The 123,169-nt window shown below is 37.6% G+C and overlaps 1 protein-coding gene across 1 annotated transcript; it reads left to right on the top strand.

Annotated features, from left to right (window-relative positions):
* Positions 1 to 11,666: 11,666 nt before the first annotated feature.
* On the top strand, positions 11,667 to 112,101 carry LOC139742889 (uncharacterized). The gene is made up of 7 exons (XM_071653399.1): positions 11,667 to 11,738; positions 28,230 to 28,461; positions 35,986 to 36,125; positions 84,874 to 86,072; positions 89,848 to 89,959; positions 93,865 to 93,927; positions 111,964 to 112,101. Exons 1-7 carry the CDS (start codon positions 11,667 to 11,669, stop codon positions 112,099 to 112,101), a joined length of 1,956 nt encoding a protein of 651 aa, XP_071509500.1.
* Positions 112,102 to 123,169: the final 11,068 nt, after the last annotated feature.

Genomic DNA, 123,169 nt, shown 5'->3' on the forward strand with positions numbered 1-123,169 from the left:
GACGGTTATTGCGTCATAAAGCATCGTATTAAAGATCCTATATGAAGGGAATAAATGTTCGTAAAATTCGTTTGTAGATGAAATATATGTTGGTAATTGACCAATTATGCAAAAAGTTTGGCTCAAATCCCCGCAAGCATCTAGATATCCGCTATTTGCAAGTCCCAAACATCCCCCTCCCTCCCCCTCGAAAACCAGCCACAGTACGGGACTCCAAAAGTTGTGACGTCACGCCAGGGTAGTTAGAGCCACGGGCCCCGGATGCTCTGTAGAAAAGCATTTGGCATCGGGAAAGAATTTCTGTCAATTTTTTTTCAAAGTCTGAAATCTCTGCTATTTATACTTTTGACACCAACTCTTTACTGTTTGTCTACACTTAATAGTATTATCATGAACTGCTTCTTCTCAAACAATTATTTTGTATTACTATGATCTGCAACAAGCCCAAATTTCACACAATTATCACAATTTTCTCCTCATAGTTTTGGTGCGAAAGTAGATCCGGTCGGCCGTCGGTCGGTATGACGTATCACCTCGCAGCTCGTATCGTATGCATTGTACGTACGTACGTGCGGTTCACATTTGTATCATCGTAACTTTTTCATAGCGGTTCGTTTCGAAATTTCGCGTCGATCAATTTTGAGCTTTCACTCCTTCCGAAAATGGCCGAGAACAGTGAGTTATCAGAGTGATCTTTTTATGGACTTTGAGGAGTACGTTAGTGAAGAGGAATGAAGCGACAAAAGCAGAGAAGGGGACGAGAATATAGACGAGGACGATGGAAGTTGGGAAGATGTAAGCTGGGGAGAGGACGATGGAGAAGTGGGAGAGCAAGGTGCTGTCGACGTCAATCCAGCCGGGGAAGCAGCGGCAGGGCCACGGGTGCCGCAACCCTATGAGCCGCTGCCTTTCGATGGAGATGGAATGGCAAACGACGGGGATGCTCCTCGTCTCGATTTTAGACATATTCATTAAGACATATTTCAAATTTCATGGCGAAATGATGTTTCTATCTTGAGAAATTTAACTTTGAAATCACAGCAATATCACCCCATTTTTTTACGAGCACGCATGAAAATGTGACCCAAATCATGTTTGCAAACAACGCCGAAAAGCTGCATTCGCGTGTGGATCTCCAGCGATCAGATAATGAGCGTACAGCGGTTAGAAAATACGCGTAACAAGCGCAGAAGCCACTCCCCCTATGTGTTGTCATACCCTGTGTGCGCTGCGTGCGTACGTACGTGCTCGGTATTCAGTTTACATTCGATTCACATGTACCGTATTGAGCGCCCTACAACACGTACGAACCCCGCGTATGTATGCAGGCGCAGCTAGCTAGCAGCAGCTAGGCAGCCCCGCCGGTAAAATTCGGGGAGCCGAGCGGACGAGAGAGCATCGCGATTGCAAGCCAGGGCAGCCGGCATGGCGAGCATGGTTACGTTCGCACTTTGGCTAAGCGGACATGATTGTATTCACAACCGACTTCTCGGCTTTATAGTGCCAGTGACTCGAGCATCGCGAGTGCACTTTCGAAATATAAATGCCATATAAATGAACAACGATAAGATCATAACCAATCCACAAGTAAACTAATAATAGTAGACAGAAATTTAGTCTGGTTGTTTTGCAAGACGTACGTGATTTGTGAGCGTGACTGTATCCGATATGTACAGTACAGGGTGCGTGCTATGCTGTGATGCGTGTTGTAGGCCTATAGGAGCTATCGCAAGCGACACCAGCCCAGTTTCCTGCCTCGATATGCACATCATACACAACACATACACACACACACGTAGTGACACACACACACAGAGGTAGCTCTTTGCTGGCAGCATCTGGCGTCCGCACCGTACCGCGCGCTGGCACGTACAGAGTCGCATCACTCGCGGATTAATCTTTTACGCGGGACGTTATTTTTCCAACCAAAATAAAACTAAAAAAGTCCTCTCAAAATTCTAAATTTTCTGAATATTATGTGATGTATCAAAAAATCGTTCACTAGAACATTTTTTTCTAATAATTCTTAAACAAATTAGAACATAAAATCCATCATAAGAGAGCGATATGACGCAATTTTAAAGCTTTGACAGCACTGCATTTGCGTGGACATAAGAGGGAATACCCTTACGTGACATCATAATCTAGGGGTCTTGACTCAACGGGGAATAAGGCTTCGATATTTTGACGAAATTTGAACGCATATTCCTCAAAAACCAACCTTTTTAGGGGTTTGAAAGATGTGAGATAGGAAAGTATGGTTAATAAGCCTTTCAAAAACACAAACAGTCCAGTTTTTGGCGATCGGCTTCTTATGTGAACTTTAACCAAAACATGGTTTTCATTGTAACAATTGTTGCTGTTTGAAGGCCAGTGACCACGATGTTAGGTAATGGTGGCATCATCTGATTTTGTATGAGTTAAAAATACAAAGATCCATTCTTGTATAATATATATAATATATGCTGCAATCAAGGAATCTCAAGTACCTTGAACTACATTGTTGCTTTATACAAGTAGGCCTACATGTATTTCAGATTGTATAGGAAGTGTATCAGTTGATTGTAACACGATACAAGTGACTATCATTTGGAAGTTCAATTAATGTATGTCTATGTTGATCTTCTTTTTTTTCATGTAGATTCTGAACCAAGAGGTAGCGGAACGTCCACCGCCTCCAACAATTAGGCTCTAAAGCCGCCAGGAGTCACTGTTGGCAGTAGAGCAGAGACCATTATAACGGACGACCAACAGGTGCCAAAAGTATCGCGGGATTGTTTAGAAGTCGGAAACTGATCACATCCATCGTCAGCGTTCTGATATAAGCTTGAATGTTGTGACAATCCAGGAAAGATACATTTATTTATACATCGCTTGGTAATTTCAAAAACATCATAGCGAGAGAAAGAGAGAGAGAGAGAGTAGGAGAGAGAACTCATCGTCTTAAAAAAGGGAACTCCGTAAGACGACGGGACAGCACAGAACAAATTCCCGCCATTGGCTTGAAGTCATCGCTATATCACCTGCGAGTTGGCACGGTTAGGGCGGACTCACACTGTGCGATTTTTACTGCGATTTACCCTTTGCGATGTCGCACGACGAGAAATCGCACAGTGTGAGGATGTCTGCGATACGACAACCGGCGATTTGGGGCTATCGCAGGGATCGCAGCCCAATCGCAGAACTTTGAACATGTTCAAAATTCTGCGACAATCGCTTGCGACGATGATCGAATACTTTCAGTGAAGCAAGGTGGTAGAAGACGTACTAATCAAGATTTGGCTGGATATGCTTCCTTCATTCCACATTTGTTCACCGATCTGCCTCAACATGATGACGAAGATAAAATTAGGAGGGAGTTCTACAACGACTTAGAATGTAATCGTGAGTAATTCTACCATGAATATGGGCTTGTCGCGTCCATCGCAGTTGTTTGGTCCATACGTAGTCCCATGTATAGAGTTTGATCGAGGGCAGATTAAACAGTCTGTGGGTTGGTTAAAATTTTGTGTGCGTACCGCCGGACCGCGGTACTGTATGCATAGCCTTGGACCTTGGACTAACTTGTTAAGTCAAAAGTGTTTGATCTAACGTTAATGTTTAACTTATACTAGACATAGGCCCTACTGAGTATACTATAAACTAGACCCATATCTAGCCATGCCTAAATACGTGTGTGGGCCTAGAAGTGGTTCTACTTTCTTCTAGGCCTATTGACGCTAGATCCCTACAATTGTACATGATACGTGTTCCAGTCGAATTTTAATAAATCGACATAAATTTACAGGATATAAATTTACTACTACTACTACTACTACTAACGTTTGTACTAACTAGGCCCCTGGTCTGGACAGGCCCTAAATCTAAGTCTAGACCATATTGGCTTAGTATTGCACTGCCACTGGATCGACTGACGTGGACGTGAACACTAACACGTAAACAGCTAAGTAACGTTAGGGCCTAACGTTAGTAATTATACGTGATTTCTGTCTAACTTTGAAAAAGAGTAACCTAACCAACAGTTAGAGAGATCCAGATATTTTTTTACACGTTGATAGGAAAGTATATTGATATTGAAAGTCTAGCCCATTAACATTAAGATGTAACTGATAAGATCTCTAGAAATCTACATTCTTAAGTCTTAGGCCCGATAGATTAACTAGTCTGTCTAGACCTAACTACACCCAGCCGCTGTCGCGAACGCTGTGCGCCACAGCGGTCTGGTCAGGCTAGTCTAGACCTAACTGTGACCAGCCCCAACACACAGTAAACTGTGTACACGGAGCGTCCTGGGGTTAGTCTAGACCCTAAGCACTAGATCTAATAAAGCACTAGGCAGTAGCAGTCATAGCATGCACTAACGTTGGCACTACTCGCAGTCAGCAGGCTTCTTCTTCTTAGTTTTAGACCCGTTCTACAACATTAAATGATAGTAATGTTTCTACTCCCTTTTAGCTTACGGTGATTTACCGTAAGGGTACTAACGTTTGGTGGGTCTACTTTTTTTTTCCCAAAAATGTGCTCGTGGATTTCAAGATCATACGGTAGGCCTACTCTGGTTAAGCTAGTGATGACTACAGAAATACAGTGTAGATTATTGCTTAGGCCGAGGCACCTACTGGATCTAGATTGTCAGTAGCTGTGCTAGCCTTTCCTGCCCTGGGCTTCGACCTTGGGGAGACCCGTAGGCTTACATTTGTATTAAACGATTAGAGGAATTAGAACTCTAGGCGTTAGACCTACACTGTATATTTGAGATCCATTGCTATATAGTTACAAGCAGTATGAATCCAGATCCTAGACAAAAAATAAACAATATGTACGCAGGAGTTTAATGACATTTAAAAAAAAAAAAATCTTTGACGGCTCTCGGATCCTCCAAAACATTTTTTTGGAGAGTAGACATAGGGTCTAGTCTCATGGAAATTGCCTAACTAGGGCAGGAGTGGAAATAGCACTCTAGATTTTTAAGAATAAGGCCTAAATGGAGCTGAGGTAACTTTGATTGATCAATTGTTCTTGGAGATTTGTACGGAAATTGTAGTCTAGAATTGTAGAAACACACACCCACACAATTGCAATGCAGTGAAGTGACCCTCTCTACATGTAGGTAACTAGGTGATTAACATTTTATCCATGTTTGTCACTGCGAGTTTTTATGTGATGATCAATCATGCACTCCAAACTGAAAGTTGTTACTGTATGAGGCTGTAGCATGTTCATGCCCAGGTCTGCAGACTAGTGCTACAAAGCATTTGATTATCTGGTAGCGCGTCATTTGTTAATCTGTGTCGATAATAAACACAGCCTTGCAGGGCTGCCAACTCTCACTCATTGAGAGTGAGACTCACTCATTTTGGTCCTTTCTCACTCTAAAACTTTATTTAATTTGCATTGGCCTATGGGAGTCTCACTCTCAACTAGTTTCAAATGTTGGCAGCCCTGGCCTTGTCGTTGCTGCCTCAGCAAGTCACAAACGTGCTGTGCACAGCACTTGGTAAGGCTATAGTATACAGTATACACGGTATACGTGTCATACTCTCTGTTAACTTTAATTGCCCTTTGATTTCATTACAAAGTATATCAAAATGAACTCTTAGTCTGAAATCATCAAAGACCCTGCCCCAATCTGTAGGTGTACAAATTGTACTTGCAGTTTGATTGCAGAATATAAAACATCATTCAAGGGCAATCATGAATTATCCAAAATTGCAGACTGTAGGAAACAAATGCTGTATGCGTCATATGTGTTACTCATGTATATTGACATACTTGTACTAAATACACTATATGTAATGCATAGTGTAATTTGGTTTAGCTTTCAGGCCCTAAGACCTTAGAGCATCTAGTTAATGACTGAAATAATTATGATTATGATATATGAATTCATGAAGCACTTATGTACAGGCCTCTGTGATGTTATTCTGAGTTACATGCAAGTGCTTCTGCTATTTCCAATGATCAACAATGGTGAATAGTTGAATAAATTTGTGTATCACTATATGTTTTTGTTAACTCTATTCATTCCCCAATGTTGTCCTTTTTACCCAAATGGTAAATTTAGAGTCTACTGTAATATTTATCATAAATGCCTAAAAATATTTGTCCCCCCTTTGTGTCACCCTAAACAGGTCTGAATAAAAATGAAATCTCTAAGGAATTCATACACAAGCTGGTCACAATGTTGAAAAGGAAGAGCAGAAAAGGAGCAGCTGGCAACCGGTTGTCCTGCGGAAGTAAATGAATCCCTCTCTTACCTGCAATTTCTGAGGACAAACATGCCAAGAGGATCACTTACCAATTTTGGAGACTGAGGTACAGTAGGCCCTATATGTGTTAGAAGATAAAATAAACACTTTTTCATACTTTCCAAAATTTTTATGTGACTGCATGTGTGAATACATCAGTTTCTTTTTCTTTTTATGGTGGCTTGACAATTAAAAAAAAACACTAAGTTGGGAGAAAGAAAGAAATTATTTCAAAAAGTGTAATTTAATTGTCTTTTACAGTATTTTGAAGAAAATAAAAATTTCATTCATGCTAGCCTAAAAGTAATGAATAGTTTATTCATAGAACTTCTAATACAGTTCATTGTTAGCAATTTCTAGAAATTAATGAAAACATCATCTCTCTGAAAGAATGAATAAATTGTAAGACATATGAGAAATGCATCTCTCTTCATCATTCTAATTCAATACAATAATAATATTATATGTATTCATGTTTGTGTGTTTTTTTCTTTTTCTTTTTCTTTTTCTCCTATTTACTAGGAATTACAAGATGATAAAGACTCTACCAGCAAGGCGTCAAAGGCTGAAATGCTACACATAAGATGATTGATAAGGAGCAGGAGAAGGAGATGCAGGACCTGTCAAAGCAAAACCTAGAAGATAAGGAGGAGTCAAGAAGCAAAGGGAACCAAAATTTTATCAGCAGTAGGTACCCTGCTGATGCACTAATGGAAAATGTTTGCTTTACCCCTCAAATAGAGAGAGAAAGAAAAACAAAAACATGTTTGTTGTTTTTGTTTTTCTCTCTACAGACAAGTGCAACATATTTATGTATTTGGGGTGTACCTGAAAATCCCACTTTTGATTTACATACTTCAAAGAACATTGTTGAGTTGGCTTTATTCACAGAATTATCATCCAGGGATACTTCTTTTTGTCAGGGGGTTCAGATCTAAGATCACTGTCGAAATTTGCTGATTTCAAGTTATCACATCAACAAGGATTATTCAGGTGTAAGTTCTCTAAGTATAAAATAAGAACATGCCACATTGTTCTTTTACTTTCTCAAGAAAAATAAAATTCCACAGTCAATTCCATGGTCGAGGAACTTCATAAAAACTCAACTCGATAACTCAACTGTGGTTGTCAGTTGCTAATGTATGTAGTTCAAGTGCTGTAAACACTGTGAGCAAATGGGCGGAAAGTTGGAGGCATCCTAAACTACAAACATTTGCTTCACAGGGAACCTTATGCATTTTTTTAACAATTAATATTTCCCCTGTTTTCTCCCTTTTGCTCTCTTTTTTTGTGTTTGTTTAGCCCTTGTCGTGCAGTTCACCTCAACACTTACACCTGTAACTGCAAGATCGATGTGGGATGACATTGCTGTCTCTCTGGGACTTACTGGAAACAAAATGTGACTTTTCAAAGCAGGAAAATGGCAGCTACTACAGCAGGCAGTCCTGAAGGTGGAACTTGAAGAAACTGACATATTGACTTACTATATTCTTTCATTTATGTTGGACCATCAGTGCAAGTTTCCATGAATTTTACATGCATTTGACGTTAACTTACAATGGTTTTATTTCAACTACAAACACACCTACTCTCGAAAAAGTCAAATTTACATGCAATCACTGTGAGTCATTTTTTTTTCTGAAATACCAACAAACAGCTGAAGAATTACAATGTGCAAGGTTTTGTCATGATTTTAAGGCGATTATGCACTATTACTCCTGCAATGCACTTTCAGTTTCTCTTTAAACTTTATCCTGCAACTTTAAATCAAGTACAACAAATGTACCATGTTTTGTTTGTATCACTGAAAAACTGGAGATGGAAAAAACTCCTCAAGATTTTGTTTGATTTGTGAGGGCCATTACAATGTTCAGAGACAATAGCAACACTCTTTCCACTACTGTTTAGAATTGTATGTTTTGTGCAACTTTACATTAAACTCAACATGTGTGACAAACATTGTTTTAATGGCTTGAAAACTGGGGAAGAAAGCTGTTCTCAAAGCCGTTACGTAATTCTGAGGGCAATTAGTGCTGTTACCACGGCAACACACTTTGCAGTGAGCTGAACATGTAAGCAAAACTTCTTTTGAATCGATGGAAAACTTCAGAAGTTCAAGAGATGTTTTACCTTGAAGTTGTTGTACATGACCTGTACTGTTGCAAAAGTGGTAGTGACATGACATCATATTTCTTCGTCACTCACAAGACTGCGCAGAGTAAAAACACCTTAGGCCTATGTGGAAGTGAGAGCTTATTGTAAGTTTTCTAATATTAGTTTAACTTGACCATTGAACAACTTAGTTTTGTAAACTTATTAATCACCCTAATAACGCCAGTCTACATCAACAAGGCTTTAATCATTGCACAATGATGGAATTGCACAGTGTGTTTTCATTGCCCTTGTCTAAGCGTATTAAAATGTGAGTCTGACAATGATACATGTATTGCCGGAAATGTGTGAGCTAGAAAAATGGAGAATGGCCCATGTATCATTGCAATAAATTGTACTGTAGCTGCAAACAAGAAATCATGTTACTGTGCAATTCTGAATTCAGAGCAATGTGATTGCAGCAGTCAGCACTCTGAGATAGCTATTTTTCCTTATGCAGTCATATTCTGCTACCGTTTAAGTTCTTGGTATTTTATTCATAAATATCAAAAAAGTCTTCTGATTTTAACTGCTGATCTCCCTCCTCTGCACAAAATTATGTTTGTTTGTTTACTTGTTTTTTATTATACATATTTTGTATATCTTTATGTATCAATATCTGTATAAATGTATAACATTTATTAATGGACTCAACATTGGAGGGTTTGAGTCAGCAAATTGTTATAGTTTTTTTTTTTTTTTGCTACATTGTGGGCTACAATATTAGCACTTACCCTTACCATTCAAAGCAACTCAATGTCCATTCATTGGTATCTGCCTGATTTATTGATAACACGATGTATATTTTTTGCTTAAGTCGTTTCTGGAAAGTAAAATGTGTGACCAAAATACATGTACACTAGCCTTCAACCTTTTTTTTTCCTTTCACACATTTTATCAGCACATCTTCTTGTAAAGAACACCTACGGTAGGCACCAACATAATCTGGGATGAACAGAAAATGGACAATGTTGAAGATGAGACCTCCTGTAATGATATTATTTGTATTGAGGTATACAATTGACAACGTTCACAGAGAGTTGGAATTTCAATTCAAATGGCTGTTTGGCCACAGTATTTTGCAGTGTATGCAGTTTCTGATTAACCTGGATTAAGACCAGTAGCACATTTAGTGCATCTCCAAGCACCCCTTAGGATGCTGGTATGATCATTTCATTTTGGCATATTTCAAAATACACTGTATGTTGACAGTTAGTGTTTATGTACCTTTGTACATATAAGCACTAACTGTAAACATTGCTTGTAGAGTATGTTAGATTGCAGCAATTTGCTATGTGCTGTTTGTTTGTTTGTTTGTTTTTTGCAACATGATTTGGGAAATTGTGGTGGCATAGGTAGTTGTCTCGTGCAAATTGTAATGGTCACTCATAGCTGAACTTCTTGTAGATGTTCAAGTGGACTGAATTTATTTATTTTTATGTGGAAGAGAAATGGAAGATGATGACTTTTGTCACTTTGTGTGCTATTTTTATGAATTATGATATCCATACTTTAGTGTATGTGAATTGTACACCACAATTATGATATTGCTTTGTTGAAGTACCAGTTTTGCATTTTTTTTTTGTGCTTTGTTTTGGCAGTACAATTGTATTTAACTAATTTAAGCATAGACATGTATTTGAAAGAAAAATCGACAGCTTGTACCGCTTTGTATCATCTTCTCTTTTTCTTTTTTTTCTACTGTTTTTGATGATGGAAATAAATAAACTATTGAATTGAATTTAACTGAATTGAATTGGTGTACAGCAAGAGTGATCAATGAATCTACGTTGTATATTAAATTTAATGACTTGAATATATCATTCTCTTTATTCTTGTCACGTTCTTTATTTGTGAATCAATTTTGTAAATAAGTGTGATTCTCTTACATCCGGATGGTAAATAAATACACAAAACAAGAGTGAATTTTTCAAGGGTGAACCTGTAAAATAGGTCAGCACAATATTTTATGTGCTTGAGAAACCACAATGTCAGAATTCCACTATCAAAGCCATTGAAAAGCACTCAGAGAATACAGACCTCCGTCAAGCAGTACATTTTCACCCTTACTGTGATTTCTACCAATTGTTATACATGTAGTTACATATATGCATGATTATGCTGGAAATGACTTTATTTCCCAATGATCAAGAATCCTTTAACCACCCCAAAAAAAAAAGGGGGGGGGGCTTTGATCCAGGCAGTGATCCAAATCAATACCAAAATATTGCATATTTCTTTTTTTATTTTATTATTACCTTTATTTCTTAGAATATACAGTTTTATTCGATTCATATCTAGTAATTTCTGAATAGTTACTTTACAATCAAACAAACAAAAAACAAAACAAGCAAGCCTGTCACGAGTAACTTCATTCATGGTTACCGTTCTTGCCATAACGTACGTTGTACGCATGCGCACGATGTAAATCGTAGGCCACAAATCGCATAGTGTGTGGGTATGCATCGCAGCACCTGCGACAGAGTGCAACAGGCTGCGATATCGCACATTGTCGCAGCGCAGCGTATCGCAGCAAAAATCGCACAGTGTGAGTCCGCCCTTACATGACAACGCGCAGCTTGTGTCAGCTCTTGATCTTCTGGCCGGTTGGAGTGTGTGTATCACCCCTCTCCTATTTCTGACTCCCCGTGAGTAAAGCTCTGCATGTGCACCATCATCCCTCGACAAATTTCTATGCTCACCTTCAACAGCGCCTCTCCAGTCGACGGCAGAGCCAAGGCATGGAAAGTTCTCATGACAATACCAAAGCAAATAGATCCCGATGATTCAGAAGGGAGAACACCGACGAGTCTTTGACAACATACAACAGCACCACCTTCGTTTCTTTGACTTAACCTCAAAAAACGTAGTGAGGTCGATTCTAGGGCTCCTTCGCAATCCTTGATTAATTCTTCTTCTTGGAGGCATACTGTGCGTGTGCAATAATCACGGTTAGTGGAACCTATTAATCCAACCTTTTTATCTGCATATTATCACACTTCTGCACGTGGTTACCTCATATTTGAAGGCCCTTCTGGCGCCATCTCCACAAGCGAAAAAGACACTGCGGTTAAACGTTCACAACATAATCTTACAACAAGCTTTGTCGATGTTGTTGTCGTTATTGCTGCTGCGGCTGTTTCAACTGGAAGGTCAATACAAGAGGCTGGACATAACACTGTAAGTGATCTTTACAACGTGTCGCCTTGAGCTTTGCGTTTGGAGGCTGAGGAGATCTGTTAATCCCAGGGATTATTACAAGCAGCGATGACGCACCGTGTAGCCATGCAGAAGGTGACGAAGAAACTCCGCCGAATGACGGCCCCAGCCTCCATTCAGGTAAGGGTCGAGGCGTTTCAGACCAGTTTGTTTTATTTATCCACTTGTACAAATTACAAGAAAACAAAGTAATGGATAATTGATAATCTAACTATATATATATGATGAAATCTGTGATTACAAAAACTGTTCATAACATAGACAAACAGGTACAAGAAAGTAATAACATATCATACGTGTAAACAGTTACATACACAATCAGGTACAAGCAAGAAGTTTATAATATACAAGAGACCGTCATGTGCTTTACTGGAATTGCAGCCTCGGAGCGACATGGTATATAAGAAAATTGCAAAACTTTAGTTTGAACTGAATGAGCAATGACAGAAACAAAAATCTTAAACCTATGCAGACTCATCGTGGCGCATCAAGTTTAAAGGCATCATTTACCATTTGCAGATGTAACAAAAACCAAGCTTAAGTGCTTCACGTTCTAACATGTGAGTTTAGGGATAGAAACAACCAGTGTAAAAAAGCTCATCAGTATAATCAATGTTAAGTGTCGTTAGATATACAAAATGTGAATAATAATTATGATAAATTTGTGTATAGACTAAACAGTCTACAGTTATGTTTCGTGAGAAAAATAATTGTATCTCCTTATATTTTAGACTTTATTGCAGCAGTTTTATATGGTATATAGGATGTTTTGTGATACAACTGACCTACACATATGCATCAAATGTGATAACTCGAACATTTTTAAATCACTGCTCTCAATGGTAAACAATACCTTTAACATAGGTCTATACGGAGACACATGCGAGGGGCAAAGAACGGTTACAGCTCGTTATTCCGAAGGTTCATTATTCCGAAGGCTCTTTAGTCCGAAGATTCGTTATTCCGAAGATTCGTTATTCCGAATTTCATTTTCGGATTAACGAATCTCCGGAATAACGAACCTTCGGAATAACGTCACAAATGTTCGGATGAACGAACCCTTTTCATTTTCGGATTAACGAACCTCTAGGTATAGGGAATTTGTGTGTTTCGGATTAACGAACCTTCGGAATAACGAACCTTCGGAATAGTGAACCTTCGGAATAACGAACAGCACCCAAAAGGGTTTACCTGAAAAAAGAGAGGAGGAAGAGGAGAGATATCAGCAGTGATTATAATGACCCAGTTTGGAGCTGTTAGTCTAATTGCATACAACATAAATGTTACCTAGGAATTCTTCTTTTTTTTTTAGCCTACATTATATCAATGTGACTAATAAAGTGGGCAACAACAGTAAAAAAATGTTACTGAGATATAGCCACACTGCAAACTTTCTGCTCATCCAGATATCCACATCCAAACCATCATTTCGGATTTATGTCTTATCATTTTCACTTGTAATATCACTGATACAATTATCACGATCCGTACTGACCGAGCGAAAGTCTCTGCACATATTGGATTGGTTTCAACATTTATCTCGAGAGATCAGTGTAAACGTACAGGAATATTTCAGGTTATTATTAATAGTTTCATTCATTTGGAAATGGACATTAACCGCACAAAGTTAATCATTCTACCTGACAAACATCTGCACGTCAGATATCCACAGCTCTGTGTCTCATCTATACTTATACATCAATGACTGTGTGTATCTCTTGACGTATGCATGATATTATCATGATTATACTTTTTATATATGTATAATATGTTTGAATGTAGGATATTCACAAGTAAAATTATGTGTAATAATGCGCATATCTATATCACTATCTATCAAAAGTCGGTCATCTACTTGGTATCTATCTACCTCTGTATCTATCACATACGATTATGATATTTCCGAGCGATGATAAAAATACACAGACGTGCAAGGATTTGAAGTGTTTCTCAGGTATAGCTCATAATGCGAAACAACAACAACAACAACGACAAAAAACTTGCAACGATGACGTAAGATAGGTCGTATTAACAGGAAGTATTATACACGGTTACATCACTCTGTCTTACCTTGTGGTTAGATCCATGAGGGCGTGTTATAGTCACCGCAAGGTGAACTAAATTAGGTTTGCCCTAACAGTTCTGTCACAACTGTCGGACATAGTCATAAAATAGGCATTTCACGGAAAGTGTCTGGAGCAAATGATATACCATGGAGCCGGTTACTAAGTCCATGAAGATACGAAGAGTCGTGTACCTAGGGCCATACGACTGGAGCTATCTCCATCATACAGGGATTGTCAAGGATATAACTCAGAGAAAAGTCAAAAAATCGTTACAAATTAATAACAGATAGAAGAAAATCTTCTAGATTTCTTTCATTCACATGAAAAATTGTGCATCGTTTTCATCATTTCACACATAGGTAATTCAGTTGGGAAAAGGAAGATGTGAAATAATCATTATCTTCAGAGACATATCTCCAAATTTGCATAATAAAATATATACGATATAAACCATTGTAACTACATGCAATCTATACTGCACCTGACTAAACAGCGCAAATACGTCACAGTACACACAAGCAGTCCTTACAGTTGAATATACAGATTTCTCTAAATCTTTGCAGCCAACATCATTTCATATTTTCAAAAGAGAAGTGGAAAAACATCTTTGCATCCCACGGTTTGTTTGTGTGGGTTTTTTTGACATATGGATAAACCCATACACAATAGAATTCCATTTACTCTAGATATAAGTTTATCTATGTAGGACCATCTTACGCTTCCCTCATCACATTACAATATTAGTTACATAATACGTACTTTTGCTGATCAACATCGTAACAGCACACTGCAAAAAGTAATATGTATATATATATATATATATATATATATATATATATATATATCTTTATATATATATATATCTTTATATATATATATATATATATACATCTTTATATATATATATATATATATATATATATTCAATGATACTGCACTCGTCACATGACAAGAAATATTTTCAAGATGTCATTTAGATTTTCTTATTTTCTTTGTTTTTTAGCAGATTAAACCCTAAATATCTCATACAGATATCTCAAATTTAATAAAGATGGATACAGTTGTTTTGCATACATGTAATATATACATATATACTTTTTTATATTCGATATATTTAAACCACCTCAATACAAGTAATTTCTGCAGAGAAAATTATAAACACTGCTCGATTAAGCAAATCCTCAGATAATGATCTTACATGGACTACATTCCAGAGAACAAACCACTTGATACTGTTAGTCTTCCCAGCATCCTTGAATATCTCAGGAAGATCTTCGTTGAAGTGCGGGAAAAATTTCTTCGTCAGCTCGTCGGTGAACAAATCATCTTGCGTGCCAAACTCACATTTGAATTGCGGATGACGGAGAGCCATTAAACTGTTCCAGAACGAACGACAATGAAATGAATGAAAAGTTGGCAACTCTTGATGCTATTGATCAACCCGACAAAAAGAGCGGAAACGGGTAGAAATGTATGCCGTAACAAAACAAATACTAATAGGCGTGAGCAGTTTTCCTCCATTCGTTCTCCGCAGATGTATCATTTGACTACAGAATGAACGGAGTGAGGTGAAGGATATTAGTTAACACTTTGGAAACCAGTGCTCGCTTTAATAGATTACAAGGATATTCGATACCTTTATTACCTTAGTGATTATTCCACATTGAACTTTCGCAGTGGGTATATTAATGGATTAAACCTGCCACTGGAAAATATGGAGTTTGTTGCAAATTCGTCTCTGAAGCGCGCGATTTTGAGAAGACAGTGGAACTTCTTCGACAAGGTATAAAGTATTTTGTACTTTATTCATCGATTTCTATCAGATGTATCCATGTCTTGTCAAACAAAATCGTGCAAACCACTTTTACATTCGTAAATTGTAACATTTGCCTGCTTACCTACAGACGATTAATTCGTGGTCACTGGATCGTTTGCTTCTGTTGTGTCTTAGAAAGAAAGATTTTTGTTAGCATTTCTAGATAGATGCATGTGTCACATGCTAGGATTGTATCATTCGTGAATTATCAAACTCGTATGTTACAGGTTTGCAGGACGTTGACGAAACAGATAGTCGTTTATTTCAACATGATGATGACTTTAGCATGAGTTGACAAGAGCTAGTTATTAAAACATATTAATTATACAAATTATTTTCATTATCAGTTTGTTCACGCTGTCGTATTATCATTAGAAGTACAACCGTCATTTTGTATTATGATACCTTCATAAGAATATTGGAAAAGACTTGTCGTGTTTCCATTTTTCTAGCAAATCGAAAATTTGATATGGATTTTACAAAGAAGACAACATTACCTTGCTTGACGAAGAACGAGATTCATCTACTCTGATCATGATAACAACAATGATGATGATATGGTATGATGGAGATGAGATGATGATGATGATGATTTTCATTTTACTTCCTCTGCTAGATTTTCTTTTGAGGTCATCATCATCATCATCATCGTCATCAGCATTATCTTTCATGTCTATTGAAACCATTATCATTGTTATTATTACGTGGCTTCAGATAGATTCTATGTGTTACCGCTGACAACATTTTGTCATTTAGTTTTAGGCCGGAAAACAAAGGTGATGATTTAGCCACATAAGATGATCTTTCTTAAAAATGCTTTAAGTAAAATTTTTAGTAAGATATGATCGTAGTGATAACTTTGTCTACAAATAGTTTACCTCACTTTTTACAAGAACTGAAGTTGTCTCTTTTCTATTAATCAATTCTACATTGGATGCCACAGCGTGAAATATTCCTTGTTTGATAAGGAAAGGCGTATGCTATCAGTCAAGTATACGAAGTTTTTTTTTCTTCCAAATACGATGTATTATGAGGAATCAGAACCAGGCTTAAGAACAGAACAACATTTGTTGATATCATCTTAATGACTACGGTTTGTGTCTTAAAGGTCCAGTTTACCTTTGGGAGCAGTGATTTAAAAATGTTCAAGATATCACATTTGATGCATATGTATAGGTCTGTTGTATCACAAAACATCCTACCATATAAAATCTTAGCAATACAGTGGTTGTTTCTATCCGTAACTCACAATTTAGAACTATTTTAAAGCACTAATGCTGGGTTTTTGTTTTATCTGCAAATGGTAAATTGTGCCTTTAAATATGAATATAACTATGAAAAGTTAGGTGAATTGCGTGTATCGAGGCTTTCTGAGAGGAAACATATTACTAATGGGCATGTTTAGTAGGACGTTATAAGAAAATACATCTACAAAATGCTAAAACAAAGCGCAGGGTGGGATGCCCAGGGTATTAACATGGATAATTATACCTTGTGAAGTCATCTATACCTTCGTGTAATTGTTTCGTGTATTTTTGTCTGATTGGCCAGGAGCCACTTTGTTATTAGATTGAGAGAGGTTCCACGCGGTTGCCTAAAATTGATCCATACCATTTATAGAACGTCGTTGGTACCTATTGTGTGTGTGCCAGTGTGAAACAATTGTGTTGCAAATTACACGTATAATAAGCTGATAACTAGCACCTTGTCAATAAGCCGTTCATATTATGGGCAAAAATGGGTACAAATCTTGCGTCGCGAACTCCTCCCACAGTTTTTGATCAATTTTTATGAAATTAGGTACAGATGTTCATCTGAATATGTTAATGTGCAAGACACATATTTCCGCAGTGGCAAAAAGTGCGTTGCCTATGGTAACGGCATGTTATTGGTAAAATATAGGGCAAAATGCTTCATGGCCAAACTGCTTCATCAGTGTTCTTCCAATTCTCATGGAATTCATATTGAATGTTTGTCTTAGGATATAGGTCAACATGACACATTTCTTGACAGTGACAAAAAGTATGTTGCCATGGTAACAGCTCACATATTATGAGCCAAAATGATGGAAAATTTTGTGTTGCAAACTACTTCCTCAGTTTTTGCCCAATTTCCATGAAACTTGGTACAGATGTGTGCCTTTGGTTGTAGATGTGCAAGACGCATTTTTTGACAGTACCCGAAAGTACGTTGCCATGGTAACGGCATATTAATGGCAGAAGATCAAGGAAAGATCTTGCGGATTTAACTACTTCCTCAGTTTTTTGACCAAAGCTTATGAAATGTGGCACACACCTTGATCTTGGTGGGAAGATGTGGAAGACATATTTTTCGGACGTGTCGGAAGCTGCGTTGCCATGGTAACGGCATATAAATGGCAGAAGATCAAGGAAAGATCTTGCGGATTGAACTACTTCCTCTGTATTCGACTGAAGCTCATGAAATGTGGCACACACATTGGTCTTGGTGGGAAGATGTGCAAGACATATTTTTTGGACGTGTCGGAAGCTGCGTTGCCATGGTAACGGCATATTAATGGCGGAAGATCAAGGAAAGATCTTGTGGATTGAACTACTTCCTCAGTTTTTGACAAAAGCTTATGAAATGTGGCACACACAATAGTCTTGGTGGGAAGATGTGCAAGACATATTTTTCGGACGTGTCGGAAGCTGCGTTGCCATGGTAACGGCATTTAAATGGCAGAAGATCAAGGAAAGATCATTCCTTGGGTAAGACTGTCGTCACGGGGCGGGGGTATTAATCACCTTAAGTGATATTTCTAGTTTACGCACACACACACACACACACACACATATATATATATATATATATATATATATATATATTTCATTTCCTGTCCCATCTTTCTTCCCACCTCCGACCATCTTTCGGTGAGGTCAATTTACTGTAACAGTTTTAGGTCATCTTCCTTCTGTATAGCCTCATTAATTACCTTTAGTGGCCAAATTCATCATTTTTTTCTCAGTCTCTATCAGACTTATGGGGTCTTTGTTGGTATCAACAGAGATTATAGTCATGTTTGGCAAATCAAACTTAAGTATCTGACCGATCATTTCCAGTGACGATCCTCATTTATAGATACTTATATTATTGCCATGGATTGTATTTGAAGACTTTTATCGCAAAATGTGTTAACTCTATTCATGTAAGTTTGAGATTAAAGCTGCTAAAAACATAGAAGATATAATATTATATGGTTTATATGTTTAATCATAATTTCAAAAATATTCCTTGTTATGTAGCAAGTGAGGTATCACTGGAAAAGCTGGAAAAAAGCATAAATATGATGATGGACTTATAATGGTTACAAATGGTGCTCAATCCGTTCTGCTATCAAACTCTTCATTTACATTATACACATAAACACAGTGTTGCGTTGTGTTATTATCAACTGTCGATATTCGCCCTCATCTGTGGGTTACCTATGCCAGACGAGGGATACTAACTGCTTGTAGTAGTAGTAGTCGTTAGTATAGTGTCGATAGCCACCTTATATAACAACGCATAGGTGCATATAGAAATTGTTTCGGCCTTTGAAATTCAAGTGCGGAATCATTAATGGCAATTGGGCGGTCATCAAAATGGTCGTGTGAGAGCACAGATACACTCGACCGAGTGCTTCAAAACAAGGTGGACTCGTTTTCTTTTCTTCTCTTTTTCTTTCACTCTCGTTTCCCCCTTGATTGGAACATCCTTTTGACCCACGATGACACCGTCCCTCCATCCAAATCCGTATTCATGCTCTCCGTTTTAAGGCCGTCGGTAATAGAGGTGTAATGTTTGCAATGCACGATGGCGGGGTGATCGTTTTTTGAGGAATACCGATCTCATGCGCCTTGGCATAAATGTTTGACCCTGCCTTGGCTGCGGTGGCTTTGCGTTTACACCTGGCGTAGCCTTGTCTTTGCAGTCAGCAGTGATATAAATACTAGTATTAATATGTATACTAGTAACTCGCGACGACCCTCCGTCAGCAATTGTGTATATATGTGCATGGTTATGTCCTGATTAATAGAAATAGAGATATCTACAGTAAATCACTTGTAATAATGGGGTAATTAGTGAGGGATCGACTACAGAAAGGTGAGGGAAAGGGGAGGGGTGGACAGTCCATGAATATAGTTCGCCTACTGGGGAGAATAATATTAATGTATTTTCGCGCAAGCAAGTGGAAGATTACCACTCAGTATAGAATTTCCGTGACAAATATTTTCTTTTTCTGAATAGGCCTATTATTCAAATGATTCTAAATGATACAACACACACAAGCCTTTCATGTAAGCCTTGTACCCTATTCTCTTCCCATCCACAAGATAGTAATCAATTTCTCTCATTTTAAAAAGAAATCTTAAGATATCGATGAGCTATACACAAAGGGCTGGAGACATCCTCACTCTAGCCTTATTATTTCAACTTTGTTCCAACCTAAATGCAAAACACAACACGCACCCTCTGATATACACATACGTGCACAAAAACCGACACGCCCTCTTAACAGACTATCACATGGGCGTTCTCTTGTCGCTCATTTAAAAAAAAAAAAACGATTTTCTTGGCATATTTTCATTGATTTCGAGGCCACACCACCCAATAGTCAAGTTTTGCATATGATGACGGTCTCCTGCAAGTTTATTTTCTTTTGTTCTTTGTTGGCATGGTGCGATGAATTTGTCATGATATTGTATAAAAAATGATATCATAGAATTATGGACCGATGATGTTACACATCGTTAGCATATAGATACTTAATGCTTTATAATTATTTTCATTTACAGAAACCTCTTTGTCATGTCATTGCCATATTTGTGTTAATTTTTTTTTTTCGAAAAAAACTGCAGAGATAAAATAAACAAGCAAACATGCAAACAAAATGCCCTTTGCTGTCCCGAAGACACAGAATGTTTTTACCTCAGGCCCAAACTTCATATCGGGACCCCAGACTTAACACCTGTATCTTCCCTCTACAAAGATTTACATACCATCCGGCTGGAACATTCCGTGTTACATTTTCATTCCCTGCTAGATATTTATAACATCACATAACATTACAGTGTACTAATGTCATGTGAAAGTTTGGGTGCTCTTTAAGAAACTGAAGATTTGGAACATCTCCAGGGATGCTTTTTGTGAAATATAATTCTGATTTCCTTCTTTCCTGTTCAAGGACACAACGATAAAGCCTGTGTGCAGAAAGGTCTAGACAAGAAATTGTTCAGAGGCAAGAACTTTCACAGTCGAATTTTACTAGTCCCACATGCGCATATGTTATGTGTGTTTAAGATACTCAGCAAGACATTGTTTTCCGTGCTGTGCATGTAATGCTATGTTTGTTTAAGATACTTACAGCAAGACATGGTTTTCCTTGCTGTGTAATGCTACTTGAACTGTGGCAGTCAAGGAAAACTCCAGGAATAGAAATATAGAGCCAAATTAATAAATTCAAAACGTTAAGAAAGTCCTAGAATGATTTGTTTGTTTGTTTGTTGCTGTTGTTGCTGTTGTTGTTGTTGTTGTTGTTTTTTTGGGGGGGGTACTAAATTGTGTTTAAATTTGAATTTGTATCTCTTTCATGTGTCTGTACAGTATTTAAGTGTGTTTGCTGTTTTTAAGGCTTGGAGGGGTAACGTGCCAGAGAGATGGGGTTTTGACTTAGAAATCGATTCGCTATTACGCAATCAAGCCGCTTTTCAAACATTTACGTGTGTGTATTATCTTTAAGTCGTATAGTTCGCTTTTGTTTGTTTTTGTTTTTTATTTCATTTTGGAGATAGTTTGATAAGGGTCACCTTCCTCATATAGTTATGACTATGTCCGGGTGATTTCGCCAGGCGTGTAGCATGTGTTGTATCCGACTTGGTCATACATACACTCACACTACAGTTCCATTGCTGTGTGATGAGCATCAGACTACTCAGCAGCAATATGTAATAAACACTCCAAGCTTGACACGAATTCATGACTCAAACCACACGTGATGACGATACCGAACGTTTTCCAAACAGTTTCGCTGATCCACCCTGAGTGCATAAGGCTCAGACAGAGAAGTTATAGGTTTCCAATCAGGGCTTAATTTACCGACTGGCCTGGGTTTTTGTTTCATGTTGTAGTCTCATGTGACTGTGATAAAAGTGTTTATCAATTTCGTTAAAAATGATACGTCTATATTTCGTCCAATGTGACTGTAAAGTTTGATACTAGTTTGCATTGATACATTATATAATATGAGATCGCAGTGGAATTAGGTTACGAGCTCACCTTCAGCCAAAGAGTCCACCTCACTTTCGTCAGTGATATGCCATGATTTCGCTGCTTCCACTTCACAGCCAAGGACCCGCGTCACCGTTGACAATGACAATAGCATCCTTTAGTATTGAACGCATGGCCCATTCAGATCGAAAATTGACTTTGTCCTATAGGCCTATATTATAATAACAATGTTGGCTGGAGACACTTCTCCTGGTTGCCAAGCTATGACTGTCCCATCCATTGTACTGCTCTACTTTGGCGAAGAGAAGCAAGTGTATGACAATATCATCCAAATCTGAGTTATCAATGTTTTTCGATCGGACTCAACACGTTTTATACGTTGGATGCCAGATTTTGAAGAGTCTCATCCGACTGGAAGGTATCTGAGGCACGAAGGGAGAGCTTATTATGAGAGATACATGAACGACAAAACAATGCACCGGTGGTCACTGGAAATGCGATTCCATGCCGTTTTCAAAGTGACTTTATGAAACAGAGTAAATTTAAACAAATTGTTAATGTTGCAGGTTTCACTAGAAAGGAAATTAAAGACGTTCTTGAATTCTAGAGTTCACTGGTTTTTGCGAAGCAATGATATTAGTAGTGACTACATAAACATATAATGGAGAAGATATTCGATGTCATCACCTCATGACTATCCAACACATCTGGAGGGATGGTTTAAAAGATTGCCCATATTCAAATCAACTGAGTAACAACAAAGTAATTTTGTAATATAACTGAATGAATGATCAGAATTTATATTTTGTTGTGTTAGGTTAAAATAGTTTTATCTTAATGTTTGTCAAGAAACAGCTTTAATGTATAACTATGTTTGTTTGTAAATGTATAATATTTATATATTTTTTTGCCATTGTCAATTGTGCCATAATGGTGCATTATATTGTTTTCTCTTGTACTTACCTGCCTGTGGGCAGGTAGTAAACCTAGAGATGGTTTATGCATAATTTGATTTGTAATAAAGTATGTTTTATATATATATATATATATATATATATATATATATATATATGAATAAATAAATAAATAAATATATAAATAAATAAATAAATAAATATATATATATATATATATATATATATATATATATATAGTATTCAGTTACTTCATTTTGGTAAAATAGGAACTAATTCTTCGTCAGTCACAGGATACGATATAGCACTTCTGAAGACAGCAACATGATGTATTTAACAGTCACATTGTTTTGCATCCCATATAAAAATATCATTATAGATTCAAATATAAAAAGACCAAGTATAATGAAATAATTCCCTCAAACAACAGGAATGATGGCAATAATATCAACACATCAGTGACAACGACGACGTAGAATAATAAGAAAATAATTTTGATGATAGTTATGATAAAAATGAGAAGAAGAAGAAGAAGATAAACAGAAGAAACAGAAGAAGGAAAAGTAAGGTTGGAGGAGGAAGAGGGGAAATATCATATTTCTGATCGATGTGGTTGTCATGACTACCTTGTGCTCAGACAAATCAAAACCACTGAATCCATGAAATCGTAAAATATGATTATGGTCAATCAGTTACATATTTTCAGAAAAAAAGTAAACCCCGCAAACTATGCCTAAAAAGCCCTTTGAGAAATATATGATATTTGACTGTGCTGTATGATATGGAAAGTAATGTTGCAAGACAGGAAAAGATAAAGAGAGACAGAGAGAAGGGGGGGGGGTGGGGAGAGAGGGATATTAAACATGCAACTGGGCGTATGCATTGCCCATCAGAAATCAGTTTGAAATCATTTTGCACACCCTGTTTACACATTAAAGAAGGAGGATATGGTTGAAGCTACCTGGGATGGTTCCTGTAGCCACAATCATTATTTACCGGTAGGGGGAGTCACCAAACCACACCGACCCGCTGAAATCTGAATCAGAAACCGCAGCCACTTGTGTCTGACATGTATCGATTATATCCGAGCCCTCTCTTTTTTTTTCTGATATGAAGTGACTGCTCATGGAACAGGTTGCTGCTCTGCACTAATCTTTGCTCCTTTCTACTGAAGTCAGCTCTGTAGGCACTTGTGTGTTTTCTATCCCTACAAAATGTATATATGTGGCCCTTTTGCAGTGATGTATAAAAGAACTATTTTCCTAGGCCTCTCTTCTCTCTCTCTCTCTCTCTCTCCCTCTATAATATCTTCGATTCCTCTTTCATCTCTCCCTCTCTTTCCGTCCCTTTAAAAAAAAATTCCTATGTCGCTAGTATTGATTTTTATCTATATGTTTTGATTTCATTTTTCATCGTGTTTTGTGTATCTCTATTTCTACATTATTTTATACCAATGTCTCTATCTGAGTCTATATACATAATATACATTTGTGCGTACCCCTGAAGAAGACGCGTGACGCGCTGATAAATTGGGTGCAGCCATTCAAAGTTGTTGGATGATAATGCATTATAATATATGTATATATTATATATATATATATATATATATATATATATATATATATATATATATTGAATCAAGAGAGGGAAAACTGACCAGAAACAAATAATAGTAAATAGTGAGAACTTTGAGCAAAGAAAATGGGTTTTCATCGGGATTCGAATCCGAGACATCCGGACTCCGAATCCCGATGAAAACCCATTTTCTTTGCTCAAAGTTCTCACTATATATATATATATATATATATATATATATATATATCTGTGTGTATGAATATATACATATATATATATATAACTATATATACATATACATATATATATATATATATATATGTATATACATTCTATATGATATTGGCTTTCATAGAACGCTGTGTAAATTACAACGTGTAAACACATTTATTTTAACAATCTAATTACTTAATTATTCATTAGAGGGATTTATCTAAAAGGAATATCTCATTCAATATATCGAGCCACAAGTCAAATTATGGAATCCTCAGAGACGGAAAAAGGAGTCTCTCTCTCTCTCTCTCTCTTCAAATATATATATATATATATATATATATATATATATATATATATATATACATATGCCCATTTTTGTTTCAACATCTTTCTCAAGGTCTATCACCTGAGACTTTTATCGTGAAAAGATACACTTTGAATGGTCCTTCGTTTTTATCTATGAATAGAATTTGCTAACAACAAATCACATTACAACGCTGTTATGCACGACAGTGACTGACGATGTAGATATCTGATTCAACTTCTCTCAAGACTTCATTATAATTAATTGCAGGTAGGGACCTTAATCGTAAAATCAGGTTTAAATTAAACTCTGTCACCCACACATGCACTGAAGTGTGAGTATGTTTATTTACTAACTGCGGACGATTCTCCTTTTTAGTAAGAGTCCCACAATTAGGGCTCCAATCTTCATGATCACTATTCCTTTTCCCTTTTCTTTTCATGCCTTAAGTTCAGGGAAAATCAGCAACATCATCAACAGCAGCAGCAACAACTACAAAAACAACAGCAAACTATGACTAAGATGCGAGCGTCAGACACACCACAGATCATTCTGTATCCTATGGCACCCAGAGCCTTTTTTCACTTCTTTCCCCCTTACTCATGAATCCCTTCCGGCAGGGTGTCGGGATGGTAAAAAGACGACGACGATGTGGCAGGGATGCTTCAGTCACCATGACAACAATGCTATGCGCTTGCTCGAGGCATCTGCTGCACACTGCTTTCCCGAATATTTACAGATAGAGATCGAAACAGAGAATTTTGGAGATGACAGATGTTTAATGTAGCACTTAACGTGTTTCTTTCATGACAGATATCCCTTACTATATGTCAGTATATGCTATAGATTAAAACGTCTACGTTCACTTAAACAACCTTACGCCTCCAGGAATTGGCAAAACTCTGTAGTTTAAACAAAATGCCAGCATGTTCTGTCTCTGTATATTTTTATCTAACCCCGTATAACATATTGCAACATTGTTCGGGAAAATTGTTATAAAAGAGAAAGCAAGAGTTCAGAAAAAAACATCATTCTTATCATTACAACAACAACAAAATCAGTTTACAGATTATAACTCCTCATATTGCATGATATAGAATGATCCGTAGATATCAATGTGTATGGGTACTGTAATATCTGATCACTTCTGTTTCCAGCACTCCTAAGAAACATTCTTCCCTGACGCGCATGAGTCATAACATTCACCTCAACAATCGCCAGATGCTATTTGTCACTGATCTCTTAAAGGTGCATGGTCCCGGTGTTTTAGTCAAATGCGTACGCGGGCGCATGGCGCAAGTTTCCTATAGAGACCTATGCTATCGACTTCTCTTGGGCGCTTACGCTTTGGCCCACTTTCCCGAGTCCGAAGAAGTCCGATCTACTGTGTCAGTGGTCCGATCACAGTTCGGCTCATGATTCGGCTCAGGGGGATGACAGCTTTAGCAAATTTCTTTTGTGATGTCATAATAAGAAGCACATATGCACGCACCCTGGCATTACTACAGACTGCGTGATGCGCAGAGAAGACAACGAAGGCAACGTTACTTAGCAACACCTACGCGCTTTACTCTTGATGACAGCTCAATTTCGGCAATCTTCGTATCAATGCTAACGGTGATCGGCAGTAGCATCAACAGCGCCATCTACACTACCGGGACTATGCCCCTTTAAACACCATGACCCCGATATTAAATAGGGACATGTTGCAAGCCTCGGGAGCCAACATTTAAACCTCCTTCATGTAATTGGGAAAGACTTGAAATTCACGTTGCTAATCAGATAGACTACATAACAATCCCAACGTACATTCATCGAAGTGTTAACAATGACAAATGTTTCATATTACCTATTGAACTAAGATCTTTTACCTCCAAATGCCCATATTCAAAGCAATATCAATCAATACAAAATTTAAATCTGAATTCAATTCATTTCAATTCAATTAAATTTAATACTTTATTTATTTCCATTTAAAAAAATGACTCAAAGCGGTACACGTGTCAATTTGATTTCCATTCAACTGATAAGCACAGTTCATTGAGCACAATATAAAATATTTGCACGAATGATGTTACCAAAAAAAAAAAAAAAAACAATGCACACTTTGTCATGGTAATAAAAAATAAGAAGTAATCATAATCCAAGAACTACAAACAATAATGTTTTCAGTCATGTATATGAAACTGTATAATGATGACATACACAAATATACTTATATGTTTATAAGTGTTCATTATGATAATTTTATATATCCGAGCAGACATGTGGTTTGTGTTCAAATAATTGTCAGTTTCAGTTGCAGTTTGTGTTATTTCTATACGCTTGTGCAAAATCGTTATTACAAATCAACAATGTTCACATCACGTTCTTCCGCACGTACCTGCGGAAGAACAGTCTCCGGACTGAAGTATGTTGCCGTGCTTAAATAAATGAATGAAATCAAATGAAATCAAAATAAGAGTACGTAAAGAGTACTGGTACTCTTGATTAATACCCCGGCCTTGCACCTGGACCAGCACTGTACTATACCAGGTTGTGAGTGATAGAGAACTTTGTCACATTTTTGCATCACATTGTATCGTCAGCACCAGATGTTCTAGCTTGGTCACGTTCAAAGCGAAATCCAGGATTAGTAGCAGTGTATCTTTCTTCTCTTTTTTTTTCTTATTTAAAAGAAACTCAATATATCATTACGAGCACCAATAAAGAAAATGCACAGATATCCTGTATTCCACAAAGTGATCGCGCGGGGGGGGGGGGGGGGGGGGCAATGGGGGATTAGTGTTGCCATATTCAGTAATTGGTTTCTGATACTCTTTCAAAATGCTATTTGCAACAACGGAAGATACGATGAATACGGAATCATTGATAAAGCGTGGATCTTGTCGCAAAGAAACAAATTAATGACAATTTGCATTCAAGCTACAACAGTATTTATTTTTCAATATACAAAAATGTCAGGGGTTACTAGTAATACAAGAAGAATCCAATCATATCTTTTGATTTGCATATTGATTTTGGTTGCGGTCGATGTCATTGTGTTGTGAAGCACAAAAAGCTTCAAAATTCTGTGCATTTCCCATGAACACTACTTTACGATACATTTTGTATTATAACAAATTACTGATTAAAAAAACAAGCTAACACTCAACAAACTGTCAGTTACGACAGCTACTGGACATGTAGCACCCGTACCCAATGCTGCAATTCCATTGGTCACAAGTTTTGGGTCGTCAGAGCGCAATGACCTTTCACCGTGCAAAGGCAAAGGTCATGAAGAAACAATCACAACAATCATGGCTTCCTATCGTGGGGACGATCTGTCGTCTGATTCCGACGATGTTAATCCCTTTTCTTTCACAACATTTCTCACGAAGTCCACACCCAAACCGGAACAACCACAACCAGTACAAGTAGAGTCAGACGGCAGTAGCAGCAATGAATCAGGTAATGTCATATTTTGTTTCGATTGTTCTTCTCTGATTTCAGAAAAACGGATTCATGCCGAATGGAATCGGAGGGGAGGATGATTACATTCATGTCGATGATATCGATGAATCGGACAGCTCATTTGTTCACGTTCCCTATCGGAAACGATCGTCACAGAGTATTTTTGATGAAAGTGAGGGCGAACTGGATGAAGTGAGGGGTCACAGCCATCAAGACAGATATTCTCTTCATGATCCAAATGTTATTCGACGAAGTAAACTCAAAGTTGCAGGTAAGTGTCCTTTCTCTTCCCTGGCATACAGCTGTGCGGATGTAGTCCCACCTATTGAATACGCTGTGTAACAAAATTAGATGGCGCGCAGTGGGATGCAATGGATCTTGAATGCCCTACTACTGTGTCTACCATGCCCCTGTGCTGTGCTGTGGCTTACGAGTATTGCAATTGCATGTGTAGCCCGACAAGATGCATGACAGTGTTCTGCAAACGCCGACACTTATTTTGATAACCATTTTTCTTCTTCTTCCTGTAATGCGCATGACCTCGTAACTGAGAGTAGTATGGGCCCTAATTTTTAGTCTCAGTAGTACCGTATGCATGGCGGTAATTCCATGAAGTTGGGGCACAAAGTGTGACATTTTAGCATAACTCAATACTAATTATGCTATACATATATTGTTTATAGGCTTTACATTTGTATTGAGACCATGTATTTTCCTGGAAATTTTGTGCTATTCAGACTCAATTTTGATGAAGTTATTTAAAAAATATGTAACGGTGTCCTGTAGCATCATGACGTGTCCATGTAGCATCGTGATAGTTAAAATCTGGTTCTAAAAGACAAATTAATGCAATTAGCTCGACCAAAATTTGATATAATATGCATAATTACTAGATTAGTCAGATAGCTAAACATCTTTAACTCTCCTTTCCACAGTTTTACTTTTATAAGAAAATTTACACAATGTGTCGCTATGCTACGCGGTGTCCACCAAATGTCACAAAAAAGACACCGCATAGCATCGTGATACATTTTGTAATTAGGTGATCCGAGAATCCTCTCGGATCACCTTTTGTATCTTTACTGATTCTTTGTTTTTCTTCTTCTTCTTTTTCTTCTTCTTTATTTCTCCGCAAAAGTTGTGTAGGGATTAGCTCAGAAAGTGCATTGCCTATGAATGTTAAACTTATACCATATATGTATCGTGTCCCAAAGACGACAATCAAAGTAAAATCAAAGTGATCAGTCGACCTTGACGTCACTATGACGTCATTATATGAAAACACATTTTCAATCATATCTCATTAATGAAATGGAGTTTTTCAATGAGATTTACGTCACATATATTTCAAGTCAAGCGCATTCTATCCATATTCTCAAAATTCATCTATACCTTAAAACGTGCGCGTACGCGCGCGTTGAAATATTTGTATGCTCAAATCGAGCTCAAAATTTTTTTGCACACGTTTCAGACCATTTGGAGCATTTTTTGAAAAATTGAAAAAATTGGACGGACGCGTACGCGCGCGTATATATACGCACGCACAGCTCAAATGCAACAGAAATTTCCCGTTTTTTCACACGCATCGCATGTCTGAAATATCAAGGTATATTTCTATCAAGTTTCAAGTCAATCCGACCCAATATGACGTCATACGGGCCCGTCAAAGTTGAAATTCCGCGCGCGCGTCAATGGCGATATACAGTGCAACTATGCCAAAAAACCGCCAATTTTAAATCTGATTTTACTCGTCAGGATGAACGGTGACCCCCAATTTTCTTTACATATTTTGAAAGCTGATGAGTTGTACATGTCATTTCATGGGTTGGCGATACTGAAAAAATGATTAGAAGATATCAAATTTCTTAATAAAGTAAAAAAAGTAAATTTTCAAAATGACGTCATCAAATTTCAAATTCACTCGAGCGTATCTCACTTAAATTTCGCCAATTTTCACCCAGATTTCAGTATGTTGTAGCTTACGAAATGTTCTTTCATTAATGTAATAACAACATTTTGATTAGATAACGTCATCACCTCGTAAAAATGGATTAAAAGTATCCTTGTAAAATTTGACCAGTTTACGTGTTATCTCTATGGGAGAGCAGTTTTTCTGGCAGTGAAAATTGACATTACTATCTTTTTCGAGCACTAGCTCACTTATGCTTTGGTAAATTTTTCCCAGATTTTAGTATGTTATAGCTGAGACTTTGGGCTATCGTAGTGTGCCCTCCATTTTTTCATACGACGTCGGCATCACGTCGAAAAACTTTGTTGAAAATGGCACGTGGTTTCGATGCAGCGTCATTTTGCTTAATACACAGGGCCTATGGAGCATCAAATAGGTCATTGCATAGCGCATCCGACTCGTAATCCTAAGGTCCCTGGTTCGAAGCTCACTCCTGCCAATTTTTTTTTGTTGATATTTTTTAAACACTTTTTTTATTTTTTTTTAGTTCGTCTTAATATCCTTTCCTAACTTTATCTTTCTCTGATTTTTTATGCTTCTCCTTCAAATTTCTATAAAATAACATAACCTTTTTCTTTATTTTCCTTTCTTTCTACTACTTTCTGTGCAATAGATGAACAACAACAATGACTATCAGCCCCATTCTTAGCACATGTTTAGTTCATGTCACGTACATTATTTCATAAAATAACAACTACTTGATCGGACACCATCTTGGGTATGTAAATTAGGGTCAAAGGTCATAAATGTTTCATCCTGTATCTTGGCGAATACATGTCCTATCTTTCCCATATTTTGCACACGCAAAGACCATGTTACAAGGATCAGTTTACAAAATAACTACTTTTTGCTCAGATGTCATCTTGTCTGTGTAAATTGGAGTCAAAGGTCATATGTACTTTTTTCTCTATCTTCGTTATGACGTGTTATCTCTATGGGAGGGAATTTTTTCTAGATGCGAAAATTGACATGATTGTCTTTATCGAGCACTAGCTCATTTACCCTTCAGTGAATTCCTCCCAGATTTTAATATGTTGTAGCTGAGACTTTGCGCTATCGCTAGTGTGCCCTTTGTTTTTCATACGAAGACGAAATCATGTCAAAAAACGTGGTTGAAATAAGCTTATCTTTGATGTATTGAATTTCACAACATAACAATTTTTTTTTGCTCAGATGCCATCTTGTCTGTGCAAAGTGGGGTCAAAGGTCATATGTACTTCTTTCTGTATCTTCGTAATGACGTGTTATCTCTATGGGAGGGAATTTTTCTAGATGTGAAAATTGACATGATTTTATTGAGCACTAGCTCACTGACCCTTCGGTGAGTTTCTCCCAGATTTTAATATGTTGTAGCCGAGACTTTGCGCTATCGTTATGTGCCCTTCGTTTATTCATACGACATCGAAATCACGTCATAAAACTTTGCTAAAATTAAAGCTTAGCTTCGATGTATTTTTTTTCATATTTCTTTCTTTTTGCAACTTTCTTTGCAATAACTCAAGAAAGACATTCCTATTACCCCCATATTTTGCACATGTTTAGTTCATGTCACATACATTATTTCAAAAAAATAACAGCTACTTTATCGGACACCATCTTGGTTATGTAAATTAGGGTCAAAGCTAAAAAATGTTTCATCCTGTATCTTGGTGAATACATGTCCTATCTTTTCCACATTTTGCACACGCAAAGACCATGTTACAAGAATCATTTCACAAAATAACCACTTTTTGCTCAGATGTCATCTTGGGTGTGCAAAGTGGGGTCAAAAGTCATATTATATACTTCATTCTGTATCTTCGTTACTGTATACCAAATTCGGTACCAAAGATGGCAGGTCTGACTCCCTTTTCTAAATGAGAATCCAAATATCACACGGCCAATGTCCCCTCAACACCGATAAAACCTGTATGGTCATGCCTATTTGGATCAGGACTCACATCATTGATTTCCAAACAGATCGGATCACCTAATTTGTCAGTGTTGACAAATTCTAAGTCTAGTTTTCTTTTAAAATTAAAACTGTGTACAGGAAATTTGAGATATTTAGCGATCTCATTCATATCTTGTAAATGCATATTGCATCAAATTTTGGTCAAGCTAATTGCCATAATTTGTCTCTTAGGACCAAATTTTAAAATATCACGATGCTACATGGACACGTCACGATGCTACAGGACACTGTTACATATTGTTTAATAACTTCATCAAAATTGAGTCTGAATGGCACAAAATTTCAAGGAAAATGTGTGGCCTCAATGCAAATGTAAAGCCTACAAACAATAAATGTATAGCATAATTGATATTGAGTGATGCTGAAATGTATTTTTTAAATATCACGATGCTACATGGACACTGCCCCAACTTCATGGAATTACCCATTGGGTAAACTCGGCCCCGTTGGTAAACTCGGCTCAATTAAATCAAGTTTCTGTGCTATGGCTTGAGTATTACAATCATATCAGAACTTACCAAAATCTAAATTGGATTTTGGTAAGCTCTTGATGTACGGTAACTGTAATAGCACAAAAACTTGATTTAATTGAGCTCGAAGCTGCGGGGGCCGAGTTTACCAACGGGGCCAAGTTTACCTGTACATACGGTACTAGTATTATAGGCCTAAATTTAATTTACTTGCACACTTGCCGCTGACTTGTTGGAGTTGGATGGTGGGCTCTCCCACCTAACAGACATGAGACGGGAGGCAAAAATACAAACAAAAATATATACATGTTTCTAAAAAGGTTTTGTACTTAGGTTAACATCATTCTATTATCATCATTTCATTTCATTTCATTTATTTATTGTCCATAAAATTGAAAATTTGTGTGATGCAAGTGGCATACAATGTACATAGACCTATAAAACACACATTTCAGAATGAAGCACAGAAATGATTGATATTGCTGATATTATAGGGACCCTATTTTTTGGTTTCTAGAGCAGTATCTGTACTTCTTACCTGTATTTTTGCACAGACGACAGTTATACTGTCACTCTTAGTGTAGTCCTGCCCCAGCGCCCATGGGCCTGGATGTGGTGACAAAATGGCTAGCAATGTGATTGAGTGAAATACCCCTTGATCCAATTAAGTACTCTTGTCATACATTATGTTCTGTTTTCTAAATAGATGTGTAGAACTAATGAGGCAATACCCGGCCATATTGATTAGGCAGGAGTTGACACTATTGGGGCCATGAGTATCTGCAGATTTCAAATTTTGGCAGCCCGCAAAAATATACTGATGGTCTATGACAGTTACAGGTCTATAAAACAAGCTGCCAATAATTTAACTGTAATGTCATCCAAAATTCAACCACCTTCTACATGAAAACCTATGCTTTCGCGTGTGGTCGAATTTTGGCATGGGAGCTCAACCATGGTGCAGGTTTATAAATGTATATAATTGTACAGGACTTATGAGGAGGTCAACTCCCCCCCCCAAAAAAAAATAAATAAAAATAAAACAAAAAAAAAAACAAAAACAAAAAACAAACAAACAAACAAACAAACAAACAAACAAAAAAACAAAAACAAAAACAATTAAAAAAAAAATCTTAAGGTACCCAATAGGGCCACCAAAAGATAACTTTTTTTTTTTAAATTTGGTGGCCCAGCATAAATCTTTAGTGGCCCTGGACCACCAGGCCATCACTAATGTCAAGCCCTGGATAAAGTGATGCCTTATGATGCACGTTGTACACTAAACATGTGAACCTACATTCTTCAGATGAAATGAGTTCACCCATTCCTCCTGTACTGTAAAAGTGGAAATTTTCGCCGTGGTGAAATTATCACGCATTTCGTACAACCAGGAACTAGCGCGAAAATGAAAGCACGCAAATGTTTTTGCTTGCCATGTTCCAGTACTTACTTTCTTGATTCCGCAAAATATTCTTCCCTTCTTCGTATTAGGTTTGATATTGGATACTCATATCCTAGAGATTCCTGGTCCTCTAGATATTCCAACACTAAACATAACATTTGGCTTTCCAATCCAGTAACAGCTTGAAGTGTAAAATTTTATTGTTTACCTAAGAAGCCATGATAATAAATTAGAATTATAACTTATCTTTTGCAATGGTTATAGATTCTACATCCTCTTGATATTTAAAAGTTACACAATTCTATTTCAGCATGAAACTTGGTGAAATTGTAAAGTTTCCAGTACAGACGTGAAGGAATTGTTTAAACTTCTTTTTATGATTTAGTTATAGAAATCAGCTAAATGTCATTAATTTTTCACCAGATAAAGCAAAGACACACATACCAAGAATACAATATCAAGAATGAGGTGTGGCCATCCATATAATACCGACATGTCTCTGTTAGTAGGTTTTAAAGGAGGTAATCTTCATAACGTTTTATGCATATTAACCCTATGACAATTAGGAAACTGAAATGTCACATTTAAGTATGAATTTTAAGTTCCTGCATATTATCACCTTTGAAGAATGGTACTTGGACATTACTATTCAAGACCTGTATCTTTGATGCCAAAATCAGATGAATAATTGAGCATGAGTGAAAAAAAGAACAACAGTAGAATAGTTAGTAGTTTTTCCTCCTGGACTATCCAAGAGATCTACTCAGCTGTTAGCTCTAAGGGTATAAGTTGTCAAGACAACTGTGTGTGTGTTAAAATTCCAGATGATCTACATGGAAAACCATCAGCAAAATCTTCAAGATCATGCTTTTTCTTTCTATGAAAGAAGATATCACAGCAGTTTGCCAGATCCTTCCTTCCCACTTCAAAATATTTAAGCTAAAGCAGACTTTGACGAGTCTATCACCTTGTGCAAGGAGCTTTGAATTCAAACAGTGAAGACAGTGATAGCTTGAGGTAAAGTATGAGAGCCTTCGTGAAAATAAGTCCCACTCTTCCCTCAGCTCGATGAGTTATGGCTTGCGCAAGTGATCATGCTTGCCCGTGATCTGACTTAAATCCCTCATGCCAGGGATGTCCCTGAAACCATGTTAGTGATCAAGCAGGCTCACAACCCAGCCCAAATTATGACAACAATTTCAAGGGGAAATTTTTTCTAGCGGCACTTCAGGAGTCACCACGCTCTTCCTAAATCATGGTATTAGATTTGATATTTTCTGTGAGATGAATACCACAGTGTCAATGTCAAGCTGCACATAATCATAGTTGTGGATACTCCTCCGCATCGCGTTGTAATGCTGTTGCTGGTTACTGCAAAGCTGAGCTCGCGTGCATGTTTTGCATCGTGCACCACTTGTATAAATGTATGTACTATTCCATAGCGGAAGCCTTTGCCATGTTTAAAATTCTGTCACCCTGTACAGCATGTTGTAAGCAGCAGAGGTACCTGTATATCGGTAAGCTATGTATCCCCTTTTACTCATCATTTCTGCATGCCCCCTCCCCCCATTTTAAATAGGAGGCCTTGTTTTGTTAACTCTCTCTTTGTTAACGGATTGGCATTGGTTCAATGTGATGAAACATCAACTTGAAAATGCTGTACCTTTGAATCTTGACTTCTTCATTGAAGCTAGATGTATCAGGTGCCAGCTTATAGCTCATAATGTGTACAAAATAAAAACAATACATGTATTATATTTCTGGATTTGGGAAAATGATTTTTTGAGTGTAGTTCATTACTTGATAATCCTATAGGATCCTCATTTTTGACATAGCGCATAAAAGGCAAACTTGTTAGAGTGAGCAGACATACAAGAAAGTACCCTCAACAATCTATATACCTGAAAGTGTAATTCTGTCATGGATTGCAACTTGATGTTGTTGTGTTATTTTTTTTCTTTTCCTTCCTTAAAAAAAAACCCCCACATTGTTGATCACAGAATCCCCAACAGAAGAGAATGGAAAAGATGGCAAGAATCCATTTTCCTTCAAGGCCTTCATCAAGAAGGAGAAAAGGAAAGCAGTTTACTACACATCTCGTGAGCATCTGGACAGCTCTGGAATGGAGGAAGAAGACTGGGTAAACATTTTGCTCTTATTTTTGTTTCTGCTTTAGTTTTATTTTTTCTTCTGTTATTTCATCCATTTCCTTGTAAAGGCCATTTATGAACCTATTTTTCTGCAGCATGCACTTTATTGTTAGGGGTCAATATAACAATTCAGTGCAGCAAACATTTAATTGTGCATACGTGCATCATGTGCAGTATAATGTTCAATGAGACCAGCCATGCAATATATACTGCTCAGCATGCTATAAAGGATTATAAGTTGCATTTAATGTTCATTTGCTGGAGATGAAATGTACAGCTGTCTTGTTTGAGCAGATTTTAATCGTAAGTGTTACGATAGTGTTAGTAGTTGCTGAGAACAATGATGCCTCTCCTAAGGACTTGGGATGATAATGTGGGTATCCTGTTAGGTTCAGGATTTAGCTGTGTTCCGTAACTCATTATGGAACAGGTCAAGAAAATATTGCAATCTCATCGGTCAAAAGTTGTGCATCAATTTTTACTGCCATGCATTTGACATCAAATAATCTTTGCGATCACTGGCAATAGACACTGTGAACATGCTATCACACACTTGTAGCGAAAGAGTTTGTGCACAAGCATTGGCACACTACGCAAGAGATGGCTAACCATGCCATCCAGTAAATTTGCTGTACATCCAATGATTATTGATGCATGGGTGCATCTACTGCAAACCAAAAGGAAGTGTATCCTGTAAAGTTAACAAGCATTGGTGATTATCAGAAATACAATTATAGAACAATGGATTCCTGGCAAAAATTTGTCCACCATTGTGTAAAACACATAATGCACAATATGTCGTGTCTTTCCATATGTCATTAGAAAAGTGTACACACTTTTTCTACTGACACATGAAAAACCATGTAACCATGGAATCTTGTCTAAACCCACTTGGCTGTGCCACCTGGATTAAACAGTTGAACAGAAGACCTGTGCATCATTTTTATACCAGTATCTTGCACACCCATGGTCAGTGAGGGCAGTCTTCATGCCTTTCCTCTTGTAAGGTTGCTTTCCTCATCACCTACAGGAGAAGGGAAATCCAGGGAGGCTTCTAATACCATGCCTTGAATGCAGAGGTCAAAGTTTGTATCATTAGCCTCTGGCATATTGGCAGAATCCTTTAAATGGTATCCCTTGTTTCACTCAAGTTGTTGCTAAAATGCAGCCCTGAGTAGTTCCTCTGTCTCAGCCATAGAGTCCTACCAAAGGTCTTTATTTCAATCCTGTCTCGAAATATTCTCCTGATATTCAGCCCCGCAGCAGTGATATCTTGACATCATGCGGTTAGTCATACTTCATGTGCCTTGATACATGTATATGTGTGCATGTACTATATTCATTTATATGCAGAAAAGTGCTTTCATGCAATGGGAGGTTGTACAACGTATTGACTCACATTGTGCCTGTCATGACAATGTTCAAAGGGTGTCACACGTCAGTAGAAGATCTGAGAACAAGACAACATCTAGTAAATTTGTAAAATCTTATTTTCATGACAAATAGAAACATGTTTAGAAATATGTTTATCTTTTGAGATTTCAATAATATAATGTTCATAAAGACATCAGAGGGTCATAAATGAAGATATCTTGCAATCATTTAGCAATCATTCATAATGTTTTGCACCGAAAGTAATGTTTGTGGCATTCTTGAATTCTTATTTCTTTTTTAAACTGATGAGGAGGAATTATATTTTGTTTGACTTCAGACATCAAAGTTGCAACATAAATTCATTGAAAGTCAAAGATGTCATCACGAGGCAGGTCAAAGGTTTTCCTTCCCTGTATGTTAATTAATAGGAAATAACAGATGTTTATCAAAGATTTGTTTTACCTATTTTGTTTTTGATCTATTTTCTTGTTTTTGATCTATCTTCTTCATCCATTCATTTATGTATTATATTATTCATTTATACAACTGTATAATCATTTACTATCATATGTACATATTTATTCATTCATCTGTTTAGTCCTTTATTCATTGATATTTTCATGCTGGTGCATTTTTGTGACATCACAATCAAATCTTGGAGAATAAAAAACACACCACTAGATACTTTCAGATTGCAACTGCTTGGAATGATTCACATGGCATTTACTTCGGTTTGGCTCTCTCTCTCTCTTATAGCTGTGTAGTCTGCCTTATCCATGTACTGATCTCCAGCTGTTCATGGTAGACCTCAAGTAAATCGGAAAAGCCTTCAATGTCCCTCACATATATCGGCTTCTTTCTCACAGATTACTCGAGATCTTCCGTGATTGATCTGTATTGTAGTATTGTATGGTCTTGTGAGGTTATTCAGATTTGAAATCCTACTCCACCAGGAGGGCACATCTTGTTCGGAACAAGCATACACATGAGCTTGCTAGTGCCTTATTATTTTGGAAAATATTCAAACTACATTTGTGAAAACTATAAAGCTGTTTTACATATTGACACTATTAGGGGGGAGAATGGGGAGGAGGAGAAATCATTGTCCACAATGGAATTGAAATGTATATGAAATCCCATGGGTATTCAGGGCTTGACACTAACTCCTTTCTCCTGTGGCCTGTTCGGCCACTAAAATCTTTTGATTTAAACTTTTGGTGGCCTGAAAAAGAAATGTAGTGCCTGGACGTAAAAGAAAATAAAACAATTCATTTTGAATTTTAGCTACCCGGTCAGACCACTACGAGATAGCCCTTTCAAGAAATTGACCAGAAATCAATATTTAGTGGCCCAGGGCCACCAGGACACCGCTAATGTTGAGCCCTGGTATTTAATTTATGATTACATGGAAGAAGCAAAATAGTCTCACACTATTCAAATGATGTGGCTAAATTTCTGTTGGATCTGTTGAGATGGGGAATGTAATAACGCTTCTGATGTTAAATATTGCCATAGGTGGGTCCATATACATTTCTTGTACAGTTTTCTTTAATGCATTGTGTGACTTTGTTTTGCACATACACAGGATAAAGTGCATCATCTAAAATGTTTCCCTCAATGTAAAGGTGGCCATATAATCCACTAAGTGGTATGTAGGCAACAGATTATAACATCATTCTGAATCTTCACTTTGGGATATGATTTGCAGTATCAAAAAAAAAAGAAGAAAAAAAGTAGGCCTGTGAGTATCTAAGCAGCCACCAGCAGCAGAGTGGTGAAAGCAGGATGAATCAGCAGTCTTCTTGTGGCTCCCAGTCTCGGACTAATTTGAATAAATTGATACTTGTAGAAGCAGGAAACCTATCATTTATGCTGATGAGACATTTCATTCCAGCAGTAATTATGACGTAGATTGCGCCACAAGGCTCCCTACGGGCCCGTAATCAAGCACCTGCATATATGCTCAATTTTCTTCTGTCAGTAAGGCTTAGTCATGGATATCCAGTTGCCCTGCACCAGAATCAAACTATATATTCAACTTTGTTGTTGTTTGTGAAAGATATCCTTTTTCTGGGATCGTAACATTCCATTTTGTTTTGTACTTATTCTTCTTTTTTGTGACCAGGATAGAGTAAATTAAAACAAACTGAACAGTGAATGTTCAAGTTTAATCAAAAACAACAATTTGCAAATGGTACATGAATTTTTTTTTTAATGTTTAAATGTTTTTATGCAAGAGTGATGCCAGTCACACACGCAAGAAAAATAAATTAGCAATGTCAATGCCTGAGAAGTCTCATTTGGTATTTCAGTTTTATCAAAACATGACATTTTAACATTTCATATAACATTCTTATTCTTTATGAGATGCCAACAAAACATTCACTGGCCTGTTATCCAGGTTTTACTTGATTGATGTTAAAATCAGCCTAAATTGATTTACAGTTTGAAAAATAGGGAACTCTTTTGAAAAAAACACACACCAAAAACCAGCCCCAAAACAAAACAAAACCCAGCTTCATGCATAGACACTGATTGTGAGAATAATGGTGTATAATGTTACAAAGTGTTCCAGATAGGAATTAGTAGAATGGTGTCATGAGCCCTAGAATCCACACTAAAAATAATTCATCCCTCATAATCTATTAATATTTCAAGGAATAGTTGTAGGTAGGGATAGCGGCATTCCTGCTAGGCTTACTGAGTTTACTACTCATAACGTAACAGGGTATGCTCCCAACAGTGAAACAGGCATCAAATACTGTCTAATAGCCTCAATTAACCCATTTAGGATGGTCTGATTTTGCTTTAACTCACATTTCCCATAGACACCTACTGGAGTACTCTTGAGACTCGTCTTCAATGGGGTAAAGTCACATAATAGCATGTACCCATTGCAGCTTCAGGACAAGATGCTAACAAGGAGTTCATTGAAAAGACACGGAGAAGGGATAAAGAATTCACATACTGGCAGTGAACTATATTCACTATCATTATGAGAGCCGTCGGTTAACAGAGTCATGCTTCTTTTTGTATTTTTATGATAATGCTAGGCTGCTAGGCTTGGTGAGTTTACTCCTTATAATGTTGCAGGGTATTCACCCAACAGTGAAACAGACATCAAATACTGTGTAATAGCCTCAGTCAGTAAAGATCACATAGCAGCATACCCATTGCAGCTTCAGGACAAGATACTAGCAAACAGTTCAATGAAAAGACACAGGTAGAAGTGATGAAGAATCCACATGCTGGCAGTCAACTGTATTCACTATGATTATGAGAGCCTTCAGTTGACATAGTCATTCTTCTAATTTAATTTGTCTTTTTATAAAAGTATGATGATTGACATTGCTTATAATATTTTCTGTGATTGTATCTTTCTGATACGCGATGGCTTAGATGGACATGATGTGTACATTCTGCTTTCTACTTGGTCAGACATTAGCTTTGTGGTGCATCATATGTGTATTGAATGGATGTCAGAGCTTATTCATTTAGATATTTGTTTTTATGCATGTTGTTGTTATTGATGGTGTTTATTGACACTTTTTCTCAATCAGTCAGATTATTTGCGCATATATACAAATAAGCGCATACATTTATTCCCATTAGATTCCCTCTTTTGAAATGTGAAAGTTTGCTCATATGCATGCATTTCATACAAATTTTTGTTTTATAGCCCACTCAGACACACCAAAAGAAATTTTTAACTGAAGTATGCATGACTGAATTAATCTGTTTTGTTTTCAATTAAAAAGTCTATACAGAGTATCTTCAAACTGACAGTAGATCTATACCCATACTTTTATATTCTGTATCATCAAGTATTGCAATTAAGTAATCAAAATCAGATTGTGAGCTAAATGTTTTCAGGCTTTTGATGTTTGATCCTAATTTAGTACTAACCGTTGATATCAGTCCAACTTTTGTAGTTGTTTTGAATGAGTTCTTTCTGCCTTGTCTTTGCGCCTACATGTGTAGATGTGTATGACAAACAAACCTTGCACACTGTAATCATTGTGTCTGTGCGAACACGATATGAACTGACATTGTAAGCATGCATTAATACCTCAGCGAGTGCTTTACCATCCAGGGTACATGGAGTGTCTTACAGTATATGGGACTGACCAGCCGAAGGGATAGGGGAAGGGGAAGGGTGGTTTGTCATGCTGCTCCTTACTCTAATACTATCCCCCAACCGCCAGGTAGGAACCCTGTGGCTGAAACCCCTGGAAAGTTGTGGTTTCTGTGGGTTTGTCATTTTTCTTCCTGTTCTTATTTTGCTCTGTTTTGTTTATTTTTTTGTTTTGTTTTTAATAGCATAGGATGTGAAATCCTTCCCTGCAAGGAATTGCTGATCAAAGTGTGTCATCTTCACCCCTGTTGCAATTTTGTTGGGAGAGGGCGCTCTTTTTCTGCAATGATGTAGAGGGATTAACCTGGAGTTCTGTGTGATTGGAAGTTTGTCATAGCTGGGGCCTTTTCAGCTTGTTACAGAGGTTTAGGGATCTCTGAGACACATTGCCAGAGACTGCCAAGAGCTGACATTGCCGCAGCTGCTGAATGTGTGTGCTCAAGGTTTAAAGGGGAACTCCACCTCAAGGTCAAGTTGATTTTAATTTAAAAAAAAAAGAGTTGTAGCACTAACAGCAGAACAGTGAGAGTTTCTTTGAAACCAAGCAAGAAGTTAAATGTTATGAAACCTCTTTAAAATGCTACACACTATTTATGTGTATATATATTTTTTTACTGGTCAAGGTCACATGATCTTTGTACGCAAATTGATTACGGTAACAAAGTCATTTTCTCACTATTGGTATTATGTCAAAATGATATGAATTTATGTTCAATAACTTAGAAAGTATGCCATACCCTTGAAAAAAAGAAGAAATCATTTGAGCTGGTTCATTACAAATCTTGACTGATATGCCTGAAAGGGCCTACTCATCTTGCTTAATGTTATGTCTAATTCGAGATAAATTTCGACCCTTCTGTTTATTTTCTTTTATGCTTTCCAAGTCGGCCAAAACATTGAGCAAATCTGCATTTTAAGCATGTTCTCTTTTGAAGTCTGCCCAGAGTTATACTGTAAAACGAGGAATGTTCGCGTGCATTTTAATTTAGTGAATTTTGCGAGAGCCAAGATTCATGAAATTAAAATGCATGTGAAAGTTCTTGTCTACACTATGCCGCCAAAAAGACTGTCAGCTCCAATTCACAAAAATTTCATGCTGCGAAAATATCATGTTTTACATTATTTTATGGGACACTCTTTTTCAACCATTTTTACTTGTAAACAATTGCAATTACCATGGCAACTACAAGGCAAGAGCCAGTCTGCTGCAAGAGTCTTCATTGTAGCTACCAGCATAGTGCCTTACATTTTGTTGCTCATGTTTTCATGAACTTTGACCCTGGGTATATCTCAGATGATTTATACTTACCATCATTAAAAATCATCAAGATGACCCAAAATGATAAAAAATGAAGAAACAAAGGTGACTAAAGCAAAATTTGTGTCTCAGGGGTCTGTAGATAACATCATAGATAAAGCCTGATGAAATATGTATATGACCAGCATCTGTGGAAATTGTTCATTACAAAAGTATGACTTTTCAAACAAGGTCTACTGCTTTGCCTAAAACTTTAGATACAAATTTTAGCTTCTGGATTGATACTCGGTTGTGACAGAATACAATTTTTGTCATGATCTGCTCATTAGTGTGGCACTTAGATTTTGTCGAGATACTGAAATAATTGCAGACAAGCAAGTAAATACTGATTACAGCACTTAGCAGGCTAGGGTTGTTTTATACTAAAATTTACAAAGCATTGTCAATACCCATTGGCTCACAAAATTTAGAAGATGTGTTAAATACTCTGGTGAGTAAAATGTGTATTGTGGGGAGAATTCCCTATTCAGTCTATCGCTGTATGCTCAACAGGCCTTGTGAAGACTTTGTGTGCTGCATACTAGAAGAGCGCCACCTTGTGGTAGAATTGACTTGCTTTCACGTCTAGTGTTGGCTAATACTGGTAATGTTTTAGTGAAGTTGTGTGTTAAAAATGGAGTGGACATTATTACTGCTAGCTGAACTGCACAAACAATCCTTATGTTCAAACTACCATCCTTCATTGAGGTGTGAAGTTTCTTTAATTTGTCTCCCTCTAACAAATGAAATTTGTAAGATAGTAACTGTCATTTGTTAGAGGGAAACAAATTGGAAAAAATTCACACCTCAACCATCACCACTCTACTACTTAATATTCTCTTACCTTCCTTCATGTTTCACTTTTGCCCATTCTTGATCAATTTCCATATAAAGTCTTGTCTTAATCATCTGTCAGCATGCATAATGTGTTATCTGTATTTGGTAGGTTATGGAAAATGAGTAAACTTAATTGATATTGCAAGGTTGCAGTTTGTGGTATAAAGATCATACAATAACATATATGTTTATGTATGAAGATCAGACATTTATTTTGAAGATTGTTTAACTTGGTTGGAATACTGAAGATTTACTAATAATGCATATGGTGAGTTAGTGCTTTGGTATTGCTGTTTTCACTTGTCACCTGTGTGATCTCATAAGTTTAACTCTTAACGTGCCATGGTCGCCAAACGGCGACCTTAGTCCTGACGTGCCATGGTCGCCGATCGGCGACTAAAAACAGCGTGAAAAGCATTGATCATTTAAGTTCTTGTGGTACCGTAATGTGTTACACCAAGCAACTGCCAGTGATATGTACTGGTAGCTGATTAGCATAGCCATCGTTTCCACTAAAAATATGAGCATGCTAACATAGGAAAATTTTGAGTAAATACATGATTTTTCAGCTAGATGTATTTTTTTCACATCGGGAAAATCCGCAGCGGGCGCACCCTCTGCGAGATGTGTATGGATCAAATGTCTCATAGGTAAACCACGCGTGTGTATGCTACTGACTCTGCGTGTATTGTCTATGCGGTTCCACTCGCATTGTTCCGCTTGGACGCTGTCCTGCGGGAAGCTGCTTTGATTTTGTCCCTCAAAGAGGGTCAGCTTTCGTTCGTCGGTCAAGTCTTTCATCCTTTTGTTTTGGTGAACGTCACTAATCGTCCCCACGCTAGCATAGGAATTGCGCGTGGACAAAGGCCTGCCGATTTCAATAGAGTACGCCCGCCCGCAGTCCGCGTAGACAAAAGGAGGATTAGCAGGTTCTTCCTTCTCAGGTGGACAAAAGACACTATTCCAGGGCCCGGGACAATTACTTTAGTTTCAAATACAGGATCTGGGACTAAAGGACTCAGATTTGGGAATGAATTACTGAGGCAGGAAGAGAAATTGCTAAGACAAAATAAACTGCTAGTATCTTTGGAATCATACAATTCTAGAAGGCAATTTTGTTATCATTTGAAAGAGGAAATGTTGCTCTAAAACTTTCTCACAGAGTCAAGGGAGCGTTCCATTGAAGAAAAAACAAGACTGACTCTTTTTTTTCCATACTACACACAAATTTCTAATAATTTTTTTGATGTATCAAATATTTTTGCAATATTTCAGATTCAGATAGATATTGTGGCAAACTGACTGCATGACACGAAAGAGCAAACATTTCTTGATATATGTTGTGTAGAACTCAATTCAAAACAGTCAATAGTTTCAGAAATATGGCGGTTTTAAATTTCATTGTCAGTCCAGTTTCGAAACGTTCTGGCATTAGGTAAAAACCTCTGGCACGTTAGGGGTTTTGGGCCTGGCACATTAAGAGTTAAGTCACCAAACCACAGTGAACCTCCCTTTTCCCACACAAGAAAGGTAGGGATAACTTGTGACATTATTGTTTACTATCCTGCTATAATTGTAAGCCTGCAAAAATAGTAACTACCTCACCAAGGACCAGTCAGATTCCAGAACTTTCAGATGCAAACTTTGGTGATTAGGCTATTTGTAGGTTACTACAGTGCACTCCCGTTATAACGAACACGGTTATAACGAAATTCCGGTTACAACGAAGTAAAATTTAGGGCCGCAACATTGTAAAGTCTATGTATTTTCATTGTTTATTCATTCGGTTATAACGAAATTTCGATATAACGCAGGAAAATTGCCGGTCCCGAGGACTTCGTTATAACGAGAGTCCACTGTATTTATAAATTCTATTTATAAATTATTATGCAGCAGGGCCATGGAACATGGCATATACCATACTACTATTTACTATCTTCAAGTCAAAACTTGCCCTCGTGGGTACTGGTGTGAATTTGTGTATGAAAATTGGCATCTAGGGCAATAGCACTTGGCATCACCACAAGTACAAGGTTTTGGATGTGGCCCAAATTTCTGTCATTTTGAGAATTATCATTGTGGAATATTTTGTGCGGAAATCTTGGAGAAATCACACTTGATTGAAGTATCAGGGAATAATAAGAAACAACTGCTTTTGGAGATACATTACTATACATATTGTACAACAATACTCTCATCCACTAATCTTTTATTGAGTAAACTTGGCTGGCTGAGGCCCTGTGCAAAAAAGCAGTCAAATTAAAGTTTCCCCTTTTACAGGCAGGTCAATATAGAGATTTTTTATTTTCATATATATATATATATTTTTTCTGAACTCTGTGCTAACATCGGAACGAAGAAGAAAGAAGAAGAAAATGGAAGGACATTGGAAGAGTGGGGCTCAATGCTAATTTTTAATTTTTTTTTTTTTGTATGGTGGCCTGTTTGGGCCACCACCATCTTGAAATCTGAAATTTTGGTGGCCCGAAAAAAACATGTAGTGGCCTGAAATAAAAGCAAATGTAACAATTCATTTTGAATCTTAGTTGCCCGATAGGGCCACCAGAAGGTAAATTTGTTGGCTAGACACCAATCTTTAGGGCTCTGGGCTACCGGGCCACTTGGCCACCACTAATGTCGATCCCTGCATAGAGTAGCATAATGATACACTATCACCACTCATCCTGAAGGGCTGGTAGAACAGGGTTCATGCTTTCTCCTGTGGAACATTGTCAGGTTTAGATGGATTTGTACAAAGGCTTGGAGCAAGGAGGTGGAAAGAGCTCTTTCCACCCCCCTGCTTGGAGGGACATATACTGTAAAAGTGAATATTTTCGCGCGAGTAGTTTTTCACGCTCGGCTGGGTACAATAAATTTCGCGTTTTTTTAATTACGTGGAATCCAGGACATTAACCATGGAAACAAATGGCATGCAAAAATTTTAGCATGCTTTTATTTTCGCGCTAGCGTCTGGTTGCACGAAATTTCCACACCGCGAAACTTTCCACTTTTACATTAAGTGAGTTAATTAAGCATATAAAGTGAAAGTGAATAGGGTGATAAGGACAGCTTTGAATGCTTGAATTCATGGTTAGCACATAGCCGCATACAGCTGTCCACTGATTTTCGCGTCTATCTTCCACTAATACGTCCTCCCGCTGGTCAGTGGGGATTATATACACCAGGTGGGATAAGCACAAGAGTATGCACAACTATCCACAGGTGACAGCATGGTCTGAGGAGAGATTGGACAGGGAATGTTGACCAATTACTGTGTGTCCACAGGCTGGGAATATAAGAAAAATAAAGGGGGGGGGCAGAGAGGAAGTATGAAAATTAGGAAGGATTCCGTGTACATGCAAACAAAGGAAACATGGAGTGTGATAGTGCTGAGAGAGCAAGAGTAAAGGGGGGGGAGGAGGAGGAGGAGCAAGAAAGAGGAGAGAAAGAGAGAGAGAGAGGGGGGGGGGGGGTACTGGCATTGGAGCATTCAGGAAGAATATTTTGTTGGAAGTTTTATGAGTTGTCATTTTACTTACAGGTGAGTTGTGTAAGCTGCGGTCACACTTGCAAAAGATTGTAAAGTTTATGTTTGCGATCTGTAAGATCTCAAAGTTTTGCCAATGTGACTGCAAACTTCCCAAGAAACTTTTTGCAAAACTTCCAGCGAAACTTCCCACTCAAACTAGAAATATTTCCCAGACCCCTGCCAAACTTCTTGATCTTTGGGCAGTGTGAATGCTAGCAACTGAAACTTTGTAAAGTTTGTTGTGTGACCAGTCCATGGCTATATTGTGATTAGCTGAATCATTGCATTCTGTTATGGCCAGTATGAGAGAGAGAGAGAGAGAGAGAGAGAGAGAGAGATAGAAAGATAGGGAGAGTGGCATTGAAATAAAATCATTACTTGCTAGAACTCTTTTATAAACACAATGCTGTAAGTGATACACAATGTTTTCAAGTACTTGGGGTCATGGGACTTTTTACACGTGTATGTGTGTGTTTGTGGGGGGGGGGGGGCTGCAAGGCCAATGGTGCCCCTCTCTCAATGAAAGAATCTTTGGGTGGGTAGAACCCTTAGAGAGTCACTAGCCCATTTCTATTTACATTTGCTGCTAAATGCAATGTCCTGTGAAATATAATTATGTTTTTGATTGGTTACTACAGAAATTCAAAAGACATTGTAACTAGCACTGATCAAACTTTTTCTTGTCCTTGTAATTCATGATTTTTATTTTTAATCTGGAGGCTGAGGGATTTGGTATGTCATGTTATGTCACCAATTTCAGGGAAATTCCCAAATAAAAAACAGTCTGCAATGCACAGCCGGCAACATGGTTATGTGCAGATTTTTCTCAAATCAAGCCTCCTGGTACATAGTAGTGTCTTATGATACTTTCACGACGCAGTAAGAAAAGTTTAAATTTGTCTGTGCCCTCTCTGTCTTGCTGAAGCCCCATTGATTGTTTTGTGACTGCGACTCCCTGTCAGTCAATGTAAATGCCTTTTGACATTTAACTCAACAATATTTTGGTGTCACCTTGGCTATTTCCCCCCTTCTCCCAGTGTGTCGCTGCTGTGCATTGCCAGGTTACGGGGGAAGGATTAACTTTATTGAGCGGCAAGATCTTTTGCAAGAGATTATTTTAAGGGCTGATTTCCTGTGGCTGGACACACCATAATGGATCATTATGTCTTTAAGGTAAATGTTGAGCTAACTCTGTGTGTGTGAGCATGTGTGTATGTGTGTGTGTGTGTGTGTGTCTCACTCTACTCCCTTGTACAGAAGTGTAAATTTAGCCCATGTCTAATTTGAGGCAGGCTACAATACTGCTATAGTGGAGCGGTTAGATATGAGCGTGTAGGTTCAGTATATCAGATGTTACTATCTCATGCCTCCTTGCTCTTCTCTTCATGAAGATCTATCTGCCTTATCTTGGTCAAGTTTTTTTATTTCTTATCTATGTTTTAATCTTTCTCTTTTCATTTCAAGGCTTTGAAACTCATTCTTCTTTTCCTTTTTAACAACAGCAAAACTGGATTACTTGATGTTTGACTTGTGTGAAGTAAGATATCTCATGAAATAAGTATGAAATAAAGTCCAAATAGCATTATTACCTGTCACCAAAACTTTGCCAGTCAGATGACCAACATGTAGCTGTTTTTTGTTTTGTTACATTACATGGTAACTTCACCACTAATTCTAGATGCACACAATCTTCCAGCTAACTCTTTTCTTGTCATTCCGTGGTGGTTTGTGTGGTCATTAGTAAAGATATATTAACTGATTACTTCAGGGCTAGATGATCTTTTAGAGAGATATATTTTCAAGGCAAGAACATCTACCAATATTGATTTTCACTCTCTATGTCCTTCAAATGCTTCTTTTTCCCAATCTCCCATAATCCTTTCAATGCCTCCATCAGTCTTCAGTTTAATATATCATTCACTCTAATTTGTCATAGATTCATTCCTGTAGTATTTTGTCAGTCAGTCATTTATGTTCTGCTGGTATTCTCTTGACACAAGCTTGCAATCACAAGTTATCTAGTCAGTTGTCTCCCATAACCTTAACAAACCTATGATTCATAAAATACTTCATAAAATCTTGTCCAGGGGGAAAGTTTGACAGAGCACTGTGGCAAAGTTTACATTCTCAGAAATCTTACAAAAATGTGACAACGTTTTGGGAAGGACGGACAAGTTCAGAACTCATTGGTCAAAATCTATGTAATGTTGTTACTTCTTAGTAAATTCAAGGTCATTACAACATGATATCTCACTGTGCTTGGTATAGGCGAGAAAACTTAAAAATGGTGTATTCTCTTATGAGATTTTTTCTGAGAATTTAAATGTGAATATTCTGAAGTTCCTTTCATTGCACAGTATTTCAATGACCATTGAATGTACACAGCACCGGAAATGATTAATCAAGTTTGCATTCTCTGGTAATAGTGCAATGTATTTTGTAACCAACTTTGACATCAATAGACCTAGCTTACTGAAATGATCTGTACTGTAATATTTGCAATTGAGCTCAGTCACAGTACTCTACACATTATTTTCATGAAGCCAAGAGAAAGGGGGATCAAATCAATATGCAGAGCTGAATAGATTTAGTCTGGATTGTCAATATTTTTCACTGAATGGTGTGTCTCAATTGTCTGTCCTATTTGATATCAGTGTGATGAAGCTTTTATTCCGAATAGGTTAGGAGATCCCGCCCATATGAATTATGGCTCTAAGAATTAGCAGACTTTCTAATCGGCTGTAAGCTGAAGATGAAAGGTAAAGAAGTGACATACTGCACACTTTGTTACCTTGCTAGCTAGCTGCTGGTCAAACTGCAGGAATGGATAAACCCAATAACTGTAGCAGAGAGCAGCTGCCCTTTTCTCTAAGGATGTGAGTCACTGAGTAACTTCTGTGACATAACTCTTAAGCCTGGATCTTTCGCTCCAAGGGATGCCTGCTTCTAGAGGGATAGAAAGAGAGCGAGAGAAAAGGGCTAGAGAGTGGGAGGGAGGGGGAAGGAGAGAAAAAGAGGCAGGGGTGGAGATCTAGAAGGGGAGAGGGGGAGGTGAAGGGGGAGTGCTGATGGGGTGGGGGAATGAGGAGGGGAGATGGGGTGCATGATTTTCATCCCACGTGCTAAGCTGACCAGAAATATTGTTTGGTTGGCAGGAGTTGAGGGTGGGTTTGCTTCTTTGTGTGCTGTGAGGAGGAGGATTTTTCGTCTCCAGTAACCCTGACTCACTTTGTTTTGTTTTGTTTTGTTTCTTCACTGGGGATTCCATGTGACATGATTGATCCACTCCGCACATTGCCCAGGCTTGTGCTCCACCCACTGTATTATTTTGTGATATCAAGAGGTATCCCACGTTGGACTGGTGTTCAGTTTCAAGAGTGAGTATGTGATATTCCGGTTTGTTTGACAAAATCCCCCTTAGCGCATGATTTAGCAAGCATGAGATGGCAACATCATGCCGACATGATAATGCAGTTTTTTATGTGTTCAAGGATCAGATTTATTTAAAGTATCATGATTGTTATCATCATTATTATTTTAGGGGGCTGGGGGTTGCAGGAGGGGAAAAGTGGAAGGGGATTCTGAGTTGTCTTTCTGATGTTGAGGAGATAGTGGTGTTTTGTTGGTATTAATGGTTGATTTGTCTTTGACACAACATGGTTCGAGCATTCACATGGTAAACTCTTCAATGATATTCCGGTATTTAAACTCTGAGCTCGTGGACGTCATCTCCGGACCTTTGTGTGTGCGCTGTCTTGTCTCTCTTTGTCCTGTATCTGTGCAGCTGATAGATCAAGACGTCTATGGTTGAGGTATAGTACTTGTGTTTTGTTGACAGGCAAATGACTTTAATGGGTTTTGCCTCAACTTCCCACTGTCTTCATCTCAACGGCCTTTTTCTCACACACAAAGGCTTGCATCAGTGCATGCTTTAATGGTGGTGAAAGCTTCTAATGCCCAAGACAGGAAGACTATAAATTGGATTTATGACACTTTAAACCTGATGGTAACTCCCTGTTCTAAGCACACAATGTCCTGTACTATTATTGGGATTCAGGCATCTACAACAACACTGCAGAAAAAGTTTTTTGGACATGATGACAGGTTCTAAGCAACATAGTCATACTTAAGAGAGTATTGCAATGACGTTGAAATTACAGGTAAGCCCCGATTCATCTCATAATGAGGTAGAACCTTTGTCATTATTACTCTGCAGATTGTATGCTCGGATTGATGCTTTTTTTTCTACTACTTCACCTAGTTTTTGTCATTGCTGTCTGGCCAATCTAACAGTGCAATGTTACCTAGCAAAACTGAATATCTGCTGGATAAAAACAATTGTCCTTTGTAACAGTAGAATTCAATTCTCAAAAAAATCTCATAATGTACACATACTTTTAGTGGTACATGTATACTAATAGGGGGAAAAAAGGTCCTGAAGTCATTGGTATATAAATGTGTATAGGTAAGCATCCATGTGTGGGTGGCAGTGGTATCAATTTTCCTGAAATTAAAGAAGGGCATTTATGAATAGTATTAATATCATAGTTGAGCGTGGCTATTAGTAATGTTTTTACTGTTATCATTATCATAATGATTCCTATAAATATGAATATATATCTATATTTGGCATATGATCAGAGAGAGAGAGAGAGAGAGAGAGAGATTGAAATATGCACGCACCATTATGTTAGAATTGCCAATTTAATACAAGCTATTTTACTGGCAATTATGCAAGAAAAGGTCCTTTATTGAAAAAAAGAAAGGATACCACACTTATTTGTGACTGGGTAAATGTTTCAAAGTATAATATCAACTTACAGCTACATGAAGTTGCACTGATGCCATAATTGTGCTTTTCTTGTATGATGTAACTACATACCTTTACATGGCAAAGGACCAAAGAGAGACTGAAATATCTACACATGGCACTATGTTAAGAGCTGTTTATAGCTACAAGCTATTTCAGTGACAAAGATGCAGTAAAAGGTCCTCTTATTTTGAAAATGAATGGATAGGACATTGCACCCTTTTGTAATCCAGTAAAATGTTTCAGAGTGTGATATTTAACGCTAGACAAGGCTTTGCACAGATGCCATAATTATGCAGTTGTTGCCTAACAAAAATATACCTTCACGAGACTGCTTCTTTGGCAGAAACTCAAACTTCTCAGTCCCACCCATTGCCCCTTGTGCGCCATACTTGTTCCTTCCCTGATCTATCTTTAGCTGCCTCTGGGCAAAGCCACAAAAGCGCGAGAGCAGATTTAGGAGGGGTTGGCAGGCAAGGGGGTCAGACACAATTACGCTTGACATCAGTCCAAAATGTTTCTAGAATGTGAAGCTTTCCTCTTGTGGATACAACCATCAAAAAGAAAAGGAAATTATAAAATTGCATGTCACTTTGTGCTTTATGTGCAGACATTTTATTCCCTCATTTAGCATACATGACAACAATTCAAGATGTCAATTTGTTTGTCAGCACATTTGATAAACAAGATGAAATGTATAAAAAGTAAAGTTTGGAGGGGACCTGCAGGTTAAGGAAAACTTTTGTTTACCTATTTTTGCTGTAAAAAATGCCAATGAAATAGCTATGGCATGGCTAAGATTTCTGTGACGGTAAGAGATAATTCTCAAAGCATCTTTTGCACACACATACAGTAGATATAAACTAGCTACATGTTTCTCTCAGACATTTACCTACGGTGGTTGCAACTAGCTGCAGGTAGGAGCCAGCGATACATCAATCTGAGTTTCATGATTGCGTCGACTGATGTGTTACTATGGGTCTATGCAGGATCAAACTGTGATAACTGTGTGTGTATTTAGTGATGACTACTGATAATTAAAAATATGCATCTCTTGTGTGAGTTCTAATCTTCATTAGATATTCCATCTGCACCCACCATCCAAGGTATCATATCAGGATTTGACTTCATTGGTGCTACACATCATGCATATATTTTTTTGTTTTTGCTAATGCTAATGGACATATATATAGTTATTTCATGTTGTACAACATCTAAAAAGATTCTTGCTACCTGATCGTGGACTGCTCATCATGTGACCTTCACTAAGAAGTACCTCTACTATTGCATGCTCTTGCTGTTGAGCATGCAATTTTTGCCAAGTAGCTTTGGATAGCACACGATGCCATTACCCATGTACACTTACCACTGTAATAGACTCGTACATGCACACAGTCAATCAGTTACTGCTGATAACTTGCAATCAGGCGCTTCCTCATACAACTGTATCATTTGCCTTTGCTGAGAAATGGTTACCATGATGGTGCTCTATTCAGGTCCTGGCATGGACAACACTTGTTAGCTTTTGAAGTACTGTATAAAACAAATATTGAATGGTGTTTACTCTTGCAGTAGTACAAAATTTTGCATTCCATGAAAGATGAGATGCTCCATTCAACTTGTCTTCACCTGTTGAATAGAGTGTGTAATATTTCACCTCGTGCAAAATCTTGTAGTATTGCACTTTCGACCATCCGCTGTGTCCATATTTTTTGATTAACTAGCAAGTGAGGGTATCTTAATGGCTGAAAAGTGTCTGTATGATCATGGAGAGATAACTATGAATTTGGGGCCAGAAGGCCTCAAGTCAAGAGTTGAAGGTCAAAATACCCAAACTTTGCCTTTCAAATGGTATATCAAGAGGCATTCAGTGAAATTTAGTGACTCTTTGTATAAAAGTAAGCTAATAAATGACAGTGCAATCCACTTGTTTGTGTTTTTTTTCAAAGTCTAATGTGGAGTGCATAAGCCAGATGTATTCAATGTGTTCACCATGAATCTTCCAGAGAGGCGTTGACTCATGTACAGGTGCATACACCATCACCCTTCTTGCTGCTAAGTCCCTACACTATAAATCATACATCAGTCATGCTTTCACACATCATGTGACTTATGACATGCCAAACACAGCCGACATTGACTCTGTTCTGGACCAGAGCTGATACTGTTCATTTATCCATAGAGGGCATTTCCACGTCATGTCCAAGTTGGCTGTAAGAATTAGAGCAGTATCAAGTAGGCCAGTGAAAGTATTATCAATGCTTGACGTACATGTACTAAAAAACAGCTACAGAATTATACAAGTTCTTATGTCTTTATGAAACACAGACACATTCTTTATCTGTTTGCATGTAGGCAAAGTGATGATGTCACTGTCTTGAAAGCAGTGATCTGTTAACAAAATCTTTCCTGGTATGGATAATGAAATAAAAGAATATACTTAAACCATTTGCATCAAATCACAGTTAGATGGTAAAAACCTGACAATGATTGCTCTCAAGGGGAAAGGAATAGTACCAGTAGGTGCCAAATCTTCAACTGATATAATTATTGTTTTGATATATTTTTGCAAGTACAAACCAGTGAGAGGGTTGTAAGGTGATGGCACGTAAGTTACTGTTTTTGCATCCAATATCACTGTTCAGCTAACACATCTTAAATCTTAAGGATGTCTTTAACTTTGTTAACTTGTTCTATGTACATTTTTTTAATGAAATTCGCCCCATGCTGTTCGTTTGATTTTACCTTAGTCATTAGAGTCACCTTGAATATACAGAGACTGTGGACTTACATTATTTCTTTTGTAGCTGTAGACTCGTATCTGAAAATGACTGCAATTCAAATGACTCCGTTTCCATGGATAAATATGAACGAGTACCATAGATTATGATTACATTTCTTTTGTTTGTTATTTTTAGTTCATGAAGAGAAAGCATTTTTATGTGTTTGTATATGCATATGGAAAAGATGTATCTTTTTTTTTTTCAGATGGAAATGAAATCAATTCAGTTCAAATCAAATTCAGTTCCATGTTGTGTAGAAGAGAATGAAGTTTTAGAGTACCTTCCTTCTCCGTAAGGTACGTGTCCTGAGATTCTAAAATTCAAATAATTCAGTAAAGCAAATTTGTGCTGGGGAATGTTAATCTGGAAGAGATAATGTCCTGGTAGGAAATGTATCATTTAACATGATCAAACAAAGCTCAGCCAGTCCGGTAAAGAGCAAAGAGTTGTCTAGAGATACATTTGTGGCAAATTCCACAGAATGTCAGTTTCTTGGACTGATGACAAATCATTGTATAATTAGATTAAATGCTTCTCTCTTTTTTTTTTTTTTACAGCAGACAATCAGAATTTGGCCCAGACCATAAACAGATTATCTTATTGGGAAGTTGTCCAAATGAGTGATATATTTAGCCATTTAAATCAAACTCCCAGATACTCCAGAAAGCTTAACCTGGGAATTTTTGAAATTCAGCCACTATGTTGTCTGCAAATAGTTGCCCCCAAATATTACCTCCATATAAACAGAAATAAACAAACAAAAAAAGCTAGTGATAAAGGTGAAGGTAAGGAAATGTGGCTGTTATTCAAGAAAGTGAAACTGCACATTTTATTGCTTAGCTAAGGCAAACCATATGACAATTTCGACCATCCTAAAAATTTAGTATTTATAGAATTATGGATAATATTCATTCATTATTGTAAGAAAAAAGATATGATCCTTATGCCACAGATATCTTTTGAAGAGGGTCATGGAGAAGGAGGGAAAAAAAAGGTTTGTGATGAGAGAAAAGATGATACGTCCCCATGTAAAACAACTAGCATAAATTTATTTCTAAATCAGTGTCTTCATTGACATTTATTGCACATGTGAAGTATTATTTGCAGTGGTGAGGTCATTGTCAGTGAGTCCTTCAGTTTCCAAAATGATATGCCCTCTTCTCCCCCTCCCCTCCTCCCATTTCCCCTCTCCCAAGTTCTATAATAAACAGGAAAGTGTGCTGCCCACACCAGCAAACAGAGGGAAGTGCTGTTGGTGGGGTGTGAAGGAAATATTTCCTCTCAGGAACCTATTGGTGTTCTTGTCACACCCCCTGCTGTCCCTTTTTCAAGTGAAATACATACAATTAACTAATTGGTTCCCAATTAGATGACCGCATAAAGGAACTAGGAAAAGCAAACTATGCATTTATAACGTCATGCAGTTTGTGAGGTGACAACAACATTGCCCCTTCCAATTTGCATATATTGAAAATGTGAATATTCAAAGCTCCAGTAATGGTACTTTCTTATTTCATGTCCAATTTAATGAAATTTCCATCCTTTTTTTCAGATTTTATTCTATGTATGTAGACTTAACTAGAATATAGTTTAAACAACTGCACTTAAAAAAATCCCAGTCCAGTAAGCAGGTACCGTATGTAGGTTTAGGCACTGTTAGTGGAGATGTATGTGATACACCTTGAGGTTTTTACTTCACATTCCATTCCATTCGAGAATGACATCCTAATGTAACAGCCAAATTATCAGCACATATTGTGTCAGATAGACTTTATATAGACTCTTGAAAAATTGTGGCATTTCTGGCACTGCATCAACAATTTGCCTTGTGAGCACCAGTGATAATGCAGAAATTTCCAGCCTTTGTTATTTTTTGTTGTTGGTGCTTTCAGTTGTGCTGGGATAATGAAACTATGAATGCCTGTTACCAACATTCCGCCACTCAGAATAAAAAACCAGCAACAGCAGTTCAGTTGAAAATGTCCTTTATATTGCTCCTGCAGTTAGAAACTGTGCAATATAAATTTACAATTGTGATTGTTATCATTTTACACTTGCAGTCATTCTATCTTTTTCAGTATTTTCTAGGTCCCCATTTTTTCAGCGATTGAGATTTTGTGGTTGCTCTCTTTGTCAAGCTTCATTGGTATTTTAGCCTGGAGGCATAAAGTAGAATTTACATAGGCATTGATTGTTTGAGCTCATGCACACATTTTCATTTGCATTCATTTGATGGTATCAATTTTAGACTTGTTGGATTATTAAAAAGCAATGAATGTCTCAAGTTTGAAATTCATCTCAACAGTAAATCCATGATGGCAGGGAAAATTTGATCGTGTGAACCCTGGGATCCTGAGAAGATTGAATAATGGTAATGTTAATGTGACTTTATATTGTGCAGTTTCTATAAGAATATATTTTCAATTGTGCATACTGATATGATACAATTACAAGAAAAGAAAAGCAACAGATTAATACACAAATAAAAAAATCAATTCTTAATTGAAAATCTTACAATTTAATAAATATAAAAAATTTAAGGAGATGATGATTATGTAAATCAATCGCAGTCCATAAAAGGTATTTGGGAAGCATACAGAGATGTGTTGAAACATGACTAGATGTAAAGGATGAATGGAGACTTTATTAGAGATTTCATCAAGGATGGAGACCTTGCATGGTATTAAAGTCAGGATCAATTTTTTTTTCTCTGCTAGCTGCAGAGTATGTTTTGTCTCAAATTTGACACATATCGAATTAACGAATGCCATCATTAGTAGAGTGTGAGCACAGGTTTCTAGGATTTTTCACATCTGATAACTTACCACTAGCTAGATTCTATTGCTTTTCTTATTATTATTTTTTTTTTAAAGCAAGAAATCTAAATCACGGCAAAGAAGTTACAGGATACCAATCAATCATACTCTGCCTTATTTTCACAGGTCATAAATGTGTCGGCCACATTATAGACCCAAAAGTGTCTGCATGGATGTTAAACATATCAGACCTGCCAGATAAAGCCATTTAATGGAAGTGAAGAAAGTTTACGTGGGAGCAGTCTTCGACTTTTGTACCGCAGGAAGCGTTTCATAATATGCCATAGCCTGTAATCTCAGTCTACTTATCTTCCCTGAATAGAGGGATAACCTACAAGACATCATCTACATACAAGGACTTCTAGGATTGCTTGAAATGCAGATGATATTTTTGTTTATTTTATATGTTTGTTTTATTTTTTGTTGATAGTTTGTTTGTTTGCTTGTGTTTTAACTTTCAAAACAGTTCAGGGAAACCACAAACAATAATATTGCAACAAAACATAGGTTTACCTTTATTTTAACATCCACTGTATACACAGTATGTGAAAACAAAATGTACAGAGAGGGTGAGGCATAAATAGGTATGGAAATAATGATAGCATAATTCTGAATTCTTTGAAAAACAAGCAAAACAAAAATGTGAAACAGTGAAGCTACAATACCAGAATCCATTTTTACAGTTTCTAAGAGTAAATACAATTTGCAGCAGGTTTTGCAGATTTTTGGAAAATTTTGTAGTGTGTTAGAATAAATGCATTTGAAATCCACAGACCTCGGTGTACTCTCAAAGTGTGAGTGATATTGGAGTAGGCTAATGAGTATATTCCACTGGATACTGAAAATCCAGCTTAGCCTCTCCTTGTAGCAATGTGATGATCCTGCCATACCATGTCTCTTGCAGGCTCTGGTGGCCATTGCTCCTCAGTCATCTAAATTTCCTGCAATTTGAAAAAAGCCTGTGCAACTAAATCCACTTGCTGATGTAATAGCCTACTGTTCAGTGTCTGAAGATAGATGTGACTTCATGTATGTTTAAATTGTTCATTTAGAAAATCACGGAAACATTTTTATCGCATGACATCATCTTCAGCTATTCAAGACTATTTGGTTGTCAATTTCGATACCATTCCTGGCAGTTTCTTGTTTTTTTAATCAAATTGAAACACTAAAAGTTATTTTACCCTTTCATGGTGAGATATTGTAATTCCAGTATCAAAAAGTCATTCCATGGCACACCAGATTCTAAAAAAGCAAGTGGTTAATGAGGAAAAAATAATATATGGCATCAATGACGTTACACAGGAAATACAATCACATTTTGTATTCCTCGAGGACTAGTCACACCCTCAGCCTAAATGCATCCATAACTGGTTGAAGATGTGTCGTGATTAACTTCTTGTCTGTGTAATGATTATTATTATTTCTCATTAGGATTAATACTCAGCACACCCAGTCCAGTAAGCAGTGGATTAGCATTACTTCTTCAAGGTTCATGGTTAGTAGTTATTGATAAATCTTTTATTTTTATGTTGTGGAAAGAAAAGAAACTGTCAAATTCTATTCAAAGAAAAGTTTGGTGTTTGTTGGAACACCTCAGAAGATTTCTGACTGATTCTTTGTTCCAGCTTTACCCGTCTCCTAAATGGGCTGTAAATTGCCAATATTCTACTGTGAAAATGTTAAAGAAGCATGTATTCCAAAAGAAGTTTGTTTGAGTAATTACTTTGAGAGGGGGAAAAAAATCAGACGAAAAGAGCAAAGGTGTGGAAGGAACACACTCATCGGAGTCACCCTGTTTTATTCATTTTTTATACAGAAACAGTTGATTGACAAAGACTGAAGCAGATTAGCAATATCCGCAGAAAGGGGCTGGGAGAAGAGAGCGTTTATAAAATAAAAAAAAAGTCGAGAAAGGGAAACGCGAATGAACAGGAAAAAGGGGGCTGAGGCTGCACATAGCTGAGTCCATGTTTGAGGAGGCTAACCGAAGCAACACTTCATGTACCCCAAATTATCTTATGCTACAGTTATGCTTGCATTTGCCAAGGTGAAATAAAAAAAGGGGTTGTCGGAGAGAGATTTTTTTTTCTCGTTAGTTTGGGAAAGTGGATGGATACTTTCTAGATGCCTCGCCGGGTAATGAGCGCTATTCGCAGAAAGGTGAGTGTTTCTTATTTTGAGCTGATTTTTGGCAGCGAGTTTGGGATTTTGTAGCGCAGCGCGAGTTTCCCTCCCCCCAGCCAGAATTAGTAGGCAGCCATCTTGACTTCCTGCAAGTAGGTATAGCGCTTCGAGGGGAAAGAGAGAGAGCTCACGTCTGAAGTTTGAAGGATATCGGTGACAAGTTCTGACTGTTTCTTTGGATGATGTGTGGCGTTTAATGAGGTACGATTTTCTTCTCACGTATTCTCAGCTGTCTTTATCAGTTGGTGGTCTGTGTTTATATTGTTCCTCTGGGCTACGTTGTTGGCGACTCCATTATATTTTGTCACACTTCAGCCTTGTACAGATCATCACAAATTGATACTTGACACATTTCATTAGAAGTGGCAACTTAGCTGGAACAGTTTGTGAACAGGTGTGGTTTCTTGAACATCTGTTCAAGATGTTAAGAAAGGAAAAGATAAAGATGCATCTAGTGAGCACGCATGTCTAAATGTATCAACAGCATGGGACAACCATAGTTCATAGATTCTCAGAGGTGAGCTGAGAGCAGCTTTGTGCACTGAGAAAATTAGAATTTAGCCAAGTAAGATTTGAATATATATGCCAGAAGAGATTTCCTTGTTCTACACTATGTCATGCATAAGTCACATTTTATTAAAAGTGTTTATACAAACATATGAAATATTTTCTTATCCTTAGACAGTAAATGTATTAGGACAAGTTAGTTTAGATTTTTACTATCATTTCACAAGTTTATTTGAAGACTACAGTTTTCCTGAGAACTTTATATGACATCTAGTTAATCTGAATGTCAATGCTAATATTGTTACCATTCAGCTTTCATCTTCAGTCATTATTCATAGCATAAGTGAGTTGTTAATCAGATCACCACAATGTGCCTGGTGATTATACTGACATCTTTCTGTATTGTTATAAAACTTGCCAACTTTGAGGAGTACCAGTGAAAAATAGAAAAAAAAGATCTCTAAATATCTCTTTGTCTGTTATCTTTCTCCTTAAACTTTATGATGGCCAAAACATTTTAAGAGAAGTCATACTAGCTGATTGGTAGTTTGGTTTTACATATAAAAATAGGGTTTTTAAGTATGCTCTTTAGCCACTTTATGTGATGAAAATGGTAGACATGAAATCTGTGAAAAAAAATTACATATTCACTGGAATACATATCAAGAATTCAAGAATGAACTGTTTAAATCAATTATGAACAAAACTCTTTGTTTCAAATCTTTATTCCATTGATATTGAAGTGAAAAATTTGATTATGATATGGTTAGAACAGATAAAACAGGGAAATTATCCATTTTCAACAGTTTTTCCTGTATTTTGTGAAGTGGGTTCCAAGAGTGTCATGTGCAGCTGTATTTATACATTCATATAATATTCAAAAATATCAGATCTACTTGTCAATATTGACAAGTAGATATCACAAAATGCAATATATGGAAGAGCTGGCTTCTAAACTTGTTTATGAGATAATTTTCTTCAATTAGGTAGATATTTGAAACCGCAGGTTCTCCATAGATTTGGTGCTGTTCCGAGGGAAATTTGTTTTCAACTTTTTGTTCACATGCTTACATACAAGACACACTATAATCATTGGAAATTTTATATGATGTATTAGTTCATCAAGAACTGTGCTATAATGTGCTGTTAGTTTGAAATGATACAATGCAGGTCACATTGCAAAGATATAGTGTAACAGGCTTACACTTTATTTGGGATCTGTGAACTTTGCTCATGAAACAGTTGTAGCCATTTGATATTTTGTGTGGCATGTCCATTATTCAATTCCTATAAAGAAATATGTAAATGGAGCATGCAAGAATGTTGTAATTTTATCGTAACTTTGCACAAATTCATTTTATGGGTTTGTTGCTATCCCATAGTCTTCTCATTGTTTGGTTTATATGATTGTAGTTTCCATGATTTTGTTGAACTAAATCATTGCTAAATTGATGGCACAACAAAACTGCCTGCTTAACGATGAAATTAATTTGGAGACCCTGTGCAACTGGTTCATGTCTTAACATTGTGATGCAGTGATAATGCCTCTTGAATGAAATAATAAACACTTCATAAAAAACACCTTGATTTAGCAAGTTGATAACCAGTCCATTTACTTCTAAGTGTGTCCCAACCCCTCTCCCCCAAAAAGTATGTATAAATATCAATAATGCAAGCAGTCGTTGACATCCCAGTCAATACTACCATGAAATTTAAATTACTTCAATTAAGAAAGCATAAATCTTACAGATTGAGAGTGAGTTTGACAGAATGCCTCCTTATTCTAAACCAATTTGCTGGCTACAGTCAGGATGAATAATGCTCAATCTGTGACAGAGAACTGACGAGTCACTACCAGAATTTAAAAAAAAGAATAAAAAAAGTTTGATGAGACATAATTTTCACGCTGAATGTCAGATACATGTCACTGATCCTAACCATAAGAACAAGTTCCAGCACCACCGTACACTTGATTCATTCTATGCACCATCTATTTTTAAGTCCATTTGCCCTCTCAAGGCATTCACGAAGCTAAGATTTGGCATCACATGTCCATGATGTTTATGGCACCTGTGGCTAATGACTGGATCAAACTTGACGAAGATGACGTCATATTCTAATATTAGACCCCTTTTCTTTGCTTCTATCAGTTGAAAATTACGTCGTAATGTATCATACGCACATGGCAGAAGTGCCAGGTAGAATTTTTGTAGTGAATAGCGCAAAGCAACATTATTGAGGTAAATATGTCTACAGGTCTAGTTTCACATGTCTTTTGGATATCGTCTTTGGTAAGATTCATTTTAGGAACACATAAAAGACATTGTATTTCATTTTATGATGACATGGTAACATGAATACTTTAGGCAAGATGTAAAGACAATCAGGGATTACTGACACTTAAAGATTACAATCTGTAAGAACTTTTATTTTAATTTTTCCAATGTGGATGTGAAGACGAGTGCGAAAAATTATTTGTAGATGGCTAGTGATGCTTTTTCTTTTCTCATATGTAAGCACCTTACAAATTTTTGAGTGTGAATTCAGCAGCATGAAACCTCATGTGAGGTTTTTTTTTTTCTTTTTCTGTGTCACATCCTGTACTTCCTGTCGAGTTAATCTGCATCTCAAGGCAAGTGTAAGCCACATTTGTGTGCTCTGCTCCTGAGTTCAGAAAGGCTGTGGTGTAAACTTGCACAGCATGCTAGTGATATGGGCAGATTGAGTTCGGTTTGTGCAGGCACGAGACAAGGGGAGGGACTTTTTTTCCCCCACACTCCTGTACATAACTTGCTCTCAATGCCATAGGATTTGGTGTTAACAGCACATACTGCGATAGGTCTGTTAAATTTGATCTGGAGTTAACAGTTTGTACTGTTACCTTATTCAAAGAGTTATATATCAGCCATGGAGTGCCAAGACCTCAAATGTCAGAATCATGAATTTTCAGGAGAATGAAAACATTTTTTGTTTTTGGCAACATTTTCACAAAATAACATGAATTAATCTGAAAACACCATTTTGGATTGCATTATAATTTGCTCTGCTTTAAAAGTTTATTCAGCATTTTCAATCAATACAAAATTGAGTTTGGATTTTTTTTTAAAGTATGCCAATTGAGATAAAAGCGCTTGTCACTCCAGGGACAATAAGTGAATCAAAGGTTGTTGGCTGATTTTGAACAGAGCACTGGAAATTGTCTGCCATTACCCCAACAACAGTCAAACCAGTCAAGAATAGAATCTGAACTTTGCAATCATGATGTGAAAGTGAAACAAATCTTCCAATGTTGAAAATAACCACATTACATATTGTAGTTAGTTTGTATGCATGACAGGCCTGGAATGTTAAACCCAACTATCTAGGAGGGAGAGAGAAAGACAGTGAGTGATTTTTAGCTCATCTGAGTCAAAGGTTCATGTGAGCTATTGCAATCAGTCATCTTCCAGCGTCCGTCATTTTTTTTACATTTTCAGCTTCTTCCTGAAAACTCCATGACGGATTTTGACCAAATTTGCCAGGTAGCATCCCTTGGGTGAAAGGATCTTATTTTCATCAGATGGATACTGTGCTTGCCCCCCCCCCCCACTTTAAGGAATCTTTATGAGTCTTCTTCTCCAGAACCAGAAGTGATAGAGCTAAGTTTGTGCTATGAGTAAGAATGTTAGTGATTGAATTTCAAATTTGTTTATGGGGGATCCGAGGATGCCCCCCTTTGGGGCCTGTGGAGGGGGGGGGGGGGGGGGAGGGGACCAAGTCAAATTTTACACTTACATTTTCTTCTTGAAAATGCTAAGTCAAATTTTTACCAAACTTGACAGGTATTATTATTATCATCAGTAGGTTGATTGAATATATTTGTACGAATATGCATATCACCTGCATCACCACAATACCCCGTGGGAGATATATAGGATGGGAGAAGGGCAAAGCCCCTAAATAAAGGAATCTCTCCGATGTCTCTACAAATTTTCTTCTCTTGAACCAGCAGTGAAAAGCTTAGTTAGTGCTATGAATAAGTAGATTGGTCACTGTAGTTTCAAGTTTGTTCATTGCAAATGTGGTTGTGGACCATATGGGGGGGGGGGGGGGCACCAAATTGGGACACAATTTTTTCAATTTTCATCTTCTTTTTGAAAAGGCAAGGTCAAATTCCCACCAAACTTGGCAGGTAATATATGTATCACTATTGTGATAGAATATTTTTGTTTTGTACTAATGGCTACCATTCTCCACTTGGGGGCCTCCCAGGGCACAATGCCTCTAGGGAGGGGAGGTGGGGGGGGGGGGGAAGCCTTCAAAATTAAGGGATCTTTGCAAATCATCTTCTTTACTAGAACCAGAAGTGATTAGCTAAGTTAGTGCTATTTGTTAGTACATTGGCAACTGCAGGTTCAAGTTTCGTTCATGGCACATTCAGAGATGGGGGGGGGGGGGGGGGGGGTAGACAAAATTTGGGCTCAATTTTCACATTTTTATCTTCTTGAAAACACATGGTCACATTTGTTGCCAAACTTGACAGACATTGATTGAGTGATATGTATTACCTGCATATATTTTGTACACAGTTAGATCTTCTTTTTGAAATGTGTAGTCCCTTCATCTCTGGTTGCTTGTGTTTTTTATGCCTCCGCCACGAAATGTTGCCAGAGGCATTGTTTTCGGGTTGTCCATCCGTGCGTCCTTCCGTCTGTAGTCAATTTTGTGGACAGTGTAACTAAAAAAACATTTGAGGTATCCTAATCAAACTTGGCATGTATATGTATGAGTGGACGAAATTGTGCCTTAGATCAACTTTTAGGTGCACATGCTCAAGATCTAATGTCAAAAGGGCAAGGTGAAATGCTCAAAATTGTACTATATCCCCCATATCTATGCAATGCCTGAAGGTATTTTCTTGAAACTTAGTGAATACATGTACTACTAAATAAAGATTCTCCAAAGAGAGTTTTTGGTCTTGAGGTCAAAGGTCAAAGGTGAAGTGAAAATGTTAACATTTTACTTCTTCCATATTTTGCAAATGGTTCAAGGTATCTTCATGAAACTTAGTACATATACATGTACTGACTGGCAGTGATTATCTAGGGAAGGGGGTGTCATGGGTCACAGTTCAGGGGTCAAAGGTCAAGGTCAACTCTTCAAATTTTCACAATTTCCCTCATATTTATGCAATGCCTACAGGATTTTTCTTGAAACTTTACATATATGTTTATGTGTATTACCCAATAGAGATTCTCTGGGAAAATTCTTGCCAAAAGATCAAAGGTCAAGTGAAAGTGCTAAATTTCACTTATTCTTCCTTTTCTCAAAAGTGACTCAAGGTATCATCATGACACTTACAATTGTAGTATGTATTTATGCATGGTACCTGACAGTGATTCTCTTGGGAATTTTAGGGTCATAGGGTCAAAGGTCAAGGGTCAGAGGCTGGGTTGAAATGCTAAAATTTTACTCTTAATACTGAAATTATACTTTTTCTCCATACCTTGAAAATCGCTCAATGCATAAACTTATAAAGGGTCAAAAGTTAATTAAAAATCCTCAAATCCCCAAATACCTGCTCTCTTAGACTGTATAACGATTCATCCAAATAAACCTAGTTCACCGAAAGTGAACATTCAACACATTTGTGACAAACCTGTCATTTTGACATTTTGCCAGCTATGTGAAACTGTCATCACACCTTGTCAAAACATTGTACTATTATAGACCTATTAGGAGAACCATGCATTATGGCGGAGGCATACCAGTCACCATAGTGGCATTTCTAGTTTTATGTTATTACCCTTGCATTGGATGCTGATGTAATGTGTTCAAGTGATTCATGAGTCAACTGGAAACTTTGTTGTTATTGTCGTTGTTGAACTGCTGTGCTTTTGCATTAATCAATGCATTACAGCCTTAGAAGATTCAGTCATTTGATGGAACTTGATCTTAATTAGACTACATTTCTGTTGAGTTGATACTTATTATTATTTTTCACAATATTTTTTTATGTCAATTTCTATAATATGTGAGGACTCTGGCATCTATAGTTTGCTGCTACAGTGCAATGAAAGCTTTCAGGATATTTTTTCCCTTTCTAAAGGTGCTAGGTGTGTGTGAACTTCATGCTATAGTATCCTGTAAATATCTCTGCTGCCCTCTGTGGTCAGAAGGTATAAACTCCAGAAGAATAGCTTATCTTAGCTTAACTCAGCTTTCCTGTGCTTTTTAATGCTATGATATTTGCATGTGAGTTTTAGATTGCACCTTTACCTTTATCCAAAGGCAAGACTGTAATGTAATGGTACTGGAATCTTTTATAGTCATGAAGTCATAAAAGGGTTCAATTGACTCTGAAAATATTTGATACTTTTATTGCTGCTTTGCAAGGATGTGACCAATTGTTTCTGACTATAGGTGTATATTTTGTGTGATTATCATTAGGGCTATCAAGTCATATGTATGCAGCATAGTGTTGATTTTTTTTTCATTCAGAATGGTTGATTTTAGGATAAAAATATAACACTTACACAGGGTATGTCAGTCAAGAGAGTATTCGTTCTGGGAGATTATGCAGTAAGGGTCCATCTGATCTCCCTGATAATATGTTCATATCTACCAAAGGTAAGTACTAAATTTGATAATGCTATCTCATTGTACATCCTTACTCATAAATCATTCTTGCATTCTAGTGACATCTGTCTTATGTTTGCTACTTGATACTGGCAATTTATGAATCACTTTCAACTTCAGTCAAAGCAGCTACCAATGAACAAAGTATGGCATTGCTGTTTGCTGCCCTCTATAGTCAATATAATATTATCGTCAAACAAGGTTGCGGTGAACAATTTTGTCCAACAGGAGCTAGTGCCCTGTTTCTGAATATTCAAGGTGGCAACTGACTCATGTCTGGCGCCAGCTTTGTTGAGATCTGGGGGGTGTTTCACAAAGCTGTTCTTAAAGTTACGAAGGACTTAAGAACGACTGGTGATCAGTTCTTGTGCTGAATTATTGAGATTCTGATAAGTATAGCACATAAGAACTGATCACCAGTCATTCCCAAGTCCTTCGTAACTTTAAGAACAGCTTTGTGAAACACCCCCCTAGTGATGAGGGAGTGATAACACTGTCATCAAGTGTTTGCCTCTGCAAGCTTTTATCAATATGATGTAAAAAATTACAAGCATTAGCAAAGTATGTAAAGCATTACGTTAAATTTATGTTAGATTCATGAGTATGAAGTATAAAAGTGAGATAACAATTTTCTTATATCTTGGTGGATAATATGAAGTTCTGATAGAAGAAAGAAAAAAAAATACAGTTGTACCTTGCAGCAAGGATCACACCATGAGAGAACGATGGTGATGCCCACATAAAAAAAAAAAAAAAATGTAGTCATACACATCAGTCATAAACATGAGCTTCTATTTATACCCCCTCTCTCTCCACAACACAATGATGATCTACTTTCTCGATAATCTGATGCCAGGGATTACGCAAACTTTAGCCGAATGCGGACGTGTGACACATTTACCCATGTCAACTGTAATCCGCCCCCTAGGGCCGTGTATTTCCTGCTGCATTTTAAATGTATTAGATTATCCATAGGTCGCTGTGTCTCCCTACCTGGTGACCCCAGTTTCAAGTTCAACCTAACTTTGTCTGCTTTAGATTGGGTATTTCTTTTCTTTTATGTGTTCACCCATAGGTTGGGGACAATTAATTAGTTGTATGCCATGCAGTATCAAAATAGGAGCACCTGACTGTAGACTTTATTTCTCTCACTGTTTTTCACTTGTAATTCATGATTACAGTTGAATCTCAAAATGATAATGGTGATGACATAAAATGCATTAGATTTGTTGTTTTAATCAGGAATTGCATTTAGGAGATACCAGAAAATTCCCATCTTTTTCCTCTAACTTTTCTTGAGACATCTACTAGCAAATTTATGAAATTATTCACTATCTTTGTCAAATATCATGTGGTATCCTTGAATATTTTATAAGACGAAGACTTCAGATATCATTTTTAGTAGTAATAGAGTAAGTGAACTTTTCACCCACTTCTCAGCCCCCATAGTGTTTTTAAAGGAAAACTCCGTTGAGGACGGTTTGATATTGCTACAACACGCATTTCCCATAGACGCTCGCCCGAGTATACTTGGGACTCGTCCTCAACGGGTTAACTTTAATATTCCTGCAAATTCTCAGATGGCATGGCATCTGGCATTGAGCAAGTAGTTTGGCCACTTATAGGTTTTCTCCTTTGGTTGATGAATTGGCACAATCATTTTGACGACTGTTTCAGAAGTATTGTAATTATGAATAATTAGTAGAAAATCAGCTGGCTGTACTTTAATATGTAGTCCCAAATGTCAACAGTGTGATGTGGAATAATGAATGCAAGATTTTATCGTTTAATGTCTTATCGTGGAAAATTATAGAATTGTTACTGTCTACTGTGGTGTACAGAAGTACATGTACACCACAGTGCTTGAGTGTGCAGTCTTGTGGAAATGTAGTCTCACCTATTTGTGTGCATACTTTTTCATGAATTCTAAGAAATTAAGGCATTTTTAAGGATAAACTTAATGTTGTGAGATTGGATGTGTGAGTTATAGTTCTGGACCTCTGAAACAATTCTGTAATATTTGTAACCCACATTTGAATGGGATGTTTATTCTACTGATGTGTTGGTTTTACAATACTTTGTCTCTAGTCATTATCCCACAATGCATTTGGCAGACTGGCTTGTTTCGGTTCTCTGCTGGCATTAGACAGAGGTTTTTGTTTTTTTGTAATCTACCTAGTGGCAACCATTTCTCATGTTCCCCCTTTTTCAGATCTAGTTTCGTTGATACAAATCAAATTTTATGAGCCTGTAGATATTTGATGATGGGCAAATTGGGCATGTCATGCTGCCTGTAAAAGAGAAAATTCACAAGAAACGAATGGCTGATTTCTTTGGATAAGTCGAATATCTATAATGCACATCTGAGCATTTGACCCGAAGGAATTCTTCGATTAGAACATGTAAGAGATGAACGCTGGCTGGTGTCCAAGGAGTTACTTAACATATGATTTTTTTTCCTCTTAAAAAAAAAAAAAATTCTTACTAATTTTGGATTGTGGATGAGGCTGTCTTCTGTAGGGAGCATTAGTGATTGATGTTGCTAGGGGATGAGAGATGCCACATTACAGTAATGATTAATTTCCTCGAGATTACGTAAGAGTTACGGAAATTGGCGGAAAGATGAAAAGGGGTCATAAGATGTCTTCGCCCTCCTGCAGTGCTGAAGTCATGTGCTCTATGATGTTTCTTCTCATTTTTTTTCTATGACATGCATGCGAAGCACCACTTCATCTCACAAAGATATGCTTCTTTATCATTATTTTGTTGTTGTTGTTGAGGGTATCATCATCATCATCATTGTCATCACCTTACATGATTTGTGCTTTAATTTTGCAAGCTGTCTGATACTTCTTGTGTAGATCGCTTTCAAATAATGTCTTACATATTGGCAGTGTTCTAGGGCTATGTTCAAACAAGTCTATTTACTTGATATGCATATATATATATGTTTTTGTGTCTGTGAGAGTGTGGTTGTTCACAAAGATCAAATTTTGATTTTACTTGCTGTTCTTTTAGGGGGCTGTCAGTGAAGGCGTATATAACCCCTTTCCTACTTGTACATAATGAAATAGTTTTGTTTGAAATTTATTTAGATTTCATTCAATACAAGAATTTTTTTTTCAAAGTTATTCAACCAGGATGTCTTCTGCTGCGTACAAATCACTTGTAAAAAGCCCCACACACATGTATGACATAATTGCATTAAATACAAAGGAACCCCAATGTCAAGCCTTCGATTGTGTGTACACATGTTCACAGATCACCAAGCATTAAAGGGTATGTACAGTTCTGGTCGAGGTGAAAATTTAGCCTTTTTAAACATTTTGCAAGATATTCAGAAACCACTTGATGAGATGTCAAAGAGCATGTAATTAATTGTAAGGGGTATCAAAAGTTTATTTGATGAAAATCGGTTTTGAAATGGCTGAGATATCCAAAAACAAGGTGAAACAAAGAGATCCTAATAAAAGTGTGGCATGTCGCCTTTTATCATTATCACTTTTTTGGATATCTCAGCCATATAAAAACCAATTTTCATCAAATAAACGTTTGATATTTATGGCCATGGGGTACATTGATATTGGTATCTTGAACAACATAACTATCCTTTTTCATCTTTCATTAAGTCATTATGTTCATCATTCATGTTTAACTACGCAAATACACAACATTTTGACTGCAAGTTGAAAGTGAACAAACAAATCTAACACAGAGAACAACAATGAATATCCAGCACCTTGTTGTTTATTGCTGTATACTTCACAGATTTTACTCCCTTTGTTTGTTTGTTTTTACATTCATTTGCAGACCTCTGATAGTGGCAGTGTGTGTTTCATTAATTATTACTTATCTCCCCTCTTCCTGTATGCTTTATGCTGTTGATTTCCTCTGTAGTTTTTAGGATTCTTTTAGAATAAGATCTTTGCTGTCAATGATTGACCTTAAACTTCTGTTGTTAGTCACCTCACTGTTTATTTCTTATGCTATCATTATCATTCTTTCTTTGTTGTAGTTGTTGTTTTAATTGTTTTTATCCCTCTTCCCCAAAGGGTGCCAAAGTAATTATTTCATAGTGTTATTCCTTTCATTTCGTTGTTCTCTTTTACCTACAAACGTGTAGCCTGGCTGAGCAGCCTGAATTTATCACTCTAACTATGCTCTTGTATGCCATATGATAAGAAAAAGAAGGAGAAGATTGTTCTTATCCTATATCCTTTGACTGTATTGATCTTCATTGCTGTCTTCATTTGCTGTCATTTGTTTGCTGTGTACATTTAATTTTTGACCAAGTTGTATTGGATAGAATTAGATATTTACAAAAAAAAAACAACAACAACCATCAAGACTGATGTTGTGTCTTTCTTTCTTCCTTTCTTCTTATTCTTCTCTTCTTCGTTTGTATGTTTGGCTATTCATTGTTAGTGTTTCATGAAGTAAATGACATTTTCCTCTATTTATCTAACCTCTTTGTGTTCTTATGTGATTTTTTTTTCACTTGCAAGAATATCTTTTTAAAGCCTCTTAATTGCTATAAAGTTCATTACTTACAAGAAATTCTTATATTGGCAGCATATCTTAGAAGACTAAAGTTCCTGTTTTTTTTTCATCACATAGGCAAAGTTGTATAATTTTTTTTTCAGGTTTTGTGAAAATTAATTAGATTTATCCAGGTCTATCTAATTTTTTTCCAATGAAAAAAATGCAATGAAATTCATGTGAGCCAAGGCAGTAATGACAAAATGATAATTTCTATTGCAGAATTCCCCTATGATGTGGATTAGTTCACAGAAATGTATTTTTGTTTGACTTGCCAGCTGTGGCAGATAGGAAGTCACACAGCACAGTGAGCAATTTCCTAGGCCTGTTTTGGTGTGCTGTTCAAGAAAGCCAACTCCATTGTATTCTAAAGTCTGGTGCCCTAAAAAGATTAAGGGTATTATGTAATATGCACATGATTCTACAGACATTTTCTTTGATCTGGGAATAGACTAGGAAGGAGAGGTATTTGACTTGTAATCAAGATTGTAATGTTTTGGTCAGGCCAGTGTTTGAAGTGAATTTGTAGTGCTTCTGAATTCTCTTAGTAAATTTGTAGTTTTTCACTGTCAGTGGGTGTGCTGCTTAATGAAGAATAGAGAAATGTTATCATTGCTCATGTATTATTATTATTACCTCCGCCAAGGGAGGAGGTTATGTTTTCGTTACCGTTGGTTTGTGTGTTTGTGTGTTTGTTTGTCCTTTTGCTAAATAAATCAAAAACGGATTTAAATGAAACTTGAAAGGAAAGGTTTAGAATGATACAAGTTACAAATGATTAAATTTTGATATTGACTCAAGAATTTTCGGGAATTTATGAAGGATTTTTGATATTTTGGCAGGTAGGGTCGATGAACTTGAGAGTTCAGGCTGCGCGTATTTGAGGTTTGCATGCGCGCACTGAAGTGCGTGCTCTTATTTTCTACCAGGGCAAGGCGCGCCTTCTGCCTCCCCACGGAAGAAAGCAGTAACTGCATATCCGCTGAGCTGAGATAAATGCGATTTTGTGTTTTTCGCAGATTCTTTAAAAACACAGAAACAGTCGAAAATAATTTTGTGGTATGATTATGCACCATACCTAGTTGTCTAACAAAACCTAGGAAAAACTTGTGTTTCCGTTATTTTTTAAATGTTATTTAGGAAAATGTAGTTACTGCGGTGACTCACCCTTGATTCTGGGTGGTTTCCCCACGGAAAAAAGCAGTAACTGCACTCGGTCTACAGATGGCCAGGAGTCTGCTGTTTTCCCCATGGAAAAAAGCAGTAACTGCACATGTCACATGACCATAGTGAGGAGAATTGTTACCACCACCAGGTTATAAAGTTCTTCTACTTTCTGGTTAGTCTAGATCTATAAGATCTAGGACCTAACATTAGACCTAGACTCGGTCTTGTCGCTTCTACTCTATCTAGGAATAAATGGTATTTTGTGTGACACAACAGTAAGGTAATTGAAGTGAACGGTCTGGTACGCGGTAGACCTAGCGTTAGATGATCTAACGTTACTACTAGACTAGACCTCTAGTGTATACTAGATCTAGTGCTCATATCCATTCAAAATTTCTACTCATATTTTCAGCTCACCTTGATTTTCTGGTTCCTCTGCAATTCATGATAGATTTGCAGGCATGCCTGGACTGCAGAAAATTTTCAGTCACTGTGTGACTGCATGGTTGGCACTGTCACTCAGACTGTACTGTACTGTGCATAAGTGATGACTAGACTGTGTGTGATGAATTCTGCAGTTTGCTGCAGTGTATGACATGTTGTAGGCATGCTGCAAAATTTATGCGCGCATGCAGTACGCGTATTCTGCACTCTGAGTGCGCTCAGTATGTTAGCTCTGCTAGTCTCCAGAAAGAAACTTTTTTCTACAACTTGTCATTATGATTCCCTGCGGGCAGAGTCAAGTTACTGGTGAAACAATCTTTTTATATCTACTCCCCTAAATTAATGAAGAATCTGCTGTTTATGTTGTTTTAGAAAATTGATAGAATTTGAAAAAAAAAGTATTAGGAAAAAATGTACCGGCAGGACTAAAGAGTCTGAATTATTAGACTAAATTGTTAGTTACTGCTTTCTTCCGTAGGTTTTGTTGGTTACTGCTTTCTTCCGTGGGGAAACTTGAAAAGTTGAATCGACTGGATGCAGTTACTGCTTTTTGCAAAAGTATAAAATTGCATTTTTGGTCAATCTTTTTTTTTTTTCCAAAACTGACTTATTCACATTTAAGAGCATTGGGTAAACTATTCATTTTTCCAAAAAAGTACAAATTCATGAAAATGTCAGTTACTGCTTTTTTCCGTGGGGGGGGGGGGGGGGGGGGCAGCCTTGCAGCTGAGGGTTTATGACGTAACAAAGGCTTCTATATTGGGAAATCGGGCGACTTTCAGCACACAATGCTAGAAGTACGTATGGGTAGAAATCACCGAAATCTCTATGGAAGAACAAGATCAGTAGTGGAAATGAGCTGCATGCTTGGCGGAGGTCTGCACTCTCAGAATGCTTCTCTAGTTTTGTTTTTGTTTTTGTTTTGTTTTGTTTTTTTTTTTGGGGGGGGGGGAGAAAGCATCACAAATTTGTACAGACAATTTAGCTGTCCATCTTTGTTGCTTTCAGCTCTGTTTGCTTATACCTAAATGTGAATTAAGTTATCATAGGGAAAATGATGACAAGCAAACTGGAATGGATAGAATGTGTGCATCATCAGTGACTGTAGACTTCATAAATAAGTTGTTTTGCTAGGTATGGTTAGATATGTAATTTGGTTAGTTTGGTCATTCTGTTTTTAATGGCACTCTTTCATCATGCGATTCTCTTTGTGAAGTTCCTATTGCAATGACTGCATAGTAGTGGCGTGGTCACAAGGACTTCTGTGTGAAGTCCTGTCACTTGACGTATGCTATACGACCATCTTCTCATTGTTTAGCAAACAATTATGATGACAGATGATTGTAGATGTTTTTGTTTGCTGCCCCTTATTTGAATACATCCGTTGTAGTAATCTCATTAGCGATACGGCCGTGTTTGTTGTGTTCTGAGGCTGCACGTTAACACCGCAGCACCGCGGCGGTATCAATCCGTGGTTGTTCAGTCTCATGCTAGGCTGTTTTTTTTTTGTCCTTCCCACCCCCCATCAGTTCTGGCAAGGCTCTGCGTATGGGCCCGATTACAGTGCATGTTGGTGCGGAGTGTGTGGATTAGCCTGTCCAGGCCCCCCTTCCCTAGCCCCCCTCTGACGTGCAGGAAATAGCGGGAGGAAGCCAGCGATTACAACGGCAACAATCTTCAGCCTGGAATAGACTTATCTAGTCTGTGTGATCCCATCCTCTATTCGCATTGAGTCTGCTTTTTCTCTCATCTCTCCCTCCCCCCCCCCCCTTCTCTTCATCTTTTCTTTTCATTAGCTTTTTCCTAGGTTTTGTTTGTTTGTTTCATTTATATTAATTTTGTGGCTGTGTTTCTCAATTCTTATTCTTTTCTCTCTGTTCTTTTTTTTTTCTCTCCAATGTTGATATATTACTGTAAACAGGGCTGGACATTAGTGGTGGCTCGGGCCATAAAAAAATTGTGTCGAGCCACCATATTTATCTTTTGGCGGCTGATTGGGCATTCTTACTATGATTAAAAATAGATTGTTATGTTTCTGTTTATGTCAGGGGGGTATTTCATGAAATATTTTGTGAGAAACTGTTTAAAGCTATAGAAATCCTTGCATCTGATTGGCTGACAACAAATTTGTCGGACAAAGTTGTTGGACAAAATGCTTCATGAAATGTCCCCCAGGTCACTACATTTCATTTTCAGGCCACCAAAATTACAAATTTAAAGATTTTGTGGCCCAAAGAAAAAAGTTCATGTTGAGCCTTGCTGTATGTATGAACTGTACTACTGATGGAGTAATGTTTATATTTTGCTATGGGATGATAACTTGGCCTTTTTATGCCTCTGCCACAAAGCATCGATGGAGCATCATGTTTTTCGGTCGTCCGTTCATCCGTCTGTCATCGATTTTGTGGACGTCACTTGCGAATTGGTTTGGAGAAAGTTGTGGGCTGTGGGGTCAAAAGTCAAGGGACAAAGTTCAAGAGAAAATGCTCAAATATCACAGTTTACATCATATGTCCTAAAATGGCTCAAGGTTCCTTTATAAAATGCAATTCATATGTAAATATTCTATGTATCATGAGACTTGAAATTTCTGGTGAAGTTTTAGTCCAGGATGTGAAAGGGAGGGGCACTGACTTTCTGCCATTGGGGAAAATGGACAGAAATTGTGGAAAATGCCATGTACTGAAGACCTACTGGGAAAATAATGTGATATAGAAGAGGCATACCTGTCATCAAAATGACATTTCTTGTTCTTTCTTTTTTTATAGTTTGATATATCCATCAGCTAGGACTTCGTTTGTTGAATCAAAAGAATAAAAATGTTAATCTGACTAAGATGTTAACCTGTTGAGTACTGTGACAGTGGTGGTCAGACACCTACTAAGTGAATTCACATTGGAATGGTATTTGAAATGAAATGAAATGAAATGAAATTCATTTACCAAACAAACATCATCAACATAGTCACAACAGTCAATAGTTGAAGTATGGTGTGGTGTGGTGATTTATTGATTTATTTAATACCATGGTGATTTATTGGTACCATTCTCATTCAAGAAATACCATGGTAATTCTAGTAAGCATTGCGCATGCTCATATCTCTAACATAAAAAGGCACAAAATGTGACAGGTTATGTTGGAAATACACCGCTGTATAATCGGTAGTATTTCATGCCACAATTCACACTCAAATCTTGCATGCAAACGTGCGCACACAAAGCATGACATCCCTTGCAGCTGGGGCCTCGGGTTATAGATGCTCTCTGAGTGTTATCTTAACCGTATTTTTGAACATATATAGCAAAACTAAAGTTTGGCAGGAGAAAATCTAAATTTTAAGCAGGAGACACACAGCTAGAGTAAGAAAATTTAAACTGTAGCAGGAAAGTGGGAGATTTTAAGAACAACGGCTTCAGATGGGAGATCTCCTGCCAAAAACGTTAAAGGCATAATTTACCATTTGCAGATGAAACAAAAACCCAGCTTTAGCGCTTCAGAATAGTTCTTAAATGTGAGTTAGGGATAGAAACAGTCAATGTAAAAATTTGAATCGGTATATTGGATGTTAAGTATTGTTAAATATACAAAATGTGAACGATGGTTGTAATAAAAATGTTTCTAGAGTAAACCGTCTACAGTTGTGGTTTTTTGAGAAAAATAGTGATATCTCTTTTTCTTTTATTGTGGTACAACTGACCTACACATATGCATCAAATGTGATATCTTGAACATTTTTTAAATCACTGCTCCTAAAGGTAAACAGGACCTTTAAGAGTTGGAGTTTCTGACAATCCTCTAGATAACATAAATTTTGCGCACCCAAGCTGTAGTCTGGGGAGACACGCCCACACGTCCGGTCACGTGACACGTTCCCGCCAAGGCATACACGTGTATGCCTTGGCTCAGCACTCCTGTACTGTGCAAGCACACGGGCAGGACGCCGAGATTTCGTTATGGTGGAAAGGGTTTCAGCGTTGGAAGAGAAAGTCGACTTACTTGCTTCCACCCTGGAAAAGAGTGTTCAGAAGATAAACGACGCCATTGCTCAGTTACGTGTTCGTACTTCTGCTGATAACTGAAATTGTAAATTTTTCTCTTTTTTTTTTTCCAGTGACAGAATCAGCAGTCTGTATGTGCGTATGTGCATAAATTGAAACAGAGTGATTTGAAGAAAGCGATAGAAATTATATATATCCTGTTTTGAATACGCAATTACAGCTAAAGCATGGGTATACACAGTTTGTAGTTGTTGTTGTTGTTTTTATCAAAGCTACCATTTGAATCATTGTTCAAATTGCCAGTGGAATTTTGGGCAAATTCACAGTTCCTCAATCAACTCTGCAGAGATGCAACAAAGAAAACAAAGCTCAAAATGCCATAACTTCATTGTAGTCATTCATTTTAATATTTCTGGTGTAATTTGGTGTTAAACGGCACAAAATCTTTGCTAAATGAAAGCCTCATATGCTCTGCATGGTGTAAAATACTTAATGAAATAAAAAAAGAGAATCCAGTCAGATTTGCTCGTCATGACATAATTGCCTAAATTCTTGTGAGATCATTTTCATTTCAAAAACAGCTGACTGTCTTAACTACTCTCTGTCTATTTCTGGGAAAATACAAATCTAATGACCCAGTACACAACTGATGTGTTTATCATTACTTAGAAGCCATTGTTTGGAAATGGCTGGGCCATCTGCCTGTTGGGTATCTGTCTTCTCAGATTTTTAATCTTTTTTTGGGAAATCCATGACATGATACATCTGATCAATCCTAAACTGCTTTATCATATTTGCTTCAAAGTCGTCCTGTGAAGAAAGGCTAGTCTGTCTGTGTGGTGTCTGTCTGTCTGTTTGGTGTCTGTCTGCCTGTCTCCTATCGCAGACTTTCCTGATTTTTTCATTCCTTCCCTGCCCCTTAACTTCTCTCATTATCTGATAATATGTCATGCTGAACTGAAGTTGTTCTATTAGCAGCTCATAAGATTCCCTTTTACACTTTCACAGCTGCAGTCTACAGGAGCCTCATATCCCCCCCCCCCCCCACCCTTCCCACCGACTGATAATTGCCCCCTGTCATTGGCTTGGGATCCAGCTGGCAGTAGGGATGTCACGTGATGTGTCTCTTTTCTAAGGCTCTTCCTGGGGCAAACACCAATGATATGGGCTCATTGGCCCAATCCCATCCACTTCCCCACTTTTGGTCATCAAGATTAGCCACTGGGATGAAGAGTATTTGGTGGCAACTCCCATGTGTCTAATTGGGGTCCATCCCCATCTTCAATTTCCAGACAAATTCGGGCAAAGTTACCATTATGTCAGTGCAGGACTATCCCACAATGGCGGTGTCATTGGTGGAGAGGATGATTCCACAAAATGCCTTCTGTTGCAGAGGCAAGTAATGGAACACAAAAGATGATATTCAGTTTTCTCTTGGCCTGAGATTTTGACAAACTTCACCAGTGTTTAGGAAAATATCATTCAGAACTTGTGAAGAGAGTAGATATTTTGGTTTGTATTATGTGTAATGGAGCTGTAATGTTGTCAAAAGGAGATGTTAAGTAGGAAGTGTGATTTCAACATGTGTTGACCTTACAACTGGTGTAGTGCATGTGTCACAGATCATATAAATATATGCACGAGGGAACAGTGAATGTTGGGGGTAAATATCTGAAAAAATAACAGAAAAAAATATCAGGCAATCTGGTTTTCTGCACTAATCTGTTGAGATTATTCCTCTGATCTTTCTATATCTCTCCTGGCTAACAGTGATATTTCAGAATTTAACCCCAGGAATAGCAACTTTGGCGAGGAGGAATATAAATAGTGAGCAATCTCAGCCACAATCCATTCCCTTCTCTGTTCCCCCCCCCCCTTAATCACATACAAATTACATCTCCTCCTCATTCTGTAGAAAACTGTCGTGAAAATGGCTCATGAGGGAGCTAATCATTTTGACCTTTTGCTCCGATGCCAAACAGATAGATGCCTGCCAACCATCGCCTATTGCGTGTGGAATGCCTTGAATATCAAGCACTGTTGTAAAGTCTCACTCATTCTCAGCTTTGAGTTTATTTTGGGCAATCTGCAACAGAAATACAACCCTGATTATCAACTTTGTATCATTATTATACCCTGTACCATCGCACAGGGATCTACAAAAATATACATGTGCAACCATATGTATTTGTATATGTACATGTTTGAATGTGTGGTTGTGTGTTTATATATATATATATATATATATATATATATATATATATATATATATATATATATATATATATATATATATATATATAAATTGAAACAAGAGAGGGAAAACTGACCAGAAACAAATAATGAATGGCGAAAACTTTGAGCAAAGAAAATGGGTTTTTCCGATGAAAACCCATTTTCTTTGCTCAAAGTTTTCGCCATTTATATTTATATATATATATATATATAACATATACATAATGTCTGTATGTACCTGGCATGTTTGTGTGTGTTTGTATTAATAAATGTATGTGTATGATTGTGCACATAGTCTTCCTTTGTCTGATGTCTCTTGGCAAACACCTCCCTCACAAAGCCACAGACATGGTAATACAAATGTTACTCCTTTTCCCGTATTAACCCCCCCCCCCCCCCCATGCAGCAGACATCACAGTAGATTTACTATGTGCTGCCAAGATCAAAATCCTAAAGGGCAAAGCAGTATTAGATCATGCCTATTTTGCTTCCATTAGATTTCTTTTCGTGCCTGCTGTAGCCCTCCAAAGAAGAAGAAGAAGAAGAGAGATCTCACTGATAGTGATGCATAGTATACTGCATGCTGTTGTGATGGTTTCTGTGATCGATAACAAACATGTGTAGTATTTACTCAGCATCTTCTTTTTTTCTTTCTTTTTCCTTCTTTTTTTTCTTTGAAACACACTCATAGCTGCGATGACTTCGACCACATTATCCCTGCTTTGCTTACGCTGACTTGTGGTAAAACATTCAACATGACTTGTACCACCTACGTTAACAAGATAACCAAACTCTCCTGAGCCCCTTTACCGCATCACCATGTCAGCACGTAAACGAGGCACCCCAACACCACACACCTTGAATGGATAATGATGAATATTCACAAGGAACTCATCTATTGCAAGGTGTTTCCAGTCGATATATGGAAGGAATTTGATTCAATTTTCATTGATATTGAGGGGGAGGGGTTATGGATTTAGATACCGTTTTTGTTCTTGTTGATGAAACTTATTCTCTCCTGGAGACATTTAAGAATGATGTTTCATACAGTTTTCATTACTTTGTAGTTAGATTCTGTACAATTGCCCAAGTTAACAATAAAAGAATACCAACAGGATAATACTGAACTGGAATATCAATGATGATATATTGGTATGTATTGTCTTTTGTATTATTCTTTAATTAATTTCTTTTAAAAATTTCTACAAAATTATTTAAAACAAAAATGTGCAATAGCATATGATGTCTGATACTCTTGTTGGCTTAGTTGAATCTGAGAAGTGTAGACCTGACTGGATTTTACTCATACAACACTGTCTAAAATGCAAGCTCTTGAATAGGCATACCATAGCAAAGTTGCATGTTGAGATATTGCTCAAAGAGCCAAGGGTCATACAAACTGATTTCTGTGAATACCATTGCTGGATGCGAGTTTGTGGGAAGGGAGCAGAAGGGTTGGTCTCTTTAATGTCAGAGAAACTACAGTTTGTTATTCTGAAGGTTCATAGTTCCAAAGGTTTGTAATTCCGAAGGATCATGATTCCAAAAATAAAATATCGCTCGTTGTTCCAAAGATTCTTTATTCCGAATGTTCCTGATTCTGTAAATGAAGTAAGGTTCATGATTACAAAGGTTCATTTTTATGAAAATGAAACAAGGTTTGTTATTCCAAAGATTCATTTATCCGAAAATTGTCTAGGTTCATTATTCCGAAGGCTCATTAGTGTACCTTTTTTTTTTTTTTTGGAAGAAAAAACCTTTGGAGTATTAAACAAACCTTGTTTCATTTTCAGACTATTATAAAAGAACTTTCAGAATTATGAACCTTCAGAATAACACCACAAATGTTCAGATCAAGGAACATCTAGGTATATAGAATTTGTGTGTCTCGAAATAACAAATTTTATTTCATTTTTCAGATTAATGAATTTTCAGAGTAACAAACATCACCCATCAGAGAAAGGGTTGTGGATGTTGATGTTTGAATGTGCCAAAGATTCATTCTGAACAATATGTTGGCTTGTGTGACTACATTTTGAAGTTTAGAGACATTTGGGGCATCATGAAAATTTTACGAGGTTGAAACATGAATGTTGAATGACGAGGCAATATGATCTGTAAATGGCAACTTCCTCCTAGCCCTATACACCTGTATGTTCCCAGTGACACAAAACTGAAACATACCGTCTTTCCCTGTTTGCCCACACTAGCTAGTCTAAGCTGTCAATTCTCCCCCCCCCCCCCCCTCTCTACATATCATCAGCTGAGATCCAGAAGGATGCTATCAGGTTCTAAGATTTGAGCATAAATAGAAACAAAACAATAAATTTTCATGAAATTTAAAGTTCATTTAATCAAGAGTGGGTAGATTTATAAGTATTGTTCCACATATGGGGTAAAATACTGCCCTTGTGGTTTACTGAAAAAAATATTCAGTTTACTGAAAAAATTACTCAAAATGAAAATAGATAAAAATTAGCACCATAACATATAGGAGGTCAAGCTCTTCAGTGTGAACCAATAATTCAATACGTCCCAAAATTGCAATAAGGACCTTCTGGTTTTCAGCCCATGATATGCACTCTTTACCCCATTGCACTTGTCACATTGAGTTATAAACCTGTGGAAGAGACATGGAAGATATACCTTGCCAGCATACTTTGGTAGACTTTAATCATAGAAATGACCGTCAAGAGTGGTGATGATCAATATCTGACATACTGAGATATGAAGAGTCTGCTCTAGGCAGGCAGTGAGGGGGATCGTATCTGCTAGATACGGCAAATTTCCTTTTGCAGGAATGATTCAGTGTTAATCACGACTGCAGCTCATTCTCGGAGAAAGGAGATTAACGCAGGACTGATGGAGTGAATCAACCATTTAAACCTGCAAAGATTTGGAGAATCATTCTCAGGGAAGAGAGTGGTTAATTAGCGGAGAGACTTTAACAGCCCAAACTGTCGATGATTGCTGAGCACGATTAACCGCCATCTTCGAAAAGTCTATTCACCTGCTGTAACCTCAGATGAAATGAGGAACCTTGTCGTTTTGGAGGCGTACTTTCCTCTGACGTACATCTAGAAATGCATATGATGTTGAGCTGTCCAGTAGTGTTCTTTGTAGTGAACAGTGCATTTGAAAAGGCATGAAAATATTTGAAAAAGACAAACAGCAATTTCTTTTACAATTATCGTGTCTATCAGATATTCAAATTAATGAGGGATAGAATAATCATGCTTTAATGCTATGTCTGTTTTTTGCCAGAATAATTATTCTTATTAAGAAAATGTTGAACACATTCAGTTTAAAGGCTAAAAAGCACCACAGCTTAAAATATTAAAAAGAAGAGAAAGAAAGAGAAAAAGGCTTTATGTTCATTCCACTTAACTCAAGTTATTGAGAGCATTTATCCTTTTACATGACTCAGTTCTTGCCTAAATTGGTTCCATTCTTTCACCCCCAATCCAAGGTAATGAGTCGACCCGGTGATGCTAAAGTTAGATGCTGACTTATGCAGTCGTAGATTGCATGTTCTGCCCACGTTTTCCAGTCTCGATGGCCTCACTCAAGTTCGAGTATTTTCTTTGAGTGCAACAAATGCTCTCTTGTTTTCAGTATTGCCTTCTGTTGTTTAGTGTCAGCCCAAGTGAGCTCATATCAACACAACAATTCAACCAGAGAATGGTTCCAGTGTGCCCCACCCGGGAGAGCATTAACCTGACAGCTAGGTCTTGTTTCTTTGTCTTCTAGCCGTGTGACTCAGTCTGAATTTACATACATTCGATTTGAAGGAGGAGCTCAAGAGAACTTTGTCAAAGAAAATGCTATGTGCAAAAACAAGCAACACATTCGTGTGCGCAAGGGCTGATGATGTTACAGCAAATTTCAGTAATTACCATTATGTAATGCTGAATGATGATAAATGCTCTTTTTTACATCTCCAACATCTAACTGACTTTCCCAGACTGCAGCCATAGAAGTGGCATTCTAGCAGATATCTTTTTCTATAAAGTCTATAAAGTTTTGTAAGTTCTGTAAAATTTGTCACAAAACAGATACAACTGATTTTAAAAAAACTGACATCATCATTCAGTCGCATGTGTCTGGCACCATAGATGAAAGTTCATACTTCAGGAACTTCTTCTTTGTACCCAATAATGCACACAAAAGTTTCCAGGAATATTTCATCTCCACTCTTCTTGGATCATAATCCTGCTTCACACTGCTTTGAAAATCATGACAGAGACAAAAAGAAACATGCATCCTTGTGTGTCCTATCATACCCTCTGTGTGCCCCTTCCCTACACAGAATGGAAGTGATTCCTCCTCAGATTTCCTTTTATCTACATGAAATGTTTGGTGCATGCAGACTTGTAGCTGTAGACTGAAGCATGGCAAGGAGGGGGAACTAGGTATAGAGGAGGAACACAGATAGTTTGTGCATGTACGCGGCTGGGGGAAGGGGGGGGGGAATGGTGGAAGGCTGAGTGAGAAAGTTTAGACAAGTTTCCCCTCATTGCTAGTGACTCATGCCCACCTGCAGCCAATGGGCTAGCCCCTGACGGGAACAAGTAATGAAGAGGGAACGAGCCAGTGCGCGATAATTGAGCTTGTGTGCCCGCAGCACGTGAACTCGCAGGCCCCTCGCCTCTTGTTCACTCTCCTGCCGACATTCAGTCGCTTGTGCCGTTGTTCTGGGTTTATGTGTGCATATGCAGTTGTGTTGTCCGCGGCACGAGAACAGTGTCGAGACCTGGACTTTGTTTTGTGCCTTGTCCACTTGGCTGTGGATCTAATCGGATAATCTTTGCGCTGTAGTCTGGGATGCCTACGACAAAATGTATGTTCTAACAAAGTGTCGAAATCGTCTCTTCAAAACCTTCCAGGTAGGAGATTTGCCCAGGGATTTTTCTTATTTTACTGGATGAAGGATTAGAGTTGACTGAAATGCACAGGAAATAGTTTGGAGTGTTTGTGCCATCATTTTCTATTCCTCACATACGCTGTAATCTCTCTTGCTGGCTGAGTGGTTGTATGTTATGTGGCCATTCTCAATCAACAGGAGAGATCATTTTTCAAGGTTTTTCTTTTTTTTAAAAAGTAGATTAATGACTCTGCTGACATGAGGCAGAATCTTGACTGTAATCATGAGGGATGTGCTTAGGAAAGGCAGGCATCAAGCCCTTGATCTGGCTTAAGTCTTCAGAAGTGATTTGTGCATGAAATCATATGATGAGCCTGCTTCTCCTTCCTGTTTGCAGTTTTCAAGTCATAAGAGATAACTGGGTAACACCCAGGCTATAAACATCACCGCAGTTCCAAATTTGTCTCTGCAGTATAGGAAATATGTATGGTTTATTGGTAATGACCTCATACTTAGTATTGCTTTGGGGAAAAGTTTGCGTGAAATCGTACCCCTAATTCTTCTCCGCCATTTTCCTTGTCTATTTTTACCCAAGCAGACCGAAGACATGGGCAACCAAAATGGTACGGCGCCGCAGCAAGGGGGAGCCGCCCCGGAGGTGAGCAGCACCAATGCTGGCAGCAACACCAACGGCACAAACAGCGGCAGCGGCGGTGGCAATAGCAGCAGCAACGGGAGCAGGGCCAATCAACGCCGAGCCACCAGCCCAGGCATGCCCAACAGAGCAAGGGGGAAGGCGGGCCGCAGTGTTCAGAGCACGGCAGGGGGAACGCCGGCTCCCCCGCCGCCAACCAAACCCAACCACATACAGGCCCAGGTGCAGCAGCAGCAGCAAGCCGCGACCGCCACGGCCCAGGCCAAGGGCAACGAATTTGTGGATTTTATATACGATTATGCGACAAAAGAGAATGACGGAAAGGAAGGCGGGGAGAAAAACGGGCACGCCGGCAGTGAAGAGACGGCGAACAAAAAGAACAAGGGTTACGATGCCGTTGTAGCCGGGGACTTAGCCGGACACAGAGAGCATGTTGATAAGAAACATGGGCGAGGTGAGAGAGCGAGGGCACACACCCATGGCCATGCAGCCAGGAAACACAAGTCCCCTGCCAGTAAACCCAACACAAAGAGCACCCTTCTTGTGGACTATATCGATGCATCCCACAATGCAACGACCTACTCTCCTTCGGGACTAACCGTGCCCAACCTGTCCAACGACGCAGACCACCAGTTCGATGAATTCTCCCGCCCCAAGGCAGCCACGGAGTCCAAGCCCCACCGGGAGCGGGCCAGGGCCCACTCACATGGCCACCGCAAGAAGGGCTCAAGTGACTCCAAACACCAGAACAAACACAAAGGCAATTCCTCGTCCAGTGAGTCCTCCGATCCCGTGGCCAATCTCCTTGCCGTGCCGCCCAAGCCCGCTAAGCCCACAGAAAATGGACATGGCCCTACAAGAAATAAACTGTCCAGTAGCACCAATGACTTGGAGAGTAGCCGAGATGATGGCAAGAGCCACGAATACCTGCCCGATGTATCGGGCAACGACTCCTCGCTCGACGGGGAGAAGGCCAAATCTGGTCGGCCAGATACTCCTCCCCAGTCCTCCACCCCACCCCCAGGGGATTCACAAGACAGTGGGGTGAGCTCTGCGGAAATAGCCAGGCTAAGGCAGGAGAATAGTAAACTCAGACGGGAACTGGAAAGTAGTAGGAAGGCCTCTGAAAAGGACAGCAAGAAGTGAGTAGCATTGTCACATTTGCCATTCTATCATTCACTTTCCAATTAAAAATAGTCAGCATTCAGAGAAATGCCATACACATAGGCCCGAATTCATGAAGGTGGTTTAGATTTAGACCATGGTTTAAACTTATACCATGTTCTAATGTAAGCATGAAATCGGCATACCTTTGATATGCACGTATCAGTGCGCACTTGTTGCTGGATGTCTGTTAGCGTACGCAATTTGTAAGTCGTATTTATGCAAAAAAAAAGTTGTCTAAACCATGGTCTAAATCTAAACCACCTTCATGAATTCAGGCCATTAAAGTGAACAGAATTTTAACTATTCTGTGCATTTTACAAAATGCTTGAAATCACAGCCTTAGTTAGCCTCCATCCTCACAATCCAATGAAACATTGAGAAAAAGAAATAAAAGTACAAAAACTCTTTGAGAAGAATATTGAGACTGAGCTCAATCGTGTCGAACATAATGCTGCACAGGGTTGAACTAATGGTACTGTTCATCATTAGACTTGTGTCAAATTGTGAATTGTATATCTCTGGTGGGTGATTCATTGGCTTAATATAAACAGGAAGCAATCAAGTGAAGTTATGGATAATTTGATACATCAGCCTGTGTATTATCTGTTAGGGGCTTCAGTGACCAGACTTGCCAGATGATAAACATCCGTATTGTTTGATTCCTGTGAGAAAGCGAGCCATTGTCGGGAGTTGCCTTCAGTTTTGAAGCGGAAACGAAGTGGCACAAGCAAGCGCCATAAATGGCCCTTTAGTGTTGACTCCCTCCTTCGACTCCAGCAAATGTTGCAGGAGATGATCGGGAGCATACGACTTCTGTTATTTGGAATGAAACGCGCGGATGTGTTGTCGCAAGCTAACAGTCACAGGGGGGAATGGGAAACAGATGTTTGTGATGAAATCACAGTGTGATCTGTAGCTCACTTCATGGGTGGGTCCCACAACACTTGGCCTGTGATTCAGCACTGCCCCTTCACTACCAAGACTAGGCATGCCAAGTTTAGATAATTCCCTGCACCAAATATATGCTGGCATTACAAAGTGACCACATATATTTGAGAGAATTCTGTTTGATGTGTCTAGCGAGGAAACCTGTTGCACCCATTACAGTTGTATTCTATAGTACATACATTGTGGCTTTGGTAGCTAGATACATCTGTACATCAAAAAAAGAGCAAATGGGGGATGAATACAGCTGTAGGGATTAAAAACTTTTACCACGATGACAAGCAGTGGCCAAATGCCAAGAATTTGTGCCGAAAATTTTCCAGCAGATGAACGGAAAGTCGACAAGATTTTTGTGGCGTATACGCTTTTGTTTCAATTTTGAATCAGATTCTGACAGGGCAAAACTCTTGAAGGAAATAGACAATTACACATTTCCCTGTTGGCTATCCTATGGATGAGCAGCTGTATCAGAAAGTTTACATTAACAAAAAAATTAACTTTGTCACAATCCGTCCATTTAAGGGAGGCACTCATGGCATTGTTCATGATAACTTCGTACCTGGTTATGTTTGTCCATATTCATGTAAGAATATTTTAGCTGTTGTTTCGTATCTCTACATGTATTAGTCACGATGTGTTGATTATCTCTCTACTCATACCTCTGTCTTTCTCCCTCCCTATGTATACCTATCTTTTGATTTACCTGTCTATATATCCACTTAACTATCTATCTATCTGTCTTTCTATTTATCTATATATCTGTCTGTCTATCTATCTATCTATCTGTTTGTCTATCTATCTGTCTATCAATCTGTATCTATCTATCTATATGTGTATCTATGTGTCTATCTATCTATCTGTCTGTCTATCTATCTATCTATCTGTCTATTTATCTGTTTATCTGTCTACCTATCTGTTTTTGTCTATTTTCTATATATTTCCTATATATTTTCTATATATTTCATCCATCTTGTCATGATTTCTCTCTCTGTACTGTCTCCCGGGTTTCATCTGTCTGCTCTTGTCTCCACCATTCTATGTGTCATATCTCTCACTCCATCTCTCTGTCTCCCATTGTCTCTCTCTCTGCCGTCTTTACTGTCTGATATGTCTGACTCTACTCTCCTATCTGTCTGTCTCATTGTGCCCTAATTATCCCACCCCACCTTCTCTGCTGCCTCCTATGTCTGTTTCTATCCACACCCTTCTATCTATTTTGTCTATCACTCCATCTGCCTGTCTATCTCATAATGTCTTAAACTTCCCACCCCTACCCTCCTGTGCCATCTCATTTGTCTGTTCCTGAATCTTTCTATCTTTTTATGCCTCCGCCACGAAGTGGTGCCGGAGGCATTATGTTTTCGGGTTGTCCGTCCGTCCGTACGTACGTCCGTACGTACGTCCGTACGTACGTCCGTACGTACGTCTGTACGTCCGTACGTCCGTACGTCCGTCCGCTTTCGTTTACGCGATAACTTGAGTAATATTGACTGGAATTTTACCAAACTTGGTCCAAGTATAAAGTATGATGGGGCAATTATTTGATAAGATTTTGGGTGAAATCGGCCAAAGGTCAAGGTCAAAGGTCAAGGTCAAATCATGAAATTGTATCCGTTTACGCGATAACTCAAGACTGGATCAAGCAAATTTCACCAAACTTTGTCTGAGGATGATGTATGATAGGACAATTACTTGATTAGTTTTTTAGTGAAATTGAACAGAGGTCAAAGGTCAAAGATCAAGGTCAAATCCTAAAATTTATCTGTTTATGTGATAACTCAAAACTGGATGAAGCAGCTTTCACCAAACTTGGTCCAAGGATGATGTATGATGGGACAATTAGTTTAGTAAATTTTAGTGACATTGGCAAGAGGTCAAAGGTCAAAAGGTCAAGGTCAAATGCTAAAAATGTTGCTATTTCCCCCATTTGGATGCAATGCCCAAAGGTATTTTCTTGAAACTTGGTGTAGACATGTACTACTGCGTAAAGATTCTCCAGAGAGTTTCATGTCATAAGGTCAAAGGTCAAAAGGTCAAAGGTTAGGTGAAAATGTTACAATATCACTTTTCTCGCAGATGGTTCAATGTATCTTCATGGAACTTGGTACATACGCATGAACTGACTGGCAGGGATTATCTAGGGAATTTAGGGGTCATGGGTCAATAGTCAGGGGTCAAAGGTCAAGGTCAACTCCTCAAAATTTTACTATTTCCCTCATATACTAGTATATGCAATGCTTGCATTATTAGTTTTAAAACTTTATATATACGTGTACATGCATTACCTAATGGAGATTCTCTAGGAAATTTCCAGCCAGAAGGTAAAAGGTCAAAGGTTAAGGGTCAAAGGCCAGGTTTCAATGCCCCCCCCCCCAAAAAAAAAAAAAAAAAAAAATTATTTTGTACTGTAATTACACTCTTTCTTCATACCTTGGAAATTACTCAGTGCATAAACTTATAAAAGGGTCAGTCAGAAGTCAAGTAAAAATTCTCTCAATTCCCCAAATATGTGTACCTGCACTCTTGGACAATTATAGCAAACCCAGTTCAAAGAAAGTGAACATTCAAGACATTTCTGACAAACCTGTCATTTCAATATTTTGCCAGTTATGTGAAACTGTCATGGATCACACATTGTGAAGACATTGTATTATACACCTATTGGGAGAATCATGCATTATGGCGGAGGCATCAGTCGCCATAGCGACATTTCTAGTTTTCAAATCTATTATCACTCTGTCTTTCTGCATATCTTGCTGTTTTTCCATCTGTGCCCCCATCCTCCAATCATCGCTCCTCCACCAGGATTGAATTGATGGAGGCAGATATCAAGAAGCTGAAGATGCGGGAAGCTGAGGATGCCAAGACCCTAGAGACGATGGTACAACATGTGGAGGCAAACCTCAAGAGAACGACGGTGAGTCTTTGAAAAGCGACTCTGAACTTTTGCACTCAGCTGTCTGCTTCCTTTTTTATTTCCTTTATTTGCTTTTTTGTGTGTATCCAAAACAACAAGTCTATGGTTAAGCTGGTGTAACAAGTGGTTGTATCTAACGGCAGATACATTACTTTGTTTACAAGTTTTGTTGAACTCTTCTAATGTGTAATCCATATTTAACTTTTTTTTTGGACATTGTGATATTTTGGCCATGTTATGAGAAATTGTGTTACAATGTTACAATATTGCATTCTTATAATACAGGCATATATTTAAATACCTGCAGACATATATATATATATATATATATATATATTATATATATATATATATATATATACATTATGTATATACATTATGTATATGTATATATACATTTATATATATATATATATATATATATATATATATATATATATACATACATATGGAAGCCTGTTGAGTTCGACAAGGACATCATACATACAAACAGATATAAACACATAATATACAGTATACAAACATTAGAATGTACATACATACATATGTACATACATTAACACATAATAGTCAACTGCTCAAATTTTAAATCCTCTTTATAATATCTCCCCCCCCCCCCCCCCTTGAAGTATTACTGGGTTACTTTGATAGCAAATACAGTGCATGATTGCACAGCATAGAATGTTGTAAAATATTAGTCACCTCTCCTTAGCCTTTGTTTGATCAAATACAAATTATCGTACCTTTTTTTAGCCCTTGAAAGGTCAACAGAAGGGTTTTTTTGTGCTCTTTTTAAGTTTATGTAATTATTATTGGGGCAAATAAATTTATCATTTCCATTTTTATCTTATCCTTCAAAAGGTCATCTGAAGTGTTTTTGTGCTCTTAATGTTAAGTTAATGTTAAAGGGGGCAAAACAAAGGTATCATGCCCTTGTTTATGTTAATTTTTAAAAGGCCAACTGAAGGATTATTCTGTTCTTTCAAAGTTTGAGTTAATGTAAGGGGCAGCAGATGTATCATACCTTTTTATACTTTAAAGGTTGACTAGAGGGATTCAATATTTTGTTTCAAAATTAATGGTCCTGTAAAGGGGCAATATGAGTAAAGAATAGACAAAAGATCAGAGTGAGGTTCTGGCCAATATCCAGCAGTGTTTATATTAAAATAAAATATCTATGTTTAACCGTGTGAATCACTGCCTTTATGTCATTGGCAGATATCCCTACGTAAAAAGTCATCAGGAAAACAAGAGAAAAGAAGGAAAAAGCAACAACTTCAGGACTATAATCTCGGAGCTTTTGCCAAGATACGTGACCTTGTAAAGTTGCATAGCCCCCCAAACCACAATGTGGGGTAGTTCAGCATGTTCACTCTACTCGTACACCTCACTACTGAATCTCATGGGAAATATCCCAGGACATTTCTTTAACACATCAAAATTACTCACAGACCTTTTCAACTGCAGACTACAGATACCACAATGATTTTAATTATGTATGATAGATATATGTATGTTATATATATCTAATATGGTGTTTACAAAGAAATACCCCTTGTGTCCTAAGAAGTGTAGGACATTATACTGGCCAGAAGAAAAATCAGATTAGGAAAGAAAACATAATACAAGATTTTAATCGTAGTGTCTGAGTGGAATATTTTGTATACAAACATGGAGCTCAATGTAATTTATGTACAATTTTCTACTATTTCCTGCATCTTGGCAAAGAATTATTTTGCTCTGAGTGATTTTGCTTGAATAGAATCCAAACACGCTGCAATGGGGCATCAACAAATTGTGTAATGAATAATAAAAGTTTTACACTGGAGTGTTGAAGAAAAACGTTATGGAGCAGACACTGTGAAATGCAGGGAATGCCCATTGTTATATCATAATGACAACAATGAAGGTGATATCAAATAAATGAGGTGTACCATGCATCATTAAAAAACAAGTAAGTAAAGCAAAACAGAGTTAATGCAGGGCTGTTGATTAGAGAGAGAGTAAGTGATAGTTCTCATAAATCTTCCCTTAGGTATTTCAAGTTTAGAACCAAGGCCTTGCGTATATGGCCAAGTTTATTTATATGGATGATTGTGCTAAAGGGGTTACACAAAATTAAACTATTATCAAAATAAGTTGGAAGCAAATAACATGTAAATATCACCTAAAATTGCCTTACTTCCTCCAATAAAAAACACGAAAACAAAAAAAAACAAACAAACTGGAACTGATATCTCTAAGCCTGCAAAGATTTTTATGTACATTTTCATTGAAACAAAGGAATTGTATTCTTTTTATACTTGAATAAGTTAAAAGATGGGCATGGTCAAAAGATTGATAGATTTTATTCAGAAACATAAATAACTTTTGTAGTGAAAGGGACAAGCAAAATGTGCGTTTCAAACATTAAATCCATTTTTTTTTTTTGTAGTAGTTAGAAGGATGATTTTTTATATACATATATACATACAGATATCTGTGAGATACTATTTATAGCTTATATAAATTCATTGGATGAAGCAAACTACCTGAAGGATCCCCCTTGGACACTAGGATATCGCTCCCAAGAAATCGCTCCCAATTTGTTCCTCATAACAGCTAATAAAACAACAGATGCTTGTGCCCTCATTTGATAAGCTTTTGGATGCATGTCAAAACAACTTTCGCAGGAAGCAACCAGATGTTAGATAAAAACACTCTCCCGAAAACAGAGCCGTAAACCCTTCTGACATCGCTCTCACTAATTGACCTTACGTTGTTCGCAAGGTAGTTCAAATTCCCTCCATGAAACTCTATTGTACAACGCTTTTGTGAATATATCGTGCCTTTAACACGCGCCCGTCACAGTATGCCAAATTTTGCGTCTATTTCCGGGGAAGTGCAGGGAGCACAGATACTGCAAAGGCTTTGCACACGATGGCATGTACATTGTGTATCTACCCACGGTCTGTCTTCAGTGCCTGGCTAACCCCTTCTCAGATAGTTGCGGGGATTTAACCGTCTGTGAGTCACGTAATTGTTTTCGATAAACCGCTGTGTGTCATGCCCGGTGGTAAGGGACATGTGACGGTTACCCGGGGGACCAACCCAGACCCCCTCCTTATCCTGTTTTGATTTTCGTGACTCTATCGTTCTCTCTGTCTCTTTCCGCACTTTGAGTCTCCGTCACTTTGTCATGTCAATGTTCTTCTTGTTCTGTTATCTTCTTGTGTTTTGCCCTGTTTGATTCTTCTTTTATAATCTGTCACTTCCTCTTTTTTTCTTTCCCTTTCTCTCTCAAAGTGTGTCATATTCTGTTCTATAACTTGCTGTTTAACCCCTCATCCTTGTTGTCATATCATCTCTTTTCTGTGTCCTTTGTCAACATATTGGATAATGTCTATTAATCAGTTTATCCTTCTATTTGAACATGCACATCTGCAAATGTCTGTTTATCATTTTATTATATATCTGATAACCAGCTTCTGGCTTAGTATGTAACTCTCATTCTTTCTTCTTTGCTTTTCTCTCATCTTTACTATGAACCCATAAATTAATATTTTTTGTTCTAAATTTCTTTTTCTATACACTGTACATCCTTCAGTCCAGGGACCATTCTTCCAAAGGTCTGTCCAGATAGAAATTTAAACAGAAATGTATTAAAACAAAATGAATATTACATAAACATATATTTCCATATCTCTTTTTCCTTCCAGTATAGTGAAGGCAAACTATCCTTTTTTGAAGGTTTGAATGTATGCTGTTAAGAATAATTTAAACTTAATATGTGAGTAAAAAGAAGAGATATTAAAAAAAATATATAAGACCTTTTTTTTTTTCTTTGGTGTGTGAGTGTATGTAAGAACTTCAGGAGGAATTTTTCATTTTTGTTGCATTCTTTCATTTCCATTGATTTATTGCAGGAGAGAGCAGTAACAGCAGAGAACACGATAACCAAGCTGAAAGCTGAAATCAAACAATTAAAGGTAAGCTCCTTTTTCCGGAGTCCCTGCCCAGTAACTGAAAAATCTACAAATATCTGTGTGTCGCTTGTGTCACCGAGTTACCCACTGATGGGAAAACATTTTGGGTTTTCATCCCTCCGTCCAGCAGGAAGCCAAAGGTATTATTCAAATCTTAGATTCAGAAGAAAAGTGTTCAGATATCAGTCTATGTGGTATGTATGATGTGGATTACAGTCAGGAGGAAAGGAAAAGTGTGTTACATCAGCATTGATATGCATCATATTTGTATCAACTGATATTCGTCAACATTGAAGCTGATATTTCCAACAGTTATGAAGATACTGAAAACATATGTGACCATGCATCACAAAACCAACTAAAAGTTGCCAGACATGGATTTTTAGTTAAGGGTAGATTCTGAAAGAGCAGACTCTAAGCTTTAAAATGATTTATTACTCAATTCAAATGGACTCTCCTAACCTATCTAAATATTGGAAAGAAAGCACACGCTCTGGAAATTGTGAACTGAGAAAACAAGCTCTGAAGTACAGGGTCTATTCAAGCACTTAATCTTTACCAAACCATGCTAGCTGTGCGATGAATGGGACAAAAACAGGATGTAAACCACCGGAGCAACAACAATTAAGGGATTATCAAATTAAGCTGAAATTGCACATGCTCTATTAATACATTCTGTCCATGATTAGTGGCAACTTTCAAAGCAGTAGCATTATCCCTTCAAAAGTTATTAGTGTTGAAAGTGAAGAGTGTGCAAAGGATTTTCAAGAAATGACAAAGGGCCTTTAAGACATACCTGATCTTACTACTCTACAAAAGAGGGGTTGTAGAAAACTGCTGAAAACACACTTTTCCATTCATTTTGTGATCCCAAACTTAGGAATTATGTAGAAGAAAAATAGTTCTTTCAGAAAATAAGAAAAACCCAAGATTGACTTGGTTGACCCGTTTCATCTTTTTTCAGTCCTCATGTAAAATCAAGGGTGTGATATTGGTTTTGTGATGCACGGTCACATATTGACAGATAGAAAAAGGGTAACCTAACCCGGAGTACTGTCAGTGTCAGTGGTACTTCACTTTTCTTAGACATTCTTTTCATTTTGTTTTTAACAAACTAGAAAGAACAGATTTGTGTTACAGCAACCCTTTCTTGATAAGCTCATGGTCATGTTTTTTAACCCGTTGAGGACGGTTTGATTTTGCTACAACACGCATTTCCCGTAGATGCTTACCAAAGTATACTCGGGACTCGTCCTCAACGGGTTAACAAACAAACAAATAAACTTCAAATTCATCCCTCCACCTGTTGCTGAAAGTATGGAAATACCCCTGGACCAGATCACTCTTAGGAAATTGCCTTCATCGTTAGAGGAGCATAGATTAGCTTAAAGCGACTTAAAGGGCCACTCCGCACTATGTTCGAGTTAAATTTGTTAATAAAGGGGGGGGGGGGGAAACTGTCATGGAGGTAAAGTTAAAGTCAGACATAATAGAATTGACAAGTCATAGAATTTCAGTGTTTTGTGTGGTTTCAAAAACATCACACCAAACAATCACATATATACAAAACAAATGACATTAGGATGCCAATACCTAATAATTGTCTTATAGGTTTGCAAACAAGAAGCTTGTAGGGTTGGTGGTTTGTAGGTTGATAATTCTGCAATACCTCTTGTATTCATCAATGCTAGATCATAACAACTGCAGAATGATATGATGTGTGGGATATGATTTGTGCTTCTTGAAGTCATATTTGAGGGAATGAAGTAAAGATTTGTGTACAAGCCAATAGGAATCTTGCAAGGTATTGACACTATCACCTCATCTCATTTGCATATCATTTTTTTTGATACTTTAAAATTTCTTACCTTTGTTACTCTAAATATTTTGATTTCAATGTGACTTTCACTGTTCCATCCACTGCTTTTACAGTGTCCATTAAAACAAAAGTGAACCTCAAATGGAGTTTAACTCTTAACACTGTATTCTATTCTTTGAAAAAGGATCTTCTTCTTTTCAACTGTCAATTTGTGGATGCAGCACACAGTATTGAATTGCTTTGAAGGAAACTTCGTTCATATCTACTGCTGATTCTTGTAGGCACATATTGTGTAAAAACCTGTCTTCCCTTCTACACACTGGAGTTTAGAAAGGAATGGGGATTACAAAGTGGATTTTGAGTTAGTGTGAAATTAATAGGGAAGGAGAATGGAATAGAATGTAGTGGTTTGGGAGCAAGAGTGGATTGCAGATTACACGTCTAGGGCTGGGATCTCGGCATATGTGCAAATGGAGCAAATCACATGGATCCAAGATTGCATGATGACTTAATCGTAAAGTTGGACAAATGATCAATTTGAAACAACCTGTCAAGTGACAAGGATCATGAGGAAAAGTTTTTTTTTTTTTTTTTAAGGGGGATGATGAGTAGAACAAAGATTTTGTGGAGAATCCAGAATACATCTGAACCTAATTAGAGAGAGGAAGATGAAGTAGATTTTATGGGAGTTGAGAGGGGGGAAAAACTAAGTGGATGTAGATTGGAGGTTGGGATAATATTTGAGAAGGGCGAGGGACAAGAAAGTATTAAACCTTTTTATGGAGAAAAGAAATGGAAAAAGTCATGGAATTGAGCTTAGGGGATGGGGATTGGGGTTAGAATAATTGCACTAGACTTTTCGGCACGTTTTCTGGAAGGATGCAAGCTAAATATCCAAGACTAATGTTCAAACAGAGTCGTGGCTTGGCAAGTCAAAGAACATTTCAGTGTGGTTTCAAGGTGCAGGTGCTAGCGTCCTAGCTGGATGGAATTGTCGCGGGAAATGACATTTTTCACATGTTCCAGTCTTCCTGTCTGATCCGGAGGGCAGACCAAGCGTCTCTCCCTCTCTTGGCCTTCTGTCTGAGAAAAATTTCAACGGCTGTAAATGTCACAGGTCATTGAACTCTGTCGGCAGACAGGGGATTAATTCGATTAACAAACTTCCAGAGATATGGCCCAGTTTTTTCTTGTTATTATTATTACTAGCCTGAATATAACAACATCAACAAGTGAGACATTGCAAGTGGGTTGTGGAGCATGCACCTACTGTATCTACATCCCCACTTGAGGCAAGACTAATGATGCTTGGTATGAAAGGACTGTGCCTGTATGAAGGCCAAACCAGTGTAAAGTTCGTTGGCCCGTACTAGCAGCTGCTATCCAATTTCCAGACTTTTTTTTTCTTCCTTGATTGGCCGTTGTTGATAGATGCTAGATGTACACCAGACTGACAGGTCCGAATGAGACTACTGTCTTTGCTGTATCTATGAAAGGGGAAACTTGACTTATTAATGTCTTTAGTGCCATTCATCATCTGCTGTGGTACATACACTTGATTTCTTAAACCTGGCGATACGAAAATGTGATGCTTATGTCTCATTAACATTCTGATTTTGTTTCTGGTGGGGAGAGAGAAGTGCTCATGTAAGTCTTTTTCCAATAAAAATTTTATTGTTTTGTTTAACATCTGCTGCAAAATCACTGATGACAGATTAAATGTCATATTGTATTGGATGGCTATGAATGGGATACCAGAGAATATTGCACGAGTTGAAGATGAGTGCAATATTGACCCTAATGAGTGCAATATTCCCCGGTATTCCATGAATTAATGCCATCCAATATATTCGTTATCATCTATGATCATTATGTAGAGAAAGCATGAACTGCACAAAAGTACCGTAATTCTACTTGTCTTCGAAGTTGACTCAGCACTGAAAGAGGAGTAGCCCCTATGCAACTAACTGCGTATGAAGCAAGCAACAACTAGCAAGATGTTTGTGCGCTTGTATACAAATGATGCACAGGATAGAGTGCATTAGTGGAGGCGTATAGTGCACTCGAGGGTATTTACAATTGTGAAACATGCACGAGGCGAAGCCGAGTGCATGTTGCACTACATTGTAAATACCCGAGAGTGAGCTATGCCTCCACTAACGCCACGAAATAATCCTGTGCATCATTTGTTTTATAAAATGGGTCAAAAATTCGAAAACTAACAGCATTTTTCAGCATTTCTCACGTACCTTTGTGGGTCAAGACGTCCGAAGATGTTCGTCCCAAACATTTACGCACGTCGCACTCATAAATCCCGCACATACAGTATAAGTATGACAGATGATGGGGGGTTGGGTTTCCGGACACTTAAGTTCCCACATGAAAACTTACTTATTTTACATAGAATATGCACCCTTTACCTTAAAGACTTGATATAGACTCCTCATATAGGCCTACTAGACAACATACTCTGAAAACGGCGTGAGAATTAACCTGCTAAATCGTTGAATTTGCCCTTCAAAGTGACTCCATGTACGTGTCCAGTCCCATAACGCTTGGTCTACTGTACTGTACAAAGTGTACGTAGAAGAGTATACGTACGCCACACATGTTATGCACAAGGGAAGAAAGGCCGGCCAGCCGGCAGCCTGAACTAGAAGTTGTTTACAGGATTGACAGCGCGTACTGTATGTATGCATGCAATTCAAAGGAGCTGCCACGCGCACAGACGATCGGCAATAGGATTTAACCACGGTGGATTTAACATGCAGTGCGATGGGACTAGAATAACCAAAGCACACGTGACTCATTTCAGCGCTTCCTATTGGCTACATTCTTGAACCCATTTTATAATGAATTGTAACAAGATTTTGCACACTAGTAGCAAGAGTTCACGCACTCAGCAAGCGCTCGCAAGGAGACAAAATACGGCCCAGTATTGAACAGTAATTATGGTAGCCTATGGGTAATTGATTTATCAGCCTATGCATTTTGTTCAATATGCTCTGATTTTGAACGGTAGACATTGAGCGGACAACAGTATGCATTTTTAATTTGCCGGTATGATGTCCTATATAGATGATATTATATAATACTATACATAATACCCTACACAATATTGTATGTACAATTAGTTCCAAGTGTGTTCCTGTGCAGTTAGGGATAATAGAAGAGAGACTGCAATATTACTCAATACAGTAAAGATACCATTGCTTGCTAATCTACACAGTGCGGATGTCATAACTGCTACCTCTGCTGTTGATGCAAGGTGCATTTTGTTAATACACTACTGTGCATCGTTAGAAAACAGTTGAGCATGTAGTGAACAGTAACCATCATGTATAGACCCTTCCAGATCATATCAAGCAAAAAACAATGAACATACAAATGTATGTAAACAGAGGCCTCTGTTGACTGACGACCAAAACAACTTCATGACATGAAATTATAAGGACTCATGAACAGTCTTGCGGGTTAAAGTTGTCTGAATGCTTACATATGGCACTTTTCCAAGAATTACATCAGCTGTTCACAAGATTTGCATTCATTTGAATGTTGTAAAAACGTTTGTTGATTTGAATACAAAACATGCGCACAACACAACCTGTTCTTTCTGTACGGCTTTTACTGTAGTGAGTGCAAAATCGGTCTCTTTCTCCTTTTTTTTTCTTAAAATTTGTTCTTAAAATTTCTTCCTCTCAAAGTGACTCAGCATGACTCTTAATCTGACCCCTTACTAACTTCCTGCCTCCTCGGTAGAGGCGTAATCCTGCACCACGAAAGATAACACTAAACAAAACATTTGTGGTCGCTGCACTCTAGACATCCACAGAGCAATAAGATAAACAGAGCAACAGAGTATTCGCAAACATGTGCATTTTATCAGCGCATGCTTTACATGAATGTTAACACCATGTTACGGCAAAAATCGGGGAGAGGTCAAAAAGGGGGTAGAGCAGTGAGTGAAGACAGCAGGCAATACACCGTAGCTGTTGGAGAAAGGGGAAAAAAAAGAAACAGGCAAACCTGTTCAATGTTATTCAATCTCTGCTTCATCATGTGCATAGAGTGAAGAGGCAATATAATGTGGTAGATTGGCTAGCGTGTTTGTTTTTTAATTTTCTTTTACAATGGACTCGATAGATGTCTTTGCATAGTCTTGCAATAGCCTATGTTATAGTCTTCATAATCTGTGCTGTGGAATGTTCTACCTGGAACTTGTTTGGACTAACGCAGTGTTGCACGTACTGACAGGGCATGCGAAGTTCTTACAAACTTCTTTGTGGAATATTTTTGACATACAGTACATTTGAGTTTTCAAACAATGCATATTTTTCAAGGAATATTCTTTTTGTACAGCACATAAATCTATGCTATACCTATAGCATATAACACAGTGGCTAGACATCTTTTGCTTGTTTGTTTGTTGCTGTTTTCACAGTTGTGATGCAATCGACAGGTGGCCAACAAACATGTTTTCGAAATAGAACTGTTGATACGTCTTTGTCAAGATAGTGTTAAGTGCTCTAGTGTAAACACAATTACCACAATTAGCATGTTGGCCCATCATTAATGAAGTCCAGACAAATTCTTATCAGGACTTGGACACTGGGGCAGAATGATTTTTTTGATGACAGATTCAAAACAGCAGTGTCACCACTGATTCTATCATTTCTGCAGTGAGACTGATAGTGGGTACACTCATTCTGTTTTTGTCCAATTACTGAAGCTTTGTGGTCACACGTGTCATCGTCTGTAGCCGCAAAGTCAACACTTTTAAGTCTCACAGTGCTGGTAGGTGCAACGCAATGCCTCTGTGTTTGTGTGTGTGGTCTATATATAACATAATTCCACTCTTTTGCTGTATGTTGTATTTTTTTTTCACTTTATTAGCTACTTACCTGACAAATGAGATGCTAGATGTTTATGTTATCAAGTTGTAATTTCTAGTTTTTGTAAAAACCAAAAAGAACCCCAAAAACAAAACAATGTTGTACACAGGAAGGATGTAATTTTGTTATTTATATCCAGATTACATTATTTTGTAGTAAATTAATATTTATATTGATGTTAATATAATTAATATCAAATATGAATGATATATTAATATTGTCATTTAGGCTATATAATATAATATTGCCTTGGTATTATTTGAATGGTAACAAATAAATACCATAAAAAAGTGTGTGTGTGAGAAAGAGTGTGTAGAGATGATGTGTATGAAAGTGAGCACTTTAACCCATTGAAGACTAGTCTAGAGTATAGTCAGTACTTCGACAGGTGTCTATGGGAAACATGCATTGTAGCAAAATCAGTTAGTCCTCAACGGGTTAATGGGAACCAAAGCAACCCTGAGAGGAGGGAGACTGTTGACAGTCCTATGGACACCCTCTGTTTCAGGCCGTCAGACTCGGATGCCAGCAGACAGGTGATTGGAGTAAGCTGAATCACATGTCGACTTGCTTGTCCCAAATAACAGTCCCGTCTCCATGGCAACAGTCCACACAATTTGCCGCATTCATTAGGTCAGGCAGACAACATAGAAAGCATGAGAGTGAGACAGGGGGAAAGAGGAGAAGAGAGGGAGATAGAGAGAGAAAGAGAAGGAGAGCATGGGGGAGAAAGGGAAATGGTTTTTAGGGAAGCTTCCTCCTATTTGTTTCTGAAGTTCTGCTTGACATGTCAGGGTGACTTGTGGCTGCATAATACTTATTCATACTTATGTAATAAGACAAGTTTGAAAAGCACTTTGTGTGCAGCAAGATTTGTAAATTCTAATCACTTTCCAGAGACTTTACTTTATTTATTATACTTTCTTGGTACGTATGGAAATTTCTCATCATTACAGAATTTCCAAGAGGGAAAATTGCTCACTATGGATTAGATCACTTTGTACCACAGTATGGTGAAGAAATTCCACTTATGTCGCACCCTAAAATGTGTAAAATAGTGATGTTAGGACTGCTTCCATATATAATGTACATCAAGAAAAATGCATGTCATGTGAAGAACTAATTATAAAAAAAAATACACACATTGAATCAATAGAAGCAAAAGTGATAGCAGTTATTGATTTTCATGGCTTTAAGTGAGAACCAAGGAACTATCACATTCCAGCATAAAGAATCATATTATAGACATTACAGTGCAGATTCCATTTGAATGGGTATGGAATCATTGAAGAAAGCATGCATGTGAGGTCAAGTACTCTGAAGAGCATATAGAACTGAAATAGCAATGAAAACAAACTTTTTGTACTTACCAGATATCTAAAAGATCAGTATAGATCTTTATTTTCACCTGCTATAGAGTTACATTTATTAAATTGAAGTTTCTCTCTTTGATTACATCAGCATATCTTCTTTTTTAATTTTTATTCTTGAAAATAAAAGATACAATAGTTATCTTTCAGAATGGTAAATATTTAACACATTTTTGGGGGTCATTTTTTCCATCAACTGAAATAAGACCCGTTCTGATTTGAGGGATTATATTGGTGACTGGCCATTATGCCAGCATGCATCTGAAGTATATTCTTCAGATCTAAATCAGTACAGACTGATTCATCATCAAGATCTCTCCTCCTTTCAGTAAAGGTCAAACTTTGTTACATCTATTTGTAAGCCATCTTGCGAGTCCCATCAGTGCAGTTGTACTCAGCCCTGTCCTTCTTCCCAAATGTTTGCCGTGTTGCCACGGCAACTGTGCCTCAGCTCCCAGACCACTGATGTCCTTCGAAGCAAATGAAACACACAGGGAAGACTTTAAAAGAGGCAGGGCTTAAAAAGGGGTGAAATGGCTCTACAGTTTCAGTGCCTTAAAGACACTGTCTACCATTGGGAGCAGTGATTTTAAAAATGTTCGATTATCACATTTGATGCATATGTGTAGGTCAGTGGTATCACAAAATATCTTACCATTTAAAAATTGTGCAATAAAGCCTAAAATATAAGGAGATATTTTTCTCAATAAACCATAACTGAGATGGTTTAGTTTAGAAACAATTCTATTATAACTATTGTTCACAAATGTTATGTAACAATACTTGACATTGATTATCCTGATCAAAATTCTTACATTGATTGTTTCTATCTGTAACTCACATGTTAGAACTGTTTTGAAGCACTAAAGCTGGGTTTTTGTTTCATCTGCAAGTGGTAAATAATGCCTTTTAAAGTCCATCATGTTGCTTGTTACGAGAGGAGTATTAATTGTCAGGAGAAAGTTGTTTTGACAGAATTGAGAAAAATAGATATCAGTCATGGAGTGGGAAATGTTAAACATGATATAGTTTTGTTTGTGTGTGGTAGTCATAAATGAAGCAACTTTTGGTATGAAATGGAAGCACTCATATGATAGAGCCAGATAAGATGTATTGCAGATAGTGGGAGTGTAGGATTTCAGCTTTTTGTCAAGTTATATCCATATCATGATTAACTTTAAAGGACAAGTTGACCTTCATAAACATAAGGATTGAGAAAATGCAACAATATTAGTAGAACACATCAGTGAAAGTTTGAGGAAAATCGGACAATCGATTCAAAAGTTATGAATTTTTTAAATTTTTGTGTTGGAACCGCTGGATGAGGAGACTACTACAGCTTGTGAGTCATATGCGTACAACAGTATAAAGAAAATGTAAAAGAAAATTCAACACATTTTCACTTTTTTCGCATAATAAAAGAGCACTTGACTTGCCTCTTTCTAAAGGTAGGGGGAATAATATTACCCATAACATTTGTCGGTAAGGAGTCAGGGGAATGTGTACTTTTTTCAAAAGATGGAATTTTGTGAAATTCTCTTTATATTTTCCTTATATTGTTGTACGCATGTGACATCTAAGTTATTCATGCACTGCAGTAGTCTTCTCATCCAGCGGGTACTGCACAAAAACTTCAAAAATTTATAACTTTTGAACCGATGGTCTGATTTTCCTCAAACTTTCAATGATGTGTTCTACTAATGTTGCTACATTCTCTTAATCCTTATGTTTATAAAGGTGAACTTGTCCTTTAAAATCAATGTCTGCTCATATTTACACCTAAAATTCTGTTTGGTTACTCTCTTTCCAAGCAAGCAAAACAAGAGGAGTTTGAATCTTTTTTTTTTTAATTTGTCTTTGTCATTGCCAGAATATTGTCGTGTGTTTGCATATTTTGGTCAGTATTTTACACTACAAAACATACATTTAAAAAACTTCACGAACAGAGTGTTGTGCATTTGATAATTTGTGTCTGTCATACAACTCTCACGTTCTTTGGCTCAGTTTTCCTTGAGCTTACTGTATATCTCTCACTACCACTGCTTAAATAGGGGATCGCATAGAAAGTCTGCAGCATATTTGACGGGGCAGCGCTAAGAGGGTTAGTCTGGATGACTGGCTAAAACCAACACACGTACACCTGCTCCAAGAATGACTCGACCACTTTGAATAGATACAGCCAACGGATTCACGGGTGCTTACTAACTCTTGCCTGAGTATTATAGACCTCAGCTCATATGGCTTGACCAAATGACATGACTATAAATAGCAGGAGGAGATTGGGAGAGCTGTGTGAGCGTGGGGCTAAATTTGTACCCCTGTAAATTCGTGCCCCTATAAATTCATACAGCATAATATTTGCATGTAACAGACCATATAAGCGTGAATCACGGTGAAATGCAAGTGCGGGCGATAATTGAAGCGGAGGAAATGAAGTTTAAAAATATCGCATCCTCTCTTTTACGCCTGATGCCGTCCCCGGTGCCAGTCGAAAGATGGTTTAACTCATCGAAAAGTATGTCCCCTAGATTTTGCCAAACTAGCCGTATTCCCCCCTTGCTTAAATATTATACCCATAGATAGATTTGAGTCTCGATCCCTATCAGTAAAAAGAGCATTTGAGATGTTGACCTAAAGGAAGCAAACTAAATGCCTAGCCATAGCTCATATACATATGTGGATGGAATGATGGACTTTTTTTCCTTCCTACATTGTTAGATTACAGAAGATACCATTCCAATGGCCTTTATCTGGCAACTTTCATAGGCCATTGTCCATTTCTCCTGTGATGTATGACCATGATGAATGTATACACACCTTATATTTTGGTACTCTGTGGTTGAGTTAGAAATCCATGGCTCTGCTGGAGTAGTCAGCCCAAGTTTCAGCTCCCTTTCAAAATGACACATTATATGTTAGTAAAAAATATATATATATTCTGTTTCATCACATTGGACTGTACAATGGAAATTGTAACAATGATACATTTTGATGCATATGAGTGCTGTTTTCTCCAGCTGATGTTTACTTTCAAACAAGATATGTATGTAGATTGTTTTACATTGGGGTTGTGATATACCGAGGTACCCGAGGAGTACTTGAATTGAAAGCAGATATCTTTATGAATTGTCTGTGATATCTGTCTGTGATGTGTCAGAACTTTTTTTTCTCAAGATAAGTAAATCCGTAAAAGAGTACTGTAAAAGTGGATATTTTTACTTGGAGTAATTTTTCGCTCTCAGCTGGGCAAGATGAATTTTGCGTGTTTTTAATGCTGCAGAATTGAGACATGAACTACTGAAACATATAGCAAGGAAAAATATTCACATTCTTTTATTTTGCTCTGGTTTCTGGTTGCGCAAAATGCTTGAACATTTCCACACCCTGAAAATTTCCACTTTTACAGTAACTTTGCAAATTATATATAGCATGTCAAATATACAGGGTATCTATACTGGTGTAATGATCATATAGGGCAAATCTAATGCTGTAAGAGGGGATATTTTCACATGAGAATTTTTTTTTTTGCTTGGCCAGGTATCAAAGATCAATTCGATATGTATTTGATTGCATGGAATCACTGACATTAATTGCTAGAACATAGGTGAGCAAAACTATTCTTGTACTTTTATTTTCACACTAGTTTCTGGTTACGCAAAATGCGCAAAAGTTTCCACACCGCAAAAAGTTTCTTCTTTTACTGTACATAGTGTAGAAAGGCCAAAGTTGGTATTGCAAAATAGTTTGTGTTTGTTGTGCAGAGACAAAACAAAGCAAACAAGATAAGAACAGCAGAATTTATTGACAATTCTACAAACAAGCTTATGTAGTTAAACATTGTTTATAAATTTCTTCAATGGAAAGCCATGATGAATTTGGGATGCCTTTGACAAAACGGATATAGAATAGATATACCAGGTAATCATATGTTTAACCCAAGGGGGGTGGGGGTGAAAAAACGAACATGTAATTTAACACTCATGATTCAGCGTAGTACATGCTGCTTTTTAATGCACGAAACTCTATCCCTCGAAAAGGCGAAAGAGGGAAGTGTACCTGCACAGTGTGGACAAAGAAAGTAGAGTTTGTTGCACTTGAAAGTGATAATTATGTTATCACCACTGAGGCTTGCTTCTGCTGGGCCTAAATATAGAAATCTCTAGATGCTATTTAGGGAAAGCCCAAGGTAAAGAGGTAAATGGGGGGGGGGGTGAGAGACAGGAGGGAGGGGAGAGAGGGAGCACCCTCACTGCATGCTGTACATGAGAATGAGTGACTGATACAAATGCTAGAGCTCTGATTTGAAGTTGGGGGGGGGGTGTTATGTGATGGTTGAAGGGGGAAGGGGGGGGGGGGGGGGACCAGAGAGAGAACAAATGATTGGAGACAATTGGCAGTGATAAAATGACGACAAGGTGAGTTGTAGTGGTTTAAAGGGGAAGGCTAGTAACTGATCAGTGGGAATCAGTGGAAATGCTGGGAGATGATTGTTCCAATCCTTATGGGATTCATTCAAGAGTTCATTGTATATCTATTGTTGTGTGAAAATGATTTGCTTCAGAACGGTCTCATATTCAAGTAATGTGCAGATTAATGCTCCGTCACTGACCAGGGATGCTAACCTGGAAGCATTAAACTGCACATTACTTGAATATGAGACCATTCTGAAGCAAATCATTTTCACACAACAATAGATATACAATGAACTCTTGAATGAATCCCATAAGGATTGGAACAATCATCTCCCAGCATTTCCACTGATTCCCACTGATCAGTTACTAGCCTTCCCCTTTAATAGCTGACACCACTCAGACAGGTGGTGCACCATAAGGTGATGGCTGTGAGATTATCAGAGCTTGGAGTTGAAGGGAGTGAAGATGCATGGTGACCAAGTAGGCCCTCTTTCATACCATGGACCTAATAAACATGGACATTCATTGTATCATTAATTAATTCATGCACCCGTACATCTCAAAAGCACCACAAAGACATTTTTAGCATGCTTCACTGCTTTGATCCAGTGATCATCACTGCCAGCAAGCCGGGAGAAGAACAAAATGGAGATTCAAGAAATCTAAAACCATATGCGCAGAAGAAAATAACTCACAAAAATCAAGTAAAGTGAATGTGCAGTTGTGGTGTATGTTAGGAAATCATACCTCAAACAATTTCGCTTGGGAGAAGCAGGCAGTTTTTAAAAGAAAGCTAACATTTTGGCAGAATGATTGTCATTTGTGATCTCAATATTTCACTTTTCTCCAGCTTATTCCAGAGCAAAAAGGGATGGTAATGATAGAGAACAGATATATCTTGCCATTAGGCAAGGTCTTATGCATGTGCGAATCAGCAATTACCCATCTTTTGACACAAAATTTGTAATGATCACAGGTTTGCTGCTCTTCATCATCTGTATTCATTCAAAGACATTTCCATCTGAAAAAAGGCACATCAACAAAACAAGACTGAAATGAGGGAAATGATTCTTCCGTTAGTGACGATACATGATTACACAATCATTATTGTCAAGACACCTGAATGTACTCATTAAAATGCACATAATCAGGTGTTGGTGATGATCATTACATCAAAGAAAGACTGCCATGAATAGTCCATGTTGTATTAGGTCCATGGTCATACACAACCTCTAGTATGTGTAGGTTGGCAATGATCAAAGTTGCTGTAAATGCTTTGGGAACGGGAGCACAGACTTCCTTTGCCTTCAGACAATTGAGAGAATTCGTTAAAAAAGGAATCTACTGTGATGCTATACTTTCAACCAATCAGGAGCCATGTTTGGACTTCTATTTTGTTTAATACTTAACTTCAAAAGTTTTCTTTCATTTTTGTCATCATCTAGTTATCATCACTATTATGATATCTAATATTATCGACGTTGTCATTATCTGTATTAACTTTTTTGAATTATTAGCATTATCATTATCATTATTTTTTAGCATTGTCACCATATGGCTATTATTACTTTGATCATTGTCTTGCAGTTCATAAGTGGATACGTGAAGAACTATGATAAGGTTTCATGAGAGCTCAGCCTAATCAACACTGCTTTGCTCCTCTAGCCTGTGTTTGACATTAGCAAAGGTGAATTCAGTCATTGCCATGGCAACCATACAACTTCCTCAGGGGTCATTAGGACTTCTTGTGTATTGGCCAGAATAGATTTGGGACACCATCGCTAATCTTCCACAGACTAGCAAAAAAAAACCAACTCAAAACAAAAACACAAAACAAAACAAAAACGCAAGTCATGTGCCATTGAACACTGAAAATATCGATCGGGCACCAGGTATGAATAGAGTGTTCGCTGACGGGGCTCACAGATTCGTTTGTAATACACAAATTGAGGCACCTGAATGGGCTCAGCGAATACCAAAATCTTCTGAGCTCAGCCTTGATCGTTATGTACATCTTCATACAAATTTCATAGCAACACAGGCACAGGTACATGGGAAAAAAGTAAATATTACAGTGATAAATGCAGTTTTCCTGCAGAACAAGAACAAATGCTGATAGTAGAAACTCTAATCTTTCTATCAGTGTCATTTTTCTGGGCAGTATAACACAAATAAACATGAATTTAGGCCACAAATGCAGACACTCTTGACTACATTTTGGGAACATGGTATACCAGGTTTCCTTTAATAAGGAGCGGGTTAAGTGCCATGTTGAATGTCACGGCTGTGATGTTTCCCAAGGATTTGCGTGTGCGGTGAGTGCGGAGCTGTGGATGAGCAGACGGACAGTCTGTAATAGTTACCGCATGTTAGCCTGTTCTTACCACCACCACCACCACCACCACCACCTGTGGTGCCTTGTCAAGGCACTCTGATGTGAGTGTGTGTATCAGTGTCGTCTGGAAAAGTGCCTCTCACCACCACTGCTACGCAGCCAGAAATTGGGGCTCTGCAGTAAGAACATGGTGGGTCTGTAAGTGGCAGCAGGTTTGTGCAGGCTGGGGCACCGGTATGATGGGGATGGTTGGCATAATCCTGTAAATAAAAGAAAGCTGTGGTCACTAAGACCCAAAATATCATCATTTCTCTCAAGTAAATATTCAGTACTCCTGTATTCCTTTATTTCTCATGTTTTATGTGAATCCTGGCAGCACTGATGCATGTTTCGACACAGTATGCTTAATAGCCATTCCTTTTCAATTATTTTCATAGTTTGGTGCACTGGTTTAGAGCTCTTCAGAAATTAGTATATATATGCCTATCAAACATACAATAGCAGCGGAACTTTTTTTTTGTGAAGGTGGAGAGGCTGCAGGTCATTGGTAGCCTATTCCCCCCCCCCCCCCCCCCCCCTTAGCTAGGAAGAATGTAAGGCCATTAACTTTGGGGGGTGGGGGGAAATGGATGATGTCTTTTTTCCCCCATGATTTTTTTTTAAAATCCATTAATTTTTCTTTTATCTTTTTACAAACAAAAAAACAAAAATTGAGGGGGGAGGGGACTGCAGCCCCCTCACCGATTCCGATACGTAATCACTGTATGAAGTTTGTTGTTGTTTATCAACAAGGGAGACGTAACCGCAAAACATGTTGGTTTGAATGCATTTCGTGAAGTGACAGCAAGTGAAAAGCAAAGGGTTAAAATGAATCTTCCATTTAACCTTCTCAGTACCAGCACCTCAAAATGCCATTTACATTGTATACAACCTGGTTGCCAATGATTCTGACAGGATTGATACTGTATACGCTGTTATTTTCGCGTACAGATATTTTCGCAAGTGAGAAGGTCACAGACATTTTCGCGAGATGTTGTTTTCGCGAATTGACACAGAGGCCCTCATAAGTGCACTACTACCTTAGTGTATGGTGACATTTTCGCGTGTTGTTAAATTCACGGTCCAACTGTGATTCGCGAAATTCGCGAAAATTAAACCCTTGGGAAAATAACAGCTTATACAGTATCAGACTTGACTTGATATCACATTTGCCTGTGAATGCTTTTGAATGCTTTTGAATGTCTTTGTACTGCATCGGTCCAAGCGATATCAGATTGCATTCTACAACAAACAGGGAAAGTACTGGGTAATCGTTAGTTGCACAGTTTGTTTTAATGTCATCCAATATCACACTATATATGCAGAGCTGCCATGTGGTATGTTTATATGATTTTTTTTTCTCATCAGATATAGAAAAATGAGGTCTTTTTAAATGAAAAATGTGTGTTTTTTTTTTTACCTGAAATTTTATTAAGTATGCTTGATTATTGCCATTTCCCACTTTGAACCAAAGTATATTTTTGTTTGTTTCCATTTTTTTTTGTGGTGATTACAGTCAGAATTTGAAAAAAATACACTTTTCTTGAATTTTCAGTTATAGGTGATTGTCCACGTAAGTGAAACAATGTGTGTTTGCTGTCACTGTCAACTACAACTAACTCATTTATTTCCAAATCAGTTGTCAGTTGCTATGCATATGATGTGCTCTGCCCATTAAAAATATTCTGATACATAGATTTCAAACTAAGTCAAGCTTTTCTTGATAACAAACATTTCAAATGAAGATTTGTATCACCCCACAATAAGAAGCAGATGTATGACAAAAAACAAACAAACACAAACAAACAGAACAGAGTTTGTATCATGCTATCGATCATTTCAGCTTGTGCATATTCCCATAAACCGTAACGGTTAGGCAAAGATGAAATTCACTTGTAATGCCACAAATAGATGTAATGATGTTCAGACAGACTATCCCATCTTTCCTTTCCCCCAATATCATCCCACTGCGTCCTTCCTTCCCTTGTGGAATTAAATGTGTTATTATGCACATCCTGGGAGGGGGCTTCTTGTTGCCAGGGGCAACACGGACATGACTTTGTCAGGCGAGGTTGATACAGGCAAGCGTCTCATTTCCCCCTGGCTCCGCAAGCGGAGTGTGTCATGCTTGCCACACAGGAACAGCTCTGTCAGACTAGACTCTGCCGCCAGTCTTTTCGGTCTATATCGTAACAACATGCATGAATTGACAAGGGCACCCATTGTCTTGGGCATCATTTTATCCGTCGCCAGTCTTCCTAGCAATGCGTATCACCAGAGCGTCATGGGTCGCGGAATCTGTGTCGCGTGTAGTTTGATTGTCTTTCGTGAAGCGCACATGTCACTCATGATGCAGGCCCGATTCATCACTAGGGTACCTGAAGTAACTTTTGAGGCTTCTGAGTGTAAAATAACATAGTTGTGATGTCTCAAGACAATTTTATTATTATGCTCTGTAATTCATTCTCTTTATCATATGATCCAATAAATGGTACAAATCTGCTTTTATAGCTACAGTGCACTCCCGTTTTAACGAACACGGTTATAGCAAAACTCTGGTTACAGCGAAGTAAAAACTCAGGCCGCAACATTATTATTATTTTTTTTGTTTATTCATTCAGTTATAATGAAATTTCGATGTAACGAAAGAAAAGTGCCCCGAGGACCCGAGGACTTCGTTATAATGGGAGTCCACTGTACAACATACACTACAGTTATACATGAAAATGAGAAGACAATACGAAACATTTCCAAGATCCTTTAAAATATGTAGAACCATGTACTAGACAGGGACTGAGATTATTTCAACTTGGAATGAATCTTCAAAATACTAAGTTTGTTAGAAAAAAAGGGTCAAATGTGAACTAGGAAAAGTTTACACATCCAACATCTGAAATTTGCATATTTAACCACATGCTGATGGACAGTGACAGAAGGGGAAATGTCTTCTGTTTGCATTTTAGCAAATGATGTGCACTTTATCATCTAATCTTTTCTTTCTGTCATATGTTGACATGGAAATGAGGGTGAATGAGTATAAACATGGCATTTTGTAGAACATGGCCACCATGTTTGTCATTTTGGGCATGTGCAGAGCTCTGAACAAGTGAGAAGTAACCAGTATGATAATATGCTAAGTAAAGATGTCCATTTTGTGTCTTCGTCTTTGCAGGGCCAGCTGGGTTCTGGGGATTCCAGCAAGCACAAGTCAGAAGAGAACAAAGAACTTCAGGACTTAAAGGAAAAGGCCAATGCAGCCTCCCTCAAATTGGCAACTGCAGCCAAAGAAGCAGAAGCAAATGTAAAGTAAGTGTCTTAAGAATGGTATCACTTTTTTAAATACTTCCAGTTTCGTTTCATGGATGTCACTGATGATATATGATCACACAGCAGTAATTGATACAACAGAAGGTCATATTTTTTAAAATTTTCTCTTCAATATTGTAAAATAACAGGAAAATATCTTTACGTTAAATTGAAGCACTGTTCCAGGTGTATATATTTGTGTTTTTTTCTCGTATAACTCCCCCATGTGCAAAAAAACAACAACACCAAGATGAATTTGAGCTCGATCTGTGATTGTAGTTCATTACACCTAATTAAAAAATCACAAACAGTCTTTAGAAGGTGGATTCACATAATATGGTCCACTTTTCAGGGCATTCATACAGTTGTGTGTTGGTTCAGATTTCCATATTAAGTCACATGGAGAGAAATGGTACCTTGGTACACGCCCACCTAAAAACAAACAAACAAACAAGCCACCACCCCTTCAACTTCTTCATTATTCTCCCTCTTTCATCTTTAACCAAGATGATGACAGTGCAGTGTAACTATATTATGGGCAAAGATCCCTCCCCTCTAAACAATTCTCCCATATGTTATATCTGATGATAAAGATAGATGACAAAACTGCATTGCTAAGTTACCAGAGACCCCTCCCACCTTGGTACACCCCCTTCCTCCCCCCCCCCCCCCATTCCCCCTTTGTCATCTCTTGTGACAAAGACTTCAGAAATTGGGTGCAGTCACCATCTAATCTGTGATTGTTGAGAGATGGACTGGGGCACGTCTAGAAAGCTGAGTTCCTGTTGCAGCCAAAATTAGACCAGGATATTTATTTAGGCTGCTGCTTATTGTCTTCTTAATCATACTCATTCCCTCCCCCTATCACTGACACCATTCGTCTTCTTGTTCTTCTATCTCCTTTCCATTTTTCTTCTTATTTTCCTTCTTCTTTCTCCTCCTCCTTCTCCTCCTCTTCTTCTTTCCCTTCTTTTTCTTTTTCTTGTCATTCTTCATCTCCTTTATCTGTTTCTTATGTTTCTTCTCCTCCATCCCCTTCTTCTTCCCTTTTCTTTTTTCTTCTTTATCTTCTTCAAATTTCTCTTTTCCTGTTCTTTCTCTACTTGTTCTTCTTATCATTCCTTGTCCTGATATTATCATCAATCAATCCTCTATTTGTCACCTGATCTATCTGTGTATCAATTTATCTGTCTGTCTATCTATGTGCTTATTATTGTAGCTATCTATCCAGTTATCTTTCTGTAACTGTACGTCTTTACATTTCCAACTCTGACTCCAGATTTCAGTTTTCAGTCTATCCTTTCACTGAATACTCACCTCACAAGTTTCATCGCAGGGCCAGCACAGTGTTTTCAAAAGTGTGGGGGCCCACTTTCGGGTTTCATGAGCTAACAAGCAAAAAAAAAAAAAAAAAAAAGGTCCTCAGCTCATCTCTCCCCGTCCCCGTCCACTTCCGGGTTTCTTCAGCTGACAAGCAAAAAAAAAAAAAGGCCCTCAGCTCATCTCTCCCCGTCCACTTCCGGGTTTCTTCAGCTAACAAGCAAAAAAAAAAAAAAAAAAAAAAAGGTCCTCAGCTCCTTCTCTCCCCTCCCATTTTAGTGCCACTTACGTACTTCCGGGTTGAAAAAAGTGTGGGGGCCCAAAGTGATGACACCTTATGTATTCCTTTGTATGGTGCACAAAAAGTGTGGGGGCCCTTATGGCCCCCACGGCTGTGCCGCCCCTGCATCGTCTGTTTGTTCTTCTGCTGCCAGAGTTATCCACTGAAGTGACACGCATCAGGGTTCCCTCAGACTTGCCTCCCCAAGTTCCTGCTATTAGGCAAATAATCAACGTTGGTGAAGGTGATGGGACAAACTATCACTTCCGAGGCGATCTGGATGTAGCTATCTTTCCGAAGTGCAGCTGAGGAAAGATAGCGTACACATTCAGATCGCCGAGGAAGTGATAGTTTGTCTCATTGCCTGAAACTATAAGTTGATTATTTGCTTTATATTCCACATCCAGGGTCATAGATACTCCCATTTTATTCCACATCTGAAACCGTTTTAGCTGTCTTTGTGTATCCTCAGGGCTTAGGCTACATAGTTTCATTTAGACGTATGCGTGTAGATGACAAAACAACGAATTTGCTCCGCGCCCTACACGTGGCACCGAAATAAAAGTGCGTTGCACTGTAGTCTATCACTTGACCCAGGTCAAATTATAGACCACAGTGCAATGCACTTTTATTTCGCGTGTACTCAAAATTGTAAGTTATATCGCGTGTTAGGACTGTGTGGACTAAGAGATCAGCAAAACAAAATGACTATCATCATAGAGTGTAATGAACTTTTATTCTCAGGTGATGTGATGGGCAAAACTATGCTTTATCACGTGATCAGCTCATGACCAATTCTATAGCAAGATTCTTAGTATGTGGAACATAATCTGTGATATGCCATGCATATGTCATGCATTTGGTGCCATTCTGTGGGGTGCATGGATTTGTTTTGGCTGTCCAACCCTTTTTGCCATAACTAATTATGATAAAGGATCCCATATCTTGACATCCTAACTTGATATTCTTCTTCTTTTTTAAAGCAGTGATTACAGACAGTCCTGATTCAAACTCTGTTTTTAATTTTGTGAACCTGTCTTTTATGGCATGACATGCACTAGGGACTCTCATAACAATAGGAATATATATCACTCAGCAAGATATGTATCCCCTTCCCCTCCTCTCCCTTGTGTGACATTAGTGAAGTGTAAAAGGGAAAAGTTCATGCATTTTGCATAACTTTTAAATAGAATATAAAAGCTCTTTTTTTGCCTTTTATTATTTCATATATTTGACTTTAAGATGTAGGTATATTGTAGAGGTATAATTACTATGTTATTTGTTTTCTTCATGTTCACTAGTCTTGTACTGTTAGTGAATTTGCTGTTGTAATGCGGACCAGCTATCATTTATTGTTATATGTGCTGCTATAGCCCTGAACAGCTGTGGTAGCAGTGAGCTGTTTGAAATGCTCGTTTGATCAGCATGAACATCCATGTCTTTAAAAACATGTAAAATTCATCTTACCTAGCCGAGCGCGAAAAATGCTCGCACATAATTTCCACTTTTAAAGTACATTCAAGTCTTTGTACTCTTCCCTTTCTTTTCCTCACACACATTGGAGGAGCCAGGGGAGGTACAGAATGACTTGAGGAGTAACATCGCAATAGGCGTTTTCACATCAGCCCGATAAAAATCCAAGCTCGAGATATTTTCCAATTTCCCAAGTCAGAAAATAGCGCGCTATTTCGAAACATCGGGCTGATGTGAAAATGCCTATGATGACTGTATGAATGATGCAACAGCGATAGATAATGCATAATGAGATAAAGGTATTATCTTGTTTCACATTGTTACATCATTGGCATGGAAACGAAGATTAGTATGACACAGTCCAGATAATTGGATTTGTGGTCATGCTGCTGCTCAGCTGTGAGCGTGGGTGGTCCAAACCTTTTTCTCTATTGGTTGCAAGTGTTCTTCTTTTTTTTTTTTCTTTTTGGAATCATGGTTCATGAAGTTACAGTGAAAAATGCACTAGCTGCAGCACATCCATCATTTAGATCAGTCAATAGCTTGCTCATACACCCGTTATTTGAAGCAATATCACAGAATCTGAAAGACACAGGATACTCAAGCTTAACCCTTTGAGGATGGGCTGATTTTGCTACAACATGCATTTCCAATAGACACTTACCCGAGTATACTCGGGACTTGTCCTCAACGGGTTAAGTCAGCACTGTTCACAGCTAATAACATGATGCAAACATGGCACTCTATGCCTTGTTATGATTATGTGATTTACATGAATAAAAACAAGACAAACAAAAAGAATTAATGTTTAAAGGGATGGTACAGTTTTGGTTGAGATGTGGCTTCTGGTTTCCAATGATATTCTATGATTATTTTTCAAGATAATGAGAAACCTCATAAAAAAAAAGATGGAAAAGTATAGAGTTGTAAGAGGAATTCAAAGTTTATTTGATGGAAATTGGTTTTGAAATGGCTGATATATCTCAAACAAAGCAATCCTAATAAAGGTTGGACTCACCTTTTATCAAGATCGCTTTGTTTTACTTTGTTTTTGGATCTCTCAGCAATTTCAAAACTGATTCTTATTAAATAAACTTGGAATTCCTTTTGTAGAATGGTATGCTCTAACATTTCGTAAGTGGTTTATCAGTATCTTACACAAAGTTAAAAGCTCAGTCCTCATTCTCCACCAATACTATACCCACCCCTTTAAGTATTATGTTGTTGTTAAACAGACAGGAAACACGTGTAAAACAGTGGTAAGCCCTTTGCGCTATTTCCTTTATTTCTTGAACTTTTTCTTCCGTTGAGAAGATTTGATAAGGATACAAAGAGAACATGTGGTGAGAACCCAAACCACCAGAATGAATGAATACAGAACCTGATGAGTTTACTTTACTCCCACGCCGATTCTATTTGTTTCTCAGAGGAAGTCTTCAATTGATATTGTTTTTGTAATGCCTTGATCAGAGATGAAATGTCGAACAAGTGAGTAGGATGATTTATCGAAAATTTGAGAAACCACAAAGCACCCTGTTGGTCTCTCATTTAGTATGTAAATGATACAAATAGGACGACGATCCTACGGAAATGGTATATTATATCAATGTGATTATTAAAGTCGGGCCATAAGGAGTCACAACAGGGTCATATACACAATGAAGCAAAAATCCCTGATGCAAGTGAATTTGTTATTGAGCTTCACCGCAAACCACAAAATCCTACAAAGTTTGTGGGAAGGAAAGTGACCCTCATAATTTATTGAAAAGAAAGTGATATTTTGAATGACTCTGCAAAGTCTTGCATGGGCAAGTAAGTAAACTCTGCCTTCTGAATGCAGTGATTGATTAGTTTAGTGATGGGCATGTGCCGACTACAGAAGCACTCATGCAAATGTGTTACAGAGCACACTGAGCGGGACATACATGTACCACATGGTGGAAAGGGACCGCAATTATCACATTTTTGTTGTGGAGACACAACATTTGCTTCCTGCAATAATTACTCTGATGTCATTTTCTCCAAGGACCTAGGGTTAGGATTAGTGCTGTGATAGGGTTTTAGGTTTAGATTGAGGATTAGGATTGCGAGTAGGGGTATGTTTTGTAGGTAGAATGTATGTTTGGATTTATAGCATGCAGATATTTCATGGGAGCAATTGTTGCAGGAGCAAATATGATGGAACCCTTAGTTATAGTTGTTCAAGATGTAGTATTAACAGTAGTAGTAGTAGTAGTAGTAGTAGAAGTAGTAGAAGTAGTTCTAGTAATAGTACTAGTACAATGTAGAAGCATCATCATCATTTTAGATTATTGTCATCATGGATATTATTATCATTGTTATTATCATTAACAATAGTCTTAGTAATAATGGACTGTGTATTATTACAAAGGTGGGAAATGGCTCATTTTCCTTCTGAAAAGGAGAGACTACTTATTTTCTATCCTGCCTTTATGGTTCGTGAATGCAAACATATGCAACCACTTACAAAATGGTCTTGAAAATCCTAATTCTCAGAATGTTACCCTCATTAAACATATGGTGTACTGTAAATATGGAAATTTTTGTGGTGTATAAATTTTTGCACATTTCGCACGACATCAAACTGGCCCAAAAATAAAAGCGTGTGAATATTTTTGCTTGTAATATGTGATAAAATATTATCTCATTGATTCCATGAAATCAAAAAACATGCAAAATTTATTTCACCTGAATGAGCATGAAAATTACTTGTGCAAAAATCCCCACTTTTACGGTATACAGTATAGTTCAGCAGCACAGTCACAAAAGGCTGTAAGAATTTTCTTACAGAGAAACTGAACAGAATAGCAAATTCAATTAAATGAAAACCAAAGTCTACCAGTAAAATGTGAGATCATGTTTGGAATGAAAAGAAAAAAAAGAAAAAGAAAAAAGAAAGAAGAACATGCGTTTGTGAAATCTGAGAGCTGAAGATGAAAAGTGTGGGGATTTTGCAGAGCTTAACTGAAATCTTAAGCTCTGACTGGATCTGACATCAGGATTTGCATCAGAGTTGTGATGTCTGACGATATTTTGAAGCAACAGCAGTGAAGGGGATTTCAGTGCACAGAGATCATAGACTGTGATTGCCACAAGTAGAGTGAAACCCTCAGTTTTGAGACAAGATGAATGAAATAGATTGTCATCATTTCTGGTTAGAAATAAATTATTAGCATACAGAGCTCTCATGTTAACAATTAAAGGACAAGTTCACCTTCATAGACAAGTGGGTTGAGTGAACGCAGCAATATTAGTAGAACACATCAGTGAGAGTTTGAGGGAAATCGGACAATCCATTCAAAACGTATGAATTTTTGAAGTTTCTCCTCAGTCACGGCTGGATGAGAAGACTACTATAGCTTGTGATGTCACATGAGTATAACGATGAAAGAAAGAATAAAGAAAATTCAACATTTTTCCATATTTCTCGCATCACAAAAGAATACTTGACTTCTCTATTTCAGAAGGCAGGAGGAATAATGTTACCCTTCACATACGTCAGTAACAAGTCGAAAAAATGTGCACTTTATTCAAAAAGTAGAGTTTTGTGAAATTCTCTTTTTGTTTTCCTTAAATCGTTGTACACATGTGACATCATATACAGTAGCAGTCTTCTCATCCAGCAGTGACTGTGCAGATACTGTAAAAATTCATAACTTTTGAACGGATTATCCAATTTTCCTCAAACTTTCTCTGATGTGTTCTACCAATATAGCTGCATTCTCTCAATCCTTACATATATGAAGGTGGACTTGTCCTTTAACACTTTAACATGTTGGTTTCATGCACAGTTTCTTCTACTTCTCACCTGATGCATACCAGGCACTTGATCTGATGTGATGTTTTATTTCCAGGTGTTTTTATTTTTCATGAATGTTTACGGATGAAGGATATAAAACTTTGCAAGCATAATAAGGAATGCAGAGAAATATGGAATTAGTTCCTGTCACAACGATCATTATCATTGACAGCATATGGGAAGAAGCAAATTGCTCCCGCTAATCTCGTGTAAGTGGGAGGGAAAAAAAACTAAAAACTTTTAGAATCACAACCAGAACTTGACTCCCATGGTGCCCCCCCCCCCCCCCCCCCCCCCCCCCCCCCCCCCGTGAACAGCAAATTATTCAGTTGTAATACTCAAACATATCATATGTGAGTGCAGTATGCATTTGCTAAAACTTGTAGTGTACTCTGAAAGACTGTAGATTTGTACCATTCTTTATTCATCACACTTTGAAAGTTTCCCATAGAAAGCTAATCCTGATATGGCCCACTTTCGTGGACTTGCTTTGATTTCCTCCAAATTTGTCCCTTCCCCCATCCCACACTTCTCAGCAGCCTAGCCCCCATGACAACTTATGTTTTGATGGTCGCCAGCTGAGATGAAGTGCTGTCATTCGATTCGTAATTAGGATGAGGTTTTACTTATATTCCAGCTTGCAGGAACACACCCTGGGCTTAACACGTCCCGTCTTATGATTTGGGATGGCATTAGATCAGAAGTGATGGTACAAATGTCATACACCCCTTCAGTTACGATGGAAAAAAAGTGGAAGTCATTAATTTGTCACTTTTACAAACTAGTGAGGCTGCATATAAGGCCTCTAAGGAATAATAAGTCCACTTGATATATCAACCAGGAATGATCAGTGAAAGATTTTGCACAGGGGACCTAATTTCATCTATTTTATATCATTGAATGATGTGTGTGTATGCAATCATGGCTAATAAATGAGATGTTACATATTCAGGTCACATTACAGGATCATTTGAGTTCTGACCTTTTTTTAAACTTTGTCCAATAAGGCATAAAGGAAGTATCATTGAAGACTGTGATGAACTGGCTGGCCCCTGTATTGCATATCATGATGATATATTATATCAATAATTTATTTTGAGAAATATGAGGAACAATATGATTTGAAAATATATATATATTTTAAATGACAGTGGTACAAATACTACTAAAATATCTATAATGATAAAAGTGGTAATGGTTTTAGAAATAGCTAAATAGTAATGATATCAATAAACTGACAGGAATAAGGGAAAGTACATTCTCATCTATATTTCTGCCTCTATCCATTTATCTGTCAATTTTTCTTGGCTATTCATTTTCTGATTTATAAGGGTTGTTGTTTAAGCAATTTTCTTTCTGCATGTTCGTTTTGGAGATGATAGCATCAAAGCTTCAAGTATGTGTTCATGGGGGATAAAAGGGTACTTTGCATGGGTATCCCATGATGTACAAAAAAGAAAAGAAAAGATGATATGTCGTGTTGCGCTGATTTAAACTTGATTAATACCTAGCATGGTGGCTTTCGAAATTTAGATCAAATGTTGAATCCATCTTTAATATGTGCTAATGTATCATACTGTAACTTTGCCAATATTTGTATGCTGCCATGGTTACCCACCAAGCTACCTTAAAGATATTTATTCAAATCCAGCCTTCAATTTGTCCATAATCTGCAATGTTCTGTCCTTCCCATAAACCTTTTTTTTTTTCTAAGTATACTTAGGTTACTTTATTATGGAAGTGTGGGTACATAAAACATCTACAAGAGACCATGTCTGTGAGGCGATATTTCTGATCCAGAAATAGTACGGCATTCATAATCAAATTGAATGTCAAGTTTGTTTCATCCAAGATATATCCACAGATGTCATGTGTCATACAGAAATGTGTGTATTTCGACATCTGCATTAGATTGTGCACTTCCTAATATCACAACATGTCAGCATTGATCACGTCATGTAATCATTTTATTTCGTGATGAAGGATATATCGCCGATACCGTGCCAATGGGGGACTCTTATGTAGAATTCTGTGTCACTCATACATGCCATGGCACCCCTGATATTTAATTTAGTCAATGCTTTGTATAGTGCTTTTTGATTGACAAACACTAATGGATTTTGTAGTAAAGTGACAGAATTGGGTATCCATGTACATTGCTTTGAGTATTTGCATGTAACAGTCATACTAAGATTTTCAATATTTAATACTGTTAACAGTTGCCATAAGATAGATGTGCATTGTTCATTATTTGTTGAAATGAATATTTATTTCCTTCAAAAATTCTCCTTTTAATACCTCTTCGCCTTTGATATGCTCAATCTGGTTGCTTGTTCTCTGCTTGGAGATGACTTTCATCATATAATACTGACCTGATACTGAAAGTTTTACATTAACGTGTTGAGGACTAGTCCCGAGTATACTCGGGCAAGCGTCTTTGGGAAATGTGTGTTGTAGCAAACTCAAACCATCCTCAACAGGTTAAAGAGTCTCATGTGATCATCAAAGATCCATCCCATGTTTGACCCAAGACTTTTGCTTGGGTAGGGTCTGGAGCAAGAGACTAGGAGTGAAGCCAGAGCTGGGCTGATAAAGACGGTTCCTCTCTCAGGAGTGAGCCCCAAATACTTTAGGTCTTTCTGGCAGGCATCCCTGAGTGATCTTGAAAGTCTGCCAGAAGTTTAAATAAATTTAGAAGGGTCCTAAATTTCCTCATTTTGCGACTGTGTGGTTCACATCCTTTTCAGGGTTAGGACTGCATCCTCGTTTTTCAAAGACGAGCTGAGGATTTTTGTCCCTTGTTCATTGTTTATTTGTTACTTTCCTTTTGCTTGCTAAAGTTTGTCCAAGGGTTCCATGTATAATTTGTAAATATGCACTCATGCATGCACTCACATACTTGCATACATGGAAACTTACATTCTGATTTATGGTACTTATACACACATACAGACAAATATTCACTCATTCCGGTGCATGAAAGTAAAAAATTGAACAGTTTGAATACTTGCAGCATTCTAAAACTGATGTGGATTTCAGTTACATCAGTCATTCTTGTATTTTAAGTACATCTCATGTTTGCTGTGGGGGGGGGGGGGGGGGGGGGGGGGGGGTATTTACATTTTAAGCAACATTTGACTCATGTTACCATTGGTTGAGTAGCAGAATGGTGTTAACACCATCAACTGTGGAGCTTTTCAAACTTCCTATTGATGTCAATGACACCTGTCACACCAATGGTATATATCATGAGATGGACCACCATGTAAAATTAAAGTTGAAAATCCCATAATTCTTCAAAACAAGATGCCATATTTTTTGTGTCATTTTTCTGATTCCAAGACAAACTTGAAATGCATATTTTCATATTTATCACAAACACCCACTACAACTTCATCTGTCATTTGCAAGGAAGGTTTGTGATTGTAGTGAATGTAGTTCATAGACCAGATTACCGACATATTCATTGTTTCATTTTGCTGTAGTTGTTGTTGTTGTTGTTGTTGTTGTTGTTGTTGTTGTTGTTGTTGTTGTTGTTGTTGTTGTTGTCTTTTTGATTTTGGTTTTTGTTTGTTTGTTGTTGTTTTTTGTGTGTGCTTTTCAAAATCTAGCTATGGAATGCCAAGTAGTAGGCATTCTGTCTTATACAAATTGTTGTTACTCTGTTTTAAACCTTTTTGAAGTTTGATTTAGACAAAGTATAACCTATCTCATAATATTGTGACAGGATTAGTGTACATTCTGATACAGAATCAGACTTGTGCACTGAACAGTAGATGATATATGCATTTCACTACAAGAGCATGGACTATCTAAGCTTTCAGTCTTTGATAAAGATGTGCTCCTAGTTGGTCCATCTTTGAGAATACCAACCAAAGGGTTCATCCGTGATATCCATACTTTTTGTATTACCATATTGAAATAGTTGTCATAACATTGCTTAAAGCTCCATGAAAAGTTGATATTTATATCTCATGGTATCAAATTTTTCTTCAGGATAAAACAGTAGGATATCGTTTTTCTGATCTGCAGTCTAGATGTATTTCATTTCGCTGTTGACTTTAAAACGTAAAAATAACTCGATGCAGATTGTCATCACATCCTGTGAATAAGAAGGCATCCTGTATGTTAAAGCCACACAAACTGCTGCGTTTTCCCCCTCGGAAAGAAGATAGTGTG

This window comes from Diadema antillarum, unplaced genomic scaffold (genome assembly GCF_040938485.1).
Source record: "Diadema antillarum isolate AM-2024a unplaced genomic scaffold, OU_Dant_1.0 seq00001033_RagTag, whole genome shotgun sequence".
Lineage (NCBI taxonomy): Eukaryota > Metazoa > Echinodermata > Echinoidea > Diadematoida > Diadematidae > Diadema > Diadema antillarum.

Bases quoted from the DNA above. Each gene is read 5' to 3' on its own strand.
- LOC139742889 (XM_071653399.1), top strand. From the start codon at position 11,667: ATGACGCACCGTGTAGCCATGCAGAAGGTGACGAAGAAACTCCGCCGA. The intron at 89,960-93,864 runs GTGAGTCTTTGA...GATTTATTGCAG, and splicing joins CAAACCTCAAGAGAACGACG to GAGAGAGCAGTAACAGCAGA. The intron at 93,928-111,963 runs GTAAGCTCCTTT...TCGTCTTTGCAG, and splicing joins CTGAAATCAAACAATTAAAG to GGCCAGCTGGGTTCTGGGGA.